This window comes from Notamacropus eugenii, chromosome 5 (assembly GCF_028372415.1).
Source record: "Notamacropus eugenii isolate mMacEug1 chromosome 5, mMacEug1.pri_v2, whole genome shotgun sequence".
NCBI lineage: Eukaryota > Metazoa > Chordata > Mammalia > Diprotodontia > Macropodidae > Notamacropus > Notamacropus eugenii.
Genome location: NC_092876.1, coordinates 318,176,898 through 318,321,076, shown reverse-complemented (window position 1 = coordinate 318,321,076; position 144,179 = coordinate 318,176,898). Strand labels below are relative to the sequence as shown.

The window sequence follows — 144,179 nt, the reverse complement described above, 5'->3', positions numbered from 1 at the left end:
AAGACTGGGAAGGGAAATGAGGGAGAAGCATGAAAAGCAGATCAGCTCCCTGCTAAAGGAGAACCAAAAAAATCTTGAAGAAATTGGCACCTTGAGAACTAGCCTAACTCAGTTGGCAAGGGAGGTGCAAGGGGCCAATGAGGAGAAGAATGCTTTCAAAAGCAGAATTAACCAAATGGAAAAGGAGATTCAAAAGCTCACTGAAGAAAATAGATCTTTCAAAACTGGAATGGTACAGATGGACACTAAGGACTTTATGAGAAAGACAAATATCTCAGAACACACCGCGCAGATTCGAAAAATGGAAGATAATGTGAAATATCTTATTGGAAAAACAACTGACCTGGAAAATAGAATCAGGAGAGACAATGTAAAAATTCTGGGACTACCTGAAAACCATGATCAAAAGAAGAGCCTAGACATCATCTTCCATGAAATTATCAAGGAAAACTGCCCTGAGATTCTAGAACCAGAAGGCAAAATAAATATTCAAGGAATCCACAGAACACCGCATGAAAGAGATCCAAAAAGAGAAACTCCTAGGAGCATTGTGGCCAAATTCCAGAATTCCCAGGTGAAAGAGAAAATATTGCAAGCAGCTAGAAAGAAACAATTCAAGTATTGTGGAAATACAATCAGGATAGCACAAGATCTGGCACCCTCTACATTGAGGGATAGAAGGGAATGGAATAGGATATTCCAGAAGTCAAAGGAACTAGGACTGAAGCCAAGAATCACCTACCCAGCAAAACTGAGTATAATACTTCAGGAGAAAAACTGGTCTTTCAATGAAATAGAGGACTTTCAAATTTTCCTGATGAAAAGACCAGAGCTGGAAAGAAAATTTGACTTTCTAACACAAGAATGAAGAGAACCATGAAAAGGTGAACAGCAAAGAGAAGTCATAAGGGACTTACTAAAGTTGAACTGTTTACATTCCTACATGGAAAGACAATATTTGTAACTCTTGAAACATTTCAGTATCTGGGTACTGGGTGGGAGTACACACACACACACATGCACACACGCACACATACATAGAGACAGAGTGCACAGAGTGAATTGAAGAGGATAGGATCATACCTTAAAAAAAAAAAAATGAAATCAAGCAGTGATAGAGAAATATTGGGAGGAGAAAGGGAGAAGTTATATGGGGCAAATTATCTCTCATAAAAGAGACAAGCAAAAGACTTATTAGTGGTGGGATAAAGAGGGGAGGCAAGAGAAAAACATGAGGTCTACTCTCATCACATTCCACTAAAGGAAAGAATATAATGCACACTCATTTTGATAGGAAAACCTATCTCATAATACAGGAGAGTGGGGGACAGGGTCACAAGCAGGGTGGGGGGGAGGATGGAGGGGAGGGCATGGGGAGGAGAATGCAATACGAGGTCGACACTCATGAGGAGGGAAAGGACCATAAGAAAATAGAAGTAATGGGGGACAGGATAGGATGGAGGGAAATATAGTTAGTCCTATACAACACAACTAGTATGGAAATCATTTGCAAAACTACACAGATATGGCCTATATTGAATTGCCTGTCTTCCAAGGGGAAGGGGTGGAGAGGGAGGGAGCTAAAGAAGTTGGAACTCAAAGTGTTAGGACCAAATGTAATGTTCTTACCACTGGGTAACAAGAAATACAGGTTAAGGGGTCAAGAAAGCTATCTGGCCCTACAGGACAAAAGAGAAGACGGAGACAAGGGCAGGGAGGGAGGATAGAGGAGAGAGCAGATAGGTCACAGGGGCAATTAGAAAGCTTGGGTTTGGGGGGGGAGGGGATAAAAGGGGAGAAAATTTTTAACCCAAAATTGTGTGAAAATAAATGTTAAAAGTTAAATAAAAAAAAATATTTCTGATATTGGTCCAATATCTAATTATAGACAGATCCATTACAGAGGGCAAAACCAAGATGGCACACTGAAGTCAGCAATTTTGTCAAATTCTCTCAACCCACTCTTCTAAATAACTTAAAAAAACATGTCAAATCAAATTCTGACCAGAATATTCAACAGAAAGTCACAGTGATTAATTTTTCTAGTCCAGGCAGCTTACAGAAAGACCTGCAGACATTGAGGAGGGAGCTGACCCAGAACAAAGAATAGCAGAGGCAGCTCCAGTTGTGGGTTTTGGAGACAGTGGTGGCAATAGCAGTAGCTATGGCAGCACCAGGAACATCTAATACACACGTTAAGTAATGAGGCAGAACACCTGGTGAGAAGATTCCAGGTGAACCCATGTGGTATCACTTAGTACAGGATTGGGCACCATTTAGCAGCCCCACAGCTCAGTACCTGGTTCTAGGGCAGAGAGGAGTAGTTGTAGTCTTGAGGGAGCAGGGTCCCTATCCAGGTAAGGACAAGACCAGGAGGACAGTGACCAGACCAAACTTCAGATCATACCACTTTGGAAGCATCAAAAACTTACAGGCCTTCAGATCTGACTGCAAAAACAACAGAACATAAGAGCCTGAAGTTCAGGTCAGTCATACACCACCTTCTCCCCCAGAATCAGATTTACAGTCAGATTCCCTTTTTGTCATTGTTTGCTCATTTTCCAGCCTATTTCTTAACTTTATGTTAGAGAAAAGAAGAGTTCAACTTTAATGTAAAGTTAAGAAATAGGTTGGAAAAATAAGCAACAGGAAAAGAAACTGGCCATAAAAATATACTATGGTGACAGGGAAACTCAAGACATAAACTCAGAAGACAATAACATGAAAGCATCTACAAGCAAAACCTCAAAGATGAATGCAGATTGGACACAGGCTCCACAAGAATTCCTGGAAGGGAAGAAATAAAAAAGGAGCAAAAAAAAAGACCAATAATAAAAGATCTATAGAAGAATAAAAGGAGAAAGAAATGAGGGTAATGCAAGAAAATTATGAAAATAGAATTAATTCATAAAAGAGACACAAAAAACACTGAAGAAAATAACTCCTTAAAAATCAGAATTGTCCAAATGACAAAAAAAAATGGCACACAACCTCACTGAAGAATAGAACTCCTTAAAAATTAGCATTGGTCAAGTAGAAGTCAATGACTCCATGAAATATCAAGAAACAATAACAGAAATGTAAATTCAAGAACCATTATCCAGTATATAATTAATCGAGGGATAAGAACAGTTTTCAAAACAATTGTAATTACTATTAATATACTCTCAATCGTTAATAATACAGGAAGTGAAAATGAAAACAATTCAGGTTTCATCTCATTGGAGGGGTTGTGGAAAGATAGCCACAACTAATTTATTGATAGTGGAACTATGAATTGGTTCAACAATGGAAAGCAATTTGGAATTATGCAAAAAAAAAAATCCATATCCTTTAACCCAGAAATTCTACTGCTATCTCAACAGCAACAAAAGACCCTATGTATAGCAAATAGTTCTAGCAGAACTTTTTGTAGTAATAAAGAACTGAAAATAGATTTGAAAATGAATAAATAAATTGTGCTGGATGAATACAATGAAATAGGTATTGCCCATGAGAAAAATACCCTGACCAGCTTCTGTTTATTCAGCTTATTCCTGGAGCCTTTCCAGAGGTTCTTTTGAGATTATTCTGTGTACCAATATGGCATAGTGGAAAGACCACTGAGTGTGTGATCATAGGATTATATATCAAGAGCTAAAAGGGATCTTAGGGGTCTTTTATCCCAACACTCTCACTTTGGAGAAGTGAAGAAACTGACACAGGAAAAAAAGTGAAATCACTTTTCCAAGGTTGGATACATAGGTAGCTTATTACCTGCAGGTAGCAGATCCAAGATCCAGCTCCTCCAAATCTAGCACTCTTGGGTAGTTCTTTCATCATATGACCTAAATCCCAGCTTTATTTCTACCTGAATGACCTTGGGCAAGTCCCTACACATTTTTGGAAATCAGACATTTTGCTGTTGTCTTTGAGCTTATGGATTTGTAAAATGAAGGGATTTGATTAGATGACCTCTAATGCCTCTTCCCTGTCTTTTCCCATGGCTGTTGGGCACTCAATTTTGGGTCTTGACTGAGAAACAACATTCAATTGTGACATGTTCTTTTTGTTACCTTTCCTTTTTTTTCTTAAAAAATGAAAAATCTTTGTCTCCTAGGTTTAGGGGAAGCTAATGACTGCACAAAACATGAAGAGACAATAATGGAAGTATAAGCCCAAGAGTCATTACCCAATATATAAGTGATCAAGGGATGTGAACAGTTTTCTAAAGGAAAATTGCATTTTGGAGTACTGGCTCCTAGATTCAAAGCTACTTTGAAGACCAACTGCAAATAGTTTGTTTTCCATTTTAATCTATCCTTGTCCTGAATGACCAGTTTGGTACATTTTGGGGAAAAAAGATCTCTGGCTTCTCCTCTCCTCCCCTTCCCCCTTCCTCTCTTCTCCTCTCCTCTCTACTTTTGTATCTCTCTATCTCTCTCTGTTCCCTGTCTCTTTTTCCCCAATTCTCTCGTATGTCTCTCTGTCTTTCTCCCTTTTCCCATAATTAGCTCTTTCCCCCCTAATCAGACCACACAGCCAGAGGCTTTCTCTCTTCTTCCTTCCTCCCTGGGGCTGGTAATTACTGCTGAGCAGACTGCGGCTGAGCCTGAGCAATGACACCCAGTGTACCCTACTTATCACCAGCAGCTGCAGGAAATTGGGAAAGCAGAAAGTTACCTAAGTGGGAGGGAGTCTTGGCACAGACTCATCCCATCTCAGGGACTGAGAGAAAAGGAAGCATCAGCTAAGCCAGCTCCAGCTAGGAAGGCCAGCTGTGGGAAAAGTCCCATAATGCTAGATTTCCAAGCAAAACTGTTCGCTTAGGCATAGCTAAAACTTGGGTAGGTATGGGGGTGGGGAAGCAGGGAATGTTTTTGTCCTTCAAGTCCCACACAAACAAAACAGACAAAGCTATAAAACAAATTCTATATGTAGACAAACTATAATGTGCTTGAATACGTATATGAACCAGTTAACCAAAAAGCAAATTATAATAATTTCTAAACAATGCTCTATAACAACTATAGTTTCCCCACCATGACTCTGCTAGGTATGTAATATACGTGTGGCCCTTCTTTTGCAGATGATGGATCTGAAATTTAAAGTGATCTTTGGTCACATGTAGTGAGCATGTTATTGGCATTGTTACATAAAATAGTGATTTATTGAATTTGTTAGTGTATAATAAGTTTGCTAGCTGTGTGATATGATTAGCCTACTTCCTTTTCTGGTCATACATGTTCTTGTTGAGGTCTTTCCTGACATTCATGTCCCTGTCATTGAGTCTATGTCTTATTACTCTCTCCATGTGGCTTTCCATTGCCTTTTGAATTGCTCAACATGTGAAATCTATAGAGATCTTGTGCAGCCCTGTGGCATCACTGGAAGAATTTCATTGATTAAAAGAAAGATGTTTACACCATCAAGCAGCTGGGGATCACTGAAAATGAAACTCAATTTCCCAAGAATGATTCAGTCCAATCTCTTCCTAATCAATTGTGAGTTCAGTTCACTGTCTATCTGTAGTGCCTGGCCAAGATGTGTATGCTGATGGATTTACTTAGTAGACTGCCCATCCCATTGTGTTTATAATCTGGGTAATGTGTTTTTCATTCACTTTTTTTCCTCCCATAGTGGGAATGGATAGAATGATGTCATTTAAGTGATTCTGAATTTCATTGAGGAGACTAATTGAAGCATGTCTTGGGGATCAATGCAATTAGCACAATGCCATCTGAGAAGATGAACATTTGAAGAAACTCACAATTAATAGGAAGTTCTTCCTTTATTTGAACTCCATTTAGAGATATGCTACATTGCACTGGTGAACTCAGTTTTATGTCTCACTTGTTGATCCCAAATAATTCCTTGCTGTCAAAGCACATCTTTTTAACACCACTATTCTCCTGCTGTGATGCTAAGTAGCTTCAAATGACCCAGAAAACTTAAAAAAAAAAAGCTGGATGAAATATGGAGTCTGAAACATTTATTGTTAACAACAGGCCCAGCACTTAGCCAATCAGAACCCACAGGAAGTTATATAAAAGGAGATGAATGACAGGAACAGGAAGAAAGACAGTCATCTAGCAATGGTATGGGATAACAAATACATAGCTCAAAGAGTTCTATTTGTATACACGAAATAATAAAAGATTCAGAGGCAGGGTTCAATAACACTAAGAAGATACTGACTATTTATGAAAGGACATGAATAAGAATTGCACAGCATGAGAAGGCACGGGTTGGGCCATGATCTGCACTGATGGAAAACTTACCTTTGTTGATAACATAATGGCTCCATCTAAGCATTGCAGTTGGTGTAAATAGTGGCTGATTTTTTAAAAAAATGTTATCTTTGTTGTTGTACATTTTACAGAAACATCTTATTTTTGGAGAATCTTTATAGCTTAATTTGGTCAGTTTTAGCTACTCTTAACAACTTCTATTTCCTTACATAACATATTGGTTATTAAGATGCTTAAGTCCAAATATTGTATATCTAATATCACAACATAAGAGATTAGCTCACTACAGAAGCATCAACAGATCTGTATCACTTCAGATGTATTTGTCTAGCTTCCAGTTTCTGTTAATACTCTCAAAATGATCTAGCTTATTTGGATTTTGTTCTAAGCTCTTTGCAGTTTTCTTTTTCCTTCAAATTTTTTTTACTGTTTTGTAAGGATATATTTTTCACAGAGAAAGTGAGGAATAATACCCCTGGAATATTAAAAGATCCAGAGGGAAGCTTCCAACATGACTGGCAGATTCTCTCTGGAGGATTCACAGAAAGCTAGAATTACATAGGATGGAAAGCCACAAATAGGCTTTGATTATAGGATGAGGAGTACCTACAATGAGGAGATCCTTCTAATAATACATTTTTAAATTTTTAAAATATTCTTTTTTTTCTCTTTACCCATTCCTCTTTGCCCACTGAGAGAAAGAAGAAAAGGAAGAAGGAGGAGAAGGAGGAAGGAAGGAAGAAAGGGAAAAAGAAAAGAAAAGGAAGAAAGAAAAAGAAAGATGAAACTCTTGTATCACATTAGTACAATCAATGAAAACAAATCCCCACATTGGCCATGTCTAAAAATAAAATTCTTATTATGAACATTAGTTTATTATTTCTTTGTCATAAGGTGGAGAGTGTTCTATTTTATCATTAATGAGGAATCATGATCACTTATTTAGTTGGTCTAATTATCTAAATATAAGAGTAAAGTATATTAGAAATGAAAAACCCTTCTTGTGGATACACAAAAAACCAGAACAATTTTGTTACTAATTTCTTAGATTTAAAATATACTTAAAAGAAACTACACTTACAATTTCATAAGCCTTTTTTCTACTCTGACTAAATTGAAATATTCATTTTTGTTGACATTTAAGTACATAATAATAGTTTAAATTAATATATATATATATTCCTGATGTCTCGCAAATCTAATGAAAATTATTTTAAACTAAAAATTGTGTAGGAGGAAGAAAACTACCCAAATATTTCACCAACGTATGTACTGCAGACTTCGCTGTAGGGTGAAGTGGCAGCTCTTTCCTAAAGTTAGTGATGAAGAAGAAGGAAGAAAGAAGAAGAAGAAGAAGAAGAAGAAGAAGAAGAAGAAGAAGAAGAAGAAGAAGAAGAAGAAGAAGGAGGAGGAGGAGGAGGAGGAGGAGGAGGAGGAGGAGGAGGAGGAGGAGGAGGAGGAGGAGGAGAAGGAGGAGAAGGAGGAGAAAGAGAAGGAGAAGGAGGAGAAAGAGAAGGAGAAGGAGGAGAAGGAGAAGGAGGAGGAGGAGGAGGAGAAGAAGAAGAAGAAGAAGAAGAAGAAGAAGAAGAAGAAGAAGAAGAAGAAGAAGAAGCCTCTCAAGAATGAAATTATAAAGACACACAGAGAAAATGATATCCACTTATAAGGAGAAAAGATGGGAGTTGTCTGAGAAGAGTGATGTGACTACACAAAAAACCCACCAACTGACTTATTACAAATTATGTACAGAAAATAGAAACAGAAACAGATAACAAGATAAGTGCCAAAGTATGTCATGGTCCTCTGAGAATGGTGTTAGGAGTGCTAGGGCTCAAAATGTGCTGAACCTAATGAGAAAAACAAGAACAACCAAAAGAGAGTGAATAAAAAATTCTTAGCTTTATTAGAGGAAACAAGCTCAAAGAAGGGATAGGACTCCTGCTTGGGGTGGATGAGAATAACAGCTGATAATTCACAGAGGGCTTATTTTTTTACTTCTGATCTCTGCCAAGGAGAATGACCTTTCACCTAGAAGAATAAAAATTGCTAATGGAGAGTTGAAACCCAATGAAAACAAGGAGAACCTTTAGCCATATTGGTGAATTCATTCAACTGGTCCAGAGAAACTGCAACACTGGGTCCAGAAAAAAACAAAACAAAGCTGGCAGATACGACTGCTGGGCTGCTGTCAGAACTATTTAACAGATCAGGGAGAACTAGAGAAGGATGCCTCCATTTGCAGAAAGGGAAGACAATTGCATGTGTAAAGTACAGGCCAGTGATCTAGGCTTTGTTTAATGACAAAATTTTAGAACAGATAATCAAAAAAGATCAGTGAACTTCTAAAAAAGGAAGCAAATGTCACCAAGAACTAGCATAGTTTCATCAAATGTTGGATAGGTTGGACCAATCTTATTTCTTTTTTTAAACAGGATTATTAAATTGGTAACTCTGGTAGCTACTATAGATAAAGTTTACCCTTCAACTCTGATTCTGTAATTCTAGGTTTCCTTATGAATATATAATTCAGTGGAGTGAGGGGAAGGGAAATATCATTTCAATAAAATGTTGAGTGAATGAATGTATCAGTTTCTTACTTGATGGGGAAGATTATGCTCATTAAACAAGAGGGGAGTAGGCACCTGTCTGAGGAGAAATGGATTTGTAAATTAGATCATAGTTCTAGAGCTGCAAGGGACCTCAGAGACATTCTAAGTCAACAGTCAAAGTTTACAGATGTAAATATTGAGGCCCTGAGGAATTAAGTGACTTGCCCAAGGTAACCCATATGGCCAGCTTCTCTGACTGAAGAGTTAGCGTTCTTTCCATTATATCATGCTGCATTGGACAGGGACAAAAGAGAGAGCTGAAGTCTATGAAGGCTGAAAGAGGGGGAGAAGGTGAAAAAGTGAAGAGATTTGTGAGCTGGAAATGCTGTTCGGCTGATCAGAGGCCACAGTATTCTTAATTCCTAAGGCATTGTAGACACATTAGAAGAAATTCCTTTTGAAAACATTACAGTTTGGTATAATGTTTGGCAGAGGCTTCCCTCTATTGTTTTCTCTTTGTCCTGTACGTAGCTTATTTGTACATAGTCAAGTGCATACGTAGTTAGATTGTGAGCTCCTCAAGGGAAGGGACATTTTCTTTGCCTTTCTCTGTATGCGCAGTGTTTAGCACAGAGTCTGGCACATAGATGCTTTCTTGTGGTTCACTCTTTTTTCAATCATGTCTGACTCTTCATGATTCCATTTGGGGTTTTCTTGGCAAAGATCCTGGAGTGGTTTGTCATTTCTTTCTCCAGCTCATCTTACAGATGAGGAAACTGTGACAAACAGGGTTAAGTGACCTGCCACAGGTGACACAGCTAAGAGGTGTCTGAGGCCAGATTTGAACTCTCGAAAATGAGCCTTCTTGATCCAGGCTCAGTGCTCTATCTACTATGCTTAATACCTGCTTATTGAATGGCTGACATAGCTATTGAGAATTCAGATTCATTTCTAAGCCACAGTGAAGAATAAAGAGTGAGGCAGAAAATTTTAGTAGTGGATTATTATTACCCTCAATAAACATCTGTTGGTTGAATAAATGAATGAATTCATAAGGTGTAACTGAATCAACCTTGGGAGCCTAGATGCTGCTATTTAAGCTCCTATATATCTCTCCTGGATATTAAATTATTGCTTTACAGCCCTAACCTCTTCTCTCTCCATTTGCACAGACAGATGGATCTTGTGATAGCAAAGATAGAAATATCAGAATTCAGAATAATCCTGATGCCTGCATCTCTGTATTAGGTCTAGGTGCCCAAAGTGGTAATTTACATCTTACCTGAGGCTCACCATCTTAACTACTCCCATTCTCATTTGTGATTGAGAAGGTGCATGGGGGGAATTGGGGATGAAAGGGGGAAGAAATCTTTCCTATTTTCTTTTTCTATAAATTTGATGAGAGTCAAGAAAGTATTTATGGTTGCTGACCACTGATGAAATATACCTTCCCGTACCATATGATGTGTCATGTTTTTCAGCACATTCACATTCTCTGTCCCATTTGAACTCTTTATTTGTTACAAGGAGGTATTATCAGGGGAGTATATTAGGAAATAAGTGGGATTTTTTCAAAATGAAGGTAACTATAAAACTTTACAAACAATTGAAAGAGATATTTGGAAAGAAAATGTTGAACCCAATGGAATGAAGTTTTAATGGAGGAGTCTTAGGCATCATGTTTGGAGAGATGTTTGTATAGGAGGGTCAGGCAGGTGCACCTTAATGTGCTGCCTTGAATCTTAAAAACACTTAACATCCCTTAGGAAAGACATGTTTTTAATGCCAAAGAATTCGTCATTCAGCATAGTTGTGTATGGGGGGATGGTAGGGCAAGTGTTCTTTCTTCTTCATTTGTCATTTTCCTAAAACACATTAGAATTGAAAACAAACAAACAAACTTCATGAGATGGTCCAGTTGTTTCTATGTGGAATATGTTCATTTTGTTTGGTGCTAACTTCTGATAAATAGTACCGTCCTACCTTTGTCTGGCCTCCTTTGTAAAAATGACTTTTCTCTGTCTATCCATCCATTCATTCATCTATCTATAATCCATCTTCTATCTATCCATCCATCCACCAATTCATCCATTTATCTATATTTTAGCAAATGGGGTTCCTAGAATCATAGAATCACTGAGTATCAGAAGTAGGAAAGACCTTAGATCTGCTCCAGTTTCTACCTTTGACACATGAGAAAACTGAGGTTCAGAGAAGGGGAATGATTTTTTCCAATTAGATTTGTTCTATTTAGTTCCACAGAGCATTATGGACCTTGGGCAAATCACTTCTGCTCCTGTGTGCCTCAGTTTCCTCACTTATGAAATGAACAGATTGGACTAAGTAATCTGCAATGTCCTTTTAAGCTTTAAATCATGTGACCAATGAAATAATACCTACTATCCCAGAAAATAGAATAGGAGAATAGTGTGACTACTGCCAAGATGTGAGGTGGAGGGAAGTCAAATGAACTTTCAATTGGGGTTCATGTCTTGTGATTCATAAACCTAAGGAACAGGGAAGACTGCTTGACTGGCACTTGTACACTTAGAGATATTGAAGACAAAAGGTTTAGGGGTAAAGCAAATTAGCGCCATTTTAGAAATGTTGAGTTTGAGGTACCGGTGAGACATCTTTACCGCTGGGATTGTGTTCTAGAGAATATGAGAGAAAATAGGATGAAAGATATGGATTAATGAGTCATTTCAGAGATGGTAAGTGAAGAGAATGAATGCGATCACCAGGGGAAAGAGTGTAAAGAGATAATTTAATATTCTTTTGTACAGAAGGTCTAAGAAAATTAAAGTGACTAAGACTGTTCAGGGCAGTCTGGAGAGATGGAGAAGAGTTCAGAAGAGAGGAGAAGATGTAAGATATAAGACATAAGACAGCACACAGGAGGGCAGCTAGCATAGGTTGACTCTTGATCTTGTCAGACAGGAAGACAGCTTCGAGGGGTTAATAATCTTACTTTATTCAAGTCCAGTCTTCTCACATTGGGATGCTGATAATGGGAGCACCAACTCCTACAGCATTCCCTAATCACCTTTCTTGCGGGGGCTGGCAAGAAGTGCAGGGGCAACTACCCCTATTCTCAAGGGGTTCAATTGAGTCGAGCACAGCTTGTGCACTCCCCTAAATCCTCTCAAACCTCAACGGGGGCTGGCTGAAGCAAACACAGATTCCCCCCAAGCCTTGATGGGGGCCGATCAAGACACGCACAGCACTCTAGCTTGTTCATTCAACCCTAAGGGTTCCCCACTCTCTGACCAATGCCCATCTGCTTTATAGGGCAACAGACAAAGAAGGAATCTTGTCAACATTAAGCTCACAGGTTAACTCTAACAATATCATCATTCTGCCCAGGCATAGTAAATATCACCTCATTATGTCACCCCATATCTCACTGCATAGTCTCAGTAGACTATGATTCTAGGAATTACTATCTAGGATCCTTGGGGCTATTCTGGGAGTTATTATCTTACACTTGGAAACTAGACATTGCCATGGCCATGGATCCTGAGAAACTAAAATTTAAAAAGATAACAAAATCTCCTTACATACAGAAGAGAAGAGAAAAAGAGAAGAAAAGAGAGGAGAGGTGGGACAAGAAAAGATAAGTGAGAAGATAAGAGAACCAAGGACAAACCCTTGAGGAGCACTCACTTTAAAAGACTGGGGAAAAGATCAGGTTTAATAAATTCCAATGTCTCCTCACTGCCTCTAGTATAAAATAATGAATTCCAGTATTTAGCTTCATAGTTGGCCCCAATCTGCCTTTGTCGATTCACCATACATGTTTCTCCTTCCCTCACTCTAAGGTCAAGTTTAGCAGTGAAGGGAAGAAGAGAGAAAGACCAATAGCTGGATGTGTTGGAAGCTTTGTTTTTGATTTGGGTGCTGACATACACAATAAAGAAATGAAGGACAGCCAGGAAAGTACAAGACAATGATTTTTTTCTGTGGCTTAATGTGTTAAACCATGGGTCAAAGTTGAGTATGGAGGAAACAGAAGCCTGAATAGAAGAGATGGATAGGAATAAATGGGATTTATAAAAAGGAACCAAAGATGATGGCATGTGAAAAAGTAACTTAAGCATGAATGAGACAGTGGCAGAGGTAGAAGGATAAACAATGTTGGTCACAGAGTAGAATTTCCCTAAGTTTGAATTAATGCAGTTCTAGTCTAAGAGATAGTGAGGTCTAAATTGTGACCGTGTATGGCTGAAGTGGGATGGAGAAGAAAGTAATTGAAATGAGAGAATTTGAAGAATTGTGTGGCCAACTTGTTGGAAAGGTTGTCAACATGAATACTGAAGTCCCCAAGGATGATGGTAGCAGAAGTACTAGCAGCAGCAGTAAAACCAGCAACAGTGGTACTAACAACAGCAGTATTAGCAGTATCAGTATTAGTAGCAACAGTAGTTGCATCAATAGTACTAGCAGAGCAGCAATATAACAGCAGTAGTAGCAGCAGCACTTGTTCGTCCTTCTTTCTCCAAGAGGACCATGCCATCAGGAAGGTGATGCCATGACTTGCAAGTGAATTGGATTTAAGTGAGGGAGGGCTGTGCAGAGTCAGCAGCCTCACTTTCTCCTCCCGAGTTATCTGGGTCCAGTACCAAGATATAAATCAAGATGACTAGAGATGGCCGTAGATGTAGTGGAAGACCTTGGCTAAGGCCTTTCTGAGGTTTCTGCTTGAGTGAGCTAATGAGTAAGGCTAGGTAAGAAGTGAGGCAAAGAATGACCTCTTTTAATTAGTTAAAAAAAATCAGTCTGGGAGGGGAAGACTCTCAAGGTTTCTGGCCAAAATATAAATAACTGCTATTTATACTTACTCTGAGCCATCAGGTCCCAACAATGACCAAGTGAGTCTTGGGCTTCGATATACTGTTGGCCAATAAATGCGAGCCAGAGTGATTTGAGTTTAGGGCATGGTCCTTAAGAAGGAAATCTAGCCTTTAGACCCCAAGATATCTTGCAAGGTTTCAGCAATAAAAATTTATATTCCTTTGAGCAGAGCACTGGTAGTTAAGGGTATGATACCCTCTGTGGATAGAGGGAGAAGAGGGAGGGAGAGGAGAAAGGGAGAAAAGGAGGGAGGGAGGGAGAGAAGGAAAGAAAGAAAGAAGGAAGAAAAGAAGGAAGAAAGAAAGGAACAAAGGAAGGAAGGAGGGAGCTGTGTTGCCCAATTGCTACTGGGTCCCCACTGGAATAGCTACTACTGCTCACAGTAGTTTGTCCTTCCTTCTGGAAGAGGACCATGACATCAGGAAACTGACGCCATGACTTTCAAGTGAATTGGATTACAGTGGGGGGGGCTGTGCAAAGTCACCAGACTCACTTTCTCCTCCAGAACCATCCTGGGCCAGTGGCAACACAGAGATCAGAATGACTAGAGATGGCCCCAGCAGCAGTAACAGATAGCAGCAGCAGAAGCAGTTATCACACCAACACTCCCACTCACAGTAAGAATTTATGCCCTATTATTCCAAACACCATTCTGACTCTCCTGTTTAAAACACTTCTCCCTAGGTAGCACTAGTCTGTTTGCTGTTGTCTTCTATTGGGATATAAGGACCATTAGTTTCTTGATGAAGCTTCTCTGACCCTGACACAGCTTCCTTCCCTTATGCAATGTGATTGGCCCCAGCTTTCCAGATGCAGCTTCTTGCTCTGGGCCATAGAAGTTCCCAGCCTCATTTAGTCACCACTTTTCAAACTTAGGGGGTACCTGAGCTGCTCTACCCTGCTGACTGACTGATCCCATCCAGAGAGGCCCCTAAATATTTATCACATATCCTTGCTATGTTAGGACAAAGTAAATCTCTTCCTTTGTTAAATGTTCAGTGACTTCTGATGATGACTCATTTTGCTCCAACATCAAATCTCAACTAAAAAGCTTTAAAGGCTTCAAAGCCTGTCTACAATACTCAAAGAGGGTAGGAATTATCTTGCTTATATATTTATTCCCTGCATTTAACAGTGCCAGAACATAATAAAGCACTTAATAAATGCTTATTCATTCATTCATTCATTCATTCATTCATTCATTCAATCAGTCATTCATTCACTGCTAGGCTCCTTAACTTAGCATTCAAGGCTCTCCACAATCTGACCTCAGCATCTCAATTTAAGATCAAAACTAATTTCATGGATCCCTTACTGTAACCAGTTGGATCTAGTGTTTGATCATTCCGGCAAATGCACTTTTGCTTCTACTGTACCTACTACATGAAATACTGTCTCCTCTCCTTACTGCTTGTCCAAATATCTTTCATGGCCCAGTCTATATCACTTACCCCATTGAAAAGGACCTCAGGGGTCATCTAGTTCAACTTTTACCTGAAACGCGTTCTCTGACCTCCTTTGAATACCAAGGCACTTTTTATATTTTTCATTTGGTACGTGGTATAAATTTGCATTATTTAACTTTTCATGTGCAACTGTCTGGTCTCCAGTGTAAGAAGTTTTTTCTTTGTATTCCCATAGTACAGGTTACAGTGCTGGGCACATAGAAATAGATATTCTTTGAATATTTATTGAATGGATGAATGAATATGAACATCGAATAGCATTCAGTGAAGGCCCCATTTTCCCGAAAGAAATTTTAATATCTCCTTGAAATGAATGTCCCTATAGTCAACTCTTGATCACTTCTGTCTGCATTGTTGGCTTATCTGGAACAAAACTTCTGTGAAACTTTATTAATAGCTTCCACCTAATTTCTTGCTGTTGTTTGAAATATCTTCCTGTTTACTTTTACTTGGTGTTATCATAGGGAAGGTTTAAAACTCAAGAACCTAACTGAGTCTTTTTCTAGGGGAGGGATTTCTGAGTTTAATCTGAGAGACAAAGCTGTCAAGTTCCAGCATGGAGGGGGTTAAAAGAGGAGCTGAGCAGTAGAGATGGACAGAAAATTCCAGAGGCTTCTAGGGCTAAGCTTTCGCTAGGTGACTTCATCGCTTACTTAATTTAAATGAGTTCCCAGATTAGATACATTCTGATCAAATTCAAATACACACAGTAATTTCAAAGGTGATTTGGGGAAATTCTGCCATTGTGTCAAGAGATGCCTTTCAGCTAATACTTGAGTCTTGGAGGAATTATACTGTATAGGAAGGTACCAACTCCTTCCCCCAAAGTCAAATCAAGTCTTTTGCCAAATCAGGTCGTGCATTTATTAAGCCCCTAATAATGTGCCAGCCACTTTGCTAGCCCTGGAGGTACCAAGAAAGGTACAAAGAATACCAAGCCCCTGGCTTTGGGATGAACGTGGCTGTTCACCTTTGCTACCAAGAATATCTGGGACTTGCCATCAATTCTGCTAGGTTTTCCCATCCTCCCTTCAGCTGAGTCCTCTTTGGGTTTTCTCTGTCAGTTACGATGTGGTCTCTTTGCAAATGGGGACTATTTTAATTTTATAATTTGAATCCTCAGCACTTAGTATGGCTCTTGGCATATAATAAGTGTTTAGTTAATGCTTTCCCATTCTGTGCCATTCCGTGAATAATAAGTGATATACGAACTGCACAGAGAATAAGAGCTCTGAAAATTCAGAGAAGGGAAAAATCACGCTAGGCTGTTATTCATGAAGAAGCTGGGACTTCAACTGGGCCTAGAAAAGTGCTAGAATTTGGAAATAAGGAGAAGGGAAAGGACATTGCAGGTCTGGGTAGGTCATGAGCAAATTGATAGTGGGGAGGAATATGTAACCCCTGTTTCAAGGCAAATTAGGGCACTATCCCTCATGAAGAGCAAAGATTTCTTTCTGCCAAGAGAGAAAAACAGAGAGAAGATGACAAGAACATAGTACCTTTCTATACCAGCCAATCTTCTACATTACTGGAGTTTAATAAAAGTTCACATTTTAGTAATGCTTCAGTGTTTACAAAGTATTTTCCCTGTAACACTCCTAGGAGATGCATAGTGCAAATACCACTATTAGCCTTCTTTTAGCAGATTAGGAAACTGGAGAGCTGAGAGGTCACATGACTTGTCAGTCACACAGTCAAGTAACCTCAGAGAGGAAATCCATATCTAGGTCTCCCCCGATCCTCAGATTAGTCCTTTTCCCACCACATATTTCAAACTCTTGAGTTTTGTTTCTCAGATTAGTGACTTCCTTCAGACAAGATCTAAGCTGCAGTTTCCAATAAACATGATTTATATTTGCCATTCAGTCTGCTTTTCAACTTGAGTCACATGAAATCTTCCAGAGCCTGGGGTTGAAGTAGCCCTTTGTTTAGTAAACACAACTCTAAACTGTAAAGACAGCTCTCTTTTTTGAGGTCCACTTCCTTTACCCTACCCAAATATCAAGACAATCTTTATGCTGAGATACCATTTAAAAAATATGGGAAGTTTATATTTGTTCCATGACCTAAACATCCAGCATCTGGCAGTCTCTCCATAAGGACCATACTCTTGCCAAGGAAATCTCTCGGGCTCAACTGTTAAATCAAGTCAACTAGCATTTATTAAACACCTACTATGTGCTAGGCACTGTGCCAAGCAGAAAGAAAAGAGATGAAAAATAGTCCCTGCTAAGAGAGTCTGTAAGCAAAAAATTAGTGGCATTCAAGGGTTAATATTTCATGGTGGAAAGTTCTCTGGTTTTGCAGAAGAATGCGTTGGCTAAAGAAATGTGTTTGCAAGGGAATTTATATAAATGGAGAAGATTAATAGGCATTCACCAGTACATAGGGGTAAAAATATATGAATAGACAGTAAGAAAATTGATTGATCAATGTTCATTGGAATGCTTTTTAATAAAGTGCTCAATAATAAACAATAACTAATAATAACTTATAAGAATGCAAATTAAATCACCTCTGAGGTTTCATTCTATTTCATCAAATTGGTAATGATGTGAAAAGGTAGAAATTATCTCTATTGGAGGGGTGTAGGAAGACAAGTATACTAATCCTTGGTTGTTAAAGTAGAGAACTTAGTCCAGTTATTTTAAAAAGCAATTTATGTGAGAAAAGTCCCTTGCTTTTCATTGTTCGATTGTTTTTAAGTTGTCCGCAACTCATTGTGATCCCATTTGGGGTTTTCCTGGAAAAGATACTGGAATGGTTTGCCATTCCTTCTACAATTTATTTCACAGATAAGGAAAATGAGACAAACAGGGTTAAGTGACTTGCCCAGGATCACACAGTAAACGTCTGAGGCCAGATTTGATCTTGGGAAGATAAATATTCCTGACTGACTTTATCCACTGTGCTACTTTACTGCCCACATGGTCTTACTAGTGGACTTATATTCTAAAGAGATCAACAACACAAATAAAGGTTCCAGATATATTAAAATATAAAAAAAAATAGTCCTTGCTATCAAGGCCACACAGTCTAATGGAGAGCCCACAGTCAAACATATATGCAGGAAAAATTAATGATGATCTTAGAGGGAAGGCACTAAGATTAAGGACGGCTGGGAAAGACAGATTGCCAATAGTTAATAAACACTTATTATGCGCCAGTTCTGTGCCGGGCACTATGCTAAGTGCTGGGGATACAAATACCAAATGAGAAAGACAGTCCCTGCTCTTAGTGAGCTTCTAATCTAGTGAGGGAAGACAACACTCAAAAGCTAAAATACAGAGGGTAAGTCTTTGGCTGGGAGTTGGTACCTGATGGGAGGACAGTGCGGGTAAATCAGGCAGAGGAGTCGCAAAGCAGTTCAGCCAGGTGAGAAAGGAGATATCTGAGCTGAGCTCTGCCCTTATGAGGAGGTTCGGAGCTCTGTCCCGTCCTCCAATCAGAGAGGCAGACGATAGTGATGGAGTGCAGTTCCAAGACTGAAAGGGCCTGGGGTTGGAAGACAGAATGTGGTATATGCAAAACAGCAAGGAGGCCAGAGTGTCTGGCCCCTAGAATCGGTGGAGGGTATACGGTATAAGAAAATTGAAACGGTAGGAAGGGACTAAGCTATAAAGGCCTTTAAAAGTCAGAGGATTTTATACATGATACTGGATGCAATGGGGAGCTATTGGAGTTTGTTGAATAGGAGTGTGACATAGATTTGAACTTTAGGAAGATAAATTTGACAAGGGAGTGGAAGGTGGACTGAAGTGGGGAGAACTCAGGAACCTTTCACTTCTGTAGAAATCTATCAATCAACAGGTATTTATCAAGTGTCAACCATGAGTGAGACAAGGTATTAGGCTCTGGGCATATCTTCAAAGAATAAAACACAAGGGATTTACAATCTAATATAACTTTCTTTGTTATCTTCTCAAAGGATTCCAGCACCGAAGCCCTCTCTGGTTTGTAAGAATGGCTCAGGATTCTTGGGTTACTTCAACTCTTCTAAGAAGGCTAACCTTCTGGAAAATTGAGTAGAATGATTAGAGTTTTGGTCCAAGGACCTGAACTAAAACAAGAGCCAAGAACTGATCCTGTCTCTGTCTGTCTCTGTCTGTCTCCATCTCTGTCTCTCTGTATCTCTCCCTATCTCTCTGTCTATCTGTCTGTCTCAAATATGTGTATGTGCAGTTAAAATAGTCATTTTCTAGGTGGCCTGCTTCCTCCTCTGCTGACCATACCCCATGTGAGCTCTTTCTCTCTACCTGCCCAGAAGGCACCTCCTCTGTAGCAATGTTTCATGTTACTTGTTTCCAGATGAAGTTTGTGGTGCCTTAGGAGCAGAAATCACTGGTTGTAGATGGCACTGGATCTTAGAATTTAGCATTCTTCCACGCCCCTCAGGGAAGTTTCTCTAAGACATGCCTTTCTCTATCCTTTTGCCCCTTCCTTCCCTCCACTTTTCTCCTTCAGGTACCTAGTACTCTTCTTTTATGATGTGCTTTCCCTCACAACAGCAGCAGCAGCAGCAGCAGCTGCCGCCGCCACCACCACAACAACACTTCTTATTTCCAATGAAAGAGCTGTTATCATTCCCTTACTCCTCAGTGCAATTATAAAGCATTGCATTTCTTCTAGGGACATTGAAGCTTTGATCCTTATAACTGCTTGTGGAATAAAAGACCTGTCCCTTGGTGAAGCGGTTTCAGTCCTTGGTGATCATCTGGGCTGGGGAGGTATTTAGGAGACTAGGAGCTTCACTGGGGTCTCCTCAAGTCACACCATATAGAATGCTACTTGCTTCAGTTCTTAAGGATGGCTCTGCTTTGTGAGTGAGCAGCTGTGCTCCATTCCCAGATGCTGAAAGTCAGTAGCATTTCCCTCAATGCTAAGCTGAGGATATTCTTAATGAAGTCATTAATCCACACTTCCAGATTCTTTTGGGGTTCATTCTGTCGGCGGGGAAAAAAAAGCGTTCTCCTCAGAATGAATTAAGGGCCATTTTGGTCTCTTAATTACCAAATTAGGCTGTCAGATCAACTGCATTTGAGAGATAAAGTGAAAACCAAAGATGTCTCTGGGCTTCAGGTTTTTTCAAGCAGCATTAGGCATTTTCCACTCCTCTCTCCTGTAAAAACTCAGCTCTTTATTGGTTGAGTGGCCTACTCTTTCGTGCTGGTTACTACCTCCTGGGAGCTAGAAAAAAAAGCCCCCCAGAGATCCAATAGTGCTGGCTCCTGGCAGAACGAGGAAGGAAGGTATGTTTATTTTTGGAAACTCGTCCCACTTGCATGCCATCTCCTATTCCTTGCTGCCAGAGGCTTTTCACTGTGGTTGTCCCAATAAGGTCTTCTTTACCTAAGCAGTGCCTTAACTAGGAGAGGCTATGGTTTTGTTCTAGAATGTCAACATTTAAAGGGGGCTTTTAACATTTACAATTCTTCTGCAGCTTAGAAACAAATATCTAGCTTAGTAGCTAGTTAGTGAGAATAATTAGTTAAAATAACAAGCTAGTGTGTTTCTTTTTCCCTTTACAAGCAAGAGTCTAGGCGTATTCCTCTGTGGCCTCCCTCAGCCTTAATCCCCTACCTCCTGTAAAAGAGCTACCTCCCCAACAGTAATCTAATGTTTTCCTGTGATCCCTTTCTCCCCCAACCTCAACTGCATTGCCCTGGGCAACAAAGATGCTAGGTTCAGATCTAGCAGAGACAGCCATAGATCTTTCCTGGCTACTTATTACCATAAAATACATTTGTCCAAAATCTCATCTTATTAAAGTCTATCTCCTAGCTTGGAGTTAATTGAATACACTAATCCATGCTATGGTGTAAATGGAAGTGAATTAGCTTCTTGAGTTCTTCCCTTTGGAAATAAATTCTTGTTCAGTTGTTTCAGTCATGTCCAAAGATACTGGAGAGCTTTGCGATTTCCTTCTCCAGCTCATTTTATAGATGAGGAAACTGAGACAAATAGGGTTAAGCGATTTGCCCAGGATCGCACAGCTAGTAAGTGACGGAGACCAGATTTGAACTCAGGAAGATAGGTCTTCCTGAGTCCAGGTCCAACACTGTGCCACCTAGCTGCCCCATCTAGAAAGAATGCCTTAAAATTTAAAGGAATGACTTATGGTAAGGCAATATAACTGGCTATCGTGGAAGAGATTTAGGGCCAGAAGACAACTCCTTTAAATACTCCATGAAGGTAGTTACTTAGTACATGTATCTTATTACATCAGACCTTGATGGTGGTACACTTGAATTCCATGATATCACCTACATGCAAGGAATTGTTTATAACTGTTTGCTGGGATTTCGCTAATTAAGAACTGATCTCTATTTATAAACTACTCCCCTGGGGGCACAGGGAGTACAGCCATGACAGCAATCTGAGAGCAGGGAGGTAAAACAATTGAGTGATCCACAATCATTTATTAAGCGGCAGGCACTGTCCTGCAGGATCTGGAGATTCAGACAAAAATGCTACACTCTCCTCCCACCGGGAACTTACATTCTAAGAAAGCAAGAGGGGCAGAGTTGTCCATCCGTCACTGTCTTCAAAGTCTGTCTCTTGCTTCAGTTTGACCAATGAATGGGCTGGCAGCTAGCAGGAGCCCACCAGGAATCAAAGAATCAGCACTAGAATAGAAGCTCAGGTTAAACTTGGAATAGTATCAGTATAACCCAATCCAGGTAGAGGATCACAATAGCCCAGGCTGCCAGTCCTAGGCCATGTGACACTTACGAAAGAAGGATAGTGGTATGAGAAAGCAGGGGAGGACTCTCTGGTGGAATATAACAGCATAGCATTTCTACTCTGTATCCATAAGGTTGATTGTAGAGATATTGGAACCCTCCAGAAGCAGGGCACAACTGAATGAGATGAGTTGTCCTCTGGCTTGATATGTCAAAGCACTTACCTACTTCTTGCAATCATGTCATTTGGCAAGGACCATTGTGGTAAACGGTGTTACAAGATCTGGAATTCCTTGCCTTCAACTTCATTGCCTCCACCTGACCCTAGTCAAACCAAGGCTTTATTTTTTTTTTTTTAACAACAAACAACATCAGCAGCCACAAAAAGCATTTTTCTAGAGCTTTAAGGTTTGCAAAATTGTATATGAGCCTGGATAAAGTATTCTTCCCCTATGTGGCACTTCTGTAAAAATCACCTTGCTTCCAAGAGAGGTCGACAACTGGTAGAAGTTGTTTGATAAAGTCAAGGCAGGGGCATGAAACATTCCTAAATAGAAGGTCATTGTGGTCCTGCAGAAAGAGTTATGATCTGAAATACTTTAACACCCAAAGTAGTAGATAGTATGATGAAGAGAACAGGGGGTACCACTTGAGTCAAGAAAGCCTGGGGTCAATCCTACTTCAGACATTTACTAGCTGTGAGACATCAGTTAAATTGCTTTAAGTTCCCTGTGTCTTAGTTTCCTCATCTAAATAACAAGCATTTCTTAAGTGCCAAGTACTGTGCTAAGTTCTTCAGTGGAGCTATTGGCAAATCCACCTGCCCTCCACAACTTGATCCAGTGTCTAGTTTTCCCATTTCATTTTTAGTAAGGGCCTTCCCCTACAACATCCCTTCCTCCTTCCTCAAACTTGTCTTCTTATTGTAACCCTTTCTTGACTAAGTTTTCATAGAAGATAGATAGAAATTTTATTTAATAGATAGAAATGTTTTCTATCTACTTGAAGTATCTGAGAAGGAACATGGTTGAACTGAAGGAGGGAAGAGACAAGATGGATAGAAGTTCAAAGAATCATGTTTTGTTTTGTTTTTTTCAAAGCTGGAAAGGCCCTCAGAGGCTACATAATCTAGTGCTCTCAGTTTACAGGCAAGGGAAATGAGGTCGAGGAAGGGTAAAAGACTCGCCCAAAGCCAACTAGCTAGCAAGTTGGAGATATAATTTGCACTTAGACCGTCTGGCCCCAGAGCCAGTATTTTCCAAGATGGCAGTGTATTATGGTGGAAAGGGCACTAGGGAAGAAGATGTGTGTTCTATTACTGTTCTCTCATTCACTAGCTGTATCACCTTGAACAAGTAACTCTCTTGGCCTGATTTGCCTCTTCTGTACAAATGAGAGTTTAATTTTTTTTTTTCTGTTATGGACTTCTTTTGCAATCTAGTGAAGCCTATGCACCCATTCCCAGAAAAAAATTCTAAATGCATAAAATCTAAGAAAAACCCCAACTTCATAGGATTATAAGAGAAACTAAAAGTTAGTGAAAATATGGATGTATTATTTTTCTTATCTAATTTCATGGATCCCCTGAAATCTGTTTACTGATTCTTTGGGGGTTGGTAGATTTCAGGTCAAGAACTCTCCCTACCCTCCTAACCTCCACCCCCAACTAAACTTCCTAAATTTGTCCTTTGCTGGATTTAGTGTATCTGCTTGGAGTTTCTACCACTTGTACTCTCAAGAATTAATGAAACTAGCAATTTCAATGATAACCTGAGTATTTCTCTAGAATTTTTTATGCCCTGAGTGACTCGTGGGATTTCAAGGGCCATGAGGTCACACTGTACCCCAGGAAGTCATGATTTGTGAATAAGCTTCTTGGGGTGATTACAGAAAAATGAAATCTCCTTTGATATGGCAAAGAGTAGTTTTGGAGATTGTTTACTGGGAAGGCACTGAATCCTTTTTTCTGTTCACCATGAAACATGTAACAAAGCTGCCCCAGAAGTTCCCTTCCCAATAGGTCCAATAGGTTTCTGCGGAGCTTGGAGCAGAAACGGTTGATTATTTCTACTGGGTCAAAGTTGCAGTTGAGAGATGGAGGGGCTCCAGTGCCCTAGAAGCCCTATGTTAATGAGGAAAGAATGTTTGAATGAATTTTACAACCACCTTGAGATAGTCTAAAGTTCTTTGGAGAGCCCTCAGTGCTCTAAGCTCCAAGCAAATTAATAGCAGTCAGCAAAATTCTGAAGCTGAGAATTAGTGGATTCTTCATATTTATGAGAAAGGGTTAATTAATTTCCTAAAACAGACTTGCTCCTCTATAATACTGATTTTGGGAGTGGACCATTCTGAAATACAGACCATTCCTTCACTATTTATCAGCCCCAAATTCTAGTCCTGGTACAGCAGAGATGGAGGAGGAGTAGCTGCCATGAACAAGCAGCACATTTGGAAGCAGTGATCAAATTTTTCATCCCTTTTCTAGGTTGAGCATGGAGATTATTTTTGACTTCGTGCCTCCTTTGGATGCTGAAAAATATATGTAACCTGACTTTTTCAATAGGAAACCCATCTAGGAGGCAGTGGTAGTGAAGAGGTCTAAGCAGGGGGAGCTGATTGCCTTGGGTGTCATAAAAGCTCAACTTGAGAGAGTCACCAATCTCCTTGCAATCAGTTGATCAGCCAGCAAGTCTTTACTAAATTCCTACTATGTGTGGGGCACTGTGCCTATTGCTTTAGGGACTCTGTAGTAGAACAGGACATGACAGCTGCTCCGCTTTGCTTCTAGGCTAAAATATAAACACATTAGGATTCAAAACTGTTGACAGTCTGGTCCCAATCTCTCTGGCTAGACTTTTCTTCCTCTAAATTTCAGCTAAATTGGACTGCTTTCTATTCCCCAAATTCAACATTGTGTTTGCTGGATTTGATCATTCACATTGGTATTGGCCCACATATTCCTTCTTCAACTCTGTCTCTGAGTCCTTTTCTTCCTTAGAGGCTCATCTCAGTTGACACCTCCTTCATAAAGCTTTCCACTATCCAATCCATTTATCAAACTGCTATCTATTATTTATCTGTATATATGTTGTATCCCCTTAGGAGTGCAGAGAAAGAACCGTGTTTAATTTGTCAAGTCATTGACCAATATGGTAAGTCAGATGAGAGCTGAGATGAAGGTGTCAGAGGAGACAAACATATGCTACCTTTGGATACAGATTTGCTAAGGGGAATTGTTTTATAGTCATTAGCTGAAAGAGCTTTTAGAGAGAGGCTTAATAATCACTATGACCTCTGTGAACAAAGTAGCAAGTGATCAAATGACCTTACCTGGAAATTATAATGTATCTCCAGCAGGAGCTAAAAGAGGTAACTCAAAAGAGTTGTAACCCTCCCATGTAAGAGAGAGGCTTACTAACCATAGCATCCATAGTGACTGGTGGATAAGGTCTTAAGTGTCTCTGAACATTTCTGTATAGCTAAGGACCAGTTGGGGAAGAGAATGGATAGCAAATGGAGCACTGTGAGCTCTGGATGCCTGTAATCTCTCAGCCTATCCACTTGCTGCCAAATGATTAATTCACTGTATTTGTGAAATAGCAAACTCTAGGCTTAAGAGGGGGATGTTCTTATTATTTTTATTACTATGTTATTACATTAAAATGCCTTTGCTTTGAAATAAATATGCTCACTGTCTAACTATGGTGATTGCTTTTGAGATATGGTTTGGAAAGGATTCTGGTTAACAGAGTACCGAGAACCTGGTTTTGATCACTTTTGGGGTGGGGGAAAGGAGGTGAAGTCCTGGGATTTACAGTAGTTCTTTGAGGGTCTTTGCACCCAAGTTTCTTGCGCATGGGGACTGGGATTGCATCTGTACAGAAAAGTGACTTCTGTGCAGGTTAGTCTTAGCAGTTCTATTCAATGACTTATCTAGGCTCATACAACTCATATATGTCTGAGGCAGGACTTTATCCTAGGTCTTTCAGAGTTAAGGGCTTAAAGTTTCCAGATCAGCTCTTATGCTATCTGACTTGAATCCTTGCACTACTTTACTTCCTTTCGAGTGCTATTAAATGTTGCCATTGGGAAGTTTTTACGGCTTTGAGTGCACTAGTCCTGAAGAAACAAAAACTCGGGCTTGTCTCTGAAGAATATTTGGAGATGAAAGGGACTGGCAATTCAACTCTTCCATCTGACAAATGAGGAGGCTGAAGCAGACCACAGTTGTGTGACCTACTCACGTCAAACAAGTTTATGGAAAAGCTATGGTAATAATCCAGGTCTCCTAGGACAGAGCTCTTTCTGCTAACTAGATTATCACCCAAACCTGTAGCATATGGTATCCCCAGGTGACCTCACATCTAAATTTAACCAGGGCCAATTCTGCTAGACTTTCCAAATCATGTAAGAGAGGGGACGTTCTCAATGCTGCAGCTATGGATGGCCCCAAAATAGCTTTTCATGTCTCTCTGGCAACATCTGGATGCCTGTGGTTATAGCTACCATCACAACCCTTTCCCTGCTTTTCTAAGAGATAGCTAACATTTGTGAAAAGATTTCAATGGAGAAAGCCCCACAGTTAGCTGACCCAGGACTGTGAGTGGTATCTGGAGCTGCCTAAAAACAGTTCAGACCAATGACACCAGTTGTTTTGTTTTGTTTATACAGACATCTGTACACAGAAGCTAGGGGCCAGGATGGGGAATAGGGAGAGATAAGGTACAATGTTTTGCTGGTTCTAGAAAATAAAAGAAAAAGACCTAGGAAATCTCTGTATATATGCTCCATCAGTCCTTCCAATGAAGTCAGACAGGGGAAATAAGAGTACTGCCAAACAAGTCTCTTTCCAAAACATTGTCACATCGATGATCTCATTTATCCACACGGTATTCCAATGGAGGTGGGATGAGTCATGTTTATCATGGAAAGAGAACTGAGCTTAGTGTTAGAAGGTCAGAATTCAAATGTTGCCTCAACTACCATGTGACCTTGGGCAAATCACAATCTCCCAGAGCCTCAGTTTCCTCTTTTGTAACATGGGGGTATTTATTTATTCAGTTGTCTTTTAGTCATGTCTGACTCCTTGTGACTCCATTTAGTATTTTTTTTGGCAAAGATACTGGACTAGTTTACCATTTCCTTCTCTAGCTTGTTTTAAGGATGAGGAAACTGAGGCAAACAGGGTTAAGTGATTTGCCCAGGGTCACACAATCTTGTAATGGTATGAGTCCAGATTTGAACTCAGGAATACGAATTCAAGTAAAAGTAAAAAGAACTGGAGAAGGAAATGGCAAACTATTCCAGTATCTTTGCCAAGAAAATCCCAAATAGAGCCATGAAGAGTCAGATATGACTAAAATGACTGAACCACAGAAAAATAACATACCTTTGCCTTGTTCTCGAACGCCTGGAGAATAACCTGGCTTCTATCTCTTAGCTTTCCTGACTTTTTTTCAAGACTCAGATCAAATCCTATCTTCTGCTGAAGACCTTTCCTACTCCCTGCCCCATCTCCCCCCCACTGCCTTGGTAGTGCATTTTTTCTTAGGTTATCTTTCATCTACTATATATGTTTTGTGCCTACTTATTTACATGATGTCTCCCTAATCAGAATGTGGAACTCCTTTAGGGAGAGGACTGTTTTTTGCCTTTTTTTGTATTCCCAGCACTTTAGCACAGTGCCTGGGGACAGAGCCGTGTTTGTCCTTCATTGTGGAAAAAGACCACGCCATCAGAGGAATGATGACATGACTTGCACTTGACTTTCTTGTGAGTGAGGGAGGGCTGTGCAGGTCACCAGCCTCACTTCTCCTCCAGAGCCATCTGGATCCAGTGACCAGATATTCCTCAGGATGACTGGAAATGACCCAGGATGCACTGGGAGACCTTGGGCCCTTTAGGCCAAGGTCTTTGCAGGTATTCACTTAGGGTGAGGCAACACCCATTCATTGTATAGGCCTGTTTAAGAGGTAACCAGGGCAGAGCCCCTTTAATGAGGCCAAGAAAAAGAAAGACATCAGGCTGGGTGGGAAACAGCAACAGTTATCATTGATAATGACTGTAAAGTTAGGGGGGTCCAGGAGCCCTTGGCAGGGGGCCTATCTGGGGATAGAGTAAACACTTGATAAATGCTTATTGCTTTGCTTTATACCCTCTTAGTGCCTCGAATTTACTTCAAAAATGCTTGTGGACTGACTGTGAATCTCCCTGAAATCTGGCTGAAGCCCTTACATTCCTTCAAAGCCTGAGGGCCCTTGACACCTACCAAAAAGTATTCTCTTAGAGCCAGATCTCCACCCCTGTCAAAGAAACCCACAGAAACAGAGCTCTTCTACTTCGCGCCATGAACAGAGCTGTCAGGGAAACAAACCCACATCTTGTGTGTATGAGACGACACTCAGTGTCATAACACACACCCCTTATTTTGGATCGGTCTTAATTCCTCTCGTAGTCATTTTGGATTAGCATGCAATTACTAGCAAAGCAAAATGGATGAATGAGTCTGTTTCTACAGCATTCTCCTCGAGAAGAAGGCCTTTGATAGAGTGGATCCTGTCTACAAAGCCAGTGCTCTTTCCACTGAACTGTGATCATTATCATCATCTCACAGACCCTGAAAGTTTAAGCAAATTGTTTAGTCACTGAACAAATTAATGGCAGACCTGGGCCTAGAACTCAGGTCTCCTGTCTCCCAGGACAGTGTTGTTCTCTAGCCTCTGTAGGCACTTTCCTATTCTGGCTCCTCTCCAAGAACAGCCAGTCCATTCTGCCCTAAGGTTATGGTTTGTTTTTTCCTATTAGACTGCATACTCCTTCAGAACAGGGATTAGGTGTTTTTTTCATCTCTGCCTCGCTAATAGTGAACACTGCATCTTGCACATGATAGATATTTTATATGGCTTTGATTGAATTGAATTATTTTCCCAAGGGAATATATTTTATATATGGGGAGATCATTGGAGCAAAAGTAGGCATTTTGCAAATTTTCTGAGAAAAATTTTAAAACAAAGTTAAAACCTGTCCAACACAACTAACATCTAGACAATGCATTTCTTTTGGTGGGAAATAGCACTAGACTAGCGATCAAAAGAAGTGATCAGCTGTGTGACCCTGGGCAAATCACCTGATATCTCTGGGCTTCCCTTTCTTTCCCTGTCAAACAAGGAACATGGGCCAGACCTCTGAGGTCCCCTCTAGCTGGAACACTTGAATGGAATTTTAAAGTAGATACGATACAGACTCAGGATGTGCTTAGACTTTTGTGACCCTGTGAGAAATGAACTCCTCCTCCTCTCTCCTTCCCATCTTCCTCCCTTCTCTTCTTTCTTCTCTTCCTCCTCCTTCTCCTCCTCCTCCTCCTTCTTCTCCTTCTCCTTTTTCTTCTCTCCTCCTCCTCCTCCTCCTCCTCCTCCTCCTCCTCCTCCTTCTTCTTCTTCTTCTTCTTCTTCTTCTTCTTCTTCTTCTTCTTCTTCTTCTTCTTCTTCTCTTCCTCCTCCTCCTCCTCCTCCTCCTCCTTCTCCTCCTCCTCCTTCTCCTTCTCCTCCTTCTGCTGTAAGTTGGAACTTCAGAATATTTTCCATTGTAAATTCTTCAATAAAGAAGAGAGAAGATTTAGGCCAAAGACATCTTATGGGAAAATTATAAATTCAATGATTTGTCTTAGGCATCCCATCTCCTTTCCATGTGTCTTTCTTTATACCACTTCTCCAGCCCCTCTTCCAAGTCCACAAAATTTCTACATCTTATATCCTGTGTCATGCTTTAGCACCTCTTGGCCTTAGATGCTCAGTGCTCTCACTTTGCCACGGCATCCTTCTCTTGGGGATCAATGAAAACTGATGAACTCCTTTCATGTACTGGGGTTGGAGATTTACTATATCCCCTTCCCTGGGGCATTTGTATTTTAAAGGAGGACTCTGGAGAGATTAATGTTTACCCTTAAAGGAGTTACTGTCATGGTGAAATGGTGTTAATTTAGCCATCAGTGGAATACATATTTGAAGGGCAGAAGGGCCTTTGCAATATCTATGAAATCTAAGAATACAGCTGTTTCTTTACCCTGCCATCTTTATTGTTTGAGGTTTTAATAGGACAATTGTGCATGTGTTAGAGGAAAGGGGGGAGGCTTGGGTTATTTCTATAGGATGCTGATAAAATCAGTCCATCCCACATACAAACTGAAGTGTTAAAAAGGCCTTGTGAGTATGTCCCTCCACTATACTTATGAGCCATACCATTTATTGCGTGAGCAGCTAAGATTGTTACTCTTTGAGCAAGTGCCAGGGCAACTCTAGGTCCCAAGGAAATAGGTGGCCCAGGGGGTGGATTCTCATTCTTCTTTGAAGAAAAGAAGATTTTCCTGTGTTTTCAGGATAAAAATTCAGTCTCTGGCTATGGAGAACTGGGCCCAACCATAGAGTTTGCTTAGAAATCTCCGTTTTTAATATTTCCTCTAGTCAGCACAAACAAAAAACATTTTTAATAGAAGTGCCAACAAAAACATCTTCCTGAGACATCATGGGTTGAGGAGCAGCAGTCTCCAGTGGGGCAGCTAAAGCAGACGTGCTCTTTAGCGATATCACTGAATACAGATTTTTTTGGTAAGTATTTATTGACTTTAAAAAATCATTTCAGCTCATTTTAAAACAAACAACTTACTACAGGTTCAGCCAGAAGTTAAAGACCTTGAGGCCCAGTGTGGGTTCTGGCTTCCAAGTTCTGTTAAGGTTGCAAGAATGATTGTTGATTAGAAGATGACTTCAGATTTGGAGCTTGTCTAATTCCCTTCTGCACAATTATTGTTGCACTGAGTTAGCTAATAAGAGTTCAGGATAAGAAATGTTGGCAGCTGTGGGACTTTTTTTTTTTCCATAACAATAAACCACTGAAAACAGACAACCAAGACTGCCATGTAGGCTAAGACAGTCTCTTTCTTATAAACCAACAATGAAAGACAATGGGAAACTGTTTTGCTTTATCCCCCTAACCTGGCTCATCAAGTAGAAAGCAAGCTTTGATTTCGTGTTGAGAGGGTGGGCCCATAGTTAAGGGAAATCATTGCGCTATCCTGGTGCTTGGCTTTTGGCTCACAGAGTTCACATCCCGCTGGCCTAAAACTGTACATGTTACTAAGATGATAAATATCATTAAATAAAGGAATGAAGAACAATCTGCTATCCTCTCCTGTGGAGAAGCATAAACAAGAAAATCAACAGGAGATCTATCTGCATTAGGGGAAAACCCCCCCCACAACCATTTACAGTCATTGGCAAGTATTCTGCAGCCCTCTGCCATCCATTCTGCTGAATGGATGAGACCTATTTCTCATCCAGAGTTCAACTATTTAAAATCTAGACTAAACAGCAGGGGTGAATGGAGCAGTGGGAACACTGTATGTTTTGGGAATTTCTTGAAGCTCTTGAGCTGTGAATCCAAACATAAAATCATAAAACATTAGAGCTGCAAGAGTCTCTTGTCCTACTTCACAGACTCATTTTACAGATGTGGAAATTAAGGCCCAATATGAATACCCCCATAATTTAGTGGCAGGATACAGTGAGAGAGAACTGCCTTTGGAGTTAGAGAACAGAAATTTGTATCTGAGCTCTGCTAATGTGACTTTCAACAAGGGACTGTATCTCTGGGTCTCGATTTTCTTATCTGTAAAATGAAAGGGTTAGACTTTATAACTTCTAAAGTCTCTTCTAGTTCTAAGTCTATAGTCCTTTAATCTAGATCTCCTGACTTTCAGGTTAGTGTTCACTTTATAGAAGTCCCAATAGTTATAACCCATTTCTAGGAATGAAGAAGTTTTATTCTAAAAAAATGAACAATACAGAATAATATATACGTAACACTGCATCATTCTTAATAAGAATCCTCTATGATTGTAAAGATTTTTACTTTCCAAAGCACTGTGACAATGATGATTACCATTGTCATTTTTATTTTTTCCACATCATTAGGGAGATTAGGGTAGGTACTAATATTCCCCTTTGACAACTAAACCAAAACCTAGTGAGGTTGTGACTTCCCCAAAGTCACGCAGCTAGTTGGCAACAAAATAAGAACTAGGATCTAACTTTCTGGCTCAATCTATTTGGACTTTTTGTCCATAGACCCAAGGATGTAAGAAGCCTTGGGTATCAGCATTTCCTTTGCTGAATTGTCTTGAGAGATATGAGGCCACGCTGGGCTCCATGCTGCTCTGACAAGTCTTGCCCTATCAGTAAGAGATGCACATCTAAGAGTGAGAGCAAAGATACTGGCTAGGAGTAGATGAGTAGGACAGAGTCAGCACAAAGGCAAATTGAGTCATCTCTACTGAGGGAGTACCTGTGGAGAGCTTGATGAGAATGCTCTCTCCTGCTAAGTCCTTGCTCCCTATTAAGATAAGGCAGTCACACCTGGGATTTAGGAAGTTCCTGTATAGTCCTCTCTTTCTTTCAAGGATTCTAGCCAAACTATTTTGGTAAAGATGGCCTTACACCTAGACAGAGTCAGTGACTGCTTACTTTTTATGATGAGATTAACTATCTATTCCATTCATTCAATGAATATTTATTAAGCACCTAATATGTGCTAGGCACTGTTCTAAGCACTGAGGATACAGAAAAAGACAAAAAACTGTCCCTGACCTCAAGGAACTCACAATCTATTGGAGTAGACCACATGCAAACACATGTACAAAGCAAGCTATATTATGATAAATAAGAATTAATAGAGGAAAGGCACTGGAATTAAGAAAAGTTGAGGAAGACTTCCTGTAGGAGGTGGGATTTTACTTAGAACTCAAAGGAAGCCAGGGAAGTCAGTAGTCAGAGAGGAGGAGGGACAGCATTCCAGGCATGGGAGATAGCTAGAGAATGCCCAGAGTTGAGAGATGGAGTGTCTTATTTGTGCAACAGCCAGGAGGCCACTGTTGTGGGATGGAAGAGTATGTGTTGGGAAGTCAGGTGTAAGAAGCCTGGAAAGGTAAGAGGGAGCTAGGTTATGCAGGGCTTTAAATACCAAACAGAACATTTTGTATTTGTATCTTGGGGCAATAGAAAGTCACTGGTGTTTACAGAGACACAATCAAAATACTGACATACTGTCTGAAGTTCCACTATTAGAAGTTTTTCCTTTGGGTGAAACAGTACCTTTTAGAATGAAAACAAAACCCTAATAAGGGATGGATGCCATAGTACTCAGACTCTGAGAGTTAAAATGCCAGATTCCCAAGCCGTTAAGAAATCCAATATTCCAAATGGATTGTCCAACTTTTCATCAGTATTTTTCATCAGTCTGTCAATTAGTTGGAAACTTGCATTGTTTACATATGCATCAGAAAATTCCATGTGTCCTCCAAACTATGAAGCAAAAAGGTCGTTGACTCTTACTGTTCCCATGTCCCTAACATGGCTCAGTGACTATTTACAGTAGACACCTGGACTTGCCAAGGCAGAGAAGAGTAAAAATAAATTGTTTAAGGAATGTCTTTGAAAGTTTGTGGTCATCGAAACGGAACAGAGGAGAAATTGGAATACAGGTTAAGTGGCAGCAACATGTATGTACCCATGCATACGTGTACATGTATGTGCATGCATATGCATGTGCATAAGCCTTGTAATTAGACTCTGGTAACTTTTATATATCAGGTCACAGGACCAAAGGACCACAGGACACAGATCTTGAATTGAAATCAGAGGTCATCTAGATGGTATATTGTAGGTACTTAATATTTATCGATTGACCGATTTTACAGTTGAGGAAACTGAGGTCTAGGGAGTGACTTGCCCAGCCTGGGGTTGTAAAGATAATATTAGAGAAAGATGTGAACCCAAGTTCTCTGACTCCAGAACCAGTGATTTTTGGATTCTTGGCATCCTGGGAGAGGCTGGCAACATCTGGGCTACAGTTTAAAAGCCTTCACACTTCAATAACATAAGAATATTTTCCAGACCTGCCCTCTCTAGAAATTGAACTCATTCCTACTTGGCATCTCCTCCAAAGCACTTACCATCATTAATCTTTCCCCTGAAGCAAACTCATTCTTATCATGTCAACCACCATATAAACAGAAATAATATATTACATTTGTAGAGTATTTCATATTTTTTATGAATTCTTTCACTTTTAAGGGCAATCTTCTCAGTGGACAGGGATTTTTATCTCAGCTCAACTCATGAGAAAAATTGAGAAACAGAGAGTGATGGAGTGTATGTTTCAATAGAAGTGAATACTTTTGTCCCTAATGGAAAGATTTCATGTGGCCCATAGAACCCCCAAGTAGGAGTTTTGCAAATAGTAAATTTCTGGTCTTTTTTTTCACACTGTTAATTCCTGGTCAGATATGTCCCTTGAGAACTAAACACTGTCTCTTAGTATGTACGCTCTTTGAGAGGAGAGATTATTTCATTCTTTGTATTCATTTTTCCAGCACACAGCACAGTGACTGTCACATACTAAGGACTTTGTACCTGCTTGTCCATTGTTCTTTTCCTTTTGAATTGTTTTCCCTCTGAAACTACTATCTATTGACATTTTAAAATCAATCTCTTGTCACTATCTGCCTCATCACAAGGGGTGTCAATGCTATCCCTATTCCAGCAGAGAGAGGGTTGACTTTGAGATCTGACCTGTGACTTCCAAGTCATTGTAGAGCAGGGCAAGTAAAGACTGGAGGACAAACCAGTTCTATGCAGTGCCCACATGGTTGTAGTATTTCTAATCTTTACTTAAACATTGCCTGCCCCTATTCCCTCTGGCTCCTCTTCCTACCTGCCATTCCTCCTAAGCTACAGGTAGGGTGTCTGCTAGAGTATCTGAGTACTCCTTGCTCTGTCTTGGTGACATGTTATTCTTACTGCTTTCTGGAGGCTGAGAGCAAGTTGAAATTTAGAGAAAGTTAACGCAAGGTTCAGTAGGCCAGGACTACACATCGCAAGAGATGTGGGTGTTGGTAAAGTGCCCTGGGTCTTCTCAGCAAATTTAACAGCACTAAACTCATTAGATTGTCTGGACCTGAAACATGGGGGTTCTTACCAAAATATCTGTGTGTAGGAGCAAATGCACTGAAGACTACACAACCTTTTCTTAACTAAGGAAACCTGGTTCCATACTGTCATCTACAACCAAAAATTTCTTGAGTTTGTGCGCTTCAGCAAGGTATGCTTTCATTTGTGAATTTATATATGTACAGTATGTGCACATATGTTTGCCCATTTGTAACTCCATGTATGCCACAAGATGCAACTTTATATGCATGTGTATGCATGAGTATATGGTATTAATCATATTTTGCTATTATTTTAAGTCTTTTAATCACCTATTAATAATACCTTCCTAAGTAGACTGTAGTCTCCCAAAGAGCAAGAAAAATGTCTTTTTTTTTTTGCACCTAACATGTTGGCAACTAGTAAAGCAGGCCTGGGTATACAGTAAATGCTCAATAGAAACTTGACTTGGAGTAGACGATATTGAATTGATCAGGAAGTTATTATTACTATCTCAAGGAGGGCATAGGTGAAGGAGGGAAGTCTAGAATTTGGAACTCAAAACTTAAAAGTCCAAATGTTAAAAATTGTCAACATGTAATTGGGGAGAAAAAAATATTATCTTAGAAAAAATACATATGTATGCATATAGATATAAGTATGTGTATGTGTATGTGTATGTAAATGAACATTTTTCTTTTTCTCTCCTTCCTGGCATGGGACAAAAATATAGCTGGCATGGTATTTCCAGTTGATCCTATAACCAATGGCCTTTGTTTGAAATTGTTGAAAATGTTCCCACAGATTCAGAGGGAACTATCTGCAAGACTTTCCTGTTGATTTAGACTCTCCTGTTGAGAACATCTGTTCTCAGTTGTGCATTCAAAACTCACTGGGAATAAACTGAATTTCACAACATTCTTTACCGTGCTAGGAGGGAGCACAGGGAAAAGAATTTGTGAGGGAAAGTGTACAGGAGTTCTGGGTTCTGCCATTTCATAGGTATGGAAGTATAGAAAGGACTCAAGGGTCGTTGGAGGATAATGACCCACAGGATCTACTATTTATGACTGGAAACAGGGAGCCAGTTTCAGGAGTTGCACCAGCTCTGGAGTAAGAGGACCTGGGAATTCAGATGCCATCTGGCATGCCTCACTACCTGTTGTGAACTTGGACAATTTACTTATCCTTCCCAGGTTTCCATTAGGGGCATCTAGAAGGCACTTGGGCCTGGAGTGAAGAAGACCTGAGTTCAAATCTGGTCTTAGATACTTGCTAGCTATGTGACCCTGGACTCAATTTCCTCATTTGTAAAATAATAGCAAATATCTTCCAGGGTTGTTGTGAGGATCAGATAAGATAATAATTATAAAGCATTTAGCACAATACCTAACAGGTATTAAATGTTATATAAATGTTAGATGATGATACTTATCCACTCTTTCATCTGTAAGTAAGGGGGTTGGACTAGATGGCCCCTGGTTTCCCTCTAAGTGCTATATCCATGATTCCAGTATTTACATAGCCTAACCTCACTTCTTCTAATTTTCCACAGACCCACATCGCATTCTGTGTTTTAGAAAATGAAAATACCAGGAAGCAAGCAAATTATAGATCCAAGCAAAGGTTAAGTTCTGAACGGGCTAGGCAGATTCCAGGCTAGATTAAAAAATAATAATGAAAATCAACAGACGGGGATGTGGTGAGGAGTGGAATTTTTCAAGAACCTTGCCAGGGACTCCTTCTTTCCAATGAGATTTCTTACAGCTTTGAGTAGAATATGCTTTTTTTTAATGAACATCCAGAACTTTCCCTTCATTGTCCTAAAAGGCAACACCAAGCACCTACTTGTAGAATCACAGAACTTGTAGACAGGGGAATTTGAGCTTATTCAGTCTCTAGGCACCTCATTTTGCAGATGAGAAAGGGGAAGCTAAGAAGAGGAAGTGATTTGTTTAAACTGACACAGGGTCTCGGTGCTCTGACCTTCGTACCATGGTGTTGACCACTCCTGTCTCTATCACCCCTTCAACATGAGTTACTTGTTTATCCCTGAGTGAGCTTACCCATCACTGACTGGGTTTAAGCAAATAAGAAAACCACTGCTGCTTCCTGTTTCTTATAGGAAGGAAGATTGACAGACTCATGAAGCCTGTAGAACCCAGAGCCTCCTTTAGATCCTGAGGGTACCCTGGCAACTGAAGGCACAGTAGATAGGGCATTAGGCTTGGGGTCAGAAAGACCTGAGTTCAAATACATTCTTAGATCCAATTTACTGGCTGTGTGACCCTGAACAAGTCACTTAACCTCTATTTACCTCAGTTACCTCAACTATAAAATATACGAGCACCTATCTCCCAGGGTTGTTGTGAGGATTAAATAAGGTAACATTTATGGAACTCTTAGCACAGTGCCTGGTCCATAGTAGGTATTTAATAGATGGTTTTTTCTTTCCTTTCTTCTGGCTCCAGTGGAATGACCAACTTATGGCAAGATCAAGAGTTATTGATAGATTAATTTCTTAACTTTGTTATATGTCTTAAACTGGTTATTTTCTTGTTTAAAAAGTATTGCTTTGTTCTATTTTTTCTTTGTTAAAAGGGATGATTCTCTGGGTAGGGGAGGAATATATTAAGAAATGAAGAAGATATAAAAACAAAAGATATTGTAAATAAAAATATATTGCTATAGATAATGTTTGTTAAATGATTCACATAAATTTCTATTGTATATGTGTACATACACAATATACATATATATGCAGAGAGAGAGATCTACTAATACAAATAACTGAAGCTGCACTTTGAGTAATGAATTGTTTGGGGCCAGGACAATTTACAAAACCTTGCTTCTGAGGCATAGAGAGTCTATGATCTTACACTGATGACATCAGAGACCTTGGAAGTTCTGACACTGTACATTTGTGACAGCATCTGAGAGGCTGTGTGCCCTATGATATCAAGGTCTGACCTTGGAGGCAGGAAATCCTGCCTCTGAGATATAGTACCTGTGTTACCATAGGCAAATCATTCAACCTCTCAATGTTCTAGAAAACTCTTTAAGACAATATGAAAGGGTTGGTGATCTATGTTAGTGAAGGGATTTTGTACACCATGAGTGTTCTGATCCCAATGAAATCACAGGCCTGGGCAAAAAACCACTTTTGTATTTATCTGTTCTGTTCACATATATGCTCTTGTATGTGCCATGGATATCATGAAAGATCAAGTCTAACAGTTGCATTAAGGGATGACTTTAGGACCAGAAAGATGACAGAAGCTGAGTCTATGTGGTACTAACACATTTACTATGAGGTCACAGATTTCTAGCTGGAAGGGACCTCAGAGACCAATTCTGGTAGAACCCCCTCATTAAAATGATCTATAAATCTTCATCTATAAGTAGATGAAGAAACTGAGGCCTGGATAGGTTAAGTGATGTCCAAGAAAAAGGCACAATCCAACCATTTAATATCTCATACATACAACGCTCCAAAAACTCCAATAACTGGTTGGGTCCACTGAATCACCTTATTCTGTATCATGAATATCCAATGTTAATGTTAAACAAAGAAGTGAAATGGGTCTTCTGGGAACCCTGGTACTGGTGACTACAGTAAAAAAGACTCAGACCAGAAGACTTTCACTTCATTTGCATCCCAGTATGGTGGGGCATCTCAGATTTTGATTCCTGAGAATGTCACCCCTTTTCCATTCTTGGTGAATGTTCAGCCAAGATTCACATATATTCACCTTGGTGATCTGTGACTCTGTCATAAACCAGTAGCTTCCTTCTTTCAAGAGGCCACATAAGTCCAGGCAATCCCCTTACCCCACCCTATCCCCCCTTTTTTAGGGATCAGTTTTTCTTAAAATTTTTCCCATGTTGTTGGCAGAGTGTACTATGCTTTGTAAATATCTAAAATGGAAACAGACCCACCCAACATAGTTAATGTTAAAAATAAGAAACAAGCAACACAAGAGAGATGAGAAAAGTCTTGGACAGGGCATTGAGCCATGCTTTCTGTTTTTCCATATAATCACAATGTTATCTGGTTCAGAATGTCTGTTGCCATTTAAAATTTATTTCCAATAGCTCTGCTATATATCAACGGGACATGCGCATCCTCTGCTGTAAAGGTATCCTTTTTTTTGCATTGGCACCTGTTGTTTTCCCTAAATGTCAAGGACTGACATTTGATATGATTATGCCCTGTCAGTATATTAATGATTAAATTTCCCATTTCACTCCCTCCCCTACCCCATGGCCCTGCTCCCATGACATTGAATTTAATGGTGACCATCTGTATTGCAAATGAAATCAATAACCCCCAATCTGGCATTCAGTTCTCCCTGAAAAACAAAATGGTCTTGAAGTGGGGGTAGTGGTAGCTGCAGTTTCCCCTCAAAATAGCCATAGCTTTGGGGTTCTCCTCTTTCCCAGATGTAGTATGGCAAGATGTATCCTCCAGGATGGGGGAACACTAAGAAAATCTCTGTGTGGTGACTTGTTTTTTTTGGTGGGGGAATCATTCCTTTTTCTCAAATGAAATATTCTTTTTTGCTTTCATCTCCGGGTTCCTGAAGGGTGGGGTCATTTTTCAGGGCTTCTTCAGCACTCTCTGCAAACTCTGTCCCCTTGTCTTCATTCGTGTGGTAGGTGCCCTTGTGCCGGAACATGTAACGTAGAATTACAAGCAGGAGGCAGATGAGGACAAAGGCCACCGCAGCAATCACAACTGCATGGAACAAGGAACCACAAATGAGCAACCTAACGCAGAGGATACACTTGGCAGGCCTTACAGTTCTATAGAAATGTCAGATAGTTTATTTATTTTAATCTTTTTGAATTTTACTTTGACATATTCTAAATTTAATAAAGTCCAAATAAAATCAGCATTTCTATATACTTAGTAGAGCATGAAAAGAGAATTGTCTGTGAAAATACAAAGAGAGAGAAGGAGACAGAGAGGGAGATGGAGACAGAGACACACACACACACACAGATAGAAAGATACAGAGAGAGAAACAGAAACAAGGAGACAGAAACAAAAACAGAGAGTCAAAGAGACAGGGAGAGCAGAAGACAGAGAATCATAGAAAGACAGAGACAGAGATAGAAACAGAGACGGAATTGTAAGGCTAGAGCTCCGTGATCTCCAGGACTTTACAGTTGATAATTGTCAAGGTTGGTATGAGAAGCTTGAGGGGAGAAATCTTTATTGGTCAGGTAGGGATGAAGATAAGCACCCAAGATACTACTACTCCCCTAGGCCAGACAGTCTAAAGCAGGGGTGGGTAACCTATAGCCCCAAGGCCACATGTGGCCCTCTAGGTCTTCGGATGAGGCCTTTTGACTGAGTCCAAGTTTTACAGAACAAATTCTTTTATTAAGGGGATTTGTTCTGTGAAATTGGATTCAGTCAAAAGACCACACTTGAGGACCTAGAGGGCCACATGTGGCCTTGAGGCTACAGGTTCCCCATCCCTGTTCTAAGGCATAGGGTGATGGAAGTGACTGTAGTTCCTGGAAGTCCAGAAACCTTGGAGTTAGATGCATCTAGAGGGTCCAAAGAAACAGTAACATGAAAAATTTCAAAAGTGGAATGGGTAGATGGTGCAGGGGCTACCAAGACCAAAGCCGGAATTTTGTCCTGTCTAGGAGGGAGATAAGGAGCAGGAGTGCTGAAAGCAAGGTTGAAGTTTCTGTTGTCAGAGAGCTTGCTCACCTGCAATGACTGTGATGTCATTCCCCAGATTAGTGTCTCCTGCTGCGAAGAGAGAACACAAGGGCCCAAATGGATTAGATAAACATTGCTGAAGAGAGAGAAATCATCAACCCACTGATTCTTTCCATCTTCTTTTTACCACCATCAACCTTACCTCTCCTGAGATTGTTAACAGTCTTTCCTCAGTTGTCCTGCCCTGTCCTGTTCTGGGGTCTATAGCATTCTGTAGGGAGGTGGGGGCAGGAGGAATACAACCAACAATGGGTGATATATCATCGGTCTTGGAAAGGATTCCTGGGCTGAAGTTATGAGTTCTGGGTTCAAGTTTCAGCACTGCCACTAATTAGCAAATTAGCCATATTCAGTGTTTCTAAAATATGACTGTAATAGTAATATACATTTTTAAAACACTTCACATAAGTTATCTCATTTGGGCTTCCCAACAACCTACTGATAGCTACTATAATTATTGTTACCCTGCTTTTATAGATGAGGAAACTGAAGTTCAAGGAGTTTAAGTGACCTGTTCAGGATCATACAGCCAGTGAGTGTCAAAGACAGGATTTGAATGCAGATCTCCCTGACTCCAAGTCTAGTGCGCTTTCCATTAAACTGTCACTGAATGGACATTACCTCACCCTAAGTGAGTTCCTGAGTAGTGCATCCTGGGCCATCTCCAGCCATCCTGAGGAATATCTGGTCACTAGATTCTCTGAAGGAGAAGTGAGGCTGGTGACCTGCACAGCCCTCCCTCACTCAAAACAAAGTCAAGTGCAAGTCATGTCATCATTTCTCTGATGGCGTGGTCTTCTTCAGCAACGAAGGATGAACACAACAACAACAATGTTGACTCTTATGCTACTGCTGATTTTCAAGTCCTGCCCTCCCTAAAAGTAACTGTTTTTAGTCAAGGAACTGATATTCTTATACAACTATAGTATATAATGCTTTATTATAAGTATACTTATTATACTAGGTATTAATGTTCTTATTATACTACTATGATAATATACTTATTATCCCGTTAGTCACTGTAAGTGACTAATAAAATATAACCTGTTGTCCCTTACAAAGATAGCTGTATTTAAAGTAGAAGATTTAATCTTAAGTCAAGTTGTCAATCAATAATCAATCAATAAACATTAAATGTCTACCATGGCCAGGCATTCTGGTATTTCCAAGAACTGGAAATACCACACAAAAAAAGCAAAAGACAATCCTTGACATTAATCAGGGAGATCAAACGGACAGATAGATAGACAGATAGAGATATAGATCTCTCTGTATGTATACAAACACACACACACACTCACACACAAAGCAAGGTACATATAGGAAAAATGGAAATAATACAGGGAAGGCACTAGAATTAAGAGGGTTTTGGAAAAGTATGGGATTTTAACTGGGATTTAAAATAAGTCAAGGAAGTCAATGGAGTAGAGGATGGAGAGCATTTCAGGTATGGTGGACAGGCCAGAGAGAATTCCAGAAGCTGATTTGTTTGTAAAATAGCCAGAAGGTCAGTGTCACTGGATGAAAGAGTCCATGGTGGGGAGTAAGTGGTAAGAAGACTGTAAAGGTAGTATGGGGATAGATTATAAAGTACTCAGAATGCCAAACTGAGCATTAGATATTTGATCCTGGAGGTGACAGGGAGCCATTGGAGTTTACTGAGTAAGGGAGTGACATGGTCAGTGCTTTAGGAAAATCACTTCAGTGAAGGATGGAGTGGAGTGGGGAAAGACTTGAGGCAGTCAGATAGCCCCAGTTCTCTACTGTGATAGTCTAGGCATGAGTTGATGAGGGTCTATACTAGAGTGGTAGCAGTGTTAGAGGAGAGAAGCAAGCATATTCAAGAGATGTTGCAAAGGTGAAATTAACAGGGTTTGCCAATAGATTCAGTATGGGGGATGAGAGATACTGAAGAATCCAGGGTGACTCCAAGTTGATATTACCTAAGTGATAATGGCAACATTTCAGTTATAAGCAAACATATGAGAAAAAGTGTTTGGAGACCAGGAACTTGCCTGATACCCCTGAAATCAGGGAAAAAGGGAAGGCCATAGACATTCATACAGCACCTACTTTGTGTCAGGAACTTAGCTAAGTGTTTTACAAATATTATACACTTTGATCCTCACAACATCCCTGAGAGGTTATGGCTGTTATTACCCCCATTTCAAAATTAAGGAAATGGAAGAAGACTGAGGTTAAGTAACTTGTCCAAGGTCACATACCTGGTAAGTGTTTAAGGCTGAATTTGAACTCAGATCTTCCTGATTTGGGGCCCAGCACTCTAATCACTGAGATATCTTCTTGCCAAAATGATACCACAAAGGTTGTTCCTTATTGTATTTAGTCCTAAAAGTATTACAAGGTAGGAATAAGTTCCACAGAATCTCCAAAGATTATTTGGAGACCCTTCTAAACACTGTTACTTCTTCTGACAATTCATCTCTCTGTTTCCTTTGAATGAAACAATAACTTGTCTATCCTCAAGGGCTGGTGTTTAAGATTTTTCTTTTCTGTTGGGGGGAATGAATTTTAGTTCCTTCTCCTGTATCACCTTAGAATCCTTTGAGTTTTATCGATCTATGGAGTTTATCTAAGTCACCGTGAGTTCTTGGAATTCACCTTCCTAATAAGAGCTCCACGGTCCTAAGAATTAATGGAATTGTGTGTGCTTGTCCTCAGTTATAAAGCAGACTTACAGCCTCTCCTCTGGGAAATTGGAAAGAAGAATGATTTATTAGACAGTGGAAGAGGCGTCAGTGTTAACATGCAATTCCCATGTTTCCATTACAAGGACTACACATATTAAAACAGAGAAGACTGCTTTGTAATAGACATTTCCGCTCAAATAATCACTTTAATTGTAATGATATGAGGTCAGTCTCCCCTGGGGTAATTGCCAGATGCTCCTTTCTGCTAAGAAGGAAGTTGCTAGCACTGGAACCATGGGTATTTAGTAGCAGGGAAATATATAGAAAGGGCATGAAGTCAGGGCTAGAAAAACTGGGAATTCACTGAGGGCAGAGGGTGGTAGTGTGCCTGTTTATGTCCAGCTTAGGGGTGTTGTCTAGGCCAGCAACAAGGCTCATAGAAAAGATCAAGTAATGCAATAACCGTCTACTGGGATACCAAGACCTAGCCAGTTGAGGCATCTTGCTATCTGACACTACCTCACTGTCCACCAGTAACAGCCACCTTCAGATTCAGCCTCCAGAGAATCTTTCAGCACTAATTGCACTCAGTTTTGTGTTGGTTCTGGGGCAGAGCTGCCCTGGATAGGATGGTGAGCCAATCTTCATATCAGTCCTCTCTATCCAGCTGGCCCCAGACCAGACCATGCTTCTTGCCTTCTACTCATCCACCAAGACATCAGGGCCTAATCATCACAGGCATCTTGCCATCTGTTTCATGGGTGTTTCCCTCTCCTCCACCCTCCTCCAGATGCCTTCCTTCTCCTGTACGGGCATAGGTGTGCAGACAGGCTGCGCCTAGGCACACCCTAAGATTTCCAAAAATGGGTGTTTTGTTTCTCATTTTTAAGTTTCTAGTTGAAAATATAGTTTGTAATTTTGAAAAGTAAGTTTAGTTGACTTTTAGTCTCTAGGTCTTTTTTTTTTAAATTGATGAATAAAAATTACATCTTTTATGACTGGATATTCAATAATTTTTCACCTTAAAAATTCCTTGGGTGTACACCTTAAAGAAACAAGCATGTTTGTGGATTCAGGAATTAGGCTTAGAAATAGAATTAGAAATCACATCAGTATTAATATTGATATTAGAAAAAGTAATAATAAGGCATTAATAATGCTACTGGAAAAGGGCAATTTATTTATTGCTCTGTGACTCCATTTATGAGCCCCCAACATATTTAGATCAAAGCTCCTTTCCCTAACACTCCCTCTCTATTTGCTGTACCCTCACACTAGAGTATAATCTCCTTGAAGGCACGCACCATCTCTAGTTTGTATTTGTATCCCTGGGCAGTTTAGGCTACATAGTAGGTACTTAATAAAGACTTGTCCATTGACAGAAATCTGGAAAGCAGTTAAGCAGAATAGAAAACATCCATGGGTACTGAAGGCCACCAGGATGCTTGCAGGGACAAGAAAAGCAAACAAATAGGGCGTTTGTGCCAAAGAGGAATGAAAAAGAAGTAGTCAAAAGGCTGAAGTATGTGAGAGCCTCAGTTATGTGTTGCTTTCCAGCATTAAGCAGAGGGGGAGGAGCAGCACCCGGGCTTGACAAAAGCATAGCAGCCCAATGAAGATTACAAGCCTGCTGATGTTCAGTACTTCTCTCATTTACATAAATAACAGGACCATAAAATTTGAATTGGCTTTTATAGGTCATTTAATCCAGCTGTACTCATTTACAGATGAGGAAACTGAGGCTTTGAGAGTTTGTGACATGCTCTAGGTCACACAGTAGCTGAGACTGGATTCAAACTCAAGTCTTTTGATTCCAAATCCAGCATCCTTTCCTGTATAACAGGCATTCCCTTTTGTTTGTTCTGATCTCTTCTTGCCACTCATTGGATTCTGCATCTGTTCCTTTCTAACCTAACTATATCTGCTGATGGTTGGACTGAGTTGTGGCTACTCCTTCAAGCCCCTGGCAGATAGAAGAAGTGGTTAGTGACTCAGGAATCCAGAGGATCTGAAAGGACAGGATTTTGATCTGTGTGAGTAGGAGTAACCTTCCAGGGAAATCCTGAATCCTTGAAGAAAGAAGTGATGTTGGAGAATGTGCCTTTCATAAAGAAAGATGTGATGATGCTGATTTGGATCACCCTATGGGCAATCAGAGTTAGAACTCTTGGAGGTCTCATGGCTCACAGGCCAGTCCTCTTTCCACTAGATCACATTTTCTTCTAAAATAAAACAATCCTACCTAAAGAGCATCAGGTCTTTTATTTATATACTCATTCATTCATCTCTTTCTTTTTTTCATTTATTTTTAAGCATTTTGGTGATAGAAGCAACATCTGTTATATTTAGTCTGTGATGGTTCTTTAAGAGGATAAGAGGTTGTTTGCTTTCCTTATCATCCAAGGCCTGAAAGGCCCAGCCAAGGGGAGTACAGGCTGGAGGTTTTACCAAATTCCTTGTTGCCTGTGAGGAAATGACTTCCTGATTTAATCTGGTTGTCATGGTGACTGTGGAGGAGAAAGAGAATAGTATTTTATCTAGTCACTATCTTTTTTTAACTTTAGAAATTATATCTTAAAAATCTTATAAGCAAAGTTTTTTAAACTATATTTTATGTTCCGCACATGGTGTATTGGATTCTAACCCCAAGCTTCAGTCACTGGATTGGCCTATGTTAGGTTTAGCAGTGTTTTCTCTTCATTAACCTTGCTGACTACCTATGTGAGTCATTGCCTACCCTGGAGATCTACAATTATCCATCAGATCTTTTAAGTGTTCACACAACTCTTTTTCTTCATTGATTCTCTTTTAGAATCTGGGTCCTTCCAGCTCATACAGGGTTTTCTAAAAGTCTAAGTGCAGTATTAAAGTCTTAAAGTTTATAACTGCACTAAGACTTTTGGAAAACCTTGTATTCTCAATAAATGCTTAACAAATTCCATTTAAGAAACATTTATGAAATAGGTAGTGTGTCCAATGCTCTTTGCTAAGCACTGAATCTGGAGCCCTAGGAAACAGCAGGAATAGAAGACACAATCTCTTCCTTCACTGAACATAACAATCTAGCTGGGAAATAGAACAATGGCACATAGCTCTGGATTTGGAATAAAAAGAACTTGGTCTGCAACCTGACTGCCACTTAGAATTTGTGCGATTTAGCCTTAATGAGGCTCAGTTTTCCCATCTATAAAATAAAGGAGTTGAACTTAATGACCTTTAACCTTAATTTTGAGTTCTAACTTTATGATCCAGTGACTGGCACATGCCGCAATTAGAGAATAATACAAGATAGAATATTGTGTGGTACATACAAAGGAGATGTGAGAGGGGGTAGTCACTGTGAGCTGGAGTATTTGGGATAGGCTGCATGGAGCAGGTGGGAGGGAGTTCAAAGTTTTCTTTTGTTTTTTTAATTTTCTTTTACAAGATTTAGTTTGTGCATATCAATACATTAATTAGAAACAGACTGAGAAAGACAGAGGGGGAAGCAAAAGGGGAAGGGTAGGTGGTTGAGAGAGGAAGTGGGAGGAAGGGAAGGAGTGGGGGAGAGGGGGGAGGGAGGGAGGGAGAGAGAGAGAGAGAGAGAGAGAGAGAGAGAGAGAGAGAGAGAGAGAGAGAGAGAGAGAGAGAGAGAGAGAGAGAGAGAGAAGCATCACGATTTTGATTTTACACTGTATATTAGAGTTTAAGAACCAAAATGACTCAGGAATGGCTTTTCATCCGTGCCATTTGTCAATTGGGTGTATGGGCTGATAAACGTTGGCTATATCTAACGAGCACAGCTAACACCCACACCATGTTGATCTTCAGTTAAATGGGACAAGAAATGGGAGGCAGAAGACCTTCAATTAATGTTAAATAATTTTTTTTCCTTTAATGCTCCAGCTAAGTGATTTCATGATACTATTGATGTCATAGGTTTGCATCATGGCCTTGTTATTGATTGGAGTGTTAGCATCAATCAATCAATTGAAAAATATTTTATTAAGTGAAATCAAAAGTCAACAGGCAATTATTAAGTGCCTACTATGTGCCAGGCACTTTTTCAAGTGCAGGAGACACAACAAAAGGCAAAAAACAGTCCATGTTCTCAAGAAGTTCACAGTCTAATTATTAGGTAGCTACTACTATGTGTCAGGCTAAGAATATAAATATAATGAATGCAACAATCCCCATTTATAAGGAACTTATATTTCAACAAGGGGAGGAACTACAGAGATCTCTCTTTCTCTCTCTCATCTATCTATCTACCCATGTACTTATACACACTTGTATGTGTATGTGTAGGTCTCTCTGGGGGATACATGATGACGGGGTCTTCCTTCTCTCCCCTCCTTGTTGAATACTTCAAGGCAAGTACAAATATTCTCAGACTGTTTCCTATTGGCTGTAAGGACTAATTTGATTGACTACTGAGACAGAACTCTGTTGAGTGCACTAGGAAAATTATCTCCTACCTGTCAGGCTTCTTGTCAGTCTTGAAACATTAAGGATCACTCTATGAGCTCATGGCCAACAGGAAGCATCCTAAGGATATCTGTGTCTGCTCTGAAATGGAGAGGGAGGAGAGGAAGGGGCTGTCCATCACACATCCCCAAGGTGGACACAATTCATTAAGGGAATAGATATAATTATTTAGAAGTACTTGGGAAGCACATACAAACAGCACCTCCTCATCAAAGATAAAGGACTCTCTATGGAGAGAATTCTCATTCCCTACTCCTCAAAGAAACTAGTATTTAAAAAAATAGAATCTTATCCGACCCTTTACCCAACTCTTCTCCCACCCCTAACATCTAATGACTTTTCCAAATGTTATGATTACTGAAAAAAATTTCCAACATCCTGTTCCACTGCCTTCTATTCCTTCACCCCATTCATTCTGAAACATCTTTGAGCTCAGCTTTGTCTACAAGACATATGCAGAAGTAGAGTGGCTAACACAGTTAAGTTCCTTTGTCATGGAACCTAGGACAAACCCTAGAACTTGAACATTCTCTTTTTCTTCTCTCTTTTTAAAAATTAATTTATTTGTTTTCAGTTTTATACAACCACTTCCATAAGTCTTAGATTTCCTCTCACTCCCTCCCTCCCTCCCCTAAATGGCATGCAATCTTATACAGGTTCTACACATATATTCTTATTAAACACATTTTCACATTACATACAAGAATTAAAATGAATGGGAAAAACCATGAGAAAAACCCAAAGAAAACAAACAACACAAGAGAAAATAAACTGCTTCATTCTGCTTTCCAATTCCATAGTTCTTTCTCTGCATATGGATGGCATTTTGCCTCAAGGTTCCTTTGGGAATGTTTTAGGTTCTTGCATTGCTGTGAAGAGCTAAATCTACCAGAAAATTTCCTCGCACACTGGTTGTTGCTGTGTACAATGATCTCCTGGTTCTGCTCCTTTCACTCAGCATCAGTTCATGTAAGTCTTTCAAGGCCTCTCTGAAGTCTTCCTGTTTGTCATTTCTTATAGCACAGTAGTATTCCATTACATTCATGTACCACAACTTGTTCAGCCATTCCCCAGTTGATGGGTATCCCCTCAATTTCCAGTTCATGGCCACCACAAAGACAGCTGCTATAAATATTTTTGTACATGTGGGACCCTTTCCCATTTTTATAATTTCTTTGAATATAGTCCTAGAAGCTGTATTTCTGGGTCAAAGGATATGCATATTTTTGTAGCCCTTTGGGCATAGTTCCAAATTGCTCTCCAGAATGGTTGGATTAGCTCACAGCTCCAACAACAATGAATTAGTGTTCCAACTCTCTCACATCTTCTCCAACATTTATCTTCTTCCTGTTTTGTCATGTTAGCCAATCTGACAAATGTGATGTGGTACCTCAGAGTTGTTTTGATTTGTATCTCTGTAATCAATAGTGATATAGAGCATTTTTTATATGACTATAGATAGCTTAAATTTCTTCCTCTGAAAATTTCCTGTTCATATCTTTTGACTATTTATCAATTGGGGAATGATTTGTATTCTTGTACATTTGATTCAGTTATCTATATGTTTTTGAAATGAGGCCTTTATCACAGTAACTAGTTGCAAAAATTCTTTCCCAGTTTTCTGCTTCCCCCCAATCTTGGTTGCTTTGAGTTTGTGTAAAAACTTTTCAATTTAATGTAATCAAAATTATCCATTTTGCTCTTCATAATGTTCTCTATCCCTTGTTTGGTCATATATTTCTCCACTCTCCATAAATCTAACAAATACACTATTCCTTGCTCCCCTAATTTGTTTATAGTATCAGTTTTTATACATAGATCATGTATCCATTGGGACTTTATTCTTGTGTATGGTGTTAGGCATTGATCTATACCCAGTTTCCACCACACTGTTATGCAGTTTTTCCAGCAGTTTCTGTCAAACAGTGAGTTCTTATCCCAGAAGCTGGAGTCCTGGCGTTTATCAAACAGTAGACTGCAATATTCATTGACTACTATGTCTTGAGTACCTAACCTATTCCACTGGTCTGCCCCTCTATTTCTTTGCTACTACCAAGTGGTTTTGACGATTGTTGCTTTATAAAACAATTTGAGATCTGGTAGTGCTAGACCACCTTCCCTAGTATTTCTTTTCATTAATTCCCTTGATATTCTGCACCTTTTGTTCTTCCAGATGAATTTTGATATTATTTTTTCTAGCTCTGGAAAATATTTTTCTGGTAGTTTTGTATGGCACTAAATAAGTAAATTAATTTAGGTAGAATTATAATTTTTATTATATTAGCTCGGCCTACTCACAAGCAACTGATGTTTTTCCACTTATTTAGATCTGACTGTATGTGTACAAAAAGTGCTTTGTAATTGTGTTCATATAGTCCCTGGGATGGTTTTGGCAGGTAGACTCCCAGATATTTTATAGGGTCTACCATAGCTTTAAATGGGATTTCTCTTTCTATCTCTTGCTGTTGGGCTTTGTTAGTAATATATAGAAATGCAGATGATTTATATGGGTTTATTTTGTAACCTGCAACTTTGCCAAAGTTGTTTATTATTGCAAGTAGTTTTTTACTTGATTCTCTAGGATTGTATAGTATATCATCACATCACTGGCACAGAGTGATAACTTAGTTTCTTCTTTGCCTATTCTTATTCCTTCAATTTCTTTTTCTTCTCTTATTGCTACAGCTAACATTTATAGTACCATATTGCATACCAGTGGTAATAATGGACATCCTGGTTTCACCCCTGATCTTACTGGTAATGCATCTAGCTTATCCCCATTGCATACAATGCTTGCTAATGGTTTTAGTTAGATACTACTTATTATTTTATGGAAAATTCCATTTATTCCTATGGCCTCCAGTATTTTCAATAGGAAAAGGTGTTGTATTTTGTTGAAAGCTTTTTCTGTATCTATTGAGATAATCATATTGTTTCTGTTAGTTTTGTTGTTGATATGATCAATAATGCTGATAGTTTTCCTAATATTGAACCATCTCTGCAGTCCTGGTATAAAACCTACCTGATCATAATGTATTATTTTCATGATAAGTTGCTGTATTCTTTTTTCTAAAATCTTATTTAAAATTTTTGCATCTATATTCATCAGAGAATAATTTTCTCTATAATTTTCTTTCTCTGTTTTGGCTCTCCCTGGTTTAGGTATCAGAACCATATTTGTATCATAAAATAATTTGGTAGGACTCCACCAATTTTCCCAAATAGTCTATATAGTATTGGAATTAACTATTCTTTAAATGTTTGATAGAATTCACTTGTGAATCCATTTGGCCCTGGAGATTTTTTCCTAGGAAGTTCTTTGATGGTTTATTTACTTTCTTTTTCTGAGTTGGGGAACCTGAACATTCTCGAAAGATTTAGAAGGTGAGAAAAAATGTGATTAAAAATCTCTAAAATTGACAGGAGTGGGGGGAGGGTATTGGGGATTAGAATTTGCTAAATCTTGAGAGAGGGACAAACAACATATTCCTATTTCCTCCCTCTCCTGATTTAATAAACTTTTATTAAGCAACACACACTTAAGATCAAGGCATTAAAAATTCTAAAAATTCCCTTTGGTTGCATTGTGGGTATTCTGCATAATGGAGTTCATTTGAGGTTTAATACCACATGAAAGGAGTTAGGATTTGGGAGCTCCTGGAAAGTTTAAGGGACTCCTTCAAAATCACACGTTACAAGCAACAGAAGTTAGATTTGAACTGAGGTCCTTTGACTCTAGAGCCATTTACTGTCTACTGCTGCATAGTAAATTTTTGGTAAGATATGGAGTAGGACAGAAAGACCCCCAACAAAGCAGAGGTACTCTTCTCCTTTGCTATCACTTGGCCCACCCCTACTGCAACCTAGCTCTTCCTAGAACCCATCCAGGTGACTGAACTCTTTGTACCACTTGGATAACGTGATATTCTTTTGAATGGCATGGAAGATTGCCAGGCCTTACAGTCTGCCCTGTCCCTGAATCCCAAGGCAATCCCAAAGAAATGGGTTTTAGTCTGAGTTTTCTCTCAATAATTTACACTGATATCTCAGGTAAATCACTTCAGCCCTCTGAGTCTTCCTTAGCTTTTCTTTCTTTCTTTGTTTCTTCCTTTCTCTTTCCCTTTTTTCCTTTCTTTCCTTTTTTCCTTCCTTCCTTCCTTCCTTCCTTCCTTCCTTCCTTCCTTCCTTCCTTCCTTCCTTCCTTCCTTCCTTCCTTCCTTCCTTCCTTCCTTCCTCCCTTCCTCCCTTTCTTCCTTCCTTCATGCACAGCCCTCCCTCACTCAAAACAAAGTCAAGTGCAAGTCATGTCATTATTTCTCTGATGGCATGGTCCTCTTAATGCAATGAAGGATGAATACAATGAGCTTCCTTCCTAGGACATCTTATCTCCTAGCTGGAAATACTCCAGCTCACAAACCTAATTCCACTGTTAGTCATCATGGAAACTTTAATTTGCTCCATTTTGCATTTGGACAGATTCACTCCATCTTAGGCAACCTAGTCTCCATTCCCATGGACTCACCATATTGGTTTTAGGTTTAGTGTGGACATGTGATTGACTATCTCTGCTGTAGCTCAGAGCTCCTGAGCTTAAGTGATCCACCAACTTCAGCGTGCTCAATAGCACCATATGTGTCGCCAAACCCATCTGATCTTAATTTCCTAAAAATGAAAGGTTTTGACTATACACCCCTTAACGTCCCTCATAGTTTCAACATTCAGCAACATAGGATCCTTAGCTATATGTTTAATTAATATTAGTATCATGAATCGTGCTATTTAAGTAGAAAAGGGACCATAATTTTATATTATTTATATATTACATACTAATATATTATAACATCATATATTAGTATATATGATATTATTAATATTATATATTATGATGTAGATATACTAGTATTACTAATATATATCACATATTATATATATTATTTTATATTTATGTCCATATTATTTTCTCCAACTAAAAACACTTTTATCCATGAGAGACCTGCTAATTAACCCTGTGTTTGGTCTCTTTCAGTCATCTAAAAGGAGAAATAGGACACTATCCTATTGCATTTTTGTAGCTTTCATGTCACAGGTTAAGCCTCAGAGCAAATCCTGTCATTACTGCCATTCTCCAGTCAGGGTTTTGTTTTGTTTGGTCCCAGAGTAAATATGGGCCACTAGAGATAGAGAGGATACAACTACATTAAAAATAAGGGAGTTTTGCCTTCAAGCTTGCAAAAGATAGTTTCTAGACATATGAGACAATTTTGTACCACACAGAAGAAACCGTGATAGACAAAGTTATGTGTATGTCTTCAAAAAAAGTTTAGGTAAACTCTTGGATGAGTTGTTGACATCGGCAATGAGTAAATAGAGAGACAGAGACAGACAGAGATACAGATAGAGACAGACAAAAGACAGAGAAATGACAGAGACAGAGAGAAACAGAGACAGAGACAAAGAGACAGAAAGACAGAGAGTGAGCTAGAGGAGGCTTTTCATGGAGAAAGTGGTTCTTAAGAGTCACGGAAAACCCTCTGAAGTCATTAGAAAGCCTGGAATAGTAAAAAAACACTAAAATTCAAGTGCTGAACTTGGAGTTACGAGAATTGAGTTAAATTTTTGTTTATGCCACTTGTGACTTGTGCAACCTTGGCTAAATGGGAAATGAGGAAGTTGGGCATCTTAGATAAATGACTTCTGAGGTCCCTTCCAGCACTAGGTCTGCAAATTCTGTGATTGGATTTGAAGTTTTTTCTCTCTTTCTTTCTCTCTGTACTTGAGCCTAAGGCTTAAAGTTCTTCAATGGGCAACTGAAATCAGTTAGCAAATAGATTCCATTAACTGAATTGTTTGGATTAGAACAACGTCAAATTTACTTTCTTTTTTTCCTTTTCCAGATTCCCTGAATTAATGAAGTACACATGCTTTGGGAAACTGGGTAGAAGTTATCAGAGTTAGTATCATATCATGTCACTCATTCACCGATTGACCCATTTACCCATCCATCTATTCATCCATCTGTCAAGTTTTTCATGGGAACTTAAATATACAGCCCTGAATTAAGCTCTGTCTGGGATAAAAAAAAAAAATAGAACTTATTACTCAGTCTAGAAGAGAAGATTTAAGTACCTTAAGACAATCAAATAGGCAAAGAAGTATTTATTAAGTACATACTACAGTGTGCCAAACACTGTGTTAGGTGCTGGGATTTACAATGACAAACATAAAACAAGCCTTGCCTTTAAAGACTTTACCTTCTAGGAAGTGAGATAATATGTTTATATGCAAGCATATACAGAGAACACACACACATACATATATATGTATATATATATAACATATATGAACTACCTACATAGTAACATGGGAAGGGAAAGGACTAGCAGCTGGGGACAAGGGCAACTGAAATAGCAGAAAAGGTCTCATGCAGAAGGAAATGTTTTAGCTTTATTTCTGTAAGAAGCCAGATATCTCAAGAGATAGAGGTACGAAGGGGGAGCATCCCAGGCCTGAGAGACATCCCACACATAAGTATGGAGATGGGAGATGGTATAGAATGAATGAGCTAAACAGTATCATGAGGCAGAAGGGGATGAGTTTTCAAACAAGGGACATAAACTGGAAGTGTTATGGGAGAGTGGGGAAGGAGAGAGCATTATGGTCCAAGATACTCAGGACATGATGAAAGTTGATTGGGTTTCCCTCTAGTGACTAGCTGATGAGCCATTTCTAATTCAAAAAAGAACTGTTTTAGGTAGAGGAAAGTCCATTGATTCTGTCTTGTCTTAATTTCCCTTTCCTTTATATTTTGCCTCATGTCAATACTTTCCATTTGAGAAAAAAAAAACAAAACATTATTCCATTAAGCTGTACTTGCTGGTTAAATACTTAGAAATATGGCTCCAACAGAATGAGAAGGGCCTACCTGTGAATTCAAAAATATTTTTCTTATGAAAACATCAGCAAGTCAGAACTTGTTTAGTATCAGTTGTTTTGGTGAATTTCATAATTTCTTCAAATTGCTTTTCCAACTGTTATGGTGGTATAGTTATTAACACCATTTTACAGATGATAACTACTATACAATCTCTAATCTGTTTCCAATCAATTTCACCTTTGCAACATCTCCTGAACATGTCCTCTTCTCTCCTCTGACACTGCCCCCACTCTGGTATAGGCCCTCATCACCTCACAACTGGATTGCTACAATAGCTTCATGGTAGGTCTGTCTGCCTCCAGTCTTTCCCAACTCCAATTCATCCTCCATTAAGCTTCCATGGTGATTTTCCTAAAGCATAGGTTTGACTATGTCATTCCCCTACTCAATGAACTCCAGTGGCTCCCTATCACCTCCAATATCCAATACAAAATGCTCTGTTATGTTACCTTTCCAGTCTTCTTACCCCTTGCTCCTTGATTTCACTCTGATCTGGTGAAACTCCCTCATGTTTTGTTCCATGAATAGAACACTCCATCTCTCAGCTCCAGGCATTTCCTTTGGCTGTCCACTAGCCCTGGAATGCTTTTGCTCCTGTAAGACTCATCTAAAATCTCATCTTCTACAGGAAACCTATCCCAACTCCTCTTAAATCCAGTGCGTTTGCTCTGTTAATTATTTCCTATTTATCTTATATATAGATTGCTTTGTATATGTTTGTTTGCATGTTGTCTCTCCCATTAGATTGTGAGCTGATTGGGGGCAGGGACTATCTTTGTCTCACCTAAAATTACATCTTCTACAGGAAGCCTTTCCTTGTGGTTGTTCAGTCCTGTCTGACTCTTTCTGACTCTATGGACCATAGCAAGCCAGGCCCTTCCATCCTCCACTATCTCTCAAAGTTCATCCAAGTTCATATTCATTGTTTTTGTGAAACTATCTATACATCTAGTCCTCTGCTGTCCCCTTTTCTTTTTCCTTCAATTTTTTCCATCATCAGTGTCTTTTCTAATGAGTTCCATATTCTCATTTGGTGGTCAAAGTGTATAAGTTCCAACTTCAGTATCTGGCTTTCCAGTGAACAGCCTGAATTAATTTCTTTAAATATTTACTGATTTGACCTCCTTGCTATCCAAGGGACTCTCAGAAGTCTTCTTCAGCACCACAATTTGACAGCATCAATTCTGCAACACACCTTTTATATATATATATATATATATATACATATGTATGTATATATATATATATATACACAGAGATATACATATATACATGTATATATATACATATGTATATATATATACATATGTATATATATATACATGTATATATTCTAACTCTCATAGTCATACAAACTGTAGCTTTGGCTTTATGGACCTTTGTTGGCAAGGGGATGCCTCTGCTTTTTAGAATGCTGTTCAGATCTGCCATGGTATCCTCCAAGGAGCAAATGGCTTTTAATTTCATGGCTGCAGTCGCCATCTACAGTGATCTTTGAGTCCAAGAATATAAAATCTGACACTACTTCCATTACTTCGTCTTTTTGCATGGGACCATTTGCTAAGATTTTAATTTTGTTTTGTTTTGTTTTTTATGTTAAACTGCAGGCCATCTTTTACATTCTCCTCTTTCACCCTCATCAAAACTTCTTAATTCCTTTTCACTTTCTGCCATCAGAGTGTATCATCTGCATAGCTGAGAGTTTTGATATTTTCCCCAGCAACCTTAATTCCAGCTTTTGATTTACCTAGCCTGGCACTTTGCATGATTACTCTTCTTCACTTCTCTTAATTCCAGTGCCTTCCTTCTTTTAATTATTTCCATTGCTATATGTACATGTATACACACACATACACACATGTAGCTTGAATGTATTTGTTTGAGTGTTTGTTGTTTTCCCCATTAGACTACGATGTGTGATCTCCCTGAGGGCAGGGACTATCTTTTGTCACTTTTTGCATAGCCAGCATTTCTTGTAGTACCTGGTACATGGAAGATATTTCACAAATGTCTATTGACTGATTGACTGGTGCCCAAAGGCCCATGAACTTCTAGCTAATTAGCCATTAAATACTAGAAGTAGTACCATCCTCCTCCCGTCCCCCTCCCCTATCTTAAATGACTCCCACTCCGTATTAGATAATGCATAAAATCTAAATTCCCCTGGCTCACTTTCACTTTTATTTATTAGATTTGTTGATACGCCTTTTAAACACTTCCCAACAAAGACTCAAAAGAATGTTCCTACAAAGTACAATCCCGAAACATGTTAAGTCTATTGTAAACAGGAAGAAGGGATATGTCCTTTAACAATGCAGTACTAATGCCAAGTATTTTACTAGAATTTATTGCCTGGCTAGATTGCTATTACACTGTTGAAAGCACTGAATATTTTGTTCTTTTAGTTATTTTTTTACTTTATATCACTTCATGTAAGCTTTCTCATATTTCTCTGAAATCTTCATTTTTTTCATTTCTTACAGCCTAGTTATATTCCATTACATTCACACGCCACCTCCCCCTCACCCCCACCCCTGATTGTTAGGCATGCATTTTCTTTCCAGTGTTTTGCTGTTACAGATAATAATGATATGATTATTTTTGTATGTAATCCAAGTACTGGAATCTCTGAGTCAAAAGATTATGAACAATTTAACTATGATACAAACTTTTCTTATATAACTTCAAAATATTTTCCAGAAATTGGAAGACCTAGATTTGACTTCCAGACCCTCTACTTACCAGTAAATTATGTGGGACAAGTCATTTCACCTCTAAAAACTGAGTTTCCTTATCTATAAAACAGAAATGATAATATTTGTATAACCTATGTCACAGGGTTATTGTGAAGAAAGGACTCTGTAAACTTTGTGAATATGTGTGCATACACAGATACATAAAATGTATTGTTTTGGCTGTATTGTTTGCTGTTATTTTATGTCATATGTATATAGCTTGTTTCCCAATTCAATCTAATCTAATGCAGTGCACATGTATTAGGGTACCTGCTCTACAAACGCACTGGACTCACTGCTAGGGACAGAAAGGCAAAATAAAATCATTCCCTGGTCACAAGGCGCTTACATTCCCCAAACGGACTGAATGTTCCTTGAAAACAAGTTTTGTACTTCATAAATAATGTTTTTACAAAACAGCAGTGGACAAGCACAGTGGGGTTTCATGAATATTTGTTGATTGGATAAATGAATGTATTGACTGCTTATGTTGCATGTAGCACTACATTACGTAGTATAAGGAATGGAGGTTGAGGTAAGGATACAAGAGAAGATGACCTAGACTTCTACTTATATGTCATAGGAAGCCTAGAATGAACTTGATGAGATATGATGTCAATATAAAGAAATAGGAACTTCACAATTAACACAAATGAACTCATAAAAGACTTTGTCTACCTTGAATAACTTAATGGTTCTTATTTTTCTCAGGAAACGGGTGATGTGGATGGAAGATGAATGTAGTTTAAAAAATACAGCTAATGTTATTTGACCTCCCCTCTTTCCCTAACCTTTCTCCCTCTCATCCCTCCAAAACATACCACACAAAATATATCGAAGCTCTAGAACAGTGATGAAATTGGTCATTGTTTGGAACGCATCAATCTGACATGCTGAACACAAAAACACTACCACCCTTGAACAATATCCCATCAGGCTTCACATTCATTAGTCCTGCTCTTTGAAAATTAAGCAACGGTTTCTTAGCTGTCAATCTGGACAGCAGATAGAATAATCTGGCTTCCATTTATATGCTAAATTATTTCAGTGAAACTAATAGGAGGAAAAACAACCACTACTGATTCATTTAGGTAAATAACTGAACTCTGTTTAAGATGCAGCGGCAAAAGGTTTATAATTGCCTGGGCTATTTCCAAATGAAGACACCTAATGCTTCACATGTAAATAGTTCATCACAAAAGTGACACGAGGAGATAACTATTTGCAATTTTTCTTTGGAGGAAAATGGGACATTTAGAAACAGTGAAGATGCTTAGTATCCTTCTTCATCTTTCCTATTGTAAGTTCGGCCTACAACTTTTTTTTAATGTCAAATTTAGACATAGAATGTAAGCTCTTTGAAGACAGCAACTGTTTCATTTCTTATATTGCAAACCCAGTTCTCAGATTCACTCCTGGCATGTAGCAGACAGTTAGAATGCTTGTTGAACAGTCAATCACACTTGTTGAGTACTTCACCATTTGTCTCAGATCAGTGAAGTCCCTAAAGAAAATATACATTCAACATAAACTCTTTTAAAAGCTCAGCCACACTAAGGAAGAATACCAGTGGAGTCTTCCTGTTTTAAAACAGCAAATCAGAAAGATAATCTCAATTCCAGAGAGTCAACAACCCAGGATTTGTGATAGATGGACTGATAGGAGGCAGGAAGGGAGTGGCATGGGAAATCGTAGTCTTTTAGAACTAGAAAGAACTTTTGAGATCATCTAGTCTAAACAACTCATTTTACAGATGAGAACCTTTGCCCAAGGTCACGCAGGGAGTTAGTAACAAGGCAGAAACAAAAATCTTAGTCTATAGAGTTTCTTTTACTATACCAGTGCCTAACACTTCATATTTAAAGATACTTCATCTTGTTACTTTCTGGGCTATATAAATAGACCTCACCTGAAGAAAATCTAGTTTAATTCAGTGGTCTTACAAAATAGTTTAGGGGCAATTTTTTCCTTTGTGAAATGACTCTTTGCACAGGGAAGAGGGTCATTGGGGACTGAGTAGAAAGCAAAAACTCTTCAGACCAAGGCAAAGTTTACCTCTGGAAAGTTGATTGACTGAGCAAAGATGATTTAGGACAGGGTCCCTTATCATTAGAATTTTTTCTGTCACTGGAAAGGATCTAATGGAAAAAACACACTGACATCAAGTTGCTTGGTGTCAAATGATGCATTGGTGGAGAAGAACTGATGACAATTCATGTTAATTAGTACTCAACATAATGAAAAAGGGATGGTTTTTTAGCGTGCTGGACAGGAGCAAATACAGAATAGCTTAAAAATGAGTGACCAGAATGGAATGTTAGCAAAAGCACAATTAGCACAATTAAATAATTTGGATGGCTAATTGTTCTTATCTTAATTGTTGACAAAGGGCCATAGATCAGCTCTATTTTATTCTTTAGTCTATACTAAAGAATAATTATTTGAAGCAGGAGGGAGCTGAGTAACAAGAAGGACTGCTTTGATGTCCCATCCAAGGGGGTTTAATGTAAGTACCCCAAAGACCATGTTAGAAGGCTGTTTCGCTTAAAAGATGATGCCATTGTTTGAATTCTGGGGACCTTGTTATACTGAGGTTCTTTTTGTCTTTTTGTCTTAACGTTGCTCCAATTCTCCCTCTGTCATCTGACTCCATCTCCTTCCCTGTCCCTCTCCTCTATCTCTTTCTCTCTCTCTTACAACAAAACAAAAAAAGTTCCCAAACAAAAAACACAACAAAACATTTAAATGGACACATATATTCAATGAACAGTTCAGAAATCCTAAAGCACTGAAGCATAACACTAAATATTAAATCCCACTAGTAAAGTGGCATCTCTGGGTATTTTCCATTTGGGGATATATATACATGTACATGTATATTCCATAATTGTTATACATGTATGTTTAAACAATACATGCATATATGTGTATACACATACATGTATATATATACATACATATATATACATATATATATATACACACATACCCTCGCACACCCACACCCACACCCATACCCACACCCACACACACCTATCTACCTAGGCTGAATGGTGCAATGGATTAGAGTGCAGAGCCTGGACTCAAGAAGACTCATCTACCTGAGTTCAAATGTGGCCTCAGACACTTAATACGTGTTTGACCCGTGGCAAATCACTTAACCCTATTTGACTTACTTTATTCATCTATAAAATGAGCTAGACAAGGAAATGACAAACCACTACAGTATCTTTCCCAAGAAAACCTCAAATGTAGTCACAGTCAAACATGACTAAAAATGACTCAACATCTACTTATTTTTTAATCTATTTGTATGTATGTATAATGAGTAGGAATTACACATGTGATTTCACTAGAACAGGGAAATCCCCAGTGATGAAACTCCTTCTACCAATCCAATGCAAGTTGACATCTTTTCAGCAACTTGTCATCTTAGTTGACTAGAGCATTCAAATGTGAGGTGACTTACCCAGGGTCTTAAAGCTAGGATGGACCGAAAGTATAACTTGAATGCATGTTTTCTTGGTTTTGAAGTTTGTTCACTATTTACTACTCCACACTGCCATATCCATCTGTCAGCCTATCTATTTATTCACTTATCTAAATTCAGAGTAGCCATGTTATTCGTGTATTTTAATATGTTGTGCTATGACTCGGTATTTCTGAACTGCTCATTGAACCAGATTATACTAAGATACAGTCTCTAATTTATTGGTTCCTCTTTGTTTCTCCTGTAGATTATTCTCCTTATATCAAGATTTATGTGACATGTTGATAATACTTTTTCCTTTTGAATGTCATATGTCTGGAAATAAATTTCCACTCCAATTTTCACAGCATTGGTTCATTTATACTTACTTAACCTATTGAACAAGTCATAGAAAATAATCAGTTCTAAATAGAGTTCCTGTCTTGTGGCCAGTTTTGGAAAAAAAGAAACCCAAGAATTTACTAGACTATGCTAGTCACCTCATTTTACAAATGAAGAAACTGGATCCTGGAAAGGTCCCATAATTTGTTCAAGATCCCATCGGTGGGATTTAAACCCAAGCACTTGGACTCCCACACCAGTGTTCTTTCCATTGTATCCTGATGCTTCCAAGAATAAGGGAATGCCAAGAAGAGAAGGAAGGGAAATATAGGGAAGGGGAGGGGTCACCAAAGCCACATTCAGTTACTGGTCCTCTCAGTGTTGTCTGGAGGCTTTGGGAGGGTATCACTTATGCAGAAATGATGATAACAGTATTTGAGCTCCAATTCAAAGCTCATTTCCGGTGTTACTCCAGGTCTAGTTGGGAGGGGAAGAGAGGTTTAGGTAGGAAGCATTACACTAGGGTGAGCCTCTGTCCTTTCTTTCCTTGATGAATCCATTCCTTTGAATTGCCCTTCTTTGGGTCTTCCTTAATGTCTTGGGTAGAACAGAAGTTAATGTAGGGCCTTAATAAAGGCTATGTCCTAACGATGACCCTGGATATCTGGCTGGCTTTAATACATTATTGAAGGAGAAATGTCATCTCCCCCACACCCCCATGAAAGAGGACTGTGGGGAGGGTCAGAGCTTGTGAAAGGGCCCATCCCCCAGCTCATGGCAGCCCAGCCTGAGTGCCCCTTTTGTTCCCAGCTCCCACTCCCTGTTCTGTTTCGACAGGCTGCCCCCTTAGGTCTGGGTGCTCGTCTCTTTTTTCCTTCTTACCATCATCTTCACTCAGAACAACTGAACTCTTTTTCTCTTTCCACTCTTACCCTCAGTTTGCTGGTTTGAGGTGCTATCTAAAAGCCTTTCTTGTTCTGGAGCCAATGCTTTCATTATTTTTGTTTTTCACAGGGCTATCATAAAGCCATCCAGTCAAAATGGTGAAGGCAGCCCTGAGGCCTGGATTTCAGAGACCTCATTGCTAGTGCTTCTGTCCTTTCTTTCTGTCTGTTCTTTCATTCCCTTCACTTGCCCTTTACCATCCCTCCCCTCTCCCATAACTCACTTAGAAAATAGTATGTGAGCTTTAGGCTATGTTTAGCCATTCATTCTTTTGGGGCTTTGAGTTCAGACAAATGAATGCTGGGAACAGAAGGTCCTAAGGAGAGATGGGGGATAGAGGGCTCAACAGGCCCATCCTCCAACCTCTTAGTCAGATAGCCTCTACAACCCATCTTGTCTGGATGTCCATTCACTTTTTAGACATCTGAGTCTTCCATAGGACTTAGAACTTCTGTAATCTGGCCCCAACCTACCTATTCAACCTAAAGTCTTCTGTATTTTAAGGTGGCAGGGTTGTATTTTAACCCTGGGCTATTCCATTTGGTACCTGCATGATTCTCTGGGCCTCAGTTTCCTCATCTTCCAACTCTAAAACTATGATAGTGACCCAAGTATATTTTTTTCTTATTTACCTTCAAAAATACCTCACCTCCTTGTTTTTATCCCAATTAAACCTACAATGCAAACACCTCTCTCTTCTCTGCCTGTCTATAGCCTCATCATCCTTCACAATACTGGCTTCTTGTTCTTCTGTGAAGGCTGTGAAGCCTAGCAAACAATTCTCTTTCTTCCTGTGAATCTTCCTAGCATTTTCATTTTGCTTCTTTTGGAAGCAATGTGGTATCATAGTGCAGGGAATGTTGTACCTTGAGTCAGGGACACCTGAGTTCAGATCCGGATGACTTACTGTGTGACCATAAGCGAATCATGTAATCACTGTGTGCCTGTTTTCTTATATGTAGGTATGATATTAGTACTTACTTGGGTTGTTGTGAGGATAAAACAGGATGACAAAGGTTAAGCATTTTGCCAACTTTAAGTTGTTATGTAAATGCTAGCTATTATTATCAGCATTTTCCTTTTTTTTCCAAGACAATAACCATTCATTAAAAGGACCTGGCTTCCTTTAATGAATAGGACATCACATCTTCTCATGATTTAAGATTCTCTCTTCCACCAAGACCTTAGTTTTTAGAGCTTGATACCCAGGCAATACAGGTGAAGCAGACTGAAAATAGAGACTCTTTTTTTTTTTTATGAAAGTTATTATTATTTTCTCTATGTAATTCATTAGGCACTCAACCTACATTGCCTTATATGTCAGACGATACATTGTGTTGCCACTTGTAACTTAACCCTTAGGTTGCTTAACTTTGGGATGGATTTGTCTCATTTTCCTAAATAATTTTGCAAGTGAACATAGGGCAGAAACCTTGGGTATGAAGCTCTTCCCTCAATGAGTTTACAATTTTGTAATAATACACTTCTGTATCTCTCTCTCCTTCCCTTCCTCACCTTCTTTCTCCTTCTCTCTTTCTCTCTCTATTTCAGTGCCTCTGTTTCTATCTCTTTCTGTCTCTCTTGTCTCTTTACACACACACACACACACACACACACACACACACACACACACACATACACACGAGAGAGAGACAGTTCTTCTTGTTTCCTACCCCAGTGTTGGATACACAGTAGAAATTTATTACATGTTTGTTGGAGAAATTAATGAACACATTTTCAAAGGAAGAGATCCTTTGATAGGCCATTTTAAAAATGTGTTCTCTCTTTTTTAACTTCTATCTGTCACTCTCCAAGATAATTCATTTCAAATCAACAAGCATTTTAAGAGCTGATTATGTGCCAGGGGGAAAGTAGCCTTGGATGTACTGGCCTCGGAATCAGAAAGACTTGGGTTTCAGTCCTATTTCTGACATATACTGGTTGTATAAACCTGGGCAATGTCCCACCATCTCAATCACCTCAGGTAGCCCTCTAAGACTTCAAGTTGCAAAGCAGGGGCCAATCCACTTTGGTAGAAATTCCTCACTAGGAGCTGCTTACGCTGATGAAGTCCCAGGTCCAATGAAAAATAATCACCAGGCATTATGCTAGGGTAAGGTGAGATGGAGACACAAAACAAATTCCCATGTTACTGAAGAAAGAAGATACAGCATTTAAACAGAAAAACAAATGTAGTGTAATATGAGAATGGAGAAAACACTCAGAATTGGGAGAATGAGGAAAGGTGGAAGATGTGGTCAGTCAGTCATCTGTACTGAGTCTTAAAGGAATCTACGGATTCTAGGAGGTAGAGGTGAAGACTTGGTAATGGCAAGGAGTTAAGGAACAGAATATCCATTTTGGGGAACAGAAAGTAGACCATTTAGGTTGACATAAACAATTTGGGAAGGGGAGTAATGGGAAATATGACTGGAAGGACCGTGTGAAGCCAGACTATGTTTTCCCTATTCAACATACTTATTCCCAACTCAAGGCATTGGAGCAGGCTGTCCCCTAGGCCTAGAATGTTCTACCTTTGGAAGTCTTCTCTTCCTTCAAAGCTCAATTCATGCATCCACTGTACCACTGAAGCTTCCATAATCTCTCTAGGTTAAAGTGTTCTTTTGCCTGTTATAGTTCCCTAGGTAATTTGAATGGATTTATCATTCCTCTCCCTCATCATATATTTTACATATGCATGTTCATTTTATAGTCATATCCCTCCAACACACACACACACACACACACACACAGACATGTAAGATCTATAAGGGTATAACGTGTTATGTTTTATTTTTTTATTCCCATTGCTTAGAACAATGCTGGACAGGTGTTTAAAGAGCTTCCCTTTTGAGATTTTGTCCAATTTGTCATTTTAATAGCTTGTTTGTTCATAGTTGTTTAATATTACCTCTCATTAGCCTGTGAGTTCCTTGACAGAAGGGCAATCTTTTGCCTTCTCTGTTTTCCTAACACTTAGCTCAGTACTGGGCACATAGTAGGTACTTAATAAATGCTTGTTGATTTGATTTACAAAAGACCTAGGTAGATAATCAAAGGCAGGTTTTGCTCCCTGTGCTCCTCCACCACACACTTGCTCTTCCCTCTCCAACCCCTCAAAGTTTAGGAATCCGGCAGGCATTAATTCAGGGAAACAAAGGAGGATGAGGAAGGTTAACATAATACGGTTAATGAATACAATTATCAGCATTACGTAAGACTTCTTCCTCCTTCCATATCACCAAAACAGTAGCAATCAGTTCCTTTACTCATTCTATAACTGAAATCACAAGCATGTGATTAAACTTGGATAGTCATAGATTTTAAAGTTGGAAAGGACCGTAGAGGTCACCTAGTACAACCCTCTCACTTTACAAATAAGAAAATGACCAAGGTATCACAGGAAGTAAGTGGTATTGTCAGTCTCCAGCGAAAACCCAAATTTCAGGTATATAAAAGTCAGTATATGTGGAAGGAGAATCCTTTACATTGCTGTATACCTTCCTTCCTGTTGCCTGATGGAGGTGACCCTGGACATTGGCATTGAAAACAAATTAAATAAGCATGTAATCATCTCATTTGTTAAAGAATCTACTGAATTGGAAAGTCCCAAAGGATCTTGCCAGCTCTTAACTTTGATGAATAGGCCTGAGGCCATTTTGAGAACTGGACTAAGATCTTGAAAAATAACACCCATAATTTAGACATGACTGCCACTGACAAGCTATGGGACTTAAGAATTTTTTCATCCTTCTGAGCCTCACTTTCCTTAACTATTGGTAGGTACTGGACTAGATGGGGGAAAGGACTTTAATAGTTATGGAGTTCTGCTTCCTCACCCCTCCCCTTCCCCATTTTATAGACTAATATTCAGAGGGGTTTAATGACTTGTCTAAGAGATAGTAGATATAGATCTGGGATTCAAAACTATATTTTCTGACTCCAAAGCCACATTCTTTCCACAGTATTCTATGAATCAATGACTTTATATATGTAGAGACTGTATTGTAGGAGGGTGCCATATGCAATGTCACACATGCTGGGTATGGTGAATGAACGTTTCTGGACAGTGCTAAACAGAAACAAGGCCTAGGGGCAAGAAAGGTACAGGCCTAGAAATGGAACTGTTAAGGCATTTCCAAAAAAGGAGGCATCTAGTACAGAGACTTTCAAAACTGGAAGAGACCTGGAGGGTCTATTTGTAACGAAATATCTAGGCATGAAGGGACTCTAGTTTCATAAACAGTCCAATTCTATTCCTTGTGAGTCTTTTCCTTCTATCTGTCCTGGCCCCTCCCATCTCCCTGGGCTCCAGAGCTCCAAGTGATCACCTCTACTAACATAACTCATGACTGCAAGTTTTACTTATTTCTTTGCTGTATTGACTGACTTGAAGAAACATCTGCGGCTTACCATCATCAAACTCACCAGTGTCCTGAAGATCTAAAAGTGTAATTGGAAGGAAAACAAACTAAACTCAGAAAGAAAAAGAAAATCATTCCATGAGACCCAGTAAGTTACAAAACAAGGAAGGGTTATGGAGCATAGATTTTTAAATTGATCTGGATGCTGGCTAAAGCTATTTTCTGCTTCCATTCCCATTTGGTACCTCTTTCAGGGTTATATGAGAATATCAGAGTCAAGAGGTAGAGTGGGAAGAAGACTAGTTTCTGAGTTAGATAGCGTGGGTTTGAAACCATATTTCTATTATTGACTATCTTCATGATCTCTGTGAGCCTCAGTTTCCTTATCTGTGAAAAGAGAGAGTTGAATGAAATTTTGGTATCTTCCAGTGCAAGATCCTGTTATCCTATGATCTCACAAAGGCAGGGAAAGGAGCACATGCAGCCAACGGGGGAAAGAGGAAAAGAAAGAGCAGGTGCAATTAATAGGAATATTGAAGGGAAAGATATATAGCATGTCAGAGAGAATAGAGAGGCAACTCCAATACGGGATGACTTGGGGTTGAGTCATGCCTAATCTGGCAGTGTGATGCTGGGCAAGTCATTTAACTTATTATTGGTGTCAAAAGGAAATTCTCTAAGAGAATATTATAGTCTCTAACAGGATCAGGGACATGATAATCTGCATTAGTAAAGGAAATTTCCTCAATGGTGAGCTCCCCATACTGATGGTATAGAGGTATGGGTAGAAAGGGAATTAACATGAGATGATGTGATTATGCTTCATTAGTATTTGTTTATATATCTGCCCAATCATGGGGAAGTAGTGTGGTATAATGGAAAGCAACGGATTCAAGTCACTGGACCCGGGTTTGAATCTTCACTCTGTCATTTACTACCAACTTCAATTTTTTCATCCGTTTAGTTCATTCAGATCACTAAATTCCCTTCCAACTTTAAAATCCTAGGTTGTTCTTTTATGGATGCAGGACAAATGGTTGAATGGGAGTGAGGAAAGGGGATACAACATAATGAGACAGAATGGACTTGGTGGTGTGACATCCCTTTGCAAATTCATCTCTCTCTTCCTGTGCTAACACTGGGCTCCAGCACATGTCCAGGAAGCAGTTTCTTATAAAGTCTTTTCTGTCCATGTCTGCTTTGGCAAATGCTTTGGAATAGAAGCATGTGAAGACTTCTTAGGATCTGGTCAATAGTGAGCTTGATACCCATAGCCGCAGCTGTTTGCTATATGTCTGATGTATTTTTCAATCAGGCCAATTCTATTTCCATAAGGGCACACCTGCTACAGAGATAGTTGTTTCTGACTATCGACTGTAGTGGAATCCTTGCTGGTGTTCAGTCATTCTAGTCATGTTCAACTCTTCGTGATCCCATTTTGGGTTTTCTTGGCAAAGATAATGGAATGGTTTGCTATTTCCTTCTCTAGCTCATTTTTTTTTTTTTCAGATGAGGAAACTGAGGGGACTTGCTCAGGGTCACATATCTAGTAAGCATCTGAGGTTGGATATGAACTCCATTCTTCTGGACTCCAGGACCCACCCCTCGGCTGCACCATCTAGTTGCTCTAGGGGAATCTTTAGTCACTTCCAGAACTCATTTCCTGGTTCTATCTTTGAGTCAGGACTCCTGGATTCTCTTCTGTCCCCATGTTGTGACATACTTCCTCTCTGGAACTCTCTCTAGTCCTCTTATCACATTCAGTTGGAGAATTAACTAACTGAACATTCTAGGCATCTTTGAATTGTACAGGGGTGGAGATGACAAGGTACAGTAATGGAAGAGCCAAAGCCAAAGTCAGGGTAATAAGCCAAAGGATAAAGAAAGAGTAGGAACCTCATTCTAGGAGCAAGACCTGGGCCACTGTGAGAATAAGTCTGCTCAACACACAGGAATGAAAGCCAAGAGAGGAAGCTAAACCAAGGAACTGTCAAGAGGGGCCAATGGGTCAAAGAAGCTGGAGTGAACCAAACAAAGAGGAAGCCGACTGACAACTGAATGACAGTTTGACACACTCAATACATACCCTGGGCACTGTGTCTTTTTCTGCTGGGTTTGTGTGTGTGGGTCCCAAGCCCTTCTGTTCCTTAAAGGACAAATGCTTTTAAATGCTCAGACTTATCTACCTCTTGGTTCCTGCTCTGGTTCCTGGCCTATGGATGAGGAGCACACTTTCTAATCTGTATCCCAAACATTCTTTATCTGGGCTTCAGGTACCATTAGGCAAACAGTTAACAAGTACTTATTAAGCTTTCACTATATGCCAGGCATTGTGTAAGCTTCCCTCATGCCTTAAACTTAATTTCTTCACCCCTCTTGAGGTTTCAATGCTTCTTAGTCCCTTTAAATTTTACCTTCATGCTCAACCTATTGATGTTGTCCAAAATATACGTGTAGCTGGTTGTTACCTTTCCATGAGATTTTACTTATTTATTTCACTTCACTTTAGCCTACTTCACTTCAGCTCTACTTTTATGGCTCTGTTTTCCACACCCTTGGCATGTTTGTTTGCTTTTTCCCAGGCCTTTTGTATAGACCAGGGCCCTGAGCCCATCAGGTTTGAGTACCCTCTGCTCCGCTTGCTCTCCAGAGAGATAACAACACTCCAAATCTTTAGCACTTCTCAGGAGGACCTAATTCTGTTTTTAAAAAAATCATATAATTGCATTTTCAGCATAATTAGGCACCTAATTACATGCCCAAACTGCCTCCATCCAGCTGCATGTGTAAATAATGATGATTTAGTTAGTGATGTTTTGTTTTCCGTTTCCTAGAAGCCACTTCACTTGGTGAATGGAATGTTGAAAGTACTTTTCTCTTTTTCTCACCCTGCTCCTGTCCCCCTCCCCTATTCCATTTCCCAATGCTTTTGAAAGGACATAAAAACAGAGACAACAGGCCCGAAGCGCTCCACGTCAGGAGAACAAATTAAAGACAAAATAATGGGCTGACAATATGCAGCGGAACTTAAAACTTCAGAGTAACCTGCCCTGAGATTACATGCAAAGGATTGTTATTGGCTTATTTTTCAAGTAAGAATCAGCCCAGAATTCAAATTATATTTTAGAGAACAAGTAATTATTGCAGAAAAAGAAACATGGTGTGTCTAGAGAGATGCCCATAATCTCCTGTGGTCGTCATAAGTGCTGGAAATGAATAGAAAATATAAATGTGGTTTATGAAGATGGAAAGGATTTTTATAGAGAGAGAGAGAAGGAGGGTGGCAGAGAAATTTAGTTGGGAGAAGGGAGAATATGGTAGGAAAAAGAATCAGAAACACATAGAAGAATCCTAGAGCTGGAAGGGACCTTGTGCATTAATGCACTTTATACAAGCCCTAAAAAGTAGTTCAATACCCTCCAGTCGCCTTTAGTATTGGGGAACTTACTATCTCATTAAGGATACATTGGGAAATTCTTTCTAATATCCAGTTCTAAAGATCTGCTTCTTTCTTATATCAAGGAAAATATGTCTCATTACTACTATTGTTATAATTATTAACAGGTTTATTTAAGATTCTAAGGTTCAGAAGCACTTACTTCACAACAAATGTGTGAAATAAATCATACAAATATCATTATTCCCATATCAGAGATGTGAAAACTGAGACAAACAGGGATTATATGGCTTGCTAAGGATCATAGAGTTAGTAATTATCAAAGACAGGACTTATACTCACATCTTCTTTCCAAACAACATTATTTCCACTGTACTATACTGTTTTTCATGTACTTCTTCTCATTGACCCTAGACCCTTTGGGGTCTAGCACAGAAATTCTTGTTCTACGTAATAGTCCTTCAAATATAGATGGTGGGTGATTAGCCTAGTTGGCAAGGTTTGGAAAGGTAGGGTGAGATCAGATTGGGGAGTCATCAAATACCAAACTATAGACTTGAGACTTCATCCATCGAGGCTCTACTTTTCTGTCCTCAGAAGTCACTTCAGTTGGGAGGATGTTAAAAGTAGTCTTCTTTACTCAACCTGTGGAATTACCCTCCCTATTGTGCACTGCCACCCCTAACACAGCTACCTCCCATTCACAAGGGAATGTGGACATGTTGGAGAATTGTAGGATTTAGATTTGGAATACTAGAACTCATCAAATCCAACCTATTCCTTCTTATGTAAGGTGAAACTGAGGATTAGAGGAGTAAAGTGACTTGCAAAAGGTAACATAGATTTTGAAATGGCAAAGCAGTCATTTGGAATTTAGCTCTTGTTTTCTGACTCCAAATTCATTGCTCTTTTCACTGCTCCAAGATGGCACCATGAGGCTTCAGGATAGATAATGAAAGACTGTAGGATGTACCATACTTGTCCTCTGTGTTTTTGTACAAATGATCCTCCATGCTTGGAATGTACCCTCTCCTCTCCTCTACTTTGAAGAATCTATAGTGTCCTTCAAAGGGCAGCTCAGGTACTACTTTCTACATGAGACTTTACCTCACTCAGTAAAATGCTATACCAAAACACTGTGCCTTGTTGCCTGGGAGTTTTGTGAATATAGGAGAAAAAAAAAACAAAAAAAACTTCCTGCTTCAGTTCCCATTCTGTAAAACCTTCCTTCCCTCCCCCAGAATGCTTATAGATGAGTGATTGTTAAACTTGGATTCATAGATGCTCAAGGTCTGTATTTGAACTCGGATGGGAAAAATACATCTTTATTTTCACTAACATCTAACTCTAATTTAGCATTTTCTTCAATTATGAATTTTAAATAAAAACATTATACTGAGATGAGGTCGATGGACTTCACTGGACTAACATATTCACTGGACTAGCACCAGTCTATGTCATTAAAAAGGTTAAGAACCTTTGCCATAGATAATAATGATTCAGCATATCATGAGCTATAGGAGAGCTGTTTCTACTGAGGTTACAAGGGTGAGGAGAGCTTATTTCTCTTCCAAAGAAACAAAGGAGTCAATGTGGCATTGTGGGAAAAACACTGTAGGAGGATGCAGGATACCTGAGTTTTGCTACTAAGAATCTTTGTTCCCGGACAAGTACCATCTCTTCTCTGGGTCTGTCTTTTCTTATCTATAAAATAAGGATGTCAAACTATACAATTTTAAAAGTTTCTTCCAAATCTATGAAAGGTTGGGAAAAAACCCATGAGGAAATTTCTTGGGGTGGTTTATAAAGTAGGACAATTTTACATATGGGATGAATTAGAGAAGGATGAAAAAAAGAAAGTAAAGAAGGAAGAGAAGGAAATAGAGAAGGAAGATGAAAGGAAAGGTGTGAGGAAGAGAAAGAAGTAACTGTCTAGAGCAGAGATGTCAAACATGTGGCCACAGTATTCCTGAGTGCCCAAACCAGCTGAAAATGTAATTGGGAAATATTGAACAAAATAAATGAGAACAGAACACCATCTATGCTGTAAGCCAAATTTCAGACCCCAGACTCTTTTGTAGAGTTTAATGGCCCCCTTTCTATTTGATTTTGATACCACTGGCCTAAAGCCCTGAGAAGTTAAGTGACTTACACAGTTAATATATCTCAGACATGAGACTTGAATCCAGTTTTTCCTCTTGCTTAGGAAATTTGATAAAGCTCAGTGATAGGGATGCCCTAACTGATTCTTTGATTGGCCACCTCTTTCTAATGGAAAGTATATTTCATCACATTCCACACTTCAGAAAGGCCAAATAGTGACCTGAATCCTATAACATCCTTTGCCAAGTTCTAAAGAGTTCCCAGAAAGGTATGCAATGTGATATGATGTCCCACCAGGACACCTGGAGGTTGCATATTTTGGGCACCGCTTTATCAGTCAAAAACCAAGACATCTCTCCAGTCTCACTCAGGTTACAGCCAGTGAATGTTGATGGAGAGAGGTGTTCATCTATCCCATCTACCCACCCCCCCACCGACTCCATAAGCTCTAGTGGTTGCCTATTGTTTCTAGGATCAAATAAAAAAAAAAAATCCTTTGTCTGGCATTCAAGGTCTCTCCTAACCTAGCCCTTTCTTACTTTTCCAGTCTTCTTACACTTTACACTCTGCCCCATACTGTTCAATTCAGTGATACAGGCCCTCCTGGCAATTCTACAAACAAGACTCTACGTCTCTCCTCTGTGTAACGCTCTCCTTCCTCATCTTCCTGGATAAGATGGTATTTAACCTCTTTTAAATTCCTGTGAAATGCCATTTTATCCAGGAAACCTTCCTCAACTCTTTGTAATTCTAGTGCCTTCCCTCTCTTAATTATTGGCCATTTTTCCTGTAAATAGTTTCTTTGTACATATTTATTTGCTTGTTGTCTTGTCTCTACCACCCGATTATGAGCTACTTGATGTCAGGAAATTTCTTTTGATTCTGTCTGTCTATCTGTCTGTCTCTCTCTCTTCCCCTCTCTCTTCTTCTCTCTCTCTTTGAATCTACTTAACACAGTGCTCGGCACATAGTAGATACTCAGTAAATTACTGGTTAATTAATTACTCAGAGCTGGATTCTTTATTTGCCTGCTTTGCAGCTTGTCCTTGAAGGCCTGGATCTGGCTTGTGAAAATCTGGACAACTTACAACTCCCAACAGATGTATTATCTGAGAGACTTAAATCTACAGGACGTTGCTGCTATAGGATCCTGTTTGGAAAAGTTTCCAGGAAAGACGGAGCAAGGGTCTGCTTTGCATTGACACACGATCAAGACAGAGACACACAGAGAGAACAACAAATCTGTCTAGCTTATAAAACCAACTTGCCAAATGGAACAGTTTTACACTGAAGATAAACCATTTTGTTAAACTTGCAAAGGAAAATAATTCCCAGGGGACTGCAACGCTTTAAGGTCAGCAAAGTGGCTTTGGACAAACTAGCTTGAGGCAGTGTTTTAAGAATTTAATAATTCTTTGCATTTGCATAGCTTATTGTGCTTTTTCAAATAATTTTCAGATTGATTATCTTATTGAATTCTCACAACGGCTTTGTGATAGAGATGGGAACTATTATTGTCCCCATTTTATAGATGAGGAGACTGAGGCCCATAGGGGTCAAGAGAGAAAGCATTTATTAAGCAACTGCTTTGTGCCAGATACCATGCTAAGTAAGAGGGATACAGGGAAAGGCAAAAAAACCACTCCTTGCTCACAAGGAGCTCAAGGGGCTCACACTTTAGCAGGGGAGACATGTTAACATGTATATACAAATAGTCCCTATATAGGACAAACTGGAAATTGTCAATGGAGGAAAGGAATCAGCATGAAGGGATATCTGAAAGGCTTCCTATAGAAGGAGGAGTTTTAGCTGAGACGTGAAGAAAGGCAGGAAAGCCAAGAGGCAGAGATGAGGCACAGAGTGTTTCAGGCAGGGTGGACAGCCCGCAAAAATGCCCAGAGGTGGGAGATTGAGTATCTTGTTCTAGGACATGCAAGGAAGCCTAGTGTCACTGCATTATGGAGTACGTTTGTGGGGCTTGAAGGGTGGAGTAAGGTGTAAGAAGATTGGAAAGGCAAGGCAGAGTGGTTATGAAGGGCTTTGAATGACAGAGGATTTTATACTTGATCCTGGACGTGATAAGGAGTCACTGGAGTTTACTGAATAAGGAAGTGACATTGTGAGACCTTCACTTTTAAAAGATCTTACATGAATTGATACAAAATGAAGTGAACAGGGCCAGGAGAATGCTGTACACAGTAACAGCAATACTGCATGATGAAGAATTGTGGATGACTTAGCTATTCTCTATAATACAATGATCCAAGACAATCCCAAGGGATTAATGATGAAGTATGCTGTTCCCTTCCAGAGAAAGAATTAATACTGTCTGAATATAGCCTGAAGCATGCTATTTCTCACTTTCTTTTTTTCATTCTTTTTTTAAATTCAAGTTTTCCTATAGAAAACAAGTAATATAGAAATGTTTTAACTGATTGCACATGTACAAATTATTGGATTGCTTACTGTCTTAGGGAGGGATAGGATTTACAACTCAAAACTAAAAAATAGTTAAAACATAATTGGAGAAAAATAAAATATTAAATTGATAACTTTTTTTAAAGAAAGAATTTTAAGGCAGAAAAAAGTTCTTATTAAAAAATGATCCATTTGACACCTAAGTGAAAGAACGGAGTGGAGTAGAGAGAGACTTGTGGCTGAGAGACCAACCAGCAGACATTAGGGAAATGAGAGCCTGCAACAGGGTGGTGGCAGTATTAGAGAAGATAAGAGGGCATATTTGAGAAATATTATTTATATAAAGTCAACAGTTCTTGGAATATTGGATATAGGTAATGAGAGAGAGTGAGGAGTTGAGAATGATGTTTAGGATGTGAGCTTGGGGGACTGGGAGGATGATGATATCCTCTCTAGTAATAGGAAAGCTATGAAGAGGGGAGGGTTTCGAGGAAAATGATAATGAATTCAGTTTTGGATATGTTTAGTTTAAGATGTCTAAGGGTCATCCAGTTGGAGATGTCCACTAGTCAATTAGACATGGAAGACTGGAGGTCAGTAGAGAGGGTAGGGTAAAAGGGTTTCATACGGATAAATTGGACAAATCTAATAATTATATCTGGGATCCATCATGGTGCAGTGGAAAGGGTACTGAACTTATAATCAAAGGATATGCATTTGAATCCTGGCTCAGTTAATTATTAACTTGGCCTTAGTCAAATTACTTAACCTTTCTTAGTCTCAGTTTTCTCATCTATAAAATAAGGGGGTTGGACCTCTAATTTTTCTTTTAGCTCTAAATCTATGATTCTATATGCTGATGGTAGGGAAGAGTGACAGGGAATTCAGACATCATCTTGTGGTCATTTCATTATGTCCAACTCTCTGTTCTTGCCTCTAGTCTTTCTATAAACTAGTCATGTTTGGTAACTATGTCAGGGATGTTCTAGTTGGTCTCTCCTTTCCTGTGCCCTCCCTCTCCTTTTGGTGAACCTATGACTGTATCAGTAGACAAACCCAGGGGGTGTCCAAAATGAACCAGTTCCTAAATGCCTGTTCTTTTCTCAGCTCTGAGTACTATACTATAATAATCTTAATCTATGGTCCATTCTATACTGTTCTGTAGAGTCTTCATAGTGAAGTCCTTCTGTATTAAACATTTGATAATAGTGGCTCAAATTTTTTCTGCTGACAGCAGGGAAACATCCTAAAGATTCAGAAAGCAGAAACCTATCTGACAACAAACAGACTGGTACCTGTTGAGCTGGAGTCACACCCAGTCACCATGGTACTATTGTCAACCAAGCATGATGCTTATGGCTGAGAACCTAAAAAGAGGATACAGGCACCTAAAAGGAGAATACAGGCATGATTCAGAAGACAAATTAGATATGTGATGCACCTGGTACTTCTTTCTTAACTGTTGTACTCATGGAAAGCAGTTACTGTCCTCAGTGTATCCTCTAACACTGATGATAAGGATTACCTCTATTTCTCAGCTTTTGAGGGAAAGATCATTGTTGAATGGGGACACACTATGACTGCAAATAGGATGCTCATTTAGGGTCTTCCACCCTGAGCAGCTATATTTCTGTGAGGCCTAGGGTTCCCTCTTAACTTGGTTCTTAGTGTGTTTATCTTAGGCTTTGGCCTAAGAGAGAGGAATCTTAAAACATATGTTCTTGGAAAAGCAGGGAAAGGGGACAGCAAAAGTTTCTGTTTATCTATGAGCAGAAGAGGGCAGAGAACTGTACTGGTTTTTCGGAAGAGAGTGATGGTTCATCAGAGAAATTTCTAGGAATTTTGGTGTAGCAGGAGCAGAGTTGTAATAACTCAAGTGAGAGTTGGGTGCTCTCCAGAACTGCTGAACTGCTGGTTCTGTTCTGAAGGAAGTGGGGGAAGGATGGGAGGCCTTAGTCCAATGAAGGAAAATCTGAAGACTGAGTCAGGAAATGCTGAACTGAAGGAGATGCAAAAATGGAGAAGAAATCAAAGCAGCAAAGTGGGAATGAGATTATGGAACCTGGTCAAGGGGAAGTGCAAAGACCAGAAAATTAGGAAGTAAATCTGGGAAATCACTGACAGTCATGGTTAAGAAGCAGGCTTTGGCATTGCCAGCAATGACTACTTATGGGTCCAGTACCTCATTGTCAGGGGACTGTTTTTACAGAAAAGCACTGAGCTCACCTTTCAGATCTTCAGAAATTCATCCCATTTAAATGAAATGTGGACAAAAGTAGACTAATTACGGTTTTGTTGAGGAGTGACTTTGAAGCTTCCATTGTCTCTATCACAAAGGGTGAAAGAGAACGTTATTCTTTCAACTTGAAAGGACTTAGGAAAATCAAATATGTCCATCTTATGTATTTGACAACATGAAGATCTATGGGAAGGATCTTTCACCTAAAAATCTCTCCCTACTCCATTCTTCTCCAAATCACCATTAGAGATCCACTCTTTTTGTTGAGTTTGTAGATGGTTTAAAATTGTCTTCTTTTTAAAAATACCTCTCTTTGGCCTCAGAGTAGTAGGCTATAAAATGAAGGGGTTGGACTAAAATCATGGTTTCCAGCTCTAACTTCTGTCAATGCCAGGGGTGGTATTAGAGTTCTCTTGGCATAGTCCATTGCTGTTTCCTCTGCTGCCTCTTTTCTCTCCAAACTCTAAGCCACTGGGTAGGGGATAGGGAAACCACTAAATTTTGACCATCCCTCTTCCCACCCCACCCCCATTATTTTCTCAGCATCTTGTGATGCAGTCTAATAGATCTCAGTCCATCAAGCTGACAGGTTCCCTCTCCCCACTCCTTCCAAGTCCTGGTCCTGTGATTTATGTTTCCTTGGCATAAATCTTTAAAAGCAAAGAAGTCGTAAACACACACATAACTTTGGTTCCTGTCAGTTGAAATCCCATGACACAAATCAACTGCCATCTAAATTAAACGTTTCTTTCACGGAAAGTGAAATATACTAACTTCAGTAATCAAAAGAAACTAACTCAGACGTTGTCCCCCTTGGCATGTTGTGGCTAAAGTTAATGGACAGACCAATGCAACTCCATGATCTGATCTCTTCTGTCAACTGTGATTAGCCAATGAGTAGTTTGTCATTGTACTGACACTTAGGTGGCCAAGATTCCTTGGTTAATTTATTTACCTAGCCTCTTAGGAAAAGAAGATTGAGAAGGAACAGCTCAAGAAGTCATAGAGGAATCATTACAATCACCAGAAGCCAAGAGAAGACAGATATTCAAGAAGTTGGGCACCATTGACAGTATGGAATATTTTATGACCACTGCTCATGGTAGATCTTACTGAAGAAAATCAGACCAACAGATCTAGGAATACATCTGGAAGTAAATCACATGGCTGACCTCTTCTCCAAGCCATGGACACAAGCCAGTTGGAAAAAATAAAAAACATACAAAACAGGATAAATTTCTATAGCAGCACTCAGAATTTTGATGATTTTCTTTCTCCAGATATATTCCTATTTATTATCTTGATTTTCACAACAACATAGGTACAAAAGACATCAGAAACCATGATATGAAACATAAACAGCTGGCAACCAACTAATATGTTGAAATGTATTCATTGAGGACCTTACTGTGGACATAGCATTATAGTATGGACTGATAAAAATACTTTGTATTTTTGGATATGCTTTTGGCAAATAACTTTCATGCATGTTCAGTCAATGTGTCTAACAGGTTGCAATCTGATGGCACCCAACGAGCTGCTCCCAAAACAAACAAAATAAAAAAGGAGTGTTCTAAATCATAGAATCGGGGAATCTTATATCTAGATGAAACAATTTTTTTCTCAATTCAGTTCAATAAATATGAAGTGCTTATGATAAGTGAGGTGTTGTGTTAGGCACTTGGAATATGAAGACAGTCATAACATTTTTCTTAATAGAGAGGGAAAGATCTGTGTACAAGAAGCTATGATGCAAGGGATGGTGTGACAAGTGAAGAGGGTTGTTGTTGTTTTCATCCTTTGTTGCCCAAGAAGACCATGCCATCAGAGAAATGATGACATGACTTGCACTTGACCTTGTTTTGAGTGAGAAAGGGGTTTGCAAGGTCACCATCCTCACTTCTCCTCTGGAGCCATCTGGATCCAGTGATCAGATATTCATCAGGATGATGGGAGATGACCCAGGATGCAATGAGAGACCATGGTCCCTTTAGGCCAAGGCCTATTTGGAACTCACTTAGGGTGAGGTAATGCCCATTCAGTGAATAGGCAAGGCAAGGCTTCATAGAGGAAGTAAGTCCAATCTTACAAGGAAGGGATTCCAATAGATAGAGATGGGAGAAGAGTGCTTTCTAGACACATGGGGCAGTACGCGAAAAGTCATGGAAATAGGAGAGTGTAGGATGAGAATAGTAAAAGGAGAATAGTCTAATATAGGTATAATGGAGAATTCCTCAAGGGACAGAGTATGAGATAAGATTGGAAAGGCAGGTTGGAGCTAAACTGTGTGGAGCTTCAGTGTCAGGATCAACCATTTCTACTTTGCTAGGGTATGGGAAGCCATTGAAGGTCTTTGAGTAAGGTGATTTGAGTGGTGTGTTAGAAAGCTCTATAAAATGATTTTGGATAGACTAGAATCAAGAATAACATTTAGGAAATGGTTAATGCAGTGTAGATGAGAAGAAAATAATGAGCTATATTAAATTGTACCTGAAAAGAGATACATGATGGAGTAAGGTCATAGAAGAGATGAAAAGAATGAAGATGTGGTAAGAAAAAGAGCCACCTATTCTGAGACTGGAGGGAAGAAGGAGAACATAGATAATGGGATAAAAGTTCCAAGGAATGGAAGGGGGGAATTGAGGGATTTTATAAGGTATAGTCTTAATTTAATAGAATTATAATATGACACCACCCCTTTGGTTATGTCCCCAACTCCTACTAGCAGGCTGAATCTCCAGAGAACCACGGACTACTTCTCTAAGGATCCCAGTGGTAATTCTGAGGGGCTGGGTTTTCCCTGACACTGTTGCTCATGAGATCCCACTTGATCTACCCCATTCCCCCTATCAATTATCAAGCCAGAACTAATTAGCATTTAGAATGGGTTTTTTAATGCCTTCACAATATTTCAAAAATAGTTGGTACAAAACATTTTCCTCCCTCCACCAAAGCCTGGGGCACATTTTCCCATAAGCAACCACATAGTCCATGGGAAAAGTAGGTTTAAGTTTAGGGTACAATAGTTACAAAGCACATGTGTGTGGAGAACATATATGGCCAAAGGGTAAACTGATAACTCCTGATTACTACAAATCCTTTCTTGAATCCATAGACAGCATTCTTTTCTGATTCAAAAGGTCACATGCCTTGAATCTGCTTTCTTCCTCAGGTATGTATCTTTTGACTTCTGTTGGTATCTGTGTTTATCATTGTCCTTGATGTGTTCTGGCTAGGATGCCTTGTTTTCTGTTGTTCCCGACCGATAATATTATCAATAGTGCTGTTAGGGAAGAGAAGCCAGAGGAAGAAACTCTCCCCTCTTTCTAAGAATTGTTCTCTCCCAGGGACCTGGTTTGAACTGAAATCCTTCACCCCAAAACTGAAATTTTCTACCTTTGGGTTGGACCCCTCTAGATAGAACTCACTAATGTACTGATTACTGATAAGGGTGTTCTAAAAAATCTTCTGGGACACCCTATGCATATTTATATATGTATACATACATATATCTACGTATATAACATATATTATGTATATATGAATATACACATATGCAAACACACACAAATACACATACATGAACACTCCTATTGGGTACAACTGAGTCTCTTCATCAATGACATATTGTTTTCTTTCTTGAGGTTAATTCTTTGTAAGACTAGGCCATCTTACATTCAGATTTAAAACATTAACACATCTACAGATTGATAGGTGTGGAGGAGAAACTCCCTTACCCCTTGCAACAGGATTATAGAATTTATAGTGGAAGGGATTTTAAAGATCATTTAGTCCACTCACTTCATGTTATAAATAGGGAAACTAAGGTACAGAGAGATGAAATCTCTTGCTTCTCAGTAAAATGGAAGGAAAGGTTGATTTCCAAGGGAGAAACAATAGAAGAGTTAGGGACTTGTGGGGAAAAGTGAAGGTTTTGATCAATTTTTGTATGGTGAAAAGCTTAATTTCCGACCCAGAATAGGATCACTTTCATAGCTTCTGTTCTGAGATTCCGGAATCAGGAGTTTGTTTCCTGTGGCAACACTTTCTTTTTCATTTTAGAGAGACTTTGATGTATACTTCATTTGCATTCAAATGTGATGCATTCAAATTCTTGCTAGCTAAGAGGGGTTGCTTCATGTTAGATATAGATGTATCTTATTTGACAACAAATAGCAACAAGCCACGGAGGAGCCTCACTATAGCTCTTTCCTTGTGCCCACAAAGTACTTTGAGTCACCTCCATCATAAAAGTTAGATGATAGTAAGGTAGCAGGAAGAGATCTCTACCTAAAATCAAATGCCCTTCCCTCTCCTATAAAACCATATTTCTTCCTTCCCTACAAAAGGAAGGGGAAAAAGGAGGGGGAATAAGTATTTAGGGGATTACTCTGTGCCAGATTCTATGCACAATGCTTCATAATATTGTCTCATTTGATCCTCATAACAAACTTGTGAATTAAGTACACTTATTATTATGCCCATTTTACAAATGAAGAAACTGAGACCTATAGGGTCTAGACATATAGAATTACTAGATTCTAGAAGCAAACCTGGAGCTGAGTCTTCTGTTTCTAGTTGCAGTGTTATTTCCTCTTTACAACATTCTGTGTAGAAGAGATCAGGCTGGACTGAATGAGAATTAGATTCTATCCTAAGAGAAATGGGGTTGTCTTTGAGTTCTTTTTTCTGTTCCATAAATCTAACAGAAATGCCTCTCTGGACCAGACCCATGACACCTCCAGCACAGGATTCTATTTCCAATGGGGGCTCTGAGGAACAGTTAATGGGGATGTACATGGATGGGCGTAGGGATGGTGAAAGGAGACTAGATAATGAGGATCTTGGATAATCACTCCATCTGTCTGGACTTCAATTTCCTCATCTGTAAAATGAGCTGTCAGATCTCAAAGGTCCCTTCCATATCTCAATACTATGATCCTATGGCTTAGACCCCCAAAATTTTTTTTTTCCTTTAACATGCTTAATATAAGTAGAAATATCCTAAATGTGTCTGAATGTTATTAAGTTTCAAAAAACTTTATTTTTGACTGTCTACACCAGGTTTGCCTGTTGCTATGATCAATCGATTCAATTCAACAGACTGAAGCCAAAATATTTGTATATAAGAATTTTCTCCCTGCACAGAATATAATTTCCACTAATGGAGGAAGAAGAGGAAAAAGCACCTACTATGTTCCAGGTCTGTGCTAAGAGTTTTACAAGTAGTCTCTTGTTTGTTCCTCATGACAACCTTGGGAAGGAGGTGCTCTCATCATCCTTATTTTATAGTGGAGGAAACTGAAACAGAGGTTAAGTGACTTGCCCAGGGTCACACAGCTAGGAAGTATCTGAGGCAGGATAAAAACTCAGTTCTTCTTGATTCCAATACTGGAACTGTATCCTCTGTGGAACCCTACTAACTTTAAAGGGACTGTGACTTAAATATAGCACTTAACACAGAATTGGACACAGTGAAGAAAGTCATCAAATATTTGTATATTGAGTGATTGGTTATATATGACAGGCAACTCTATGGCGAGGTAGATAGACCATAGACCTGGAGTCCAGAAGACCTTTAACAGCTGTGTGACCCTGGGTAAGTCACTTAATCTCTCTTTGCCTCAGTTTCCTCCTCTGTAAAACAGGGATAATAATAATACCTGCCTTCCAGGATTGTTGTGAGGGTCAAAGGAGATAATAATTATAAAGAGCCTAGCACATAGCCTGGCATATAGTAGGTATTATTGTTATGATTTCACTCCCTCCTCCTTATCCACCTCCTTTACCTCTTTTTCCTCCTCCCCCCTGAGGACTTTGTGCGTCTCAGGTATGCCAAAGTGCTTGTTCCTGTGCAGTAGAATTTTAATGCAGCTAGCTGCCAATCACCCCTCAGTTATTCTCTCCATGTGTTGGGTTTGCCTTCTGATTAGGAATATATTTGCATGTCTACCACGTCAAATCCTCAGCTATAACCCCCACCTACTAGTACCTCTTATTTCAATTCTTTTACTGCCTCACTGAACCTACTTATTAAGGCTGTTACTTTTATAAAGCTTTTAATCAAAAGAACCCTAAGCATGGTTATATCAAGAACCTGACATACTTTCCTTGGACCAAGTGTCCTTCATCTTACCCTCTGAGCAGCAGGGAGGGTAGAATGTTGCTAATTCATTTCTCAGGTGCTATTTGCTAGGAGGGGAGCATAAAGGTTTGTTCTCATGAACTGGATGGTTGTTCAGATTGTGCTGATAAATGCAGGAACCACAGGGTGCCTGGTATCTGTCTGAATGTCACCTATCCTGGAGGAAACCAGGAGGGAGCCAGAATCAATTTCCCTTTCTTTGGTCCTATCAGTAGGTTCAGCTTCTCCTAGCTCTACACTGGTCAATTGGTCCCAACTACAGAGTTCTCTGGGAAAACGAAGCATCTCCATAATTCTTTCATTGTTAGTTTTCTGGGGATAATCCTTTACCTGGCATGTGGGAAAATGTAGTAAGTGCTAACTTATAATCAGCAAGAACTGGATTTAAATTCTGACAGACACTAGTTGTGTGACAACTGGAAAGTCATTTAACTCCTTGGTACCCTCAGTTTCCTCATCTGTAAAATGGGAATTATAATATGTTTTTAAATTTCCTACTTCAGAATGTGATTGTGAGTCTGAAATCATATAATGCAGGTAAAGTTCTTTGTAAATGTTAATATAATAAATAAATGCCAGTTATGGTCATTACCTGAACTGAACCATCAGCTCAATAATATATGTCTTTACCATTCAGTATATGCTCAGTCCTGGGTTAGGTGACTTAGAGGATTGCAGATGAGAGCTGGATGAGACCTCCCTTCCCTGGCCACCCCAGACCATAGTAAGCCTTGCCTGTTCAAAACTTCTTTAGTTGAGTCAAGTTTCCAATCCAGATCCTTCAACACACTTGTTGTATTGTATCATACCGTTTCCTCTACCATGAACTACAAAGAAATACAGGACACACTCTAAGCCCTAAAAGAGCTCAGTCTAACTGGAGATAAGATAATATATAAGAAAAAACCTAAAATATAAAGAAATATGTCAATGAAGAGTTCCCTACTGGGGGAAGAAGGTTGAATTTCCAGTCAAAGGATTTAGGCTCAACATCTTCTGGGTGGTGAATTGTTTCAGTCATGTCTGACTCTTTGTGACTCTGTTTGGGGTTTTCTTAGCAAGGATACTGGAGAGGTTTTTGTTTGGGGTTTTCTTAGCAAGGATACTGGAGAGGTTTTTGCTATTTCCTTCTCTAGCTCATTTGATAGATGAGGAAACTGAGGCAAATGGATTTAAGTGACTTACTAGGGTCACATGACTAGTAAGTGCCTGAAGTGCCTTCAGACTCATGAAGATGAGTATTCCTGATTCCAAGTCCAGTGTTCTATCTGTTGTACTACCTAATCTGCCCTATTGTGCTAGGTACTATGCTAAGTGCTGGATGACTGATAACTGACAGATCTCATACTAGGTCCCAATGGGGAGTTTGGGTCATTGTCAGAATAAAAAGAGAGGTTGGGGAAATTATGGAGGAAAATAGAGGGCATTAATTTTATTTTTCTTGCTCAAAAATTGTTGCACAGAATAAGTGTTTCTTAATCAATTTGTGTTTGATATTCTAGAGAGAAAATATCACTGGTGTCAACATTTCCTCAATCAAACAATACTTTGGGAAATGTTATCCAAATTCAAAGGAATAAAAATCTTTAATGGTGAAATTTCAAGAATAGGGAAATTATGTAAGGGAAATTGAGCTTTTTTGTCATCCCTACAATTACATAATGTAAGACACATTTTTTTTACTTTTTTCGAATAACTGATCTCCCAGTTAATATTTTCTTGAGAGGTGGAATGAACTAACAGACAAAGTCCATGGAGGGAGGAGGAGATAGTTGACTGCTTTCTATGCTAATTTTAATTTAGTAAAACAAAGTATATTCAAACATATTATAATTTTATTGAGAACAGGGATATAGTTCTTCTCTTGTATCCCCAGAATAGCTACCAAAGAGCTTAATTCAAGGTCAGTGGAAACTGTTTTCCATACTCAGGAATGTCCAGTTCATGCACCCTCTTCCCATTAACCCATTTATGGAAATCTGCTCTCAGGAAACGATCTGAACTCATTTCCATTTAGTGGTTTAAAGTGTAATCCTTCCAATAGGGCTTTGTTGCATCATCATCATCGTCACCATCATCATCAGATAGCTAGCATTTATATAGCACTTTAATGTGTACAAAAGACTTTACAAATATGATCTCATTTAATTTGCATAACAACCATGGAAGTGGGTGCTATTATTATCATCACTATTTTACAAATGAGAAAACTGAGGCACAATGATTTGCCCAGTCATACAGTTAAGTAAGTATTTGAGGAGGGATTTGAACTCAGGGTTTCCTGACTCCAGATCCAGCACTCTATCCATTGTATCATCTAGTTGCTTCCCCCCAGCCCCCAAATCATACCTTGAGGCTAAAGAGAAGGCCCAGAAAGTAGAATTTCAGGCACTGGTAAGTCCAAGAAGGAGTTATCTTATGGAATGAGGATTTTTTGAATTACCAACATCCAAACCACATGGGAGATCCCTACTCTGCTTTTGCATAAGGATAACCCTGGCAATCCTTCAACAAATAGCCAGGGCTTATATTGAAATGAATGGCATCTCCACTTTTCTTTGTCTTAAAATGAATGAGGTCTAGTTCAGATATAACTTCAATATCCCTGCCTTTGACCTTCCAAAGAATGAAGGAAAATCAGGCAGCCATTAAAACAAAAAAGAGCAGCAAAACCTCCAAAGCACCCACCCAACAAACATTGGCCTTACTTATAAGGAATCCTTTCCTAGGGCTATTTGTAAGCTTGTTAGGGTTTTTTGTTTTTTGTTTTTTTTTTACATTACTTAATATAGCACCTTTCCAGATATATGTGAGATCTACTATAATACTGACAAGTGCTAGCAAGTGAACACCATATAAGCTAAGCTCAACCCTGGAGGACATTGCACACTAAAAGTAAGAAAACAATGGGGCAGCCTACTTAGAGACACTCATCTGTGCACACAGGTGCTGTAACATGGAAGTACTGGGCATCCCCAAAGTCTTAGTGCAAGGTTAAGCTTCATAAACTTATGCCTCTAACAAGTCAATCATTCAGGAAACATTTATCCAGTGCCCAATGTGTACCAGACGGTGTATTAAGTTGTGGGGATACAAAGACAGAAACGAATACTCCTCGCCTTCATGGAGCCTACATTTAAGGGGGAAATACCATCATACATGCAAACAAGGCCTCGCTCACACAAATATTTAAAACTCCCAGATGTATAGGTTTAATCCTTCACCTACAAACACAAGCACATGGACATCTAGACACAGGCACACAGCATAGAGTGGCAGAAGTGTGCTATGTTTGCAGTCAGAAGCCTTAGATTAGAATCCAGCCTCTTCTACTTTCTATTGGGATGTCCTTTGGACCCCAGGTTTCTTCCTCCTTTGTTAAGTGATAAAGTTGAACTAGATGGCTTCTGAGGGAAAGGCTCCTCTCCAACTCTAGCTCTATGATCTTATATGCACATACAATCACATGCAGACATTTAACCCTTCAAACATAAACAAGTGCACATGTAACAGCCCCCCAATATAATTATACACACAGGTTCACTTCTCCACATATATATACATACGCATTCATACTTCTGCCTATGTATGTATGCCTATATACCCTCATCCACATATGTACAGTCTCTTTCTTCCACATATATACACACAGACACATCCATATACACACATAAATGTGGATGTATATATGTATGCATATATGTGTATATATACACACATGCACATATATAAATAATCTGTCCTTGTATGTGTGTATCTATTTTGTATATATATATACATATATACACATGGATGTATATATGCATAAGTATCTGTGTGTATGTATGTGTACTGAGACAGAATTATAAAGGCAGAAATATATATATGTATAGTGTGTGTATATATTATATATATTTCTGTCTTTATAATTGTCTTTGTATCTTCATTTCAGAACACACACACACACACATATATATGCACACATGTATGTATATGTGGATATATGTGTATACAAAAATGGATGCATACACACACAGACTTACACAAGTTAACTCCCCCCTGCACCCTCAACCCAAATGTACCCACACACCCATATAGAGTACGATAGAAACCCATGCACTGAGGGCATCTACAGGTTCATTGCCTGATTGTAGAACAGAGAGCCTCTACTGAACTAATCCTTTTCCTCTAACTTGCTGCCAAAATACTCTCTATTTAAATTCAGTGACTGTATCAAATCCTATTAAAGGTCAGCACCATAAACCTCTATCTTCTTGTTCAAAAGGGAAGAATGCCTCCACTTATGGACTGGGTACTACAGCTCAGGTGCCATGCCCATGGATTACTGTACCTAGATGAAGTGTCTCATGAAATGGGGAGGGCATGGGGGTTGGGAGAGAAGCTTCAGGCTGCCATTTATCAGTTGTTGGCGGCTGCCTAGGGCGTGTGTACCAGATCACCTTCTGCAGCCTCTCGATAAAAGGCTTAGCATTCAGCTTGTTCTGTTGCCTGGGAGGCTTATCAGAGACTGAAGAACCAGGATGGGGGACTGGGGGTAGACGATTTTCCATCTGCTTAAAAAAAGGGGGGGAAGAAAAAAGGAAGCAAGAAAATAAAACTCCCTGAAACTCTAACGCTGCCAAGCGAGTGGAACATTCTATGATTCTGAACTTTCAGAGGGAAAGGGACAATTGGGGGAAATAGGCTGGCAAGAAAAGGGACATTTCAGAGGTTGGCTTCTTTCAAATGTCAGGTTAATTAAAAGAAAATCAGTGATTCCGGTGTGGAGGCTAGGAAGCTCAGTAAAGGTTTGTACTGAGGTGAATTATGTTTGACAGGTTGTATCTAGATTTACTTGCCTTGGTAAATTGAAATGAGATTCTTGTTTTGCTGATTTGTGGATCAATCTTGGGCTGGAGGTGGAGGTAGAGGCTGGAGGAAGTCGCTTATTACCTATAGGGAACTGCTATTAGCCATAGGTACCTCCAGAGACTCTCTTTGTCCTAAAGCCTGAGGCCAAATGATACCTCTTCCACTAACAGCCCTTCAAATACTGGAAGACAAGTTATCTTGTTCCCCCTGAGGCTTCTTGTCCACAGAATTAATAACCCCACTTATTCCGATCCATTGTTCCCAAGTTCTTTTCTTCATAGAAGTTCTGTGAGGTAGTTAGGGTAGGAATTATTTCTATTTTACAGAAGAGGAATCCAAAATCCAGAGAAGAAACATGATTATGTAGGCAAAATGGACATCAAGACTCTCAGTCTTGTATTAGAATTTGTAAAACCAAGCTTTCCTTTTGCAAAATATTCTTTAGCCCTAGCTGGATTTTTTTTTTTTTGACTCAGAGCTCTCTTCCTTTCACCACAGAGATATCTCACTCTTGTCTTTATTCTGCTGCATTTGATGAAGTGTTTAGGGTGCATAGAATCAGTATGGATCTCAGTTCAAATTCTGCTTCTATTGCTGACTAGCCATATTTCTGTGGGGGGCGTCACAGAATCTCTGAGCCTCGTTTTCTTCCTCCTTTAAATAGAGAGGAGAGATAGCTTGGCACAGTGGAGAGTCAGCCTAGGATTCAGGATGAACTGGATTCCAATTCCACCTCTGACACCGACCTGCTGTGTAACCCTGGTGGATTGCTTGAATTCTCAGTGTGCCCCCACAATTCCGTTAAGACTAAATAGCAGGGCTGGTGATAATCAGTACTTGTACAGAAAGCTCCTTAAGGGAAACTCATTGTATCAAGGACATTACAGGTCCAGTAAAAATAAAATAAAATGAGCATAATGGTACTTATAAAAAGGAAATCACTGGTCCAGTTCCTATCTCTGTTCTCATCCCTAATAATCTTGTGTAGTTCCCACCTCATAGAACTGTTGTGAGGCTCAAATAAGATAATGTATATGAAGGATTTCACAAACATTAAAGCCACTCTAACTGTCAGATATTGTAATTCCTAGAACCCACATGTCCTATAAAAGGCTGCTTTGTCAGGAGTTCTTCCCCAGCTACAATGTGAACCCACAGCACAGTGCTCTGCGTAGAGTAGGAACTTAATAAATGCTTGTCCTAGTCTAAACGCGACCACCAATAAGAGTAATCCTTTGTGTTTGGAGCATGCTTTCAAAAAAAGAGTTAAAGGATCATGAGTTCATTTAGTTCTCAGACCCATCCATTTTAACGAGCCTGTCACCAGGACTGTCAGGAAATGTTCCTGTTCAATAGATGGGGAAATCGGAGCCCCACACAACAAAGGCACACAGCACGTTAGTGGAGGATCTGTGTAGTGAGGTCTTCTGACTCCCAACCAGTCCCTTGTAATAATGATGGTTCATGTTTACAGAAGGATGTTCCCTTTACAAAGCATTTTCCTCATGATGATATCCTGAGTTACAACAGAAAAGCACTGAGTTCAGTCAGAAGACCCAGGCTTGGTTCCTGGTTCTGCTATCTTCTCCCTATATGAACATGAAAAAGACATCTCACTTCCATGAGGACTCAGTTTTCTCACCTGTATAAGGGGAAGGTTGGATTAAATGTTTCTAAAGCTATGATTGCTACAAGACTCCAGGTATTATTGGCAGCATAATAAGGTCAACATAATGAGGAAACAAAGAGCCATTTCTACCAAAGTCTTCCTTCTTTATCCTGGCATGGAGGTGATTCTTTGTTTCCAAAATCTACTCCAGAGAAGCATTGCTCTAGTAGGTTCTACTAAACCGGAAATACTTTGAGGACCACGCTTAGGGGCAAATTGTATGGCCATCATCAGAGAAGCATTGAACCTGTATCTCTTCAGCATTTTGAACAGTGTTCTGAACTCAATACTCCTTAATACACATTAGTTGAGTTAAATGGAATAACCGCCACTGGCTCCAATCTAATTTTCCAGTCTTACTGGACACATTTCCTCTTCCACATTCTGTGATCCAGTCAAATTGGTCTTTTCTTTGTTTCTCACACATCTCTTTCCCTTGTTTGTGCTTTTGCATTGCGTGGCCCACGTTTCTGGAATGTACCCCTCTCTTACTGCAGATTCACATTAATGCCCATCAATCAACAGCCTAAGAATCATCTACAGGAAGCCTTTTCTGATTCATCCTCCTCCCACCCCAAATCTCTCCCAAACTATATTACATTTAATTACTTTATATATTTAAATTTTGCATTTATGTTGTTTACATTTTTACATGTACTTATCTTCCTATTAAAATGTAAATTTCTTGGGAACTAGGATTATTTCATTTTGTGTACTTGTATCCCCAGTGACTAGCACATAGTAAATGCTTAATAAATACTTTTTTAAAATGATATCCTTTTTGTGCCAAAGAATTTCATAATAAGGCAGTGAGTTCCTCATCACTGTAAGTCTTCATGCAGAGAGAAGCCATGTTACAGATAAAAGGGGAGATTTGATCACCACTAAGGTTCCTTAGGACTCTGGGATTCTCCTGTTTTCAGAAAATTAAGACTGGGGTCAAAAAGGATAAAGATCTAGGACCTGGCAGAGTGAAAAAGTAATTCTTAAAGGTGATGCTGATTGGGATGGGACAACGGGTCAAAGCAGCTGGTCTTGGGGTCTCCTTGACCACCTTGGAATGGCATTCAACTAGTGCAGAGAAATCTATTTCATAGAAGACCTTGGGAAGGAGGGAGGGGAAGGAGTGAAAGAAGGGCTTGGTTAGAGGTTGGAAACTGATGAGATTTTAATACTTCCCCTTGCAATCACATCTTCTACTACCTCCCTATATGCTTTTCTTGGTCATTCAGAGTAATTGCCTTTATTGTCCTCACACATGCTATACTAATTCTGACATGAAACCTTTAGTTATACTCTGACACACAGGGTCACTGTGTTTTACAAACCTTAAAGGATACACAAATATGTACACATGAATATTGCACATATACATGAGTATATATGTACATACATACATATACAAATATAGGCATATATATCACAGACAGACATATATATATATATATATGTTCTATCATTATTATTATCCTTCATTCAATGGAGTTCAGGTATAGAAACCTTCAGGTATTGGAACAAGTGGCTATCATAATTATTATTCTTTTATGTTTAACATTCAGTGAACTGTTTACCCAGGTTAATAAAATGATTGCTTTTTTGTAATTGAGTAAAAGTATTGGGCTATAAACTCATTTTTTGCATACATAATGACAGCATCTAACAGAAGATGGGACAACAGGGATAATACACACTTTATCCTTCTCTCACAAAGCTTTGATTTTTCTATTAGATCTCTATGTTTTCAGAGTTTTTCATTCAGCATAATTTGGAGGTTAGTATTCAATGTTGATTCAAAAATCTACTAAGACTGTGTTCTTAAATGTCTATTTCTGCGTGATTTATTTGTGATGATGTTCTGCCTCCAGTTGTGTTTATTTGTTGAATTCTCAACAATACATTAGGATTAGTATTTGTTGTATAGAGATTTTGTTTCTGTAAGTTTATGAAGAATAATGAGCTGCTAGCCTAGAATTCTAGAAAATCAGTTACGTCTTTCTAGGATTTTGGTAGGTCCTAAATTTTCACTGTTTGGAGTGTTCATAGTTTCCTTTCAAAATCTGTACTGATCAATAATTTGGGTTCCTTAAGAAGAGACTTTCTGTCATTTCTAATAGTAAAAACCTGGTCTTATATTGCAATCACAAACTCTTTTGTTTCTGTTTTTAAAAAAAAGACGCATGATTCAGTGATTTCTTTATTCCTTCTTTGTGGACATATCACTGTTAGCTGAGTTCATCTGGGTGTCACCCATAAAGGAACTATATATAATTATTGGTATATTTATTATATTTTATTATTTTTTATTATGAGTACTTATTACTGTTGCTGTTATTATTGCATTATTATTATTACTTTTCCCTCTAACTGGAATAACCTGCCCTCTACTCTCTGCCTACTTAAGTTCTGTTCATCAAAACAATCCACTTCAAATCTTACTTCCTCCATGTGGTCTCATTTAATTTTTCTAGGACACAATAACCTTTCTCCTTTTGGGGGTTCCTGTGCTGCAGTTGGCATATTGATAATGTCTTGTATCATGTAACTTTGGAGAGATTACACGTTGTGATGGGTACAGTCAGGAAAACCAGAATTCATAGTCTACCTCTGATACTCTATGACTATAGACAAGTACCAGTTTATTGGAGTCTTAGTTTCCTCATCTATCAACTAAGGATAATTATGCTCATAACGGATACCTCATGGGATTTTGGGTACTCAAATGAGATAATGAAAATAAAGTACATTACAAAATTTCAAGCACTATATACATGTTATTTGTTGTTGTTATTTTATTATTAATGCCTATTTTTTTCTCAATATAGACTCTTAGTTTCCAATGAAATAGCAAGATTAGTGGACCAGAAGTCAAATGACCTGTGTTCTTAGTCTTGGTCCTCTCAATAGCTGGCTATGTCACCTTGGACAGATTTCCCTTCTCTCGCTTTCAGTTCTCTCATCTCTAAGACGATCATCTCTCATCTCTTTCGGGTTTAAATTTTCTGATTGTTTTTATTCTTCACAGCACCAGCATAAGACTGGACACAACACCGGTAGGTGTTCAGTAAAATCTGCTAAAAGGAATTGAAATGTATAGTAGTGACAATGATGAAGATGCTACCTTTGAAGGAAGATCAAAGCAACTACAAAGATTGAGCAGTTTTTGGAGGTAGTCAAGTACTCAGAGATTACCATAAACACGGATCAGAATATAGACAATAGGACAGAGTTTTGTGCACTGTGCTATCAGTTATTTCACAAACTGAAGGAAATAGTAAAGTAAGCATTTAGGGGAAAGAATCTTCATTCTAAGGGAATGTAGGATTCCTTGAACAGCAGGTAACTTCCATATCTAGGGTAATACAGAGTGAGAACTGCAGGAGGTAAGGATGTTGTATGAACCACATACCTTTCCCTAAAACTGGAATAATCTTACATTTAGAAGTAGTTTTGAACTTTGTAAAATAACAAAAAACAAAAAAATGGACCACTTTCTGGTCTACTTGATCAGAAATCACAAGAATTTTTTTGTATCTTGGGCAAGCAGCATGAAACACCTCTGGAGCAGTTTGGTTGGGGTGGGGGCATCAGATACCCTAGGACACTGTAAGGCTGCTGCTAGAGAGTCCATTAGGCAGGGGGAGATGCAGAGAGGGCTCCCCTGAGATGTGGCTCAAAGGAAGGGGTAAAATTGTTATCTAGTAGCTTCCAGTTTTGGCTAATTATTCTTGCTAGCTAAGGGCTAAGATTAATTGTTTATATATTAGTGAAGTACTGAAAATGCTCTCAGCACCCCTTTGAATGTGGGCTTAGTTATGGCTCTGTTGCTTATTGTCTTCTCGTCTTGTCTTGGCCACTCTCCATCTTTGCTCCTTTGCCCATGCTGCCCCTTATATCCAGAATAGACATCCCAGCTTCTTGTTTCTGCCTTCAAATTTCAATTCAAGGGCCATTGTTTACATGAAACCCTTTCTGACCCACCCATTTCTCATTTCTCTTTTCCAGCCCAAACTGATCTCTTTCATCAAATTTTTCCTACTACTCTCTCTATTTTCCTGTTCTTTGTGATGACCCCACTCTGCCATGTATCTTAACTGTTTTTGTTGTAAGCTCCTTGAACACAAACCTCATATTATTTTTCATATCTGAAATCACATTGCCCCCTTCTCCCCCTTTCCCAGAACATATACCTACCCCAGAGTAAACATTCAACTAGTATTTGCTGAATTGAATTCCGTCTTTGGTTTGTCCTGTGCCTATGTTAACTGCTAATCTATCAAAAAATGAGAGCTATTAATGGTTTAATTTTTACTTTTCTCTATCCAAACACTAAATTGTTTACCTGACATTATCAGTTAAGCCTGTTGATATATTTGAGAGCTTTTAGAGTCATCAGTCCTGAAATTCTTTGTCCTTCCATTGCACAGATTGGTATTAAGTTCCCTCTAAGAAGTCATAGATAAATGTCCTATCTCTCCAAGCTGACTGGAAGCTCCTTGCTGACAGATGGCATGTCTCTAGTCCTACCTGAATGTTCCATAAGTACTTTAAATTCGATATATACAAAACAAAACACTTCCTCTTTCCCCTTAAATTCATCGCTTCTCCAGTGGATGGATAGGTTTTTGTTAAGGAAACCATGGTTGTTGTCCTTAGTCATCAAAGAGGACCAAAATGACATTACCATGATAAGGTGAAGTTTCAGTGGGTCCAACTGTGGCTGATCAGACCAATATCAGTTCAGAATGCTCTACCACAGACTGGGCACAGATAGTCCTTGTGAATATTTGAGGTAGTTACTCCAAATTTGCGCATCCTGCGTATACTTTGTGCTGTCTCAACTCTGCTTTGCTCAAGGAGCACAGCACCCTTTTTGATGTGGGCACGCCATGCTGAGCAGTCCTGTGCCCGTGTCTCCCATGTTGCACAGTCAAATTCAAAGTTCTTTAGAGAGACCTTGAGAGTGTCCTTGTATCGCTTCTTCAGGCCACCATGTGATCGTCTGCCCCATGTGAGTACTCCATAAAATAGTCTTTTTGGCAAGCGTACATTTTGCATTCGAACCATGTAACCAGCTCATCAGAGTTGCGCTCTCTGAAGCATAGTTTGAATACTTGGCAGTTCAGCTTGAGCAAGGACTTCAGTATCTGATTCCCTGTCCTGTCTGGTGATCCTCAGAATCTTCCTAAGACAGTTCAAATGGAAGCGATTTGGTTTCCTGGCATGGTGCTGGTAGGCTGTCCATGTTTCATAAGTATATAACAATGAAGTCAACACAATGGCTCTGCAGACCTTCAGTTTGGTAGTCAGTCTAATACCTCTTCTCCCCCAAACTTTTCTTCGGCACCTCCCAAACACTGAGCTAGCTCTGGCAATGCGTGCATCAACTCATTGTCAATGTGTACATCCCTGGAAAGTACACTACCAAGGAAAGTGAACTTATCCACAGCATTCAAAACTTGTCCATTTGTTGTAACTGATGGTTCCACATATGGATGGTGTGGTGGTGGCTGATGGAGCACCTGTGTTTTCTTGGTGTTAATTATTAGGCCAAAATTAGCACAAGCAGATTAAGAAAACCATAATCCTTAACACAAGTCAGTTTTATTACCTTAGAAATATCATTGACTTCTTCCTCAACTTCTATATTCAATCAATTGCCCAGTGCTGCTGATTCTACCTTTCATCTCCCCAATCTCTCAATTCAGATATGGGTGCTAACCTCGTTGATATTCTCCTCATCTTTTACCTGTGCTGTTTTGATAGCTTCCTAAATGATTTCCCTGCTTCCTCTCCATTTCCTAACTCTCCTTCTCCCCTTTCCAATCTAGCCTCTAAGCACAGACCAAAATAATTTTCCTAAGGCATATGACTGAGGTGTTCATTCCTTTGCATAAATCAACAACTAAGTACTCACTGTGCCAAGCACTGGGCATTCACATAAAAGCAAGAGAAGTGCCTCCTGTCAAGAAGCTCCATATTGCCTCTAAATACAACAAATAAAAACTTCTTAGCCTGGTATTTAAAGCCCTTTGTGTAGCAGGCGCTTAATAAATGTCTGTGAATAGAATGGAATTCAATTAATAGAGAGTTTTGAGAGACCAGAAAAGCTTTGGAACCCAAAGGAATGAGCCCATAATGGTGTAATTCTGGGCAGCATGACAGGTTGTCAGGATACTTTGGAAACAGGACTTTGATGTTAGAACACATAAAAATCACACTAAATAGGAGTCCTCTTCTGCCTATGTATACATGTGTAAGGTCAGTCCTGATTAGATATATCTTATTTATTAAATTTTATTAAAGTGGCCCAGCCACAAGGAGACCCCAAGACCCAGCTACTTTGACCTGTTGTCCCATCCCAATCAGCTAGATTGGAATTTAGTTGTTGTCTTTTTATTTTGCTGAGTCTTTAGCCACAGTGAACACCATTTTCTTGAACGGCCATAATTACAGGAAAAGAACTTAACTTTTAAAGGAGGCTTTGTAAAAAGAATGGCTGTTTTCAGACCATGAGTCCCAGTTTTGAGTTAGAAAAAATGTGGTGCCCACAGCAATGCTTACTCCAAGTAACAAGGAGCTGATACAGCTAAGGAATTATGAAAACAAAACAAAGCAATGTGTTGGTAACAAAGTGAAGCAACATGGTAAAGTGGAACAATACTAATGTTGGTTTTCAGAGACCTAGATTTCAGTCTCAGCTTCATTATTTATTTGGTTTTTGACCAAACGAGTTGAGTAACATCTCTGAGCCTTGATTTCCTCAGCTGTGTAATGGAGGTAATTATATTTGTGTGAAACTCTCTCCCTTAGAGATGTTGTGAAGAAAATACTTTGGAAATATAAGCTATCTTATGTTTTTGTTTTATCCACTTTGGCAAAAGGCTGATCTATCCTGAGACACGAAAGACACCAAATTTACACAGATGGTAGGAGAGACATGCCAGACGGTGGCAATCTTCTTATTAGCAGAAGGGCAGGAACCTTGTAGGAATCTTAGGGACCCTTCCCCAGGAAACTTCTATGATGGATAAAAGAGGTAAGGTAGGCTTGTAAGTAAAGGTTTTGTAAGGGCAAGGGAAATTTTTGTCTCAGGACAAAAAAAAAATAGCCCTCTAAGTCTGTTTAGATTTAGACCATAGGAATCTTTGAGAGCTGTCCTGCTTGTGTCTGTCATCAGAGGCCTAATTCCACAGACTGGTAGAGTTATTTTAAGGGAGGCACAGCAATCAGTTAGTTATAAGGGCTGATTTCATGGACTCAAAGGAACTCCTGCCTTTAATTGTCACACTACAGTAATACAGCATAGTTTACAGAGTGCTGGTCTCAGATTCTGAAAGACCCAAGTTCAAATTCTGTCCAGATACCTATTAGTTATGTGATCAATGCAAGGCACCTAATTTTTCCAAGGCTCAGTTTCCTTATCTGTGAAGTAGGAATAATAAGTAGTCACCTCACAGATGTGGTATGAGGCTCAAATAAGGTAATATATTTATACTTTATATATGGGTGTATGTATCTGTATGCATACACTAGTATACATACACACTATATTATACTGTATAATATATATTATACGTATCCACTGTAACTTCATACTGTTATATAAGTTAATGAACTGTATCTCCAAAAAGATGCTGCCTGAAAATGACTTCCTCTGTACTCCCATAGTACTCATTACCTCTGCCATCCATATAACATGTACCAGTTATTGCCTTTTTTCATTGTTGTTTGTGAAGAGGTATTATTTCTTCTTCTTCTGTTCTGAGGGAACTGGGATTCCATCAGTCTGGGTATTCCCATTACTGGGGCAGCCTGTCTCTGAACTCTCACTCTACAAAACTCTTGCTCATGTCTTCCCACAAATCAAATGAGTCAACAGAGCAAAATGCCACCTTAATCTTCTCCAAGGAGCTGCCTACCATGCCAGCTTAGTAAGGCAAGGCAAGGCAATAAGCATTTCTGAAGCCTGTACTATGTATCAGGAACATAGTAAATCTCTGTGCTAAGAGTAACAAAAAATAATTCAGGAAGATATTGCAATGCAAGTCAATATTTTTGTACATGTGGGTCCTTTTCCCTTTTTAATGGCCTCTTTGGAATACAGACCTAGTAGTGGTATTGCTAAATCAAAGGGTATGCAGTTTTATAGCCCTTTGGGCATAGTTCCAAATTGCTCTCCAGAATGGTTGGATCAGTTTACAACTTCACCAAAAATGCATTCGCGTCCCAATTTTCCCACATCTTCTTCAACATTTATCCTTTTCCTTTATTGTCATATTAGCCAATCTGATAGATGTGAAGTGGTACCTCAGATTTGTTTTAATTTGCATTTCTCTAATTAATAGTGATTTTGAGCATTTTCCCATTTGATTATATATAATTTTTATTTCTTCATCTGAAAACTGCTTGTTCATATCCTTTGACCATTTATCAATTGGGGAATGTCTTGTGTTCTTATAAATTTGACCCAGTTCTCTATATAGTTTAGAAATGAAGCTTTTATCAGAAACACTATCTGTAAAAATTGTTTCCCAGCTTTCTGCTTCCCTTCTAAACTTGGTTGCATTGGTTTTATTTGTACAAAACCTTTATAATTTAATGTAACCAAAATTACCCATTTTTATTTTATAATATTCTCTATCTCAGTTGGTCATAAATTCTTCCTTTCTCCATCTGACAAGTAAACTATTTCTTGCTCTCTTAACTTGCTTATGGTATCATCCCTTATGTCTAAATCATGTACCCAGTTTGACCTTATCTTGGTATAGGATGTGAAATGTTGGTCTATGCCTAGTTTCTGCCATACCATTTTTCCAGTTTTCCTGGCAGTTTTTGTCAAATAGTGAATTCTTATCCCAAGAAGCTGGAGTCTTTGTGTTAATCAAACAGTAGGTTACTATAGTCATTTGCTACTGTGTCTTATGTACCTGACCTATTCCACTGATCCATCACTCTGTCTCTTAGCCAATCTCAAATAGTTTTGATGACTGTCATTTTATAATATAGTTTTAGTTCTGGTACAGGTAGGCCCCCTTTCTTTGCACTTTTTTCATTAATTTCCTTTATATTCTTGAGGGGAGAGGCATATCTCAAAATGACTGTGATTTTTAAAAGAATACACTTTGATAAAACTTATTGAAGAAAAACAAGAAAAAAAAAGGTCACCAGGTTACTAAAAGGTCTTTGGTGGTAGTAATAATGAATCGGTAGGGGTGGATTGAGGGAGGAATCAGGGAAAAAGACAAGGAGCTTGAGAGAGCACTGCAGCCCATGAATGAGCATTGTGTCCATAAAGGAGGGAAAATGCAGGGGCCCTCCTCTCTCTTCTGCTCCTTGTACCACCAGCATTGCCCCATGGAGTATGGGGAGCTCTGGGGAAAATCAAAGGGAAACTGTGAGAGTCAGGGGAGCAAGGCAGACAGAGGCAAGCCTTTTATCTAGGAGACAGTCAGGCTTCTGTTCCCATGGCTCTTTGAGAAATAAAGGGAGACTTTTTCAGGAAACCAGATAATTGGGTGGGTGCCTCCGAGAGAAAATCCATAATCAGAAATTGCTTTAGGGGAGAAGAGAAAAAAGTTCTGGAGACAGGAAGAAAAAGGAGAAAGTAACAGCTTCAGAAACCAAATTTATTGAAAGAATAAAAAGGACAGAAAAATAACGGAATAAGTAATGGCTGCAAACATTGGCAAGCTGTTAAGGCAACTGAACTTTACCAATACAAACACTGATTTCAGCTGCATATTGGCTGTACTGTCCTAGAAGTATGGGGCCACAGCTCTTGAACATTTCCAGAACACTGTGAGTATTCAATGGACATTAAATATAGTTTCATTGTGGATGACTGCTTAAAAATAGCTCAGCTCCCAAAGAGACCTTTCAAAAATTCTGCATTGCTAATATTAGAAATGACCTTAGGATAACTGGCAAGTAATGACCAAAGACAGAAAAATACATAGCATATAGATAGTTCATGTGAACAATGTACAGCTTGGGTCTCAAGGACTACTTCAGGAGCCTTCTCCCGTTCTCCTAAACCACTGTCATCATTAGCCTGATTTCATTCCTTTCATCCAGTTTAACCCTCCTTGCACACATTTTGTTTGTTCTCACCTCTGTGCCTCTGCTTAGATTATTCCCCACAATTCTAATGTCTTCACTTTCTCTGCCAATCTGTGGCTATGAGCCTTTGTCAAACGCTAGCTTTTGGTTAAAGCCAATTAACCAGGGTGCAACTAAACTATGATTGATAACAGCTGAAGATTAGTGAAAACATGCCAAATCAAAGCATTTCTAATCATTTAAATCATATTGTAAACTATGTGTCTATTTAAGTATAATGAATTGCAGTAAATGTTATACTTGGCTGTTTTACTGTTATTTTATTTTGAGTGGGAAAAGTATATTCTCATTTGCTTGGGATAATCCTGTTTATGGAGAGCCTAGCTCTTCAGATTGACAAGCCAATAACCCAAGTAATACTATTTACTTGGCAATTTCCCTAGGGGTATGAAGGAAATAATAGCATTGGAAGTACTGGCTTTGCAAACCAAACCCACTGAGTGACAGATTGTTAGATCTTTCCAGACTGACTCATTCGTAGTCCTCATCACAGTTTTTTCAAATCTGTTCCTCTCTTCTGAAACCTTGAGATGCCAACCCACACTATCTCTTCTATCGTAAGACCTTACATCATGTCTTACTGAGAATTTACTGCTTAGGCTCTTCTAAGTCATACCTTTAAAACCCTCTACACCTTTACCCATATCCTCCTCTTTTATTTCTCTCTCTCAGTGAAAAATGCTTATTCTCCTTGTCGTCTCTGGAAGTTTGTGGGGGTTTTTTTTCTCTCTCTCCCTCCCTTCTTCCCTCAAGCTATCTTCCTGTATCTCTCTTCCTGTTAACTTACATTCTTAGAAAGAATTTTCTATACCTGTTTCCCCTCACTTTCTCACCATCCATTTACTTCTTAATCTCTGATAACTTGGCTTCCAAGCTTTCAAGCCTACTTAAATTTCTCCCTCAAAGGTTACCAATGATACTGTAGTGGAAAGCCACAGGCCTAAGCCACCGTCATCATTAGCCTGATTTCATTCCTTCCATCCAGTTTAATCCTTATTGCACACGATTCGTTTGTTCTCACCTCTGTGCCTCTGCTTAGATTACTCCCCACAATTCTAATGTCTTCACTTTCTCTGGCAATCTGTGGCCATGAGCCTTTTTCAAACACTAGCTTTTGGTTATACAGTGACAAATTGTTATACCTTGACCTTCACAACTTACTACCTGTGTGACCTTAGGTAAGTCACTTATTCTTGCTCAATCTCAGTTTTTCATCTATAAATTGAAGGAGCTGGTTTTAACTCTAAATGTATTATCCGCTGACTCTGTGCCACAGACTGCCTGACTTGTATATGCCATCTATTCACTGAGCCTTGTGCCTCTCTCATAATTATTTTAATGGATTGATATAAAATATTGATATTATATCAATATGTAATATTTATATATCAATTAATATATACTGATATCAGCATATATCAATATACAGTATTAATATTATAAAATATAAATGTTCTCATCCTCGTTCCCCAACTCATCACACCAGGTTTCAGAATGAAGTCAAAAAGAGATTCTAATTTTGAGAAAAAAACACCTTGCATAAAAGTAACAGGCAAGATTCAAATAGTCCTAGGGTAAATTACATGATAGCCATGGACAAACATTTGACTTTAATGAAGGCATTTTATTGTTCACACTCTATTTCTCCTATAGAGCAACCTGGTGGATTCACTCGATTCTAGGCTCCAAAGTATTAACTTTTATGGCAAGCAGCAACAGAGCAGGATTCATTTAAACCATCATTTTAAGTGCCTGGGAAGTATGGGAGCAATGCAGATGTTACACCAATTTTTATTTCCCCCGTTTGACTGGTATAGGTCCCAGATTTCAGTCCAACTCATAAAATTCAGAGCAATTGTCCCTCATCCCAGGTGAACAACACATTCATTCAAAGAGATTGTGGGATGATTTTAGTGACTGGTAACCATTGAACAATGAACGACTGTTCCCCTCAGTGGTAGTATTTAGTTGTATCCTATCTGGTATTGTTATTTGGTTATTATAGTATATAGGATTTTTCTTCTTCCCCTAGGTAGAGCAAAAGATCTTTGTAGTCATGGACTGTGTCCTAGACTTCTGAGTCTTCTGTGGTGACTACAGCAGAGCTGGGCGGTCAGTATAGTTTCCTAAAGAGTATTCAACTTGGAATCAGAAAATGTGTTTTCAAATCCAACTTTATATCTCTGTTATGAGATAAATGCTCTCTCACTTATCGTCCATGTGGCTTTTGATAAGTGATTTCAACTTTCTAAGTCCCCTTATCTGGGACCTGGGAAGAGCACAGGCTTGATGTGAAGCTCAGATTAGATAGACTGTCAGTCTACAAGCATTTATTAAGCACTTACTATGTACCATATACTTACAATTGTAAGGGGTTGTTTTATTAGAGCTCAACAAAGAGGCATGTACTGATTGGATATTTTTCCTTTCTGATGGAATTTTTGTAGAGCCAAAATTACACAAGATATATGGAAGTAAAAACAGCTCAAAAGCAAGTTCCTGTAGCATAGGACTTGTGTCTGATCCTTCCCCTTGATCCTCTTTTATCTCTATAATACCAAGGAAAGGTCAGGGTACACAGGACCACAGATTTAGAGCTGGATGAAACCTTGGAGATTTTCTAAGCCAATCCTTTCACAGTTGAGGAAACTGAGACCACATAGTAAAAGAGACAAGATGTGAACCCAGGTCTCCTAATCCCAAAGATAGTGCTTTTTTTTTTTGTTGCACCCATTATTTATTGAATTGAATTTAACTAAACTGAAACTGAATTGAATTGAACTGAACATGGAGAAGGAGAACAGAATTCAGTTGGATTGAACCAAAATGAATGGACTGGACTTCACAGAGTTAGGACATGGGGGTGGTTACTTGCCAATGCCAACTCATCCCAGGCCTTCAGGCTCCCTAAAGGGAGGGAGTCCCCCAGGGCATATGGTAAAGACTTTTCTAGGGGTAAAGAGTAAAAGAGAATAATGAGGTTAAAAAGAAATTCCTTTGGAAAATTAGGATTGAGGTCATAGTGTTTAAATAAATCAACAGAAACTTTTAAAAAGCTGACTATGTACCACTGAATCACTCTAATCCGGTGTGGTTTTTGTAAATATGAATTGTTGCATAGTAGAATTGTCATTGTCTTCTTTGTGGGATCCAGGCAAGTTTCCAAAACTTTATTCTTGTTGTTATTTTTAAGACTGGGTATTGCCATCTTGCCAAAGCTGGAAGTGTAGAGGCCCAGTTCCACCACTGATTGGCATGGGAGCTTTGAGCTGTTCTGTTTCTGACCTGGGCCAATTTATTCCTCCTTGGGTAAAATGCCCTCTGGGCTGACCATAATAATGTTCAACTTACTGCAGGCGTCTGATGGATATTGCCCACAGCAGCTCAGAATTCCTGAGCTCAAGAGATCTGACAGCCTCTGCCTAGCTGGGATCTATCTGGCAAGTGTGTACCATCATGCCAAGCTCTAAGACTACACATTGTGAAAGAGATGCTCACTTGTAGTGGCACAGGGAACTTCTTTACCTAGATTTCTCTAAACCAAAGAAATCCCAGGTTCAGCCTATATCCCTATCCTTTGTTGATATTGTTATTGGAAGAATTGGGGAAGGAACATAACTAAGTCACTTTGAGCAGGGATTAATATTTCATTAGCTGCTCACATGTAAATGAGAGGCAAAGAGAGGGGAAGGTAAAGTAATGACAACTAAAAAACAACCAGAAAAAGGAAATACAGTAGGATGGTGAGGGAACTGTAAACGGCCACATTTGAAGGAATTGGATTGTTTATTCTTGGAAAAGAACCACAGCAAACAGCCCAGAAAGGAACATGATAGCTGTCTTCAAATATGTGAGGACCTGTCATTTGGAAGAGTGATTTGCTTTGAGCTGCTTGGTTATTGAGGACAAAATAAGGAACAATGAATGAATGAAAATGAAAAGGAGATTTAGGCTTGAGGTAAGGAAAAATACCTAATCGTTAAGACTATTCCAAAATGGAATGATCTAACTTGAGAGGTAATGAGTTCCCCATAATCAGAGGTCTGCAAGTGAATGAATGATTGCTGAAGATTTAAAAATTATTAAAACCATATGCCAGGTATGGGTTGGAATAGATGTACGAGGTCCTTTCAACTCTCAGGTCCTGTGATTCCATAAGTGAGGATCAACTATAAGTTCTGAGATAATGGATGGAAAGGGGCTTTGAAATCATTCATTCCAACTTCCTCCCCTATAGAAGTAAGAAACTATATGGGTATAGGATATTCCATAAGCATCAGCTCCTTGGATGTTGGTTAATTTTTTAAAACTTTTTTTCTTTTACAAATTATATGTTATTAGGAATGCCTTGGTGAGGAGAGGCTATATTTGAAAATGAAGCTATTTATAGAAATAAAAAGTATTGATAATATTTATGAAAAAGAAAGTTATGCAATGTTTGCTCGGATACTGTCTGAAGACCTTAGGATACAAAGATAAAAATATAACAGTCCCTACCCTCAAGGAGGTCACATTCTATGAACTGGAGAATGGCTGAACAAATCGTGGCATATGAATGGAATGAAACACTATTGTGTTCCCTATCACATTGTGAGGGCAGGGCATGCCTTCTGCCTCTTTTTATGTCCCTAGCACAGTTCCTGGCATGTAATAAGTGCTTAAGAAATCTCTACTGATTGTGCTGTAAGAAATGAGGGAAAACAATTTCAAAAGTACAGGGAAAGACTTTTATGAACTGATACTGAATGAAATGAACAGGAACGGAAGAGCAATTTATACTTTACCATCAATATTATAAAAGTGAACAATTATAAAAGACTTCAGAACTTGGATTAACTAAATCATAAGCTGATTTAAAAGAGTCGATAACAGCATGACAAGAGAGATGACTGGTTAATATGCACAATAAGAAACACATTTTGGACATGACAAGTGTGGAGATTTGTTTTGCTTGACTTATGCCTATGTGACAGGGGTTAGGGGATGTGAAAGGGCAAAAACATAAATGCCTAATAATTAAAAAAATAAAAAATTCTATCAGGATATATATGACTATTTGAAATATATAGAATATATAAGGTTTTTGGAGGAGGGGAAGCACTAGTAACTGAGAGGGGAAGGAAAGGCCTTCCAAAGGAGTTGGCATTTGTGCTAAGCTTGGAGGGAAACTAAGGAACTGAAAATCAGGAGTTGAATTTCATAGACTGCAAGGTTCCTTTTAGTTCTAAATCTATAATTCTATGAAATTATATGGCATAAAAATGTGAGGTTTTTTTTTATTTTGCAGATTCTACTCAAGTAAAAAAAGAAATGAAATATTGGTATGAAAACTTTTTTAGAAAAGGGATATAAGGTCTAAAAAACATGAGATGTTCAAGAGCCCTGAATGTCTTATGGACACCACCTTTCAGGCAGCATTTCCCACTCATTTTTGGAAATCAGTGGGACCTAGAGACAGGGGGTCCTGCCTGTTGCTGGTAAAGTACAGAAGTCAAGAAACCTCAAGCCCTCTCGGAATAGAGTTCCTCTCTCCAGACTGTCTGAGCATAATTATAGGAACAAAGAAGAAAAGAAGTCAGTCCCTGCCAATTTCACACCTATTGGGTCATTTTAATGACCTCACAACAATCCCTTGGGGCAAGACAGGCTTTCAGATAATCCATAGCAATTATCAAAACTCTACTGTAATAATCCCTGGATTTTGAAGAGATGATGTAAAAGCTTTGCAAACCTTACAATGTCTATAAAGGATTAGCCATAATCTATCTATATAATCTATGTATATATTCACATCTATCTCTCTGTCTTTGGCTGTCTCTGTTTCTTGGTCTTTCTGTCTCTGTCTATGCCTCTCTCTCACTCTAGTGTAACACTCTCATCTACTTTAATCTAGTCTCTACATCACTACACCACCCTATATGTGTCTTTGAGGGAAGCAGACTTGGGAATGGGGTGGGGAGGCCTGATCTTGGACAAAATGTGAAGCTTATCTCTTGTGCATACCACTTCTCCTTTGTTTGTCCATTTCTGTCCCTTTTCCCACCCCAGTGTTTGAGTCTCTTTGTCACCTTCCAAGAATCTTCAGGATCCCTCTCTCCCCAATTAATCTTTCCAGGAAAAAATCATTAGCTCACATCTATATATCATTACAAAGTTTTCAAAATACTGTTTTCAGAATAACTTCATGAAGTATGCTGCCTCAATTATTATCAATCCCATTTTACAGCTGAGGTCTGTTTCAGAGAAATTAAGCGACTCCTCCAAAGCTGCTCAGCTACATAAGTAATAAAGGTAATACTGAAAGCCTTGTAATTCTTTCCTTTATCTCATGCTTTGTTCTGATAGACTGACTCAGTAGGATTGCATCTGTAGTCAGAGGACCTACATTCTTGCCTACAAATTTTGTTTCTACTACAAGATCAAGAGTTTCTTAACTAAGAATTGGTGAATTTAAAAAAAAAAAGTTATTTCAATAAAATTCGATTCCTTTGTAATCCTTTGAATTAAGAAAACATTATTCTGATAAGAGGTCCATCAGTTTCCCTGGATTGTCAAAAGGGGTCTATGACACAAAAAAGATCAAGAACCTTTGCTCTGGATTTAGGATCTTATCTGCCTGAGCGTTAGTATCCTCAGCCATCAAATGTGTAACTTCAATCAAGCTGTTGTTAAAAGGATCAAATAAGACAATGTGTGTGAAAGTACTTTGCAAAGTATAAAGCAATATAGGAATGTCATCATCGTTACTATTTATTTGGAATGTTATTTGCATTTTGACAAAGGACAAAGCTTTAAATCAAAAGAATGATCCTTTAGCTGTGCAATTTCAGGCATGAATAAGCCAGTGGGAGAGATATTTTTTCAATAGGGCCCCAGAAATCATACTACGTAGGTAGCTGCCTACTCCTCCTACGCCTAAGGTCTGCCCTATGTGTATATTTAAACACTGGGGCTGGTAGGGAGCAAATCACTGAAGCCTTTACAACACTGCTCCCAGTTTACAACTGGTCATTGTGAGAAGTTATTAATATTTCATTAGCCTCTGCTATGTAAATGGAACCGGAAAAAAGGGTAGCATGAGGAATAAAAGGATGGAGGTCTCCTAAGGACAGATGTGCATGTTCTTGAGATATAAAATTCTCTTCAGGGATAGAAGCGTGGAGTGAGGAGCAAATACAAACAAGCCTTCACTAATTCTCATCCTTGTGTCCGCAAACCTGTGGCCCTCTAACTTTACCTAAAATCCAGCTTCTTTGCGTTCTTATTCTATAACTCTAATCCTTATATCCTAGGCAATAACCCCACCATAAGCACTGATCTTAACTCCTATTCTTCCCTACTAGAGACCAATAAATAGCTGCCAGATGGCCTGCTTATTTCCTGAAGTTCAAACTTCCCTCCCTCTCTCCCCCCACAAATGAGTAGCCTCAGGCATGGAAATGTCCAGTTATTGCCCTGTGTGCACATTCCTTGATCTGTCCCTCTGCTTATAATCTCCCCCTGCCTTTGCTGGGAATTTCCTCTCCTTTCCAATTCCCAAAACCCCTTCAAGGTCTTACTTCCTCTATGAAACTCACTCCATCGTAGATTGATGTCTCCTTCCTCTGAACTCCTATATCAGAAATTGTATATACATAGTAGTCACTTACTACAGACCAGCTTATAATGTCATCTAATTTTCTCATGAGTCTCTGTCCTGACTCTTAAGTACAATATAACAAGAGCAACAGAAATTTATTAAGCAACTACTGGACACTCACCAAATTTAGGTGGGAGGAGACATACATAGGTTAGAAGAGATAGGGCTCTTGCATTCAAGGAGTTTACAGTGTAGTAGAGAGATATGCTATAAACATAGACAGCTATCATGGACAACATTACCTGATAAGGGTCTCTTTGTGAAGCCAACTTCTGCCTCCCATCCTTAACTTAAGCTCTCCCTCTGAGACTCCAGGTTTAGGATTTGTGAATATTTACCATTTATAGACTAGACCCAGATCCAAGACTACTTCCCTGGCCATCTCCATGACATATGGTCATGTCCTGCTTCCAACTCTAGTTCTAAGAAGAATAATCCAGTCAACACTACCATTCCTAGAAAGGACATGCCAGTCAATTAGCCTATGACTCCAACCATCATTGCTGTGGTCTCTTGGTCTAGAACAGTCCTTCTTGAAATATGTATGTAAATGTATGTATGATTCATACACACGCATGCACACAAACACAGACACAGATACACATACGTGTTTTTTTCATCCTTTGTTAAAAAGTAATTCCTTGATGGCAGTTATCAGGCTTGTTTGCTTGACATACCTAGTCCAAAGCATAGTACCTGACATATCATAAATGCTTAATGAATGCTCCTTCCTTCTTTTCCAACTGGAAGATGAGAGAAGATGTACTGGGGGAGGTGTCATTGAGTTAGACTGTAAAGGATGGGTGTGAGCTCGACAGGTAAAAAAGTGGAGGGAGGGTCTTTTAAAAATAGGGAGCACCCTCATTTAAAACAGAGAACTGTGAGGGTACAGTGAATGTCCATGGGACAGAGAGTAGTTCAGAAGTTGGAGTGTAGATTGCATGGAGGGAAGTAGTATAAGATAAGATCAAAAAGGCTTTAAATGACAAGCGGAAGAATCTGAACTTTTTTTTTTAGTAAGCAATAAAGAATTTGTAAAGATTTTTTAGCAGAGGAATAGGATGATTATATAAGATATAAGAAAATTTATATATAAGAAAAATTATTCTGCCTGGCATCAAGAAAGATTGCAGATAGGAAGATATGTTACCAAAGTCCAGGTGGGTGTTGATAAGAGTGTAGCAGGGTAGCGACAATGGGAAAGTTTCAGTGGAAAGTACACTTGTTTAGGATTACCTTCACTGGCAAATCACCCTATCTCTCTGGGACTTAATCCCTTCATCTATAAAGTGAACAAGTTGTACCATATAATAAGATACTTTCTAGCTTTGAATCTATGAAGATCCTAAATATCCCTTTAGGGCAAGAATTGGGAAGCAATTCAGAATTGCACTCATGGGAAAACAAAATGTCAAGATATCTGAGAAATCTCTAGGAAATCCTGAAGTCTAAGGTAAATTCACTGGTGACCTAAAGGATGTAAGAGAGACAAGGGATTGTAAAAGGAAGCTCTGGATGTTTGGAGCCCATTCTATCACCTTACAGGTGAGAGAAATCTGGAAATAATTTTGTAAAATAATGGGAAATTAAAAATAACAGAACTGTAAGAATGGACTACATGTTAACGTAAGAGAATTAATGGACAAAGTTCTGATGGGAACTTGGAGCAAATAAAATAGTATCATCATACTTTGCATTGAAATTAATTTGAATGTAAATAGTTGCTAAGTAAGTTTTGTTGTATTGACATTCAATACTAAGCGTTTAGCAAAAAAAAAAAAAAAAAAATAGAAACTACCAGTAGAACAGAGAGCCCCATAAACTGAAGGAAACATGAAAATGCTATTGTGTGACATTTCAATGTATTTATGATCTTATGCATTTGCATTGTCCAAGGGGAAGAAACATGGGGCTTGGAGTCAAAAGACTTGGATTCTACTTCTAATATTTGTTATAGGTTAGCCTTGTGAGCTTTCAAGTAATTCACTTAGTCTCTCTAGAGTTATATCATAGGAACTTTAGGTGTCACCTGTTTATTCAGTTGAATTAGTCTTACTTTTAAAGTAATTGGAACACTTTATAATGTCCATGTTTGTATTTTGGGAGGATACCTTGCCATGCATATTGGTCATAAAGTGAAAAGATATCTAAATTATCCTGTAGTTAGATAGATGGGAGTACCAAAATCCTACCATGATAACAGGATGCTTCTTGAATGGCTACAAGTGATGATTAGAATACTACAGTATTCTACTACAGTAGAATCACCACAAGTGAAATTAGAAAAATGAATGAGTGAGCTTGATCCAGATTCCAGGTAGTCAGCCACCACATTGGCTCTAAGTTGACCTATTAGATCAAAATATCATCACTATCTCAAATCAAAATCCAGCTGCATGTGCCTAGCATAGAGAGAAACATGATAAATCTAGATAGGTCCTGTGGTGTAGTAGAGTAGATTAAGAAGTTTAGGGCTTCCAGGTAGACTTCTTTTATTCGTACTTTTTAGTTACTTTATCTTAATTATTATTTCTGAAATTGTATATTCTATTTTCCATTGTAACTAACCTTAGAAAAAATAGTCTTATGATCTGGACCAAATGAAGACAAGGAGATAAAAGCAAAATAGGGAAGTGGATTCTGAGAATGGGTGCCAAGAACTGGTGGCAAAAGAAGGCTAAGGAGGGCTATTTAAATGGAGCACATCTTTAAACTCAGGGAAGTGATCAGGAAAAGGGACCAGAAGCTCCAGGAGGCTCAAAGTCCTGGGGTGGAGATTAGGAATCAAGGAAAGTTTAGGAAAAGAGTGAAAGATTATGGTTCTGGGACTGAAGGCAAGATCTCTTGCATAGGTTTCTAGCCAAGCAACTTGTAGCTTCAGAAGCTCACAATATGTAAGAAGATCTAAATCATTTATGTAATCTCTGTGGATGAGAGTTTCCCAGTTCTGCCACGTGGTACCTGTGTGGTCTTGGACAAGTCAATAAACCTCTCAGGTTTCTCTACTGTAAAACTCTCTCTCTCTCTCTCTCTCTCTCTCTCTCTCTCTCTCTCTCTCTCTCTCTCTCTCTCTCTCTCTCTCTCTCTCCCTCTCTCTCTTTCTGTGTGTGTGTGTGTGTGTGAAACCACATTGATTCTAAGGTCTTATTCAGCTATATATTTATAATCCTATGATTCTCTCGTGTTAACTGTAGAAAATAATCCCTACTCCACTTACCTTACAGAGGTTTTGCGAGGAGTAAGCCAGCTGAGAATCAGATAGACAGAGACAGAGAGACAGAGAAGAGAGAGAGACAGAGAAGAGAGGGAGACAGAGACAAAGAGACAGACACAGAGTCAGAGAGAGAGAGAGAGAGAGAGAGAGAGAGAGAGAGAGAGAGAGAGAGAGAGAGAGAGAGGTGGAAAGGAAGAAATAATATCTATAGTGTATGCAAGAAACGTTTTCCCTTTATTCCCCTGTCTTCTATGGTCATACAAGAAAAACAGCTGTTTTGGTGATTTTTCCCTCCAATGATAAGAGACGTACCACTACCCCCACCCCAAATACCTAATGTTGATGAGAATTTCAGAAGAGTTATTGACCAAGTGAGTAGAAGAAAGAAGACAGATGGGTAAGTTGTCGTGGAGGTAGAGTTGAAAAGATTTTACATAGATTTGCTTTCAAATATTCTATTAATCGAAACATGCTGGGAAGAAGTTAGTATAGTATACTTCAGGAGAGGAGGAAGATGAGTAAATTACTACAGATATAAGAACTGAATGCACAGAAAGGAGAAAGAAGATCATGCTTATGGCAATGATAGGACAAGCTGTATAGAACCCAATGGAGAAAGAAAAGGCAGGGAAAGGCAAGCTGAGTAGAACTGGATGACGTGCTCAGACATTTTCCCCTTAATATGGGCCAGGGGATTGGTGAGAGGAGTGAACAGATGCAAATGGGAACTAGGGAAGTAGGAAGAGGGGAAAGGCTCAGGAGCTGAGGCACAGTAAGGTAAAAGGGGAAAGAAACAACAATGAAAACAGAGGGGGAATTAAAAAAAAAAAAACAGACAGTCCTATGATTTGCCTATGTTCTTTTCTATCATGTAACAAGGAGAAGACCACAAGGGAAAGGAAGATGATCTGATCTAAGTTGGTGTGAGAGGAGAGAATTGGGGAAGTGCCATGAGATTAGGGAAAGAGGTAAAAGAGGAGAAAACAGAATTTGAAGGAAGTCTACAAAGACTAAATAAAAGCATACAAACAGTACAAAGCACAACTTAAAATATAAACCTATAATACAGAGAAAATGCTGAAGGCTAGAGAGAAAGTCTTTGAGGTTCTGAGAGAAGAGGAAGTGAGTTTAATTGTGATATAAGAAGTAAAGCTGAATATGAATAAGAAAATGTACCATTCATGATGAGACAAAATTTGAGGATTCATCCCCTTGGTCAACAGGAAAAGAATATGTGATACGATGCAAAGAACCCTGGCATTGTACCCAGAGGAACAGGTCTCAAGATCCACTTCTCATGCTCACTGCCCATGTGAGTAAATCCTTTGGGCAAATCACTTTATCTTCGAGGGCCTCATCTTCCTTATCCATAAAATAAGGAGGTTGAACTAGATAACTTCCCAGGTTCCTTCACCCTCTAGATCTGTGATTTTATGAAAGCCAGATGAGGATGAGGTTTTTATTTATTAAAGATAACGTGGATGTTTGAAAGATATGGGATTGAATTGGATTATGAAAAATACTCCAGCCTCTTGTCAGAGAGATGGGACCAGTGGTGCAGAATGAACCAGGAATTCTTAAACATGGCCAATCTGTTCATTTGTTTTGATTTATTTTACTTATCTGTAAGGGAGGGCATGAATTTGGAGAGATAGTGGTGGTAGATTAATGGGTAGTGGACAATATTAAAAACAGAATATCAATCTAACAGTTTTTAAAATGCATAGAAGAAAATAAAAAAAATTCAGAGGGTGATAGGTCTAGCCACATTTTTCCTCTTTCTGACAAACAATTCCCACTCCTTAACCACTGCCCTTAACTCCATCATCCCACCACAAGGTTTTTTATTTCTTTTTCTTCTTATATACATGAGGAGAATGGGGAAAGAATGAAGGAGGAAACATGACCCAACCACCTGACCTTGTCCAAGTAAACAAAATTAGTGTTTTGACTTGCTTTTGGCCAAGGGCAAAGGAAAAAAGGACCCATTTTAGTTCTGCCTTTTTGGAAGTTTATCAGAAGATCAACATCATAAAATATTTCCTCCACTTAGCTCAGTTTCCACTCAGAAGAACTTTTAGATTAAGGTTTAAACCTTTGACATTTTTCTGTATCTCTCTGTCTTGTTTAGTCATTGGTGTATGGCTCTTTATGATCCTGTTTGGGGTTTTCTTGGCAGAGATCCTGGAGTGGTTTGCCAGTTCCTTTTCCAGCTCATTTTTACAAATGAGGAACTGAGGTAAATAAGGAATAAGTAACCTGCTCAGAGTCAGACAGCTAGTAAGTGTCTGAGGCCAGATTTGAACTCACAAAGAGAAGTCTTCCTGACTTGGCCCAATACTCTACCCATTGTGCCATATATCTCTCTATAACAGTACCAAAACACTGTAGCAAACTTTGCATATAGAAAAACACATAGCTAGGAAGCAATTCAGATGGATCTTTATGTCAAATACGTCTGCTTGATTTTGCTTAATGTAGGCAGAAAATACCTTTAAGAAACAGAAAACTCTTAGATGAAAACTCCTCTCAGATGAAAAGGAAGAGGCAAAGGGAGGAAAATTTCTCCAGTAGTCTTTCCCTATGCTCTGGTCTCAGTTGTCCCATCTTCTCTAGAAGATGAAGGCACTAGCTGCTCTGGTGGAACCCAATATGGACATCACTCATTTCATCCATGTTCAGCACTTCTTGTAGCTTTACTCTGCCCTTCCAGTAAAGCTGCTGGACTCCTGAAGTTCTTAGGTCAAAATCTCCACCCTCTCCCCTGAGCATCGCTTTTGTATCTGCTTAAGCCTCTTTCCAAGTGGTAAGAAAAAAATGCTACCCACTTCAAACTACATCTCCCAGGAACCCAAATACTTCTCTACATGCATGGACAGAGGTCTATCTCAAAATCCCACTACATACCCTATAAATTTTGTTTAAAAATGAAAAAGTTGAAATTTGTGGTTTGTGCTCTACCCCCACCTCCCTTACTCCCAATTCCCTGTAACAAGTAATAAAGGGGATGTTTTAAGGATGCATCATGCTTTCTGTGCACACAAACAAGGGTGATATCTGGGAGTTATTTCAACTCTCAGGAAATGCTGATAGGTCAGAAGTAATCAAAAAGTGACCTATGAAGCCAAATATTCAAAATTAGTCTATACAAATATATAATTATTTAGATACACATGCTGATAGTTTGGAATAGTTACAAAAAAAGGGGAATGGGTCTTTAGAGTTGACAAGATTTATGTACACAAATGAACAGAACATGTGACCTATCTTTTTGACCAGGCCCTAGTAACAGCTGGAATTAATTTCTCAAAAATCAAAAAAGTTGGAGGAGGTATTTAAGGGATGAGCAAATTCCTATTAGAAAAGGAAGAAATTAAAAATACGATAAGAGAGATGATCAAAGGAAGATTAGTCCTATTTTCCTTTCAAGATGTTGGAGAGTTGTGAGACATGTTAAAAATATGATAAAGAAAGCTCTCAAGGGAAGGAGTAAAGCCAAAGGCTTTAGAAAGAAAAATGGATGTTTTCTCCTGGAGAGGAATTTAATATAGAGCAAAGATTAAAAAATAAAAGGTGAAGAGATTAATTAGAGTACAAATGAGAAATATCTGTGTAGACTGTCAAAGAAAGCTGGTCAAGTAAAGAAAAAAGTAAAGAAAAAAAGTAAAGATATCTTATGTGAAAGAAAAGGGAGAAAGAGAGAGGTGATGTGTTTGTTTAATAGATAAAAATGAACAGATTAAGATGGCATCAAAGGAGAAACTTACATAATGGAATTCTTTGTGCCACTATTTTGAGATCAAGAAAAAGCACAAAGAGAACGTTGAGGATGATCTAAGTGCTAAGGCATTAGTAGAAGGATGAAGGAAAATGTGATTTAAAGGCAGGCATCCCAGCTCAAAAATTGAGGAGACTGTTCAAGTGGAAAATAAGAAGTGCCTTCAATGACATCCTTTGAGCTTTATATGTCTTTTGTGGGTAGACTTCCTATAGAAGCCTTTGGTTATTGTTTTCAGTGACACAAAGGACCACCATAACAAGATAGCGACAGTTCTCAGTGATACTGAGAAGCACCCTGGTTTAATGGGCAGAGGGTGGGTGTTGGAGCAGGCTCTCCCTTTGTACCCTGGGCCATCTCCAGTCATCCTGATCAATATCTGACCACTGGACCCAGATGGATTTGGAGGAAAAAGTGAGGCTGGTGACCTTGTGCAGCCCTTCCTCCCTCAAATCAAAATCAACTGCAAGTCATGTCATCATCTCCCTGATGTCATGGTCCCCTTTGAAAATGAAGGAGAAACACAGCAACAACCTGGAGTGGAAAGACTTAAGTTCAACACTTGTCTCTGGTCTCCACGAGGTATAAGACAAGATGCTTAAATTCTGTGCCCATTAGCCAATCTCTGCCATGATTGGCCATGAACCTGGAAGGATTTAAATATCCAGGCTTAGAATCAGTCAACTCAGTTTGGAGAAGTCCTGGATCAAATGATGACCTTTGCATTTAATCCAAAAAGAAGCCAAATGAAAGGGAGGGAAGATCTCTGTTCCTATACCTAATTGGTCATGGTGTCTAACACTTGCCCAGTAGGGGATATTGCATGGAACAGTAAGCAAAGGTGCACTCTCCAGACAGACACAAATACAGAGATGTAGCATTTAAGGAGCTTCAAGGAGCAGGACTTATAGAAGCAGAAAAGAGAAATGACAATTGACTAGAGAGAGCTAGCAGAGGCAATTGAGAGCTTAGCTACAGAGAGGACTAGATGAGGAGAAATAAGACATCCAGGTCCTATGATATAGGACGTATAGGTTTCCTTGGTCAAATGTACTTTTTATGTGTGTCCCTCACTACCATTGTACTCTTAAATTTTTGCCCACCTTTCCTGTGAATGCTTAGGGTATTTGGGGGAATATATTTTATAGTGACTATTTTTCCCATGCCATTTCAGTAAATGCCACTACTTTGATCTAATTGTGTCTACTATCTGACTGTTAGAAGGAAGCATTCTGTTGGGGGCTTACAGACTCTACTGTTAGGAGCTGGTATAAACAGGGTACTTCCTTATAACCTGAGAGTAACAGCCACACTCTAGGGATCCATTCTGTGAGTGTGAGAGCATATTGGCAGAAGCAGCTTAGAAATGGTGATATAATACTTACGTTAGTTCACTGCAATCAGATATTTATTTTGGTCAAGGGTGTGTTGTAAAGGTTCCCATTGGCAGATGACTAGAAGAGAATTTAAAATTCTTTCACTAAAGGAATGATGACAAGGTTTGATCAGTGGAGATTTATGCCATAGTTTGATATTTCTGGGTATCCGCTTTAAGAAAGAAAATGAGGCAACGACCAAGGAGCAGGAAACAAGAACGGGAGAGCCAACTTCAAATTTCACTTGATCCTGCTTAAAGGTGTGGTAAGGAAATATTCTTAGTGAAGAAAAAAATAAAAAGCAAAAAAAAAGATAATTTCTGGAAATGACATATTTAAGAATATGATAGAGGGATGAATGAAGAAGAAAGAATCATTAAAGGGGAAATGAAAAGATTTTATGATTATAGAATATTAGCGTTGGAAAAGACCTTAAAGCTCATCCGTTCCAACCCTTCTCCAAACTCATTATACAAAACAGGAAACTGAGGCCTTTAAAGAAGTTGTGACTATCCAATGATTCACACCTACTAAGTAAAAGGATTAAGATTCCAGCCTAGGTCTTCTAATTATATGGTAAAAATGGAACTAGTGATATTTAAGGACTTTCAATGCATCCAGAAGAAAAGGAAAGAGAGCGGCCCAGTAAAACAAAGTAGAGACTGCTAACATTACCAAACAGAACCAAGTCACACATTAGATAACAAAGTAGAACTTCTGGGTAGGAGAAAAAGCACCTGCCCAAGAGAATGACTGTGGTCTCAGAAAGCAAAAGGTTTTTGTAGCCGTGATAACAGGGGGAAAGAGCAGACAAGCTTTAGTTACAAAACAAAATTTATCAGTTTATATTAAAAAAAGAGAGAAAAGCAAAAGAATCAGGAAGTATGATCTTATAGACAAAAACACGCTGATAAAGCAGGAAAGTGAAAAACTATAATTGTATAACAGTCAGGAAAAGAACTGGCCAGAAGGGTAAAACACATTATCGGCAAGAGAAAAAGTGAGATTATTAAATTTGCAAGAAATTGATATGCTATACTCTCAGATATTTTGATGACTTTGAGGTGAGAGAAGAACTTGAAATACGTAAATGTATATGATATTTTATAATACAAAACCTGTGGGAACCAAATGAGATAATGGGTGTGAAACTGCTTTGGAAAGAATAAAATGATATGAAAATAAAGGAAGGTAATAGTTTTATATTATCCCCATTATATGCCTTTTTCTTTTCAATTTTTCTCTTCTGCTTTCTCTCCCTCATTTTTTCTTCATTTTCCTTTCTTCCTATCCCTTCCTAATTATTCCAGATACTCCAAGGATGCCCTTTGATACTACTTTACCCGGCTTAGGGAACTCTGTGATAACCAAGTTACTGACTCTAGCATGAGTCCCCATATCCAAAAAAGGATTGCATCTTGTTTGTTCTTACTGTTAACACTATCTTTTATAAGCTTCCACCAGTGTGCTTCCTGTAATAAACAGCCAAATGGCTAATGGAAAAGACCCATATTCTTTTTTTTCTTCAACTCCTCTGGGTTTCTGGTGAAACTGAGGGAAGATTTTGAGTCCTGAAAGTTAATGCTCTACCCACTTGATCAAGTGACCTGCGGGGCTGTCATAAAAAAGGGGAATGTCACTAAAAACAAAGACAAGATTATTTCTAGGGCTTGTTAGATCTGGGGTCAGACACACTAAGTGTTCCTCCTCCACTAACCTCCCATTCTCATCCCGATATTTTGTACAAATGAAGTTAGACCAAAATTAATAAAGTGACCACAGAAGTAACAACTAGATTACAAAAGGGCAGGTTAAGGACTATTTATGAAATGAAGAGGAGGACTTCTGATCTTGGCAATGATAAGGAAAAAGGTTGATTATGTAGGTGGATGAACCTAAAGTCTTTTTTTTTTTTTTTTAGCATCAGACAGCAAGACTCACATCATTGGCCTCTTGGTCCTTTGCCCTCTTCACTAGAGTGTCAGGCATGAAAGAGCTGAAAGGCCACTGTACTTTCAATTAGGAGACTTAGTTTCTGGTCCTGTCTGCTGAAAAAGCAGATTGATCTTGAGGATATATTTTAGACATCCTAAGATTCTTTAATTACCCAGTATTTATTCAACATCTTCAACTTATCTAACCATATGCTAGATGCTAAGGAGAAACCCTCCTTTCCTCCACACTTTCTTACTGGTTTAGGGCACCTTTTGGGGTTCCCCAGTTTATAACCTTTATACCTCCTCAGCTCCTCATTTGCACTCACCTGCTTGTCTCATTTGTTGTCATGTTTTGCTGTTTTTGTGTTCACATCTCTCATATGAATTTCCTTCTTTCTACTCCATCATCAGCCCTGAACAGGCCTTCTCAGCTCTTATTCAGCTTTCTAATTGTTCTCTCTAATATGATGATCTTCTTGTATCAAGTGTCTCCTCACTCCAATCCATCCTCCACTCAGCTGCAAAAGCTGAGGTGCTAAAGCACAGGTCTGCCCATGTCATGTTCCTATTCAATAAACTCCAATAGCCTCCCATTGCCTCTAGGATTAAATATATGAAATCTTCCATTTAGCATGTAAAAGTCTTCACAACCTGGCCCATTCCTACCCTTCTGGTCTTATACTTTACTCCTTTCCTTGAGCACAATGACACACTGGCTTACTTGGTGTCTCTCAGGCAGGACACTCCATCACCCAATTCTTTGCCTTTGTGCTGGCCGTCTCCCATGCTGGAATGTTTTCTTTCTCACTTCTGCCTCTTAGAGTTTCTGGCTTCCTTGAAGTATAAGATTAAAACTTCAGGAAGCCTTTCTCTATTTCCCCTGTCTCCACCTCCACACTGCCTTCTCTCTAAGATTACTTTTCATCTTCTGTGTGTGTGTGTGTGTGTGTGTGTGTGTGTGTGTGTGTATAGACAGATACAGATATATCCATATCTCCATATCTATCTTGTATATACACTTATTTACATGTTATCTCCTTCACTATACTGTGAAGTCTTTGAGATCAGGGATAGTGTTTTGCCTTTCTTTGTGTCCCTTATGCATAGCAAAGTGTCTGGCATAGAGTAAGTACTTAATTAATACTTATTGACTGACTGACTGACTAAATGAATTAATGAGAGAAGGTAGTATGATTTCTGCTCAGAGAGCTTATGGTCTTCTTAGAGAGTTAAGGTCAACACATGAAACAGAGCTATTAAGTTCTAAGATTTGTGTCACTGAATAGAATTACTATGGGACATCAGAAAAGGGGACAATTCATGTGAGTTGGAGTAAACTGCATGGGCCACAGCTGACTTCTGTTCAAATGTCCTGTTCTAGAAGAGTTACCACACACAAGCCAGAGCCCCTAGCTACACAACAAATACTTATTGACTCATAGCATGATAGGATGCTAGAGCTGGAATGGACCTTAGGGATAGTCTAGGCCTATTCCTTCATTTTAGAGTGATGGGATTAGAAAATGAAAATTCATTAACTTCTGAGACTAGAGCCAGAATCTTCAGGAGACTCTTTGGAGATGATCTGGATTGGAGGGAAATGGCACAGGACAAACCTAGCACAGATGAAAAGAAAACAGCCAGAAAAAGAGCATCAAAGACAGAAAGACAGAAAAAAACAAATTAATAAAGTAGGCAATAGGAGAGGGACAGAAAGAAGAAAAGAGAGAGTGGCTATGAATGTAATATTGAAGAGAAATCTCAGTTATGATAGTTACTAAAGATATGGTAACTGACCTCTTAGAATTTAAACTGCTTTTACTTTCAGTTCAATTCAATTAAATTAGTATTTACTGACTCCCTACTGACTACTAGTCTCCTAGCCCAAGTATAGGTCTCTGGGAATACTAAATTGAAAACATGATATCCTACCTCAAGTTGCTAATAGTCTTCCTCATTGCAAGACAGATATAGGTTCAAAAAGTATGTGATGGGGGATGAAAAAAACTCTACCTTCAATATATAATAAATCAAGGAGTCCAAAGTTGGAAGAGATAGTAGACCATTTATTGAAGATGACATGGTCAATTTCTCTCAAGATTCCTGCCACCAGTTATCTCTTGCTTATTGGCCAAAATTAAGTCCAGGCTGTACTTCCCTTTTCCTGGTTTATATTGTGAATGCTAGAGTAGTGACCCATACAGTAAATATGGTAAGGGTCAAAGAAACAAGAGCTCTGTATGCAATTCTCAGATCTACCTTTCCACCAGTTGCTTCCTCTTCTCTGTCCTGTACTAGTTCTGTTATCTCTCCATGTTGTTTTAATTAATATTTTACTCTAAAATATCTCCCCAGGTTCTGTATTTCCTTTTCATTTTTTTCTCATCTAGGATAGTCTCAGTTTTTGATCCAGTGCTCAGACATCCATCAGAATTTTGCTGAACATAGTACTTCCTCTAGAAAATCTTCCTTGATTAGCCACTGTAGGTTCTAATCACTGCCCTACATTCTGCTGGAATGAGTCCTAGACCAAGAGTCAAGAGACCAGAATTTTAGGGCTGGCTCTGTCATGTACTAGCTATGTGACTTTGGGGAAAAAAAAGATTAACTTCTATGAACCTCAGTTTCTTTACCTAAAAAATCTGAATGGTAATTTTGGCTCTCAGAAACAAGTGAAATAATGGAGAAAAAGGAGCTTTGAAAAGTACAAAGTACTTTATATGTCAAAGGGATCTAAAGGATTCAAACATTAATACACAGCTGTGTTCCTAAGCCACCTCCTACGTGTCTGTTATATATTCTATCTCCTTGCTCCCCAGCTAGACTTCAAATTCCTTGAGGGTAACAATGCTTTCTCTTTCTTTTGTATTCAGCCATTATTTCTCCTAGATACCCACAGATAACTCTACCTTTATTGAATGACATCTGCAAGACTCCATGAAACAGTAATGGTCTGGATAGCACAATGTTCTTTTCCTCCCCTTCTTTTTATAGCTCCTTTTATAATCCTCCTCTCCAACTCTTGTAAGAATAGAATATGTGCTTTGGTCTTAATTTTTTCCTCACTCTTCCTTCCTTGAATTCTTTCATGTTTTTTCTTCAAAGTTAAGAATGAGACTCTAGCAAATTTCTAAATCTAGAATCAGAGGATCTTGGTTCCTATCCAAAGTTTTGTGATTTACAGCCTGTGTGACCTGCACCAAGACAAAACCTTCAAAGGGGTTTAGTTTCCTCATCTATAAAATGAGGCAGTTGGTCTAAATGATTGCTATAGTCCCTGTCATATCAATATCTTCCATTTATCTCCCTCTGCATCCTCCATATACTTTCAGAGGCTAATCAAGAACCAACTCAGCTAAAGGAAGGAAGGGCTGGCCAAACGCAGCCATTGGCTGTACTTGCTGATCTGCCATTTATGCTTGGAACTCATGAATCACAGTAATAACAAAGCCATGTTGGATAGAATTCAAAGTTTATCCAGCTCTAACAAGAGAACCTAGCAGCTAGGTGGTATGGTAGATAAAGTGCCAGGAGTGAATCAGGGAGACTCATCTTTCATGCTTTGAAATCTGGCCTCAGGCACTTAATATTTTTGTGACCCTGGGCAAGTCACTTAACCCTGTTTGCTTCAGTTTCCTCATCTATAAAATAAGCTGGAAAAGCAAATGGCAAACCAGTCCTGTATCTCTGCCAAGAAAACCCTAACGAGGTCACAAAGAGTCAGACAGACTGAAAAACAACTGAACAGCAACAAAGCACATCATTGGGTAGTTTCTATCCAGATGAAAGGAAAGAAATCAGTGTTTCAGTTTTGCTTAATCCTTCATCACTTTTTTTGTTTTATTCAACGGTACACTGGGCTGAAAGTCAGAAAAATCTTTTATATTCATCATCTCCAACTCAGTGAATCAGTAAGAACCTGTGTTGTTATTCCCACTTTGCAGATGAGGAAAGTAGGATAGTGAAGATTATTAAAATTTAATAACTGATCAAATAACCTGCGTAATTACTCACAAAGGTGTGATTGAAATTCAGCTCAGTTTTCACTCCAGCCAAGTGAACTTGTCTCTCCCTGCCCCTCCCTAACCATTCCCCATTCATTCCTACTTCTGAGCCTTACACAGTTCCTTCCTCATTCTTCATCAAAGCTTGCCATTTTGTGATTTCCTGTTTTGGCTATGTACCACCTTCTATGTTCACCTCTGCCTCTCCTAAAAAACCTTTATAAATTATTTCTCTACTTAATTCTAATCAACCTGATTCCTTCTGCTTTAATTTTTAGTATTAAGGTAGGGATGGGGGAAGAAACATTGTAGGGGAGGAATTTTACCTCTCCCATCAGACCACATATTTCCTAAGAGGTTATGCCTTTCCTCCCCAAGTGCAAGAGTTATGTCTCTCTGAATAGACCAGGTGATTCCTCAACATCAGAGATGTGCCTCTCCCATCAGACTGATCATTTCCCAAGAGCAAAGACAAGGTCTCTGCTGTTTGATATGAGGTCAATACTGAATCTGAGGAAATACAAGCACAGAGCCTGGGTAAGAAGGAAATTCTTCATGGATAATTAGCCTTTTAGCTCCCTGGAGCTGTTACTTCACAAAATATGTGGGTGGACTTCCTCAGGAGGTAGGGGAAGGGCAAAGAATTAGATATTTCCCCATGCCTCCAAAACTAATTCCACAGCAGTAAGTACCCTTTTACCCCAACTATACCATACTTAGTTACATCTCTACCATGTCCATTGCTTAAGATGTTCATGTACATAATGTCATCAAAGGAAGACTTAATGGAAATGGGCAATATGGCCTTCATTGAGCAGGGGCCAAAGTTGGGGGGCTGAGTGGTGGATGGAAATGAAAGGGAGTGGACAGTTCCTGAGGCTTGAATATAATGCAGTTCAAGCCAAGCTACCAATCTATTACTAAGAGAAAAAAAAGTCATGATTGTGGATATTTTTAGATATAGAAAATTGCATATGTGGCATCATAAAAGTGTAGCTCACCAAGAGCAGATCTACCTCAAAACAACAGAGACAGAAAAGGAGAGACAGAGACAGAGAGAGACAAAGAGAGGCAGAGAAAGAGAGAGAAAATGAGATAGAGAAAGAGAGTGAAATGGAGAGACAAAGAAAGACACAGAGAGAAAGACATACAGAAAATGACAGAAAAATAGAGACAGAAGCAAAGTGGTGGAGACAGAGACACGCAGAGAGCAAGCCTGCTTTTTATTGTTCAGATAAATCTAGGATGCATATTATGAGACCAATAGTGAGATCTGGGTTTCCCTAGGAAACATGATTTCTCTCCATGTCCTTTGTACATATTTAATTTTTATATGAACACTTTACAATTTTCAAAGCATCTTCCTCGCAACAACTCTTTGGCTTAGGTAAGAGTACTGTTACTTTTCAGTGTAATTTAGTATTAGAATTTTACTATTTTTTTAGTATAATTACCTCCATTTTATAGATGTGAAAACTGGGGCCAAGGGAAGATGTGATTTCTAAGTGGCAGAGTTTTATGAACCCAGCCTCCTTAACTCTAAATATGTAGAGAATAAGTTATAAGGAGAATACCTAAGAATAAACACAAGATAGTTAAATAAAGATAGTAGGTGGAACACTAGAAGTTAGAGAGACAGGTAAAGCTTCATCTGAAGGTGGTACTTGAACTTGTTGCTGTTAATCCTTGGTTTTTGAAGAGGACCAATGACCTCACAGATGATATCTTGACTTGCACTGGAATTGAATTGAAGTGAGGCAGAGTTGCACAGTCATCAGCCTCACTCTCTTTTCCTGAGTCATCAAAGTCAAGTAGCTCATCTTAAAGCAAATGAGGGATTTTATAAGCCAGAGGTGATGAGTGAGAGTATTCTAGGCATGGGGTATGGCCAGTTCAGAGTCATGGAGAAGGAAGATGAAATGATGGGCATGAGAAACAGAAAGGCCAAGTTGGAATATTTTTCAAGATCAAAATATAATCTTCCTTTCAAGAGCAATGAGATAAGATATTTGGGATAGGATGGGGAGGCATTTGTGCATGCATGTATTTCATGGGCAGGGCAGAGCCAAAGAAGTGAATCTCCACCTTAACCACAAGCCTCTGTTATGAGTTGATGCTGGGGCCAGAAAATGATGCTTGGGCACTGCACTATACATCTAACCACATCAACCCCTACTCAATAAACTTCAGTGGCTTCTTGTTGCCTCTAAGATTATCTATAAAATACTCTCTTTGACTTTTAAAAAATTAATGCTCTATTTTTCTCAATTACACATAAAACAATTTATTTCTCCCCCTCATCCTCATTGAGAAGGCAAACAATTTGACATAGGTTATACATGTGTAGTCATGCAAAACACATTTCCATCGTCTGTCCTGCTGTGAAAGAAAAGACAAACAAAAAACCCCAAGAAAGATAAAGTGAAGAAAAAGTATCTTCATTCTACATTCAGGGTCTGTCAGTTCTTTCTCCAAAGATGGACAGCATCTCTCATCATAAGTGCTTCAGTATTGTCTTGGATCCTTGCATTGTTGAGAATAGCTAAGTTATTTACAATAGATCATCATACAATATTACTAATACTATGTACAACGTTCTGCTGGTTATCCTCATTTCAATTGCATCAATTCATGTAAGTTTTTCCAGGTTTTTTTCTGAAAGCATCCTGTTTGTCATTTATTATAGCATAAAAGTATTCCATCACAATCACAGAACAACTTGCTCATCCATTCCCCAAATGATGGACATCTCAGTTTCCAATTTTTTGCCACCACTATTGCTTGATGAATGCTTAATAAATACTTGTTGAGGAAGGAGAAAGATGGAAGATTAAGGGCAGTCACCTAGTTATATTCTCCCAACATTCCCTTTCAAAAATCTTTGAAATAATAATGCTTTAAATCAAATTTTAGAGTGGAAGAACCAACAAAAAGTCAGGATTAAATATTTTTCCAGCCACAGAAAATTTAAGAAGTTGGCAGGAGAAGTCTGAAACACCAGGGTGGAAGTCTTTCTGGAGCTGACACACATGAAAGGGCAACAGCAAATGGTGCATCATTTTTGAGAGTTCTCAGCTTAGAGACAGTATGGAGGTTGGACAACTGGTCAAAAAGAGATTACAGGGGGCCCTTTGCTTTCACTGGGTACAGCAAGCACTCATTTGGCAGTTCTATTGCCCATACACAGTTCTGAGTTGCAGTTTCAGGGTGGAGACGAGTGCTGGTGGTCAGTCATGAGGGGTAAGAACCCTGGTTACAGTTCCAAGGCAAAGAGGAGTTTGAGCCCATACATCTTCAGGGGACCAGGAGCCCTTTGGAAGCACCAAAAGTTTGCAGACCCTCAGAACTAGAAAATAGCACCATGAAAAGTCTGAAGCTTGGGACAGGGCCTCCCCACACCAAAGGTGAAAACAAAGTTCAAAGTCAAGAAAGTGGAGGGGAAAATTAACCAATAACAACAACAAAAAGAATTTGATCATAAAAAGTTTTCAGGGAAGACCAAGACACAGAAGAGAACAACAATGTTAAAGCAGCCACCAAAAAAGTCTCAAAGGAAAATGCCAATTGGACCTCAACCCAACAAGAATTCCTGGGAGATATAAAGAGATAAGAACAGCAGAAGAAAAAATTGGGAAAAGAAATTAGAGGCATAGCTAGGTACCATAGTGGATAGAACAGTCAGCCCTGGAATCAGGAGGACCTGAGGTCAAATCCAGCCCCAGACACTTACTAGAGCTGTGTGAATCCTGGGCAAGTCACTTAACCCTGATTGCCTCCAAAAAAAAGTGATACAATAAGATTATGAAGCTATTTAACAGTTTGGTAAAAGAAGCACAAAAAGTACTGAAGAAAATACAACCTTAAAAAGTAGAACTGGCCAAATGGAAAAAAGAGATACAAATCTTGGTGAAGAAAATAATTCCTTAAAAAGTCGAATTGGGCAAATGAAAGCTAATGACTCCGTGAGACATCAAGAAATCATAAAAGAAAGTCAAAAGAAAGAAAAAATAGAAGAAAATGTGAAAAACAACTGACCTGGAAAATAGATCCTGGAGATAGGATTTAAGAATTATTGGACTACTTAAAAAATGATGATCAAAAAAAGAGTATACACGGCATTTTTCAAAAAATTATAAAACTAACCCAATATCTTAGATCTCAAGGGAAATAGAAATTCAAAGAATCTATCAATCATCTCCTAAAAGAGATCCCCAAAATGAAAACTCCCAAAAATATTATAGCCAGATTCCAAATCTCCTAGGTCAAAGAAAAAATACCTCAAGCAGCTAGAAAGAAACAATTTAAATATCATACAGCCACAGTCAAGACCACACAAGATTTAGTAGCTTCTGTTTTAAAGGAGCAGAGGATTTGGAATATGATATTACATAAGGCAAAGAATCCAGGATTACAACCAAGGGTCACCTATCCAGCAAAACTGAATACAATCCTTCAGGGTAAAAAAATGGATATTTAATGAAAAGAGGACCTTAGAACATTCCTGATGAAAAGACCAGAGCAAAATAGAAAACTTGACATTCATATATAAGACTCAAGAACAGTATAAAAAGGTAAACATAAAATAGTAGCCACAAGGGACTCAATAAAGCTAAACTACTTGCATTTCTGTATGGGAAGATGATACATGTAATTCCCAAGAAATTTATTATTTTTAGGGCAATTAAAAGGAATTTACATAGACAGAGGGCATGGGTGTGAGCTGATTACGTTAGAATGATCTCCTTCCAAAATGAAGGGTTGAGAAAGAGGGATGCATTGGAAAGAAAGGGAAAGGGAAAGGTAGAATGGAGAAATTTTTTTCCCATAAAGGAAGTGTACAAAGGAGAGCTTTTCCAATGAAGGGGAAAATGGGGTGGTGGTGGTGGTAGCAGACAATTCTTGAACCTCACTCATCAGAATCAGTTCAAAGAGGGAAAAAATATATTTACACACTTAGAAATGTAATTTACCTAATAGAAAAATAGAAGGGAAATGGGTTAAGAGAAAGAGGTGAGAGTGATTAAAAGATGGTGGTTAATTAAGGGAGATAGTGGTTAGAAGCAAAATAGACTTTTGAAGAGGAATCAGGGGGAAGGAGAGAGAGACAGAGAAGATAATGGGATGGAGGGAAATACACAGTAATCATTGATATGAATGTGATTTTGAAGAGCTTACCAGTAAAACAGAAGCAGATAGCTGTATGGATTAGAAACCAAAATCCAAAAATATCTTGTTTACAAGAGACACACTTGAAACAGAAAGTCATATACAGAGTTAAAATAAAAGTCTGGAGCTGAATCTACCATGTTTCAGCTGAAGTAAAAAAAAGTCAAGGGTAGCAGTTATGATCTCAGATAAAGTAAAAGCAACAAATAGACCTAATTAAAAGAAATTATCAGAGAAACTACATTTTGCTAAAAGGAATCCTAGAGAATAAAGTAACATCAAACATTTTTACAGAAAATTTCTCTAATAAAGTCATCTTCTATAATAAAAGTCATCTCAAATATATACTGAGTATAGAACTGAATCAAATGACAAAAATAAGAACCATTTTCCAATTGATAAATAGTCAAAGGCCATAAACAGGTAGTTTTCAGAAAAAGAAGAAATCAAAGCTATTTACAGTCATATGAAAAAATGCTCTCAATTATTATTGATTAGAGAAAGTCAAATTAAAACAGCTCTGAAGCAGCACCTCACACTTATCAGAAATGAAAAATACTGGAGGGGGTAAAGGGACAAATAGGTACACTAATGAACTGGTACTGGTGGAGTAGTGAACCAGTCCAACCATTCTGGAGAACAACTTGAAATTATGCCAAAGGGCGATAAAACTGTGCATAACTTTGACCCAGCAATGGCAATACTAGGTCTGTATCCCAAAGAGATCAAAGAAAAAGAAAAAAGGACCTAGATGTACAAAAATATTTATTAGCTTTTTTTTTTTGTGGTGGCAAAGAATTGGAAATTGAAGGGATGCCCATCAATAGGGGAATGGCTGAACAAGTTGTGGCATATGATTGTGATGGAATACTATAATACTATTGTGCTATAAGAAATGATGAGGGGGTGGTTTCAGAAGAAACATAGCAAGAGCTGTATGAACTGATTCAAACTGGGAGTCTGTTGTGCATTATAATAGTAATGCTGTAATGATGACCAATGGTGAAAGACTTGACTTCCCTGATCAGTATGATGATCCAAGACAATTCCAAAGGACTCATGATGAAAAACAATGCTATCTGCCTCTAGAGAGAGAACGGAGGACCTCTGAGCGCAAACTGAAGTAACATTTTCTTGTTTTATATTCTTTGATTATTTTGGAAATTATTTTTGGCTAATATGGAAATATGTTTTACATGATTTCATATGTATAATTGATATATTTATTATTTGCCTTCTCAGTGGGCGGGGGAAAGGGTGGGAAGGAAGGAAAGAATTTGAAACTCAAAATTTAAAAAGAAAAGAATGCTATAAATAAATAATAAAATAAATGCTTGTTGACTGACTGATCATTATCCCAGAGAAAGTTCATGATTGCCTTCTAAGATAGCTGCATCGCAGTTTTCTTTTACCTAAATCTGCAGTTTGGTCTAAGTCCAAAACCTGACGCAAGTATTTGCTACTGGTGTGACTGTGGGTATGTTGCTTTAAACTCTGTTACCCTCAATTTTTTCCTCTCTAAAAAGAGGACGTTGAAACCTGACTTCTTAGGGTCTTCCAGATCTAAATTCTACAATCCTTACAGTTCACTGGCAGAGGCTTGATTGATCTGACTAATCTGTCAAAGGATTCCTAGGACCAAACCTCATGGGTGGAATTTACAGTTAGAAGAGTTCAAAAAGGTCCTTTTGCTGAGTTCAAAGACTGAAAACAGTAACTACGTAGACCTCTGGGTTGAACTGGTCAGGAAGACTTGCAGGGGGTGTGGGGAGTAGGATTTAATCCATTTCTTAAAAGCTGGGTAGGGATTGGGTAATTAGAAAGTTGGGTTATTCCAGGGAAAAGTAGCAAAATCTAAGACATGGATTTGGAAATAAATACCCAAACTGGGCTACCTGTTTGGGGCAGAAAGATCACTGTGCAGAGCAGTGGAAGATATTCTCAGATAAGCAGCATTAGTATGATTGGATAATATATCATTTTATTAGACAGGGGTTAGACTATGGAAGGCCATGAATGCCAGGATAAGGACACTATATGGTAGGCAACTGGAGCCCATTATCGTTTTTTTGAGAATTTGCTTACAAACCAGAATAAACTGATGTGCAAATGGTTACCAAGGACCTTTGAAAGGACTTAGATGCTTTTTGCAATAGTTCCATAAGAACCCTTGATATTCAATATAATGTGGTTCAACAAATACTTATTAAGTCACTATCATGTGCAACAGCATCTCTTGCCAAGCACAAGTCTAAGAACTAACAAGTTTGAAGGTCTGACCAGCGAACATATGCAGTCAATTTAAAAAAAAAGTATTATTGCTATCTTTTGTTTTTACACATCAGTAATTTTCAAATAGAGCTCCATGAAACGACTGTTGTCTTGTAACAAATAAAAGCAGTTAAAAAAACTAACAAAAGAACTATATTTGGCAATGCATGCAATGCTCTTCCTCCATGGTCCTTAACCTTACTAATGAGAGCAGGGAAATATTTTTAGATTATTTGTTTTCTGGGATAAAAATTGGTCATTGCAATAAAAGTTCAGCCCCCAGGCCATTTTCCCAGTTAGTTGTAAGGTACAGAAGTGAGCACTGCTTGAAATCTGCTCTACAATCACAATAAATGCCAATTTATAGCTGGGGGGTGGGGTATACTGTTAAGTCAGCAGAATTAGGTACAAGTTGACCTAAAAGTTTCCTTTCTCATCTAAAATTCTATGATCTCTGATACGTATCTGGAAAGTATCATGCAAACCGTTCTCTACTTACCTCCAAGGCAGAAATCAAGAATGTTTCATGTTATTCAGAGGGGAAAAAAATAAGTTATGTATAAGCTAACACTTTCACTTCTGGTACTCCCAACCTTCCATCCCTAATGTACACATAAAACCTCTTGGTGATAGTTTTCTGGAGACAGACAACTCCCTTGTTGTGGCTAAAACTTGCTGTCAGCAACAATCTAGCTATCTTGGCCAAGTTAGTGTGCTCCCCCTCCAAATAGCTTTGAAACAACACCCCCTCCCCTTCCCATTCCAGTGAATTTTGCAAGTACCCAGAAACTAGTTGCCCAATCCTGCTAAGCCATGGGGACACTTTGGCTTCTCCACATCACGAATGGACTCCAACATCTGACACATTTCTGGAAAATTAAGCAATTATGAAAATCTTTTCTTTGTTGTGCTTGACATAACCCTCTTTGCTCCTGTCAAAGACAGGGATGTATAACAATGCCATACCTGGCCTCTTACTGACTAAACTTCAATACCTCTTTGAGTCAGCTGCTGGGGACTCAAGGTTACTGAACATGAATCACCTGAAAAAAATAACTCCTGGAATCTGGGCCCAGTCCAAGCTTTGTGAACACAGCTAGATCAGGAAGCCCTCAATGGTTCTATCGATTAGAAACATCTTGCTTTGCTTTCTTCCCAGCCCTTCCCCCCCACCCCCCTTCCCTGTTCAGTAATGCAAATCAAGACAGGATATAGAAACATCCTGCCTGAATTAGCAGGGGGAATGACAGGCAGGCAGTTTTCCTGCAAGATGCATCCCACCATCATATAAATCAAATGTGAGGTTTAATAGGATGCAAGGCCGGCCTGTAAAACTCAATTCTCTGGCCATTAAATGTGTGTGATCTACTCTCATGTTCAGAATCAGAACTTCTGGCCCAATCTTAACTACTCATAAGGAAAAAAAAATCACAAACTTAAACACACACACACACACACACACACACAAACACACACACAGGAACACCTTCCTGTCTTGACTTGACACAGGGAATTAGCCTCTCACATACAAATATTTCTTCTGTGGTCTGTTGCGTGTGAATACTTAGCAGTGTCATACATTTTTTTCCTGTTCCCTCCCCCCCCATCCACTCCCACCATGAAAACTGCCCACATCTCCCTTGCCCCACAGGGGAGGGGTAGACCTCATGGAACACTCAGAAGTCTCATAACAACACAAATGTTCTTGAATTATAAAAAGCAGTTCTCTCTGACACCCACACGTAAAAGAATATTTGTCCCAAGTTCTCATCCTTGGGTACTTGGCTTTTCTCCTCTACCTACTGTGGCCATTTGAAATATGGGAGACTGGATGGCTACAACAATTGAACCAAGTCAAACTTGAGAAAGGCCCCAAAGAGGGGGGGGACAAAGGGGATTGAAAATAAAGTTAGTTTGTAATTTCAAAAGATGGGTGGCGTGGGTGGGGAAGAGCTCACAGAAGTTTCTACGTATGCTCACAATGAATCTTTTCACATACGGCTTCCTGTTAGTAAACCATGTGCTAACTCAAAACCAAAAAGAGAAGGAAAACAGACTTCAGCCGGCTTACCAAAAACCCCAGCTAGTCAAGGGCATCCCCCTCACCGCTGCTTCTTTTGCCCATTCATAATACCTTGTTGGGCGATTGGAGTTTGTTTTGAATACTGCTTAACAGTTCTACTTTCAGCTGAGCTCTCTTGGCAGCTTGGGGAAAAAAAGTTCTCAGAAAGTTCACTTCAGTTATTAAATACTTGGACTCTCTCCCCAACTGTCTGCATTTTTATTATTTTATGAAAAAAAGGTTCTTGCCCAAGATCTCTCTGTGGTGCTCTCCCTCCCGCTTTTTTCCTCCTTCCTTCTTAAACTTCAGGGCAAGGGTGGGGAGGCGGAGACAGATAACAGTATCATGCTTTTAAATATGGACAGTTTTCAGCTTCAGTATCAAGTTACACAGAGCCAGCTTGGGGCTCATGCCCAGCTCGAGCCAGGCAGCTTCTAGGAAAAGCACTCTTGGTGCCTTCAGACTTCAACTGTTCCACTAGTCTCCCCCACCATGTTTTGTTTGAGTTCCCCCAGAGGAAAGGAAAATGTCCCAACAGATGAACAAACCGCACAAAACAAGGAGTGTGTCTGTTTCCTTTTCTTTCCCATAATTAACTGTTAGACTGAAAAGGGAAAAAGAGAGGAATACTGTTTTGAAAGGTATCCCTCTTTAATGAGTTTATGCCAAACTCCCTGGCTGGACCCCCTGTCTCCCTCCTAAGGCTCTCCTTACTCCTCAAAGGCAAAAGAAAGATAAGACACTTTGGATTTATACCCAGTTTTCTTTCCTTCTCTTTCAGGTCAGGTTCCTCGGGGAATTGGGGAGCCTGAGAATAGCCCCCTTTCCTCCCCCCATCTAATTCTAACTGTTTCCAGGCAGGGCAGGACAAATACGCAGCACAAACAGGTACTCACCGTCATGGACTATTGAACTGTTTGGGTTACTCATAACTGACAGACTCCAGAGCGCCTTGGGCCACTGGTCTCGGCTGGCTCAGGGAAGACTGGGGAGATTGAGCAGAACAGCTGGAAGGATCAGAAAAAGGCAGGAGTCTCCTGGAGAAGTCTCCTCTTGTTCTTGTCTGGTTCCTGACCCTTCGACAACTGGGAAAGGAAACAGCACATGTGTCATTCTCTTTACAGCTCACATGCTGAGGGGAGGGGCTCAAATTTGGAGATAGGCAGGGTTGTTAGGTTTTTTTTTTTTGCTTTTTGTTTTCCTTTTCTCCTCAATGTTAGCTGACCGGGTTTCTGTGGGCTCCCCCCCCCCCCCGCCCCTTTTCTAATGAATACACATTCACTCTGGAACACATATGCTCACTTGCACATCTCTGTCTCTGTCTCTCTCTGTCTCTCTGTCTCTCTCTCTCACACACACACGTACACACACGATCCTTCCACTTTTCCCAACTTACTTTTCATACGGTCCACAGGAAATTTTGGACTAGAAATTATTTTCTCAATAAAGTGGTCACGCAATCTCCCTAGCTTTCTGCAATGGTGAGGTATTAAAAAGAGAAGTTTGGACCTTCATGAGAAAAATCTCTGGTTTGGGAATCAAGATACCTTGTCCCTGTTTCTGGTGTCAGGACTTTATGACTTTGGTAAATTCCTTAACCTCTTTATGGTTTTAGTTGTTTCATCTGTGAAGTGGAGCTATATAAGGACATGTGCATACAGATATACAGTAAAACTTCACTTATCTCAAAGTTACTTGTCTAGCAAGCAGACCTATAAAAAAACAGAGTTAAGAACTAGAAAGGAAGTTTGAAATACTTCTGAACAACCTAAGAAGATTTCACAAGATCTGTAGCCTAAAATTTATTTGCTTCATCCCTCAGGTCCTCACTCAGTGTCTACTTTATTTTAGCCTGGGGTATGCTAGTAAATGTTTAACAACCAGCTCTCAAATACACACATATACACATACGCACTCACACACCTCATGTTTTTAACTTTAATGTGCATTAGTGTCACTTTCTCCATTACTTTCTTAAGTCTAGAGTCTAGAACTTCACAGAACTAATCCCCTTAATAAAAGGATTTGCTCTGTAAAAATTGGGCTCAATCAAAAGGTTGCACCCAAGGACCTAGAAGAATATTCCCCACCCCTGGTCTAGACAATCAAAACAATAAATCAAACCCTGGTTTGTAGCATTTTTCAAGCCTCATCGGAACTGATTCTAGCACATCCCTGCTATAGCACCATCTCTAATATACTTGGTTATTTAGTTTCTTAGCACAGTGCCTCCAAACTTTTTGATTATGTAGCACTATCAGAAAAAAAGAATATTCACCCTAATTATGTATATTTCTATCTATCCATCTGCCTATGTTATATATGTATAACTGTCTTAATATTTATACACATTGTAGGATGTATACACAAAATAGAAATTAAAAAAGGATGAAATAAAGTTGAAAAGACCTTGATCCTACAAGCAATTTGTAGTCACTGGAGTTTATTGAAGAAGGGAGCAACACAGTCAGATCTATGCTTTAAGAAAATCATTTTGACAGCTGTGTAGAGGATAAATTGGATAGGGGAGAGACTTGTGTGAGGCAGGGAGACTATTATAATCATACAGCCATGAGGAACAAGATCTTGAATTGGGGCATTGCTGTGTAAGTAGAGAAAAGAGGACAGATGAAATTGACATAGAAGTAGAAATAAGATTCGGCAACTGATTGGTTGTGTGGTGTAAAGGAATGAAGAACCAAAGATGCTACTAAAGTTATGGACGTAGGTTACTAGAAGAATGGGGGTGTCCTTGATAGGAATAGTGAAGTTCGGAAGAGGAATATTTTGGGGGGAAGAAGAGAATGTAATGTTTTGCAGATCTAAACCCATGAATGTTTCATTTTTATTCATCCTGTGCTACTTATACTGTTCTACCCAAAATGAAAAATGAACAGAAAAAAAGGTGGCAGTATTCTTACACCTGATCATGGCTCCAGAATATAGAGCCTACATTCAGAGGTATGCCTGCTATAGTGACCTGGGGGCAGGAGGACAGTAGACATATTTGTGCTGGAGCAGGTGGAAGGTTTCCTGATGATACCTGTGCAGCTGCTTCTGCAGATACCTGGGTGCACATTATGTTATAACTGCCCCATGGTGCCAACAGTGTCTCAGAAGGTGGAACGTGGGAGGTGGTAATATTGGGAACTTCTATAGTGGAAAGAAGGGCTGGAATAGGGACAGGTTTTGGAAGAAAAGGGTAGGAGTGATCATCTGTGAGAGAAGACTCACAATTGGGTATTGTGGGGGAAAAGGGATATTAGGAATCTTCTTAACTACTGCTTGGTTCATCATATGCCTCTTGGGAGTAGGACATATCCTTCATTTTGGAGAGCACTGTCCTAGCCAACAACAGATAAAAAATAGCTGTTTGGAAGAGGATGGAGAAATACTATAGGCTGAGCTACTGGCACTAGTAAGAAAAGGCAGTTAATGGTCTGTTAATAAGAGATGAGCAAAATACTATAAAAAGCAGACATAAAATTTAAAAGCACCATAGTCTGGGATTATTTAGGGTAAGAACATAAGTCATTGACTACATAGTCCTCAAATAAGCAATTTTTAAAATTTCCTGTATTCATGTGTATCTCTGTATATCCCCTGGTAGAATATAAGCTTTTAGAGGTCAGGGAGTGTTTTTTGTTCTTTTGTTTATTTTTGTATCTTTATATGTCCAGCACTGAGGTTTTCACATAGTAGGTACTTAAAAAATATGGACATGAATTGAATTAATGAATCCATTCAACAAATATTTGATTGTCTATTATGTGAAAAGCAGTGTGCTAGGTACAGCACAGGATATCAAGATGAACAAGACACAGTTCTTGCTTCATGGAGCTTGTGATCTGTGAGGTGGAAAAAGACATATACATGTGTAACAATAATACATGGCAGAAAAGAAAAGTGCAATAAAAGAAGTATGAACCTCTTGTCTGAAGTTTTAGAGCAGGAGTAGATTATATCCAGTTGGGGAGAGGGAGCAGGCAACACTTTACAGAGGAAGTGGCAAAATTTTAAGAGAAAGTCATAGAGAACTGACCAATATCCCCTAGAGGCATCACTTTGCCATAAAGGCTAAAATTCTGCTTCATGGTGAAGGAAAAAAAAATTGCCCATCTCAGTGTACCCTGAGAGTAATCACTGTAAAATTTGCTTTACTTAGGAGATATTCTTCTTAGGTGTCCCCATGATTCCTGGATTTGCACTTCAAAGTTTCTACATAGCTCCCCATCTTTTCATCAGGAGTGCCTGAAAGTTCTCTATTTCATTTAAGATTCATTTTTTTCTCCCATAGTTTTGTTGAGCAAGTTATTCTAGTTTGTAGGTTTAAATCTTTTATCTTCTGGAATATTATATTCCAGACATTATTTCTTTACAGCGGTAGCTGCTAAATCTTGTGTGATCCTGACTGCAGCTCTTTAGCACTTTTCTTTCTGGCTGCTTATAGCATTTTTTTCTCTGATTGGGAAGACCTAGATTTTGGTTGTAATGTTCCTGGGGGTTTTCATTTTGGAGTTTCTTTCAGAAGGTAGAGTCTTTCTATTTTCACTTTGCCCTCTGGTTCTAAGGAACCTAAGTAGTTTTTTTTCATTATTTATTGAAATATGACATCTAGGATATCTTTTTGGTCATGGCTTTGAGTAAGTCAAATGATTTTAAAATTATCTCTACTTGAGCTGTTTCCTAGGTCAATTGTCTTTGCTATAAGATGCTTTACACTTCTATTTTTTCCAATTTTGTAAGATTTCATGTCTCATAGAATCAGTGTCTACTATTTGACACATTCTAATTTTCAAGAAGTCTCTTGCTTGGGGAAGAATATATACCTATTTTTCCAAGATGCTAATTTTCTTTCCAATTCTGCCTTCCATAGCTTTCATTTCTTTTCCACTTTTTCTCCGAGTACTCTCATTTATTTTGCCATTGTTTCCTCTAATGCTCTTGTTTCATTTCTAAAGTCATTATTAATTTATTTTTTTGCTTTATATCTTCTAGGAATTTTAGTTGAAGTTGTGCCCCAGATATATTTTACTTTTAAGCTTTGCTTGTAGATATTTAGAAGTCACTCTTCTTTTGAATTTGTGTCTTGGATATCTTTGTCGCCATAGTACCTCTTTATGGTGATATTGTTATTTTTTTATTTTTTTAGTTTATTTTCTCATTCATCCAGCATTACTTCCTGATTTGGGACTTTATATTAAAACTTCTGAAAAGGATGGCTGAAATTAACAATTAACTCATTTTCAGAGGTTTGTGATAACCCTTTCATCTTTCCATACACTTTTTATTTATTTTCATTTTAAAAATCATTCAAAAAGCCAAATCAATTTCTTTCACATTCATAGCCTAGCCCCACCTCTTTCCCTAAGGCTTTTCAGTTTTAACCCTGGGCAAAAGATAGGGAGAGATTCCAAGTAGCAGTCTTCCATTTCTATCCCCTTGTATTGGTGCTCACAAGATCCCTAAGACTGGGGAATATGGTCTTTAAGAGGTAGAATACTGTAAAAAGTTGTAGTCATTGAAAATTCCTTCTTCAAGCCAAATTTGAGACCCATTTGGATTTTTATATATTGTAGACCAATCTTACTTTGTTTAATAATCAAAAGTGTCAAATGAGGCCAAAATAGGTTGAATCTCTTGCATTCTAAACCAAATTTTACATAATTCAACAACTCCCACTACTAATTTGTCAGTCACTTACCAACCATAGTTATTTGTGACACATAGTACCTTCTTCTCCAATTTAAGTGAAGGCTTACCTATTCTTCAAAGGGACTTCCCAGGAAACACATGACCTCAAAATGTGGGGACTTACCTTAGCTCAAAAGAATTTGAAATCAAAGGGAGGAGTCTGACCTCTGGGCAGTCTTTCATGAAGAAGCTTCTTGGTGAAGGATCTAGAGCATTTTTCAGAAAATCTGTCACAGAGGTCCGCATTTGTCAAGCTAGCTCACTTCACCAGTAACTGTGATGGGTGAAATCTGAAATAACTGAGGAAATGAAGGTTTGAGCTTCTGAGCATATCAATTTATTAAGCAATGCAAATTGGGACCAAGCTTCATTAGCTTGACACTGGACCTGAAATACAGTAGAAGAAAGATTTTTATACATTAAAAGCAAATAATTAACTGTATACAAGCCAGAATTCAAGTTTAGGTAACTGATTACTAATTTGAAGAAAAAAAAAGATTAGTGACTTTCCAAACTAGGAGGAGGAATTAGAAGGATGGAGAGTGAGCAGGTTGATTTTCTTGGATGTGAAATAAAATGTCATTCATTCTCATAATTAGTAAGCAGATGGAATTTATAGGAAAATGAAATTTAAGTCTCAAAATGGAGTCAGTTTTGCAGGTTGGAATCAGTTTGGTTCACACAATTCTCTCAATTGTTTGGTCCTGATTTGTGTCTCCTTAGGTCTTGCTGCTGATTTTTTGGTGATATTGAATGTTGTGTTATTCTAAACCAGGGATGAGGCACCTGTGGCCTCAAGGCCACCTGTAGTCCTCTAGGTCCTCAAGTGCAGTACTTGGACTGAATCCAAACTTCACACAACACCTCACTTTAATAAAAGGATTTGTTCTGTAAAACTTGGACTGGGTCAAAAGGCTGAACCCAAGGATCTAGAAGGCTAAATACGGCCTTAAGGATACAGGTTCCCCACCCTGTTCTAAACTCTCAGGGACAGTTCAGCCTGAAGACCTTCAAACTTCCAGTGTACCTATAATGATCTGTTCCAGGGACATCTGAGCAATGCTCTTCAAGGTTGAGCTCTGTAAGTTTCTCATTTCTGTTTAGGTCTGATTAAAACAACTAGGGCTGGCCCCTAGTTTCTATTTCAACCTATTAGACTCCATCTGTTTTTCAACTCTAAAGCTTTGCAGATTCAGAGTGACAGAACTGTAGGTTTCTATTTTGTTTGGGCTTCAAAACCATGTCTTCTCTACTGTTGGCTTATTTTGGAAATTTCCTTAGGTCCCAGGGCCTCCTGAAAATGCCCTGGATGGACCTATCATTCCTGTAGTCTGCTCACCCTAGAATATTCTTCCACAAGGCCCATTCCTGCTTCTCCCATTGGTGAGGTATTCCTAGAACCTCCAAGTTATGGAAGAGCCCAGGCCAGCCTGTGTTCATTCTCCTCCTGGCTCTGGCCCTGAATTTCTAGATGTTAAAATCGTGCCTCTGCACTGGGTACCTTCCTTGCACTTTCCAGCTCTTTTTTGTGTATTGTCTTCCCTTATTAGAATGTAATCTCCTTGAGGGAAGTGATTGCATCTGTATCTCTAAGGTTTATCATAGTGCCTGAAACATAGTAAGGGCTTAATACATGCTTGTTTTATTCCTCCCTCCCTCCCTTTTTTTTTCTTTCTTCCCTTCCTCCCTCATTCCCTCCCTTTCTTCCCTCTTTAGGCTGGAATGCAGGATGCAGCTGTTACCAGCTCAACACCGCCCCCTCTCCACCCAAACATCCCTAGTGTCCAAAGTCCTCTTTGTCTACCTCTATGTTGACCTGGGGTAGAAAAAGAATAATGATCCTTAGTGATATTTTTTTCTTGGATTTCTCAATCAAGATTTGGTCTTGTGAATTTTCTAAATGAGAGCCCAACTGTACTAATCTCTTGTGTCATTTTCGGTGGCCTTTTTAAAATTGTTTATTAAATGTTTACTATGTGAAAGGCTTGTGATTTGGTGGAAAGAACTCTAGGCTTGAGAGGAAGAGGATTAAGCATGTATGCGGGCGCTTACTGTGTACCAGGTACTGAGCTAGAAGCATTACAAGAATTATCGCATTTGATCCTAACAACAACCTTGCAAGATAAGTATTATTGTCTCCATTTTACAGCTGAGAAAACTGAGGCAAATAGAAGTTAAATGACTTAGCAAGGGTCTAATAGATAGTAAATTTCTGAGACCAAATTTGACCTCATATCTTTTGGACTCCAGGCCAAGTGGTCTACGTCCTGTACTACCTACCTGCCTCTAAGCAGAGTTCCAAGTCTAAGCCTCGAAGTATGACTCTAGGCAAGTCCTTTAACTTTTCTGAGCCTCTGTCTTGATGTTGGAAAAATAAGCGTGTTAATATCTGCACTTCTAAATCCAAAGGGTAGTGTGGAGAAAGCATTTTGTAAGGGATGGTACAGGGACAGAGAAAGGAAAATTTCAGTTCTTTTCAGCTGACTACAAATAGCTGAGTCTCACAGTGTGCACAGACTGTCAGGGGAAGTCATAGAAGGCAAAGCTGAAGAAGTAGATTAAATGTGTTAAACAGTTAAACTTTATCTGGAAAACTCAGTTATGTGAGACAGATAATATTGCCTTCAGCCTGCCCCAGCTGTGATCTCTGTGACTGTGTGAAAGGAAATGCCTTTTTATGGCTTCTCTCTTCCTCTTTTTGTGGCTTGAATGTGGGACAAGTGAGCTGAACTTTGTGACTTGGGGAACCAGAATGCAAGAAGTAAAAAGCTGTTCTGTTGTGAGCTCTTGGAAGGAACCAACCTGCCTCTGTAATCAGAGGCTGTGCAGATGGCTAGCATAAGTAAGGGAAAGAAAAGGAGAGCATTATTAAAGCCAAGATGGAGCTCCTTTTGCAGGATACCACTAACCTCCCAGGAAACCAGGTTCCCACCCTCCCTCTGTAGCATTCTATACTGCTCACTTGTACTCACCTCACATATTCATTTTGTTTCTGGTTAAACCTTGTCATTTCTATTTTTACAATATCTTTTCTATTCAACCCCTTCTCTGGATCCACACAGCTACCGCTGGTGGTGCAGACACTCTTGATATCTTTTGGACTATTTCATTAGACTTCTAATTGCTCTCTCTTTCTCAAGTCTCTCCTTACTTTTAATGTGCAGATCTGACTAGGTTACAGCCATCCTCCCCTGCCTCAATAAATTACAATGGCTCCCTAGTACTTCCATCATTAAATATAAAACACACTATATAAAGACCTTCAAAACCTGTACCCTTCAGTTTTCTTGCATTTATCTCCCCTCTGTGTATTTTAGGACTGCCCTCCCAGCTATTCCTCAAAAATACCCCAGTTATCCCAGTTTTGTGCATTTTTACTGGTTCTTCCTCATTCTTGGAATGCTCCTCCTCATCACCTCTGCCTTTTGGTTTCCCTATCTTCTCTTAAGACTCAAGTCTAATTTTACCTTCTATAAGAATACTTTCCTGGTCCACTTTCATGCCAATGACACATTTACCTTTTACGTTGCAAATTATCATCTCCTTGGGTCAGGGATGGTCTTTTCCCTTTCTTTGTATCCTCAGCTTAGCTCAGCACCTAGAACACAGAAGGCACTTAATATATGCTTATTGACCAACTGCTCCTGAAAAGGAGATTAGAGAAAACAACTGGGGAATCAGCTGTGAGACAGCTGCCTTTGTCAAATGTATTTTCATTACTCCTAACCCACTTACTGAACTACTCCCCTTCCCACACAGGATATTGCAGGGGGTGTGGGGGTGGGGAACTATCAGAGTGTGGTTGATCGTGCTCTTGTTGTTTCTGGTTAAACCTAGTCCCTGACTAGATGCTCTAGGAAATTTTCAAGTAAAGGTCTCTTCAATTTGGGAGATTATGGTGGTGGTGGTGGTGCTGGAATAGAATTGGGGAAGCATATTGTAGGAAGTGGCATGTGAGCTGGTCCCTGAAGAAAACCCTTTAAACAGGCAGAGGTGAGGAGTCACTCTGGTATAGGGGAATGACTTATGAGAATGCACAGAAGAGACAGAGGGCAAGACACATTTAAAAAGTCTAGATTGTTTGGAATATAGAGTTCATTCAGGGGAGGAATAGAAATTAAGGCTGGAAAGGCAGATTTTATTGAAAGATAGGTAGTCAATCTTTCACATCTGGTTCACTGAAAATAAAAATTTGAGGAAGGCAGTGTTTAACTTGAATATATCTTTATTCTTCATTTCTGCACTTAACTAATTTCTCTTAATTGCACCTCCTTTCAAATCCCCCACTAATGGCTCCATCCACCCTTACCCTGCCCTCTGGTGGCCCAAATATCACCATATTCCTAACAGATTTCTTCTTTTGCTCAAAAATTATCCATCCTTCCCTTCAGGGTCTACTTTTCTCTGGATGAGGATTGGTTCATTATCAGATTAAGTGATGAACTAATTTCTGCTAATATGTAATAACTCCCATGTCATATGATGCCTTTTTTTAATGCTTAACAACTAGAGATGTCAATCAATAAACATTTATTAAATACCTAATATGTGCTGGACACTGTGCGACTTGCTCAGGATACAAGAAGAGGCAAGAGACAGTACCTGCCTTCAAGGAACTTACAACGTAATGAGAGAGATAACATGCAAACAAATATATAAGAAATAAGCTACATACAATATATATTGTATTTATATATATTGTATATAAGCTATAAATAATATATAATTTATGTATTATCTATATATTAATATGTTATTTATATATCGATAATACATAATTTACATATTATATATATAAACTATAAATAGGGAACAACGAATGGAGGGAAGGCACTGGAACTGAGGAGTTGGGGAAGGCTTCCAGTAAAAGATGGGATTTTGGTGGAGACGTAAAGGAAGCCAGAGAGGTCAATAGTCAGAGCAGAGGAGGGAAAACATTCCAGGCATGGGGGACAGCCAGACAGAATGCCTGGAGCTGGGAGATGGGTTATCTTATCTGTAGAAAAGCCAGGAGGCCAGTGTCACTGGAATAAAGAATATGCACCAGGGAGTAAAATATAAGAAGACTGGAAAGATAGAAGGGGGCCAGGTTATGAAGGACTTTGAATGCCAGACAGAGCATTTTGTATTTGATCCTGGGGACAATAGAGAGTCCCTGGGGTTTATTAAGTAGGGAGGTGGTATGATCAGACCTGTGCTAAGGAAAACCACTTTAGTGTCTGAATGGAGGATGAATTGGAGTTGGGAGAGACTTGAGGCAGGAAGACTATTGCATGATGAGGTGATGAAGGCCCACGCTAGAATGGTGCCAGTGTCAGAGGAGAGAAGAGAGAATGTTAGAGAGGTGTTGTGAAGGTGAAATGGATAGATCTTTGCAACAGATATGAGGGGTGAGAAATAATGAGGAATTCAGGATGACTCCTAGGTTGTAGGACTGTAGGAGAATAGTATTGCTCTCAACAGTATTAGGAAAATTAGAGATGGTGAAGGGTTAGGGGGGAAAATAATGAGATCTGTTTTGATATATTGAGTTTAAAATGTCTAATGGCTATCCATCTTGAGATGTCTGAAAGGCAGTTGGAGATATAAGATTGGAGCTCCACAGACAGACTAGGTCAGAAATGGTAGCTTTAAGAATCATAATTAAATCCATGGGACCTGATGAGATCACCAACTAAAGTAGTATAGAGGGAGAAGAATAGAGGGCTTAGGACAGAACCTTGAGGGACATCTATGGTTAGAGGGTGTGATCTGGAGGAGGATTCAGCAAAGAAGACAGAGATGGAATCATCAAATAGGTAGAAGGAAAACCAGGAGAAAATGGTATCCCACAAACCTAGAGGGAAGAGAGTATCAAGAAAGAGAATATGTCAATATGTCAATAATGCCAAAGGCTACAGACAGGTAAAGGGGAATGATGATTAAAAAAAAGGCCGCTGGGTTTGTCAATTAAGAGATTTGGAGAGAGCAATTTTGGTGAAACGATAAGGTGGGAAGCTAGATTATAAAGAGTTAAGAAGAGAGCAAAAGGAGAAAACATGGACTTTTCAAGGCATTTATCTACAAAGGATGGAAGAAATAGGATGGATGGGATGATAGCTTATGGGGACAGAATAATCAAGTGAGTGTTTGGTTCAGGATGGGGGAGACATGGGCATGTTTTAGGCAGTAGAAATGAGATAGTAGGCAGGGAGAGATTGAAAACAAGTGAATGAGTGGGGATAATAGAGGGGGCAATTTGTGGGATAAGACAGTATGAAATGGGATAGCTTGAACAAGTAGAGGGGTCTGCTTTGGTTAGGCTACTTCATCACGTGTGTGTATGTGTTCATCCTTCATTGATGAGGAAGACCATACCATCAGAGAAATGATGACATGACTTGTACTTGACTTTGTTTTGAGTGAGGGAGGGCTGTGCAAGATCACCAACCTCACTTTCTTTTCTGGAGCCATCTGGATCCAGTGACCAGATATTCATCATATGGAAGAGGGGTGAAGGAAGAGATAATGGCAGAAGGCACCTGAGTGATAGAAGATGAGGAGGAGAGGAAAAGAGGCATTTTATAGTGAATAACCTCAATTTTTTCCTGTAAAATAGGGGGCAAGTTTCTTAGCTGAGAGAGAAGAGGCAAGCAGAGTATGAGAGGTTTGAGGAAGAGCAGAAAGGTTTGGAAGAGCCACTGGGGAGGGTCGAATAGTAAGTTGAAAAGAAAGGGATGGTAGAATTCCCTAGCAGCAGTGATGGCCAATTTGAGTTTATGTGACAAATTAATTAGTGGACCCAGTCAGAATGGTTGAGTGATTTTGTCCATCTTCAGAATGGTGAGAAGGCTGAGGCTTGGCTGGGCATACTGGTGATATAATAAGGGGACTAGGTATTCAATAGAGGACGATGTAATTGAATTTGTTCACCAAGGAGTCAAGATAGAGAAAAGAGGAGAGAGTAGATAGTTACAGGGGAGATTACCTGGGATATAATTGAGCAGTCAAGGGATAAGAAGTCATGGTGCAGAAGAAGATGAGGAAAATATAAGGAAAGGAAGAGGGAAAGAAGAAAAAACAATAGATTAAGATTGGATAAGAGAGTTTCAGAACTTTTGAACACGGAGGTGATACATTTGTGGGAAAATAGGATCATCTTTGTGTGTTGAGATGGGGTGAAAGAGAGGGAAGTGAGTAGGTTGAGGAATTGGGTGGTTAAAGTATTCAAGGGAGAATCAATACATATGTTGAAGTTTCTTAGTATGGAGACAGGAGATGGGGAGGAAAGAAAAATTGTGAGGCAGGTGTCGAACTCATTGAGGAAGGCTACCATGATTTTGTTTGGGCACTAGATATGAATAGAATGAACCTCAAAGAAAGAGAGTGATGAAAGAAGGGGGAGAACCTGAAAGAGACGGTAAATAGAAAGAAATACTCCAACTCCTCCAATTGACCAGTGAGCCAAGGAGAATGAGTGAAGGTGCAGCCAGTACTGGAAAGGGTGGCCAAGGAGGCTGTGTTATCCAGAGGAAGCAGTATTTCAGTAATAGGTAGTGGATGTAAGGAGTGGGAGAAGAATCGATTTAAGATGAAGGGAAATTTGTTGCCTATAGAATAGGCATTCCAGAGGGCACATTAAAAGGGCTAGGTGGAGTTAGGACAAAATTTTGATAGGGGAGGGTTGAGAGAGATAAGAATTAGGAGAT

At 39.0% G+C, this 144,179-nt stretch overlaps 1 protein-coding gene across 2 annotated transcripts; it reads right to left on the bottom strand.

The window, feature by feature from the left end:
- Positions 1 to 37,425: 37,425 nt before the first annotated feature.
- GYPC (glycophorin C (Gerbich blood group)) lies at positions 37,426 to 132,033 on the bottom strand. Of its 2 annotated transcripts, none has more exons than XM_072613414.1 (3): positions 131,694 to 132,033; positions 40,491 to 40,532; positions 37,426 to 39,500 (listed from the first exon to the last, which is right to left on the bottom strand). In XM_072613414.1, exons 1-3 carry the CDS (start codon positions 131,725 to 131,727, stop codon positions 39,304 to 39,306), a joined length of 273 nt encoding a protein of 90 aa, XP_072469515.1. In that variant the 5' UTR covers positions 131,728 to 132,033; the 3' UTR covers positions 37,426 to 39,303. The 2 variants fall into 2 exon arrangements, with proteins under 2 accessions (XP_072469515.1, XP_072469516.1); XM_072613415.1 differs by having other exon boundaries at positions 40,491 to 40,529; positions 131,694 to 131,910.
- Between the last annotated feature and the right edge of the window lie 12,146 nt (positions 132,034 to 144,179).

Coding starts and splice junctions, on each gene's coding strand:
- GYPC (XM_072613414.1), bottom strand. CDS start 131,727: ATGAGTAACCCAAACAGTTCAATAGTCCATGACG. Junction 40,533..131,693: donor CAGTTCAATAGTCCATGACG/GTGAGTACCTGT, acceptor CTCTCTTCGCAG/CAGGAGACACTAATCTGGGG. Junction 39,501..40,490: donor TGACATCACAGTCATTGCAG/GTGAGCAAGCTC, acceptor TGTTCCATGCAG/TTGTGATTGCTGCGGTGGCC.